The sequence below is a fragment of the Myotis myotis genome, unplaced genomic scaffold, assembly GCF_014108235.1.
Source record: "Myotis myotis isolate mMyoMyo1 unplaced genomic scaffold, mMyoMyo1.p scaffold_m19_p_1, whole genome shotgun sequence".
In the NCBI taxonomy this organism is placed as follows: domain Eukaryota; kingdom Metazoa; phylum Chordata; class Mammalia; order Chiroptera; family Vespertilionidae; genus Myotis; species Myotis myotis.
In genome coordinates, this window is record NW_023416313.1 from 129,206,661 (window position 1) to 129,350,839 (window position 144,179).

Consider the following 144,179-nt stretch of genomic DNA (forward strand, 5'->3'; position numbering starts at 1 on the left):
TTGTTTTCAATGGGAAATTACTCAAAATGTAATAAGGAAATATTTTGCTGAGTAAATAGATTCGTTTACATCTTGTGGCATGGATGGTTAAAAAGAATCCTGGCCTTTTAGCTCACTTGGCTGAAATCCTTACTCAAAGAGAGGGATTTCTCTTTTCCTAGTACTTCTGTCTTTCCAAGGGCTTCTTCCTCCTCCTCCTTTTGAAATCAGATATTTTAAGACACTTGAAATCCAAGGGAGGGAAGAGAGACTTTAGTCTACTGTGATGGGGAAGAACATTATTAATGTTTGTGGTCACAGCCTTTCCAGGACCCCCTCGGCCCCTCTCATCAAGAGAATTCTAGCTTTGTCAGCTCAGAGTCTGGGTTTATGATACAGAATTGAGGCGATGGCAGAGACAGACACACTGGATGAGTGAGGACATGGTGTTTACATTGGAAAGGACAAGCTTATTCATGAGAGAGAAAACTGGAGATGAAAGGGAGGACAGACAGAGGGAAAATGGAGAGTAGCAGGACTTGGGCCTTGGAGGAGATTTGGATTGGGAGGTGAAGAGGGAGGGAGAAAGGTTTCTGGGATCAGTTGCGATTTCTGTGGTGAATATTGAGAGTGGAGGAGTCTCAGAAAGAGGACTCAGGATGATTGGCTTTGCACTAAAAGTGTAGTTCTCTCCACGTATCTTGGCAATTTTTCCCTAAGTAAGAGTTGGAACTGATTTCATTTGTTTTTCAGCAGAGTGTTGCTCTTTGAATCAAAACGTATGCGCCAAAGGAGGCCAAGTGTGTTCCAGTTATATTTGAGTTATGCCACAAAAGCCAAAGGGTGTATCTTGGCCCTTCTCTCTCTCTTTTTCCTTGCCTTGCCCCATCTTTTTGCCCCACATAAGCATTCTTCTCCCTGTTCACTAGCCTTCTCTTGTCTGCTGGCTGCCCTTTAACTGATTCCTCTAATCCCAATACAGGTAAAAATACGTTTATAAAATATCAGTGTCAAATACCAGCAATGCCATCTCATCTTTGTTCTCATCTGCAGCCTCTGAAGAAAGTTTGAGCTTGGAAATGATCATTCCTTTAAAAAATAATTGCAGGATATTTCCTACCAACTGACTATCCATAGACATGATGATATTATTTTGAAGAACAAAACCCAAGGAAATGTTCAATGTTGGATCCTTGCTTCCTCACGTATCCTTCCCCTGCCTTCAAATACACAAGCATGTATATTATACTCATGCATTCACTCAACAAATAGTCATTGAGTGCCTGTGTGCCAGGCACTACTCAAATGCTGAGGATATAGCAATACAAAAGATATAACAAAACAGACAAAATAAATGCCTGCCTTCTTGGAGTTTGTAGTACAGTGCAGATCATCTGTATTCCTATATTGTCTATACTATGTATACTAATTATAGTATACTATAATATACACTAATATTTATAGGAATAGTAATATATATTATATAGTATATTATAGTATAGTATTAGTAGAGATATATAGTATATATAGAGATAGATATAGTATTATATACTGTACTAGAGGCCCGGTGCATGAAATTCGTGCACTGGGGGGTGGGGTTCCCTTAGCCCAGCCTGCCCCTCTCACAGTCTGGAAGCCCTCAGTAGATGTCCTACTGACGGCCACAGTCTGGCAGCAGAGGCTCAGAGCAGGTGTTGTGTGTGTGTGTGTGTGTGTGTGCGTGTGTGTGTGTGTGTCCCTGCTGGAGGCCTGCCCCCAGCTGCATTGGAGGCTCAGAGCAGGCGCTGTGTGTGTGTGTGTGAGTGTGTGTGTCCCCGCTGGGGGCCTGCTCCCAGCTGTGTAGGAGGCTCAGAGAAGTTGCTCCGTGTGTGTGTGTGTGTGTGTGTGTGTGTGTGTGTCTGCTGAGAGCCTGCTCCCAGCCACACCATGGAGGCTTGGAGCAGGTGCCCCTCTGTGTTGATCTCTCAGGCTCCTGGCCTCCACTGCATGTTATTCTCTCCCTTGAGCTGTGGCCAGGGTGGGGTGCTGCCTGCAGGCTGCGCTTTCCTGCTCACGGATCTCCGGATTGCCGTGGAGACCTGGGGGCAGGCCCTGCTGGGTGCTGCCTGTACAGAACTTTCCTGCTCTGGGATTGCCATGGCGACCCAGGAGCAGGCCCACCTGGGGGCTGCCTGCAGGCTGCACTTTCCAGCTCATGGATCGCCGGATCTCCATGGCGATCCGGGTGCAGGCCCTGCTGGGTGCTACCTGCGGCCGCACTTTCCTGCTCTCAGATGGTCATGGGATCCCTGCTGGGGGCAGGGTTTAGGTAGTGTGGGGGTTAGGCAGCACACGGGGGTCCTGGCAGGGGGTGGGGCTTAGGTGGCTCACGGGGGCCCGGATGGCGGCTCGCGCTGGCCAGCCCTGCCTGCAGTATACAAATTAGCCACCATCTTTGTTAGCAGTTAATTTGCATACCACTCTGATTGGCTGATGGGCATAGTGAAGGTACGGTCAATTAGCATCTTTGTCTTTTATTAGATAGGATACTATATTATAGTATAGTATTAGTACATTAGTATTATAGTATTAGTACATTATACATACACACACACACACACACACACACACACTAGTAGGATAGATACTAGTGAATGCTGAGACTTACAACTGGAGCAGGAATAAGAATAGGAAATATCAGGATGAATGGAGGTAGTTGAAATTTTAGATGGGGTGGCTAAGGGAGGTTTCACTGAGAAGGTGATATTTGAGAAGGGGAACGTTTCAATAGAGGGAACCACTAGGGGAAGCTGGGAGGCAGGAAGGTGCCTGGCCAGAGTGGTTGGAGTAGACTGAGTGAGGGGAGAGCCATAGGAGATGATTTCAGAGAAGTTATGGGGAGGAGAAAATCATGGAGGGCCTTGTGAGGACTCAAGATTTTATTTATTTTTATTTTTTGTTAATTTTCACTCGAGGATATTTTTCTACTGATTTTTAGGGAGAGTGGAAGAGAAAGGGAAAGACAGAAAGAAACATCAATGTGAGAGAAACACATTGACTGGTTGCCTCCTCCACAAGCCTTAACCAGGGTCTGGGCTGGGGAAGAGCCTGCAACCAAGGTCTGTGCCCTTGACTGAAATAGAACCTGGGACCCTTTGGGTCTGCAAGCCAATGCTCTATCCACTGAGCCAAACTGGCTAGGGCTCAAGCTTTTACTTTATGTGAGATGGGAAGCCAGTGGAGGAATTTTGAGAAGAGAACGGACATGATGTAACTTAAATTTTAACAGGATCATTTGGCTTCTGTTTTGATAATGGACTGAAGACAAGGGAAAAAACAAGGAGATCAGTGTTGAAGCTTTGTAGGAATCTATATGAGAGAGGATGGAGGTTTGTATCGGGGTAGTAGCAGTGGATGTGGCGAGAAATTGAATTCTGATTTATTTTTAAGGGAAGCTGATGTGATTTGCTGATCGTTTAGGTACAGGATGTATCCGGGAGGTATTTTCCTTTCAGTCTTAGTTTGTTGAGTATTTTCATTATTAAAGGTTTGGTTTTTTCAAAAAATTTTCCTGCATCAATGGAGATGATCATGTGAATTTTGTCCTTCATTCTGTTAATGGGGCAACTGCACTGAATTTTGTACATTTAACCAGTCTTATATCCCAGGAATAGATCCCACTTGGTCATGGTGTATAATCCACTTAATATGTTTCTAGATTTGTTTTGCTAGTGTGTTTTTGATTCAATATATTTTTGAATCAATATTCATCAGAGATATAGGTCTGTGGGTTTTGTTGTTGTTGTTTTTCTTATAGTGTCTTTGTCTGGCTTTGTTATCAGAGAATACTGGCCTTATAGAATGAGTGAGGGTGTTTCTTCCTCTTCAATTTTTGGAAACATTTGAGAAGGACTACTGTTAGTTATTCTTTAAATGTTTGGAATAATTCATTAGTGAAGTCATCTAGTGTATGGCTTTTCTTTGTTGAGAGTCTTTGATTACTAATTCTATTTCCATATTAGTTATAGCTCTATTCAGAGTTTCTATTTCTCATGAGTTAATCTTGGTAGGTTTCTAAGAATCTGTCCATTTCATCTAGGTTATCCAATTTTTGGCAGATGATTACTTATAGTACTCTCTTATAATCCTTTTTATTTTTGTTGAATCAGTAGTAATGTCCATGCTTTCATTTTTTGTTTTAGCAATTTGAGCCTTTTTTCTTAGTTGTCTAAGTTAAAGCTTTCTCAATTTTGTTAATCTTTTCAAAGAAACAATTTTTGGTTATGTTGATTTTCTCTATTATTTATTTTCTAGTCTCTATTTTATTTATCTTTGCTCTAAACTCTATTATTTTTTTCCTTCCACTTTCTTTGGATTTACTTTGTTCTTCTTTTCTAGTTGCTTAAGGTATAAAGTTAGGTTGTTGATTTGAAATCTTTTTTAATGTAAGTGGTTACAGCGATATATTTCTCTCTTAGCACTGCTTTTGCTATGTCTAATAAGTTTTGCTATACTAGTATTGTACTTTTGTTTTTCTTTATCTCTAAATTAGTGTCCTGGTGCATGGATTCGTGCACATTGAAAGGAAATTAATTAGAAGGTGGCCGGCAGGGCGGGACTGGGCGAGATGGGCTGGACACTCCCTGGAGTCAACCTCCTGCAGTCCCTCCCCAGCCAGCCGCACCTGTGGCTTGAAGGGCATCTGCAGAGTGAGTGGGGTCCCTCCAGCAGGTGGGGTTCCTCAGCCTGACCTGCAGGGATTGGGCCAAAACCGGCTCTCTGACATCTGCTGAGGTGTCCCAGAGTGTGAGAGGACACTGCAAAGTTGCTGTAGCTTGGCAGCTCCTGCGTTGAGCATCTGCCCCCTGGTGGTCAGTCCGCATCATACCTACCAGCTAGTTGGACAGTCAGTCGGTCGGATATTCATTTAGCCTTTTATATATATAGATATTTTCTAATTTCCCTGGTGATTTCTTTTTTGATCCATTGGTTGTTTAAGAATGTATTCTTTAATTTCACCTATTTGTAAATATTCTAGTTTTTCTTCTGTCATTGATTTCTAACTTCATGTCATTGTGATCAGAGAAGATAATTTGTATAATATTATCTTTTTAAATCTATTGAGACTTTTTGTGGACTAACATAAGGGCTATCCTGAACAATGTCCCATGTGCACTTGAAAGAATGTGCATTCTGTTGTTTTTGAGTGAATTATTCTGCATATGTCTGTTAGGTTACCGTGCTAAGTCCTCTATTTCCTTACTTATCTTCTGTCTGGTTGTTCTTCCCATTTTGAGCATGGAATATTGAAATATCCAACTGTTATTGTAGAACTGTTTCTCCCTTCACTATATTTTGCTTCATATTTCTTGAGGATCTATGATTAGGTGCATACATGTTTATAAATCTTGTTTTATTTAAACTTTTATTAATATATAATATCCTTCTTTATTTTTTGTAACCTTTCTTAATATAAATGATATTTTGTCTGATATTGGTATGGCCACCCCAGATCTCTTTTAGTTACTATTGGCATGGAATATTTTTTTCCATCACTGGCAGCATGAATATCAGTTAATAATTTTGTTTATTTTGATTTAAAAAGAAAATAAAGCAACATAGAGGTGGACCAGAACTTCATTTGTTTGGTAATAATGTGAGACATTTCTTTGTTGAATTGGATACTAGTTTTTGAATTCTGGAGAATGTTTTCTCAATTGTTTTTGCTATTTATATGGTAACACTAAAAGACACAACATTAATTTTAACATTTAAGAATATGCATTTTTAATATTTCCTTTCATTTTCTTGAATCTAGACCAGATCAGAAAATGATTTCTGTAAAGTTTTGGCTTTGCAGGCCATACTGTCTCTGTTGCAATGACTCAACTTTGCCGTCATAGCACAAAGTAGCGATAGACAATACACACACGGCTCGGCTATGTTATAAGAAAACGTTATTAATAGATGCCAAAATCTGAATTTTATGTAATTTTCACATGTCACGAAATATTATCCTCCTCAGGAAATGTTTGAACTAAACCATTCTCACTTCTCTTCTAATTGCACACCCTGCCAACTCCTCACAATCTTCCATACCTCTCCCCCAATTGGTAGAACTTCATACCACTCAGCACAAGAATGTGAGCCAGTGAGCTCTTATAATTTAACTTCTTATCTTCAGCACCTATTACAGTACCTGGAATCTGCTAAGTGTTCATAATTATTTCTTAAAGTAATAATGGAATTTCAATAGTAAATCCATATTCACCTTACAATTACTTTCATTCTAGTACGTGTTTTATGAAACAGAGCCAAAGACTCTTTCACATTACAAATGATGTGGAGAATTCTCACTCCGTTTTGCTCCTAGGAAAGCTGCAAAGAGCCCTGCCCAGGCATGCTCATGGCTGCAGGAGGTCCTATGGCTCCTCATAGAACGAGAGCAGTGTTTTAGCCAGGGTGGCTGTATAAGGCAACCTTCTGTTGGAAGTTGGTTAAAAAATATTTGTGAGAAATGTTTTCCTTAGTGTTCACAGCTTAATGGAAAGTTGTTATTTTAAAGGTGCTATACAAGGCCAGTCATGTTCCTCAAATGGGTTCTCTATGAAACAGCTCTAAATGAGTTTCAGGCTCTCTGGGGACGTTTTGATAGGGACCAAATTTCACCAAGTTCCTGACTTGGCCCTGTTTGCTCAGGGAGACACTCCTGTTTGTCCTGCTTGGTAATTGTGAGGCAGAGCTTCCTAAGGGACCAGCCAGTTCCATGAAGGACTCCCGTGCATGCCGGCTGAGGCTCCTGTTGCCCCTGCAAGGTGTTTTAAATCTGTCTTCTGACTCTACCTGGGTCTGCTGACCTGTAAAACTGCATAGATATCACTACAAGACACACTCTAATAAAAAATGTCATCTTCCAAACTGATCTGTGTCCCTGTCACAATCTTGGAAACATCTGGAATCATTTCCAAATAGAGCATTTTCAGTATTCTTTGCCACTTGTATCAGTAGAGTAATGTAATATTGCCTGTTGGAACATCTCTATTATCTAGATCTACAAGCATTCTTACAATTTGTGGGCAGCATCTGCATGCCTAACATACAGTTTAAGCAGATATCCCACAAGTGTCTCAAACTCATCAAATGAAAAAAAAAAATCAAATCTTTCCTCTGAACCCCAGCAACCTGGCTTTCATTCAGTGTTCACTACCTTAGTCCTTCTTTCATTGTTTAAGCCACCCAAGCCAGGAAGGCCTCAGTATTGCCCTAGTTACTTCTCTCCCTGACACCCCACACCCAATCAGCCATCAGCTGCTACAGTTTCTCCTGAACCATCCATTTCCCTCCATCCCTTTGCCACTCCCGTTTTGGGGTGCTTTTATCTCTAACCTTGGCCTCCTAACTGGTCTCCCAATCTCCCACTAAACCAGTGGTTCTCAACCTGTGGGTCGCGACCCCTTTGGTGGTCGAATGATCCTTTCACAAGGGTCGCCTAAGACCATCCTGCATATCAGGTATTTACACTATGATTCATAACAGTAGCAACATTACAGTTATGAAATAGCAACAAAAATAATTTTTTGGTTGGGTCACAACATGAAGAACTGTATTTAAAGGGCCAGAAGGTTAAGAACCACTGCACTAAACCATTTTACATACTGTAGCAAGAGAGTTTTCTTGCTTAAACACACATGTGATGCTGCACACATATTCTTGGATGCCCATTTTCCTCAGCATAACGCCTGAACACGTCAGCATGTAAGGCCTTCTACCATCAGTGCCAGATCCGTCAACATGGCCCCCATCCTTGCTCTTCAACTCTTCCCACTTCCTGGCCCATGGTTGCACCTGGCTTTCTTCCACTTTCAGACCTCTGGCCATGCTCTTCTCTCTACCTAAGAAGCCCCCCTCTCCCCCCCTGTGCCTCACATGTCCAACACAGCCTTGCCCACGTTTGCTGTTTCTCTCTGGTCTCCCCTCAGAGGTGCCCACACAGGGAGCCTTCCTCAACCACCCTCACCTCCATGCTAGTCAAGATGCCTCTCCTACCTGCATCCTCTGCAAGCTCTGCCCTTCCCTGTCTGGCCCTTCCTCCTCCTATTATTTGCCTGTCTTCCTAGTGGAGCAGAGACTGTGTCTTGTTCAGTTTGTGTCCTTGGTGCCTCATGGAGTCTCTAGTTGTGGTGGCCTTGCAGGAAGTACCTAGAGAGGATCTCAAACTCCATAAATATCCTCTGAGTCCAAAGGCAAGGAAAGATGGCCAGACTTGCAGTCCTTTTGGCCAGTATAATGGAGACTCAGCCCACAGCCCCAGACACAGGCAGCCGTAGCCAGGGCGTGGGAACCTGGGCAGCAGCTGGGGGGACGAGGTCTCTGCGTTAGTGCTAAGGGTCTTCTGTCAACATTCTATCTTTAGGATCTGGGTCAAGAGAGAGTATGTGGCTCCGGGAACCCTGCCAAGCTATGGTCAGTGGTGAGCATTTTAAAGCTTCTCAGGCACCGGCATCAGGCAGAAGGCCAAACAAAAAGAGTCTGGCTGGGCTGAGTGGCTGCGAGGTGGCCACACCATGCAGGAGCCAGAGCCGCTGTGAGGGGAGGCTGCTCCGGAAGAGGCAGAGCTGTGCCCTGATGCAGTGGCTGCAGACTCAGGAGGAGGCTGAGACACCGGGCAGCTGGAGCCTGTCCGGGTAGCATCACCAAGAGCAGGCAGGAGCTCCCCTGCCAGGAGAGCCCCCAATCCTTTCCCGTGCCGGATTGCGCCTGTTTAGGATGTAAGAGGCCTTCCACGAGGAATCCTTTTGGCACAAATACAAAGCCTGTATAGAATCCTCATTGTTCAAAAAAGTATAGAAAGGAAACAAAAACGGCCAACAGCATGAGGTTGGGGTTTTTTCTGCTTGCTCTCAGATCCTCGCATTATAATACTGCTCTGAATCAAAGGCTGCTTTACTCTCTGGAGGCTCAGAGAGGCTGGAGGGTGAGAGGAGGGGAAAAGTCAGGATGTTCTCTCTGCGTCAGAAGTCCTCTCGGCATGGCCTCATCTCCCCTGTGGCTCCAGCTCACACCAGACAGGATAACCGCTCCCTCTTGAGGTCCCGGTCCCTACTCCCCCACCCCCAAGCAGGCCGCGGAGGTTCAGCTCCCACCAGGTAACTTGGCTCCTGGGCTCCACCACTACCACTGCTCTCATTGCTCTAGTCACCTCTAGCCAATTCTCTGTGTATGACCTGCTTCTTTAAAATATCCAGAGTGTTTTCCAGATTGAACTATGGCACGTACAGGCCTCGGAAGAAATTCTCTAATATAAGAAGGAAAACATAGTATTCAAAAGGCAGATGGAACATTTAGAAAAGATTTATTGCTGAAAAGGAAATACATTTGAATAGCATTTGCTATGAACTCAATGAAGTTTAAGAAAACAGACTCTATGAAATAGATTGAAATTAGTCATCAAGCTAAGTTTTTCTTTAAAAAGCTAAGTGGGTAAAGAAAGGAATGCTATGAAAAATAAGATAAAATAAAATATTTGAATTGCCACCTTCATTAATGCCAGATTAGTAATTGAAAGACATGCTTAAGAAATTTCCCAAAATGGCCCTAACCGGTTTGGCTCAGTGGATGGAGCGTTGGCCTGTGGACTGAAGGGTCCCAGGTTCGATTCCGGTCAAGGGCATGTACCTTGGTTGCAGGCATATCCCCAGTAGGGGGTGTGCAGGAGGCAGCTGATCGATGTTTCTCTCTCATCGATGTTTCTAACTCTCTATCCCTCTCCCTTCCTCTCTGTAAAAAATCAATAAAATATATATATATATGTTTTTTAAAAGAAATTTCCCAAAATGAAGAGAAAAGAAGGAAAAATATTCTGAGAAAAGAAGATAGTTTGGGAGACCAACTATGTAAACTTAGTAAGACTGAGTCCTCTGTTTTGGTAAATACAAGATGGAAACATTTATTATAAAGCGATAGACCTTTGTTTAATGTTTTTAAGTTAGATTTTAATGAAAATATAAATGTGTGTCATAGTTTATATCATGCAAACTGTTGGAAGCCACAGGCAAGTCCGGCAAGTCCAGAGAACAAAAGACAAGAGATTTCTTTTATAGAGGAAAAGTGGAAGTTGGACAAGGCTGCTTTGTTTTATTTTTCATTTTGAATAAATTGTTATTTTTAAATTATAGTTAATACAATATTATATTAGTTTTAGGTGTACAACCCAGTGATTAGACTTCATATAGTTTACTAAGTGATCACCCCAATAAATCTAGGACCCCTCTGACACCATACATAGTTATTGAAATATTTTTGAGTGTATTCCCTATGCTGTACTTTACATCCCCATGACTATTCTTTAACAACCAATTTGTACTTCTTAATTTCTTCTCATTCCCCCAACTCCCTTCCATCTGGCAACCATCAAATTGTTCTCTGTATCTATGAATTTGTTTCTGTTCAGGGTTGTGGTGACTTCTCATTGGCTGAGATGTGATAGATAATCATTGGCTGGCTTGTTGCTGGGCAAGAAGTAAATCTTCCTTCCTCCTTCTGGGGTACATAAACTAAGCTTCTTCTTGCCAGGGTCTGCAGCAGATATATGGAAGACATCTCCTCCTTCAGGGTTTCCAACTCTATTTAAATGAGGTTTTCCCTTTTATATTTTCCAGTACTGCACCACCTGATGGCAGCATATCCTAATTGCAGATTCTGGGCAGGAGTGAGCCGGGGAGGGTGGTTGTTGGCTGGAATAGAACATAATTTCTTTGAACTGAGTTAATTCTATTCAGCAAAAATTAGTAACTGGCTACAAATGTTTTGGGAATAAAGAAGGAGATCATTAAGTGAATTAGCTGGAACAAGGCAAAAGAAATACCAACATCCATATGAATTAAGGGCAAGACACTGTCAAAGTAATGTTATAAAGGGTGTCTCTCTCTCTCTCTCTTTCTCTCTCTCTCTCTCTCTCTCTCTCTCTCTCAACGCCATATTTTTCTCTGCATTAGATTCTCCTCTGTAGGGTCATGATGGCCTTAGGAACTCATTGCATCCTTAAGACACCCAGAGCCTAAAAACTGGCAAAAAATGCTTTCCTTAGCTCCCTAAGTAAAATTCTTTAATCATAAATGGGAATAACCACAGGGAAGTACATGTTTTCTACATGTAGAAAATAGAGGCAGTTTCCCTTATAAGGTAGAGCTTGCCGCCCAAAGGTGACAGCCCATGTGGGACACCTGCTATCAAACCCCCTTCTTCTGAGACTTTCTTTTCTAGGTGTCAGTTTGAAAACGCCGCATTTCACAACCACGTTCAGGACCAGGCCCTAGACGTTGGACCTTGTACTGCCCAGGCCAAGAAAAGCTGAACACTTTTTCATGCCCAGCCTGGTCCATGCTCTTGGTTCTAATTTCCTTCCTGAGGCACAAACTTCTTTCTCAAAGAAGCTGGTCCCTGAATCACGTCATGTTTCCATGAGACTCTACCTACCAATGGAGGCTTAATCCAATGCTTACAGATTCAATAGCAAAACAGTATTGAAAAAAACATCATCCTGTCATTTTTATTCTATAAGGTATGCAATATAGTAAAGAGAAGTTTCCAAAAAGTTTCCACACCTGAGCTGTTGGATTTGTGTTTGTATGTGTTTTATGTTTGTTTTTATCAACAGAGTGCTGACTTCAACTCAGAAGCAAACAGCCAAACAGCTATGTAAAGAGGAAAAAAGAGAGAGAAAAGGGGGAAAAGAAGGAAGATTTGGGTAAAGAATTGAAGAGAAGAAAGTAAAACAAAAACGTGGGGCCTTGTCAGAGAAATCACATGCTTGTGTAGGCTATTTCTGGGGACAACAGTGGCAAAAAAGAGAGCGAATGTAATTCTAGATATTTTAGTGCTGCTACGCTTTGAACTAAGAGTGCAGTGCAGGAAGCAGTCAGCACCATTCTGGTTTAACATGATCGGGAGCCTTCCCTCTGGGATGACATGCTAAGTCCACTGGCTCCTTTCTGACAGGCCTTAATGAGCCAGCCCAACGCTGAGGCTGTTTCGCTATTGGTCAAGGACACAAGTATGGAAAATTCCAGACAGTGGATAAACAAAAACCTTCCACTGTATTTGGCTTTGGGGTGAATGATATACGATGGTAGAATTTTCAGTAGCAGATTTCCTTCCTAATGATGTTTTTCTTAGGCTAATAAGGCAGTCCCCTTCATGCGCCTGCACACTTGTGGCCCTGTGGCCCACACTGCCTCAGAAGCTCTGACACACCGCTTCTTGCCACCTTCACCTGCTTATGCAAATGTTCCTCTGATGATTCTTAACAAATTTAAGCAGATAAATACAATTTATCTCTACTTCCTATGTTTTCTGGAACCTGGAATTATTTGTTATGACTAGGTAAAATAAAGACTATTTATATACTTATGTTAGGGCATGTTATCTCTCTCCCACTCTGTAACAAATACTATTTCCTGAGAAATCTGAAAATAAGCTTTAGATAAACCAGAGTCAGTTGTAACTGAGTTGCAGGACTACACATTCTACCTGAAAGGAAATTCAGTAAATATCAATTCACTTAATCACCAATTTACTGTAATAATGAGGATTTCTCCCACATTTTGGTTTCCCCTTAGCTTCTGCACAGGTCTCCAACCCTGCCTCCTTCTGTGCTGTCACTGCTGTTTTTTTATATAGTATTCCCTGTGAGTCCCTGGGGAATTGACTCTCGGACTCCCTCAGATACCAAAATCCCAGGGTGTTCAAGTCCCTTAGCCAACCCTTCATATGCTTGGATTCTGCATCCATGGATTCAACCAACCCTGGATCAAATCACTGTTGGTTGAATTGAAGACATGAACCCATAGATACAGAGGAGTGACTGCACAAATGGGAGGCTTTCCTGTCACCACACACGACAGCTCACTATCTTTTCTACTCTGTCAGATTTAGCCCCTGGCCTGGTATTTGCTTTTTCAACGGCCTCTGCCCTTGCCTCTATAGTTTTTTTGGAAAGAGAAGCAATCCTTCTTTAAACCCTGTTTAGGGCCTTCTCCATTTGTGCTGATTTGTGCCATGCAGCTGCTCTGGTGGCCCTCCTCTGCCACGTGCCTGTGTCTTGCCCCTGGTTTCTGGCAGTGAAACCCCAGCAAACTGGCCACCTGGCTTGAGGATTTAGGGCATGGACAGAGGTCAAACTGCTCACTAGCCCCTACATGGTGATTTGGAACCCTGGTTCCAGGCATCTCACCCTCGTCCTGAGCAGACAGCAGGGACAAGGCTGTGGCTCTTCATGGTCATGATCACTCAGTGAGCCAACTACTCTCTCTGAGAGCTCGTCTGTTGCTCATGAGGGGCTGCAGAGGGAGAGGAGCTGTGGTGTCTCTGCCCAGAAAGTCTTTGCTCAGCACAGAATTTAGCAAAGGGTATGCTCTAATTTCATAGCTTAGAATACTGCTGAAGGGAGTGTCACACAGTCTCAAAAATGAGGCAGAGGGACTAGGGGTCAGACTGTTGGAGAGGGGAAGGGCGGGGAGAGGTATCAAGTGTGACCCTTCCAGGGGAGAGTATCAGAAATGGAGAGACTGGGGAGGTGATGGAGAGAGATCCACCGAGACACAGGCAAAGGGTCCCGGCACCTAAGTGAGGAGAAAGAACCCTGGGCAGGACTAAGGACAGTATTTACTCACAGTACCCTCAGAGGAGGGAAGAGTGGAAGAAATAAAAGTCCTGAAGTTACTTCCGAACATGTTTTTTTTTTTTTTTTAATGTAAAGTAATATATAAATATTTTAAAAATCATGTAAACCATTTTTAAGTTACAAATAAGTGACATTAATTACATCCACAATGTTCAAGCATCACCACTGTCTACTTCCAAAAGAAACTCTCTACCCACTAAGCAACTGCTCCCCGTTGCTCCTCTCCTAACCCTGGTGACCTTTAATCTGCGTTCTGTCTCTATGAATTCACCTATTCTAGGTTCCTCACTTAAGTAGAATCATGTAATATTTGCCATTTAGTGCTTGGCTTATGTTTCTTAGCACAATGTCTTCAAGTTTATCTGTGTTGTAGCATGTGTCAGAATTTCATTCCTTCTTATGGCTGAAAAATATTCAATATCTTTTTAACTACCGATTTTTCCCACTTTGGAAACCTTTGCAAAAACAGAGTTCTTGATGAGATGCATGAAGGCATGTTGCACAGAGGTCTCATCCACATCAAATTCTGACCACATTCAACCTTACGAGTTGGGTGAACTTGGAAGAATGAAGTGACAAGGAGTTAAATGTATGGAGGCCCTGGCCCATGTGGCTCAGTTGATTGGGTGCTGTCCTGTGCACAGAAAGGCTGCTGGTTTGATTCCTGGTCAGAGCATATGCCTGGATTGTGGACTTAATCCCAGGTAGCGGGCATGTAGGAGGCAGCCGTTCAATGTTCTGCTCTCACATCGATGTTTCTCTCTCCCTCTCCCTGCCCTTCTCTCTCTAAAACTCAATTAAAAGATATTTATAAAAATATGGAGAAAGGCAATTCAGTACCCATTTTAATATTTTCCTACACCTTAAAGGGATAGAAATTTTCCCAATTTGTGGTTATTTACAGCAAGCATTGTAAATCAAGCAAATGCCATGAAGTACCAATAAAGTTTTTTAAAAATCAGCCTTAAATAGCTAAACTTTCAATAGCAGCTCATAAAGTGAGGCTTGGCAGTTGTTAGGTAGTAATGGTTAAATTGACAGTCCTTTGGGGAATTAAGATATCCAAAAAGCAGAGGTAGTTAAGACTATAGTGATAAATGGTTGGGCTTGTTGGTTGGAACGATTTTATAGCACACATTTAAGCTTAACCGCTTGTGAGAAAGTGAACAGGAAATAGAGGTTATCACTTCTTCATAGCCACTCCATTCATTATTGACTCTAGGGGGTCTTATGACAAACTAGGAAAGGCAAGACTGCGCCTGTTTAAAGGAGGAAATCATTTCTAGGTAACATGATACTGTCAGGTAGAGGCGGGGTTAGAGAGTTGTGAAAACCCAGCAAAGGTACAAAAGAGAAAGTTTAAAAAATGAAATATCAGAAAAGAAAAAATTTAAAATCACAATAAAGAAAATATTAAGAATGTAATTTCTTAAGACTCCTGGTGGAAGATGATAGCCCAAAGTTATACTTACTCTACTCTCTTTGTTAGCTCCCGCCACCAGTACTAAGAAGAAAAACAGAGGGCAAAGTTCCATCTTTGATGAATCTTGGCTTGGACCCAGCCACAGAATATGAAGAATATCTGTTGTATGCAGTGACATTTTCACCAAATCCAGGGGTAATATAAAAGTTGATGCATACCTCTCTACATCTCAAAGAGGATAGAGATTGCTCTCCAAGTGAGTGAAGCAGTTTTCTAAAACAGCAAAACCATCGTCCCTTACCTGAAAGGACAAGCACTTGGGTCATGAGCAGACCACAGGAAAGGAGAGGGGCGTCAATCCCTAATGGCAGTTCATTTTATAACATAGAACTAGAAGGGAAATGGGGCTGCAAGACTGATCTTCTCTTATCAAGAAATGGTCTAGAAGTGAGCCAGACTTGGAAAAGAAGAGAAAACAATGATCTAGTTTATAATTGCTGACCTGAGTCAGTTGAACAAAGAAGTAATCTCTGAGAGTTACCATATTTTACTATGAGCCTCTTCAGTTCCAGCCTGGGAGAACTGCCCATGCTGGAGACGGGAGTTCTGCTCCCACACAGACACAGAGCCGCTTGGGGAAGGAATGTGAGCATGGTGTTATTCTGAAGCACATACGTGGACTAGAGCTGCAGGGACACTGTGCCCTTTCCATTCCCCTCTCCACCTCTTCTTGAGCAAAGAGTAATAGTAAGGATAAAGGACAAAAAAATGGGGCCTGAATGTAATTCTCAAAAAGGAGAAAAGCAAACATACAGTAAGCAAAAAGCAAATGAAGAACCTGCATAAAAATAACCTCCACGAAAAAATAACATCTCTGACAAATATTCTATCTATTCAAAGAAGTTAAAGAGGAATTACAGCTTGAAAAGTGAGCTCAAAGTGGATATAAATGACATCACTATCGCAGAGTAGAGAATGATAAGGAAGTGAAAGTGAACCTCTTACGGGCAAGAAAAAAATGGAAGATAATTTAAAAAATAGAACGAAACATATAAATGTAAAAAACAAAAACAAAAGGAAAACTTGATACTGCTAAAAGTGACTATGAAAGACTGACTAACACAGAAAATTTAACTAGAATTCTGCTATGCTCTGTCAGTATGTATTACAATACCCAATGCCTCACAAAGTGCCTGGCATAGTATAGGTACATAACAAGTAATAATTGAATAAATGTACATGGCATATAAACAATATTGAGGAAGAGAACATAAAAGGGGAACTTAAATAACTTAGATATAAGAATTTTTTTCCTGTAATAAATTAGATTTTAATCTGTAGATGCAGAAGACACAGAATGCTCCAGAATAACCCTTAGATGCATTTGGTTAAGTTGCTGAATTTTAAATAAAAAATTGAATGGAATTCAGGCAAAAAAAAAAAAAAAGTAATGTATTGGTGGGAATACAAGGCTGGCATCAAAGTTTCCCACAACACTGTTCAACTAGTCAATTAGTAGGACAGCAATAACAAGAATTCTGAGGATGAAAGTAAGACCCCAGAACTATTTAGGTTATCATGAATGTATAAAGGGACAAAGATAGTTTCAACCTGAGGGATTACAGCGTTTATGAGCTCATCTTAAAAAAATGACAAAAACCATTGAATCAAAAGATAAATCTAAATATAGCAGGAAGGGGAAGTAGTATATGAAAAGGCTCTGAGTAAGCATTACACCCGTTTCAGTAGCTGCGGGTGTTATGCTTTTAGAGAAAATGTAAGTACTGTAGCATAAATATTGATAATGTAAAATTAAAAAGAAAATGAGAGGGAGGGAGAGGGCAGCAGGGAGAAGGGGCATAGGAACAGGAGGAGAAGGGAAAAGGGTAGGAGTGAGGAGATAATTTGTTTCCCTCTGTGGAGACTAGAACTTGTGGAGTTGTAAAGGAGAACCCCAAGGTGTGCACCAAGCTCTAAGTTCTTAGAGAAAGTCTGGTTTGTGAAAACACAGAGATCTCTGAGAAGAGGGTAGCAGAGGTTCTGCCCCTCAAATTGCTCAGAAGTTGGTGCGCAGATGGGATGCCTCCTGGTACCTTAAGGGGGACCGGGGAGATGGGGAGTATAGCAAGCAGCTGGCATGTCTCCTGATCACAAGGGTCGAGAGTCTCTGCCCCTCCCCCTACTGATAGAGTTTCCACTGCTTAAGACGGACTGGGCTTCAAATGAGGCAAGTTTTGAGCACACAATGGGAATGGCATTAAGCATCCAGAGAGAGGAATGACAAACACAATATCCAGAACAGCAGTTTCTACTGAGATGATTGTCCGAGAAGAGCTATTATAACTAGATAATAAAAAATGCATCACAGGAGAGTCAAGATATTTACAAGATGTTTTTCAGGAAGATACTTGTTACACACACACACACACACACACACACGCACACACACACGTGTGCACTTGCATGTACATCTGATCAAAGGACTCATATCCTGAATGTATTAAGAAATGCCTTAAAATCAATAAGAAAAGAACAGACAATCCAATTCAAAAATGGGCAAAAAACTTAAATGAGCACTCCACAATATTTAAATAGTCAATGCATATTAAAACAAAAATTAAATATTAATATTAAATGTCAATGTGTTTAATTTTATTTTAATATTAAAAACAAATTCAAACCATAATTGGATGCTTCTACAAATCTACCATAATGACTAAAATGTTAAAAACTGGCAAGTTTGGGGAGCAACTGGATCTCTCAGACCCTCCTTGTGGTGTTGTAAACTGGTGTTACACTAAGGAAAATTATTTGATAATATCCCTAAAGCCGAACATAACAAGTTCACTCCTACCTAATAGAAATATGTACATAAATTTACCAAAATAAATCTACATGAATGTTTATAGTAGCATTATTCGTCATAGCCCCCAAATGGAAAACAATCCAAATGTTCACCAACAGTAGGATTGACTATAATGATGCAATAGTGATACATAGCAATAAAAAAGAATCAGGTGCTGCTATATGCAGCAGGATGGATGAATCTCACAAACACAATATTGAACAACAACAAAAACAACTGTGTAACTATGATTCCATTTATTGAAATTTCAAAAATAGGCAGAAATCAGAAGAATGTTTATCTTTAGGTCTCCTTTAATACGTATATATTTTTTTGTCTTGATCAGAGTGTTGGTTACACAATTACATTTCCTTTGTAAATGTTTGTTGAATTGCATATCTATGATTTATGAAATTTTCTGTTATATTTTAACTAGAGACCTGATGCACGAAATTTGTGCAAGAATAGGCCTTCCTTCCCCCCGGCTGCCGGCACCAACTTCCCTCTGGCACCCAGGACTCGGGCTTCACTTGCATCCCCAGATTCATCCAGAAAGTCGTCCGGAAGGACATCAGGTCTAATTAGCATATTACGCTTTTATTATTATAGATAAAAATATTTAGAAAAAACAACATCCATTTATAATAAAATCTTTTATACAAGAATAAAAGAATATTGTTAAAATATGAAAAAGAATAACTATCTCAAACTCCACCCACCTACATATATAAAAGCTAAGTGACCAGAACACTGGAATGACTGGAACAACCATTGCTATGACGTGCACTGCAGCCAGCCAACAGCCCAATTGAGGGCCAGCTGGCCAACCTCCCGCAGCCCCTCCCTCTGGCCCTGCTCTGCTCCCAATCACCCCCTCCCAATTGGGGGTGGGGCTGGCTGGCCAACTGCCTGCAGCCCCTCTCGCTGACTGGCCCTGCCCCTGATTGGCCCTCCACACCCTGATTTTGGGCGGGGCCATCTGGCCAACCTCCTGTGACCCCTCCCCCCAACTGGCCTGGCCCGATCAGCCCTCATCGGGGCAGGCGGGCCAGACTCACCTATGCACGAATTTGTGCACCAGGCCTCTAGTTATTACATATAATATTTAAACACTAAAAGTGAGCTCATTACCATGGAAAATACAAGAGAGATCACTGTCACCTTTGTCATTAAAAACTGTTCTGGAAATGTCAGTCAGTGTTATAAGGTAAGAGAAATAAATAAAATATAATATCAGAAAGGGGTCAGTGAATTTCCATTATTTGGAAATAATAATTGTATACCTGGAAATCCAAGTGATACATCTGGATAATTAATTTTCAAACTTGAATCTTAGCCCTGGCTCATGTGGTTCAATGATTAGAGTGGGTCTTAATTCCGGGTCAAAGGCACATACCTGGGTTGCAGGTGTGATGCCAGCTCTGATCAAGGCACCTGCAGGAGACAACCAATCAATGTGTTTCTGTCACATCGGTCTCTGGTCTCTCCCCTCCTCCTCCTCCTCCTCCTCCTCCTCCTCCTCCTCCTCCTCCTCCTCCTCTCTTCTGCTCCCTCCTTCCCTTCCACTCTCACTAAAAGCAATGGAGAAAATATCTTTGGGTGAGGATAAATAAATAAATAAATAAATAAAAATTGAGCAGAGAGAGAAGTTGATCTGCAATGCCATTCCAAATAAGGCATCAGCCGACCCCTTGAAGTTTCTATTTTGCATCCTCACCAGCAATGATGACAATTTCTTTTTTTCAAAGTGATGAGTGAGTTTTATTGCAATTTACAATGTATATTGACACTGTGAACTCAGTTTTGTCATGTTAATATTTGTAAACATATTTCTCTTCTTTCATGTGTGTTAGTTACTGGAGAGATGATTTCAACTATACTGATTTTTCTTTGAAATACACATGGAAACACTTAATAAAAATAGAATTAAATGCTAGGAAATATAATTTCTTACAAAGCTTTTAAAAAAATTCTTTATTGTTTAAAGTATTACATATGTCTCCTTTCCCCCCACTGACTTCTTCCCAGCTGTTCCCACTGCCCATCACATGCCCTCACCTCCCTACTGTCTGTGTCCATGGGTTATGCTTATATGCATGCATACAAGTCCTGTGGTTGCTCTCTTGTCTCCCTCCTATCCCCTACCTTCCCTCTGAGGTTGGATAGTCTGTTTGATGCTTCTCTGTCTCTGGATCTAATTTTTTTCATCAGTTTATGTTGTTCATTAAATTCCACAAATGAGTGACAGCATGTGATATTTCTCTTTCTCCGACTGGCTTATTTCACTTAGCAAAATGTTCTCTAGGTCTATCCATGCTGTTGCAAATGGTAAAGGTTCATTCTTTTTTATAGTAGTGTAGTATTCCATTGTGTAGATGTACCACAGCTTTTTAATCCACTCATCTGCTGATGGGCACTTAGGCTGTTTCCAAATCTTAGCTCTTGTAAAGACAATTTCTATTGCTCCACATCCTTGTCAGCATTTGGTGTTGTCAGTGTTCTGGATTTTGGCCATTCTAATTAGTGTGTAGTGGTATCTTATTGTTGTTTTAATTTTAATTCCCCTGATGACAGATGATGCCGAGCATCTTTTCATATACTTATTTTCCATCTGTATATCTTCTTTGGTGAGGGGATTCTTAAGGTCTTTGACCCATGTTTTAAATCAGGTTGTTCTCTTATTGTTGATTTTTATGAGTTCTTTGTATGCTTTGAATAACAGTTCTTTATCAGATGTGTATTTTGCAAATAGTTTCTCCCAGTCGCTTAGAAGTTTTTTTAAACTTTAATGAAGTATAGTTTGTCAGTTGTTGCACTCATCATGCCTTGGTGACATATCTAAAAAGTTATTGCCATACCTCAAGGTCATCTAGGTTTTTTCCTATGTAATCTTCTAAGAGTTTTATAGATAAAAGTTTTACATTTAGGCATATGACCCATTTTTAATTAATTTTTATGAGGGATGCAAGGTCTAACTTCACTTTTTTGGGTTTTTTTTGCATATCAATGTCCACTTATTCCAGTACCATTTTTTTAAAGAGTTTCTTTTCTACATTGTATTGCTACTTTGTCAAATATCAGTTGGCTTTATCTGTGTGAGTCTATTCTATACCATTGTTGAATTTGCATATTCTTTTGTCAATACCACTCTGTCTTAATTACTGTGGCTTTAAAGTAAGTCTTGAAGTTGGGAGTACCAGAACTCTAATTTTGTTCTTCCAGATTGTACTGGCTATTCAGGACCTTTTTTCTCTCCCAATATTTGGAATCAGTTTGTTGAGATCCACAAATTAACTTGCTGGGATTTTGATTGAGATTGTGTTGAATCTGTAGATAAAGTTGGGAATAACTGAGATCTTAACAATATTGAGTCTTTCCATCCAGGAGTATAGAAAATCTCTCCATTTATTTAGTTCTTTCATCAGAGTTTTGTAATTTTCATATATTGATCTTGTACATATTTTGTTAGATTTATACATAAATATTTCTTTTTGGGGGGAGTTCCTAGCTAATTTTTATGCCAAAATAAAGTGCCAATGGATACAAGAGTTAAACATACAAAAAATGCTAATAGCAGAATAATACTGTAATACTAATTGCCGGGAGCCGGTCCATCCTTGCTGTTTCAAAGGACCTGGCATATATGGCATACTGTTCTTAAAATGTTTTCTCACCTTCTTGGCACTATGTGTTTTAACCAAGGTCTCTGAGAAAGGTTGTTTCCCCAGGTAGGGATTTTCCCCTGAAGTTAGGGAGGGAATAAAACCTCTTAACTAAGTGCCAGGTGGGTAATTAATCACTTTAACTACGAACAATCATGCTTAAGCTACATAATCTTTACTCCCTGGAATGGAGATAAGAAACACCCTAACCTTTGGAATAGAGATTGATAGGATTGGAATCAACTGGTATAAATACAGATGTAAGAAGACAGAACCAAGAGAGACAGAACCTAGGCACAGAACCTACACAGAATGTTCTCTAGAGAGAGAAGAACTTCGCTGGAGAGAACATGGTAAAAGATCCTGGACAGAAACTGGCCTCAGAACCTAGAGACAGAACCTAGCGAGAGAACATGGCAAAAGATCCTGGACTGAACCTGACTACAGAAATTGGCAAGAGAACCTGACTAGAACCTGGTAACTGAACCTAGCAAGAGAACATGGACACAGAACCTGGCTGGAGAACCTAGCGAGGGAACATGGCTACAGAACCTGGCTGGAGAACCTGGAGAACCTAGCAAGAGAACATGGATACAGAACCTGGCTGGAGATCCTAACCAGAACTTCGCTGGAGATCCAGACCAGAACTTCGCTGGAGATCCAGACCAGAACTTGGCTGGAGATCCTGGCTAGAGATCCTGGCTAGGCTGCTGATCAACTGAACGCTGTCTCTGTGTCATTCCTTCTTCGCCGACTCCATCCATACCTTTGGGGACCCCTGGACCTGCTGGGGTTGGACTCCGGCAACTAATAGCCAAAGAGATGGATGAATCTCTTTACAATTTTTTCACTATCTATGTACCAGGTACTATTATTGCAAGTGCTTTATATATAACTAGAGGCCCAGTGTATGAAATGCATGCACTGGGGAGACAAAGGTGAACAAAAGAACAGAAGCCCTCAAGGTCTCCACCTTCATGACAGTTAGAGTTCATTACCAGAGTAAAGGGAGGGCAGACATGAGTGTCCCTCAGCCCAACCTGCACCCTCTCCAATCTTGGACTCCTCGAGGAATGTCCGACTGGGATGATCCCACAGGGATCGGGCGTAAACCGGCAGTTGGACATTCCTCTCACAATCCAGGACTGCTGGCTCCCAACCACTCATCTGCTTGCCTGCCTGATTGCCCCTAACTGCTTCTGCATGCCAGTCTGATGATGCCCTAACCCAGCCGTGGGCAAACTAAGGCCCACGGGCCGGATCCGGCCGGTTTGAAATGAATAAAACTATTGAAAAAAAAGACCGTACCCTTTTATGTAATGATGTTTACTTTGAATTTATATTAGTTCACACAAACACTCCATCCATGCTTTTGTTCCGGCCCTCCGGTCCAGTTTAAGAACCCATTGTGGCCCTCGAGTCAAAAAGTTTGCCCACCCCTGCCCTAACCACTCTCTGCCAGCCTGATCACCACCTAACTGCTCCCCTGCTGGCCCAATCGCCCCCAACTGCCCTCCCCTACTGGCCTGGTCTTCCCTAACTGTCCTCCCCTGTAGGCCTGGTTCCCCCTCGCATCAACTGCCCTCCCTTCTCTGCAGGCCCAGTCACCCCCAACTGCCCTCCCCTGCAGTCCTGGTTACCCCTAATTGCCCTCCCCTGCTGGCCTGGTCACCCCAAACTGCCCTCCCCTGCTGACCATCTTGTGGTGACCATGTGTTGATTTTTTTTCATAGAAGACTTACTTTCCTGATTAAGAAGCAGTATGTTGTCCTGGCTGGTGGCTCAGTTGGCTGTGTGTCATCCTGTGCACTGTGCACATCCTGATCACATGGGGGTGGCCATCTTATGTGAGGGTATGATGGTCAATTTGCATATTACCTCTTTATTATATAGGATAACTATTTTATTTTATTTTATTTATTTGTTTTTTAAATATATTTTATTGATTTTCTACAGAGAGGAAGGGAGAGAGATAGAGAGTTAGAAACATCGATGAGAGAGAAACATCGATCAGCTGCCTCCTGCACATCTCCTACTGGGGATGTGCCCGCAACCCAGGTACATGCCCTTGACCAGAATCGAACCTGGGACCTTTCAGTCCGCAGGCCTACGCTCTATCCACTGAGCCAAACCGGTTTCGGCAGGACAACTATTTTAATCTTCACAACAACACTAAGAAATAGGTTATTATAATGATCAGTATCTATTATAATTTACAGAGCTGAAACTGAAGTTAGATAGGTTAAGTGTCTTCTTCAAGATTGCAGATCTAGTAAGCAGAAGAGATAAGATTGGAATCTCAGCAGTTTGGCTCCAGACTTCGTGCTCTGAGCTTTACTACTTCTATGCTGACCAAATATATGCAACCCCCTTCAATATACCCTGTGTAGATGCGCAGATACTATTTAAGCTTCCAAGTTTAAAAATATTATAGAAGAAGTAAAAAATATATAAAATACAAACCAGGAAGATATTTGAAACATATTTTATAGACAAGGTACTGAATTTTTAAATATACAAATAGATCATAAAAATCACTAAGAAATGGATGAAAGGAGGGAAAGAAAGAATAAAGGAAGGAGGGAAGGAAGGAAGGAAGGAAGGAAGGAAGTAAGGAAGGAAGGAAGGAAAGAAAGAAGGACACAAACAAATAGTTCACTGAAGAGAAATACCAGTGGCCAATAAGCTTATGCACAATGTCACTCACTTTAAAATTACACCAATACTACTTAAAACAATGATACATTATTTTTTACCTAGTATATTGTTAAGTATTAAAAAGTTTAGTAATACTCAGTGTTTTGACCAAGTTATGAAAAAAACAGACATTCATGCCCTACTCTTGGAAGTATAAATTGGTAGAACTTTTTGTTGTTGTTTATTAATCCTCACCCAAGGATATTTTTTCTATTGATTTTTAGAGAGAGTGGAAGTGAGGAAGGAGAGAGAGAGAGAGAGAGAGAGAGAGAGAGAGAGAGAGAGAGAGAGAGAAACAGCAATGTGAGAGAGACATATCACTCCCGTACTTGCCTATCTGGGGCCTAGGATGATCAAACTGCAACCCAGGTACATGCCCTTGACCAGGAATTGAACCCTTGACTTTTAGGTATGAGAGACAATGCTCTACCCCTGAGCTAAACTGGCAAAAGCTAAATTGGAAGAACTTTTAAACAGTAATTTAGCAGTGTCCATCAAAAACATTAATGTACCTATCATTTGAGCCATTAATTCCACTGCTAGGTATTTATTTCCCAGGCTATAAATAGCCTGAAACATGTATGCACAAGATTGTTCACTACAGCAATGATTGTTCACTATAGCAGTGCTATTCAAATATGGAATGCACAAGGATAACAGTTCACCAATTGCTTGTTATTAGTCTGTGAGGAGTTAAAGGGCCCGAATGTAAATCAACTACACTTCTAAGAGCACAGTGAGTTCAAATAGAAATTTTTTTTCATAGAAGACTTTCCTGATTAAGAAGCAGTATGTTGTCCTGGCTGGTGGCTCAGCTGGCTGTGTGTCATCCTGTGCACTGAAAGGTTGCTGATTTGATTCCCAGTCACATGTCCAGGTTTCGGGTTTGATCCCTGGTACAGGGCATGCAGGAGGCAGCTGATCTAAATTCTGCTCTCACATCAATGTTTATCTCCCCTTCTCTCCTTTCTTTCTCTCTCTAAATATTAATAGAATTTTTTTTTTAAGAAAGTAGTATGTTGATTTATATTCCGGTGCAAGCTCCTTATCTCAGTGTGAAACAACACTTTGAATAGCATAGTTTACAATAACTAATAATTGGAAATAACCCAAAAGTCTATCAAGTGGGTATTTACTAAAAAAATTAAAATAGATTAAAAATAAAATCCTATGATCTCACTCATATGTGGAATCTAATGAACAAAATAAATAGAACAAAATATATCCAGAGACATAGAAGCATGGAGCAGGCTGTCAAATCTCAGAAGGAAAGTGGTGGGTGGGTGGGTGGGTGGATGGAAAGAGATCAACCAAAGAATTTTTATGCATATATGCCTAATCCATGGACACAGATAATAGGGTGGTGAAGGCCTGGGGATGGAGGGGGCAGGGCAGTGTGGATTAGAAGGGATCAGTGGGGGAAAGGAGACATATGTAATACTTTCAACAATAAAGATTTAAAAATCAATATATATAAAAGGCTAATATGCAAAGTGTCCCCTCAGGAGTTCGACCAGGAGTTCAATCACTTGCTATGATATGCGCTGATAATCAGGGGGCAGTGCAGAATGAAGGAAGGCCCCGGCTGGCAGCCAGAAGACCCCTATTGGCCCTGATCTCTGGCCAGGTCTAGGGACCCTACCTGTGCATGAATTTCATACACCGGGCCTCTAGTAAATAGATAAAAACAAATAAAATCATATGCATTCATTTAATAATGAGATATGCATATCTACATATATGTACCACTTTTATATATACATGACAGAATGGGAAAATATTGCAGAGAATTATAAATATAGTTAAAAGTGCAAGATGAAAAAGTATGAGTTTGCATATGCATAGGGTTTTTGGAAGTATACACAAGACATTGTTTGCCATGGTTATCTTTGGGCTATGGAACTTGGATCAGGGAAAGACAGGGCATAGAGATTTTTATCTTGTGCTCTGTTATACTGCTTACACTTTTATACAATCTAGCATAAGTTACATTAATACTTTTTAAAACCATAAATTAAAATTTAAAATTTTGTTTAAAAGTAATGAATACAAGTCAAATTGGACTCACTGCAGATCAAATTTCCAGAAACTGGCTTTGGGGTGAAATTTATTTCAGAAGACTTATTGAGACAATCTTTACATGAATTTCCATGGAGTCATTTGTGTAAAGATGTAAAAACACATGAGCGTGTTTTTCCAAACTCAGAAATCTGGTTTTCTCATCTTAAAAAAAAATTTATTATGGGCAATATATACACCTCCCAAACCAAATGTTTAGTCCATCTCTAAGATACGTCTCAAAGCTAGAAAGTGGTGAAGTTAAGATACTTTACCTGCAGTGTGATGATCAGTTATCTAATTCTGATCATAACTGTTTCAAAGAAGTACAGGACCAAAGACGCCTTATGCTCAAAAAGGCCCAAAATGGTAGATCATAACAGGTTTTTGACAAAATCGAGGGGTCCTATATGCTTCATGGAAACCACAATTTATATTGCCAAAAATTATGGGATATTAGACCTTTCAGAGCATCTGGAATACATTAATAATTGTTAACATTTGTACAGTACCATGCAGTGTGCAGAACACTTTTATATCTGTCTTACTTAATCTGCACATCTTTGGAGAGGTGGTTTCATAGATCAAATTTTATAGATATAAACTGTAGGTACAGGAGAGTTATGTTTATGCCCCAAAGTCACTAAGGAGTACAGCGGCAATGCCAGGCTATGCCAGCCAAGTCCTGACCACCACTCTACGCTGCCTTCCAAGGCATGGCCACCCTAAGCGCCCCAGACGGAAGAGTCTGATTGACTTGCTCTTATTTTCTGTGTTTGTTTGCATGATATTATGGCATTGAGCTGGCTGAGTTTAAAAGGAGACCATGGCTGTTGCCACTGTTTATTAAATATCGCTATTTGCAGTGGGCAGAGAATACAGATAGTGGCTTGAGTTCTCAGTCATCTTAAACAGGAGGATTGAGCAAGATGATTAGAGGGAAAAGCAATTCTTGTTGATCTGAATGAAGGAAGCTCTTGCACATGCTGTGTTTTCTATTGCATGTCTGTTCTTCTCTTTGTCCTAGTTTATGCTTTTTCCAGAAAGTTCAAACTAATGATAAAATGATCTTCCTTGCAGGTTTTTCTAACTCTGATACCAACTTTCACTGTTTCATTGCAGTCTCTCATGTCAGATATCTTTCCTTTTCCAAGGCTCTTTATTAAACTGCCCGCATCTCATGTGCCATTTATATTTCTATTTTCTTGGATCTAAACCCTGTATTGAGGAATTATAATTATGTAATAATACCATTTATTGAGCACCTATTTAAAAATTCCAGGTACTGTGGCAGGCACTTTATATATTATATATTATCTCTAAAGTTTGTAGCAAATTCTACACTTTGCAGATAAAGAAACTGAAGCCAAGAGGGACTGAGTCTGGATCTCACAGTAATGAGTGGCAGTGCTGGGATTCAACATAGACCTGTCTAGCCTCAAGGCCCAGGTTCTTTCCAGGACAAAGCACACAGAAATAATGCTTGTTGTATTAGCTACCGAAAGAAGGCATTTAATGAAAACGTTCATTTTACATGTATTTTAACAGAAGCACACTCTTTTCCTCAGCTCTGAAAAGGTGGGTTGGTGGTCTGAGGTGATGAAATCAAACCTAACACCAATGCGGTGCTCCCATATCATATCCCTTAGTAACTGAAGGAAAGTTACAGCATATAATGGGCCCTTCTGTTCTACTTCTTTCTCCACCTGGTCAACTCTCAAAGGAAAACAAAATTCATATGATCACTGAGGTCTAGAAATTAACTTTTATTTTAAATCTGTCAAGAACTCCTGGCAGTTATTAATTTTATTAAAATGATTACACATGGCAAAACAAAGCATAGAGGTAATTCTATTTTTCTGCAACATAAATTATGAGTTAGATTTTTAGCTGCTGGCTCAGCATTGTTCAGGATTTTTTATAGGATTAGGGGGGCTTTGGTTTCCAGAAAATGTTAAGCAGCAAGAGAAAGAAATTAAAAGTACTTGCAACTGGAGATATTGCCGAGGATGTGCTAATTATAGAATCTTCTTGATATGTTTATAGGCCAGACTCCAAGCTTTGGTATGTAAAAAACACACACATATGAGTAGCCATCCTATATTGGCTTGTCATCCATACTTTATAACATCGAACACATTTGCTGATTTCTTTTTTTAAAAATGCCAACAATGAGTTATAACCAATTCAAATAAACACAACCAGCATCCATTCTTCTAACTGGAATATGTCAAAACAAAACAATTTATTAAAATATTTAATACCAGAATAACTTATAATAGTATGAAAAAGAGTGAAGTACTTGTCTTTAGTTTTCATTGATATGATCCCATTTTGACAAAATTGTTTTACAAAGATTGAAAAGCTTTTTATAATGGATTTGTAACTACTTAAGGATGGAAACCAAAAGAACGCATACTTCATCTGCTCATACAGTCATAACTTACATATCTTGCGTTGCACTTATTTTTACTGAAAACAGCAATTTAGAAAACAAAGTAAAAATATGTACAAAATATTTTTATATCAAATTATTTTCATACACTAAATAAACCCAATCCCCAAATGCTATGTTACATGAAAAAGTGTCCTACAATTTACGTCAAGATTGATATTGTCCACATATGGACTAGAGCAGCCTTTGGTTTTAAAAGCATTTTGCAAAATAAAATAAAAAATGTCACCGTATGGCTGCACTACTGGCTCTCATTCACACTCACAAAAATGCTTTCCAGTTTAAAAAAATTACAAAATATATTACATACACATAAAAACTTCCCCCATGAAAGAGTGAAATCCTTTTTACATCTCTGTGGCACATACACACTGTTATATTTGGTGTCTCCACTTTTATTCAAGTTTCAAGCTGATTTGAGTATTATTGTTTGATTATAAAAGATATTCTTCTTTCTTCATATTGATTATTCTCACTCAATGATAGCCTAATTTAGAAACAAAATGTTCTTTCTTTTAATGCACAATTTCATTTAATTTTTACTTAAAGTCTTACTTGGCAAACTTTAGAGACTGTTTGTTTTATTGTCCATATGTTTTAAATTTAAAAATCAATTTTATGGGTGTGTATATATATATATATGTGTATATATATATATATATATATATATATATATATATATATATACATATATATATATATACACACAGAGATTCATTTCTTTAATTATCTTGTTCTCATTGCAAAATAAATTGCCCATCAGCAATCGTAATTTTAAATGAACCAAATAAAAGGTTTTTAGCCATTCCTTAAGAAAAGCAATTTCCATTACAAAAATAGCAAACAAGTTTATATTTTAAAACTAAGCAATAAGTTTACTTCTACACAGAAAAATTTCGAGTTATCTATATAATAATTTTTTAAAAAAAACTTCAGCAAAACTTGAGAAAAAGAAAATCCAAATTAACTCTAAAGGGCATGTATTTTCTAGCAGTGCTTGGAAAAAGCTTTTTTGATCACAACGTATTCATTGCGATTCTTCTTAATTTTACACACTATGTGATCACTGCACCTTTCATTTTGAAAGTTTGTAATGTATTAGATATGCAAGCAAGATACATGCATAAAAGTCTTACTGTCACTCTGCAAAGAACACCGAACAATTTTAAGTACGGCAGAAATTTTTCTTAAAGGAACATTTCCTTTGGGCAGAATGGATTTCCAAGTTTTCACATGTGAATTATTGAATATATTTCAAGGGCTTTTGGCAATTATGGTTTCAGTCTTGGAATGGTCAGGTCCATCTGGAACGACACACAGAAAGTAATAAGCATTATGGCGTTGTCATTTTGAGGCATAGCTGCTCTGCTGTGCCCACGTTGTAGCTGATTTTCAGGAAGCAAGGCACTTACTGTGATGGCAATGCAGACATTGTATGCATAGTTTGAATAACATAAAATAAGTTAATACTTTTGATTAAAGTGAGGGTTTTTATAATTTATATGTCTTTTATAGAAGCAACTACATGAAATATTTAGGATATTTAAAAATAAGAAGACATTTCAAAGGGAGTCATTATCACTCCTGCTTCAGCTCTCAAGATGAGGATTTGTGAGAAAACTCTGTGTGAAGGACAGCCACTGGTCTGCAACGCGCAGACTGTCAGAACTGCTGGGCCAGGGGCACTTTGACTGTCTTCACTTCTGCTATATGTGACGACTTCTGGATGATGCAGCTGGCGGTTCCCTGCAGTCTGTCTTTTCCTTGTGCGAGATTCGTTAAGGCCATAGCAGCATTGATCTCCTTCCAATATGTGTCATCCTTGCTCAACCCCTTCCTGTTAGCTGCACTGGATTGAAACAAAACAAAAAGAAAACGGTCAAACTCACTGCAGCTACACAGAAAATGGCAACACTGGAAAGCACAAACAGCACATCAAAACCTATTGCTCACCTCTTATTGGATCCATTTTCCAGAGTGTCTGTAAAGAAAAACAGAAATTCAATTACTTTTCTTTCTCTTTTAATCTCAGGAGTTTCATCATGAATTACCAGGAATAAAAGTTCATCAGAAAATATGGTTGCTCACATTTCTCTCTCTCTCTCTCTCCTCTCCTCCTTCTATCCCTCACTTCCACTCTGTAAAAATAAATGGAAGACATACCCTTTGATGAGGATTAACAACAACAACAAAAAAGGTGGTAGGTTTTTTTTTTTTTTTTTAACAAAGATAAAGTAGTTTAAATTAAAATGAAAAAAATAATCTTCACAAAGAAGCAGGCACATGATAAGGACAAGTAATAAAGAACAAAAAGTAGCTCTCACAGACATAAAGTAGTCTAAGGTTAATTTATTCAGAGAAATTGGGCCTTTTCACAAGGAGGAGAATGATATAGCGAGGTTCTGGTCCTGGTGCTGGTTCCACCCCACACTAAGCCGCCACGTACTTTTGGCCAGATCATGGTGCCCCACAACATCTAAGGTGAAAGTTCCTCAACTATAAAATGGGTGCCACTGGCTCAATATTCTAAGATTTCAAAGGAATCAAACCTCCATCTTTGAAAAAGCACTGGCAGCTGGTTCCCTCAGGCTGTATGCAAAAGAGTAACAGACCCAACGCTGACAGCAACACAGGAGTCACTGGCATATTCAAATCAGCAGGCACCAGTCTCCAAAAGAACTCCTCTTCTGCTGCTCCCTCACTCAGAACACTAATGTCAACCGGTGCCACATCACTATAAACCAGTGGTTCTCAACCTTCTGGCCCTTTAAATACAGTTCCTCATGTTGTGACCCAACCATAAAATTATTTTCGTTGCTACTTCATAACTGTAATGTTGCTACTGTTATGAATCGTAATGTGAATATCCGATATGCAGGATGGTCTTAGGCGACCCCTGTGAAAGGGTCGGTCGACCGCCAAAGGGGTCGCGACCCACAGGTTGAGAACCGCTGCCAGAGACAAAGCAGGTTCTTGATCCTGATCTTGATCTCTGGGTCACTCCTCTGGCTAAACGAATTGGCAACACAAAGTGGACAGGTAGAGGGAAAGAGAGGCTACCAGCATGACAGGGAAGAAGGGACAAAGGAGTGGGGTTGGGACTCCCCCTCAGCCTAGGAGACTCCAAAACTAGACAGTGGTTAGGTCACCACTATCAACAACCACGTGACCAAGCAGCTACAGAATGAGGCGCTGTGCCGCCAAAGGAGACCGAAAAACACAGTGTTTGCTCAGGGCCCTCTTCTAGCTCGAGAGCCTTTGGAAAGCTGTCTCTTCCTAAGCCTTTCCTTTTGTTTTACCAGCTCCAACCCAATACTTCTGAAGGTAATTTATTCCCCTGGCAATGCTCCAGGCTAGATTGGCCATGCGGAAAAACATCAACATGATCATAATATAGTCCAACCAGGGCAAAAATTCCCAGAGAAGATGTGGTCAAGAGAATATAATCACAAAGCCATGTAGCTAGGGCAGCTAAACTTTGATGCCCTCTATGAAGGAAAAAATGGGGAAAGACTATTAACATATCGTAAGTCAGGCCTCATGGTGTAGACCGGGAGACAATTCTGGGTCACTGTGAGCTCTTTGTGCAATCTTTCACTCTGGGAGCTTAAAACAAACAAACAATCAAACAAAACAAAAGCATTTAGTGAATAAATGATAAGGTTGTTAGGAAGAATAAATGAGATAATGCATGTCTGGCCCAAAATGGAATAAGAACTGTTGTTAGTTCCTTTGGTCTCATTTCGTTTTAGAGATCCTTTGGGGAAATAATTGGATCCGTGAGCCATTGGATGCTCAGCCTCTGAATCTTCTGGCTTAGGCAGACCTGAATGATTAGCTATACTTGTGCTGCTTTTGGAATTACAAAATTACTCATGTAAATGGAGGAAAAGAATGACAAGTTTTAATTCCCACAACTGATAATCCTAGTTCAAGATGACTTCCTATGTGCCAGGCACTATTCTAAGTACTTTGTATCTTAATTTATTTAGTATTAATGACTCTGTGTGTGGACAGCATGTCCCTGTTATGTCCGCTAAACCATTCTTTGCTTAGTACTGTTCTCTTTAAATCTTTCCTCAGTACTGACAGAGACAAGGCGCTACCATACACAGAACAAGTCAAGGCCTTTGTGTAAGAGGAAGAAGGCCAGCACATTGGACATTTTACGGGGGGGGGGGGGGGGGGGGGAGTCAGGCCTTTGCTCAATTTTGCCCACAAATTGCAACAATTCTATTGCCAGAGTGAAGCAATAGGTTGTGGAGATATTTATTCACTGGAAAGACTTGGCAAATGCAGAATAAGTTCCATGAAGCTTAAATAACATTAGGGAAATAACAAAACATAATTTAGAAAAGACCATGTAATTGATGTTCTGGCTCACAAACCAAGCAGTCTCGCATACACGAAGGGCCAGAATCAGACTCCCCACCTGAATGGCCAACCTTGAGAGCACTTTTTGCACAGACAAGAAGGATGCCTGTAGCTATCAAATAGGTAATGGGTTACAGAGCCCAGAAATGTCAGAATGGAGGCTGTCTATGGAAAGGGAGCATGTAATTCACTGTTAAGTTTCAAGGAGAGCTTCTAGTTGAGAAAAAGAGTGAAGCCGTAGGTCCCGCAGTCCCCTGAACGTCTGTACTCCCTGTGGCTGCCTCCTTGAACTTGTGCTACTGAGAAACAAGTTTACTACAGCCAACTGTGAGATTATAAAATTCTGCTTACTCTTTGGGTATATGTGTTTTACAGTTTGGTGCCTATGAAAATACCTTTGAAGTGTAAAAACACAGACTCCAATCCCCACTCGGGTATTCCTAATTAGTTTCACAAATTTCAACAATGTACTCGGCAGAATTTCAAAGACTGAATCCTGTATTTCATTTCTAAGGCAGACGATATCGGCAGTATCCTTAGGTATGGAATCGGGTTTCCAGAAACAGAAGAAAAATCTTCATAAAAAGTAATGTACAGAAGAAACATTTTGATTCTTCATCAATAGTTAATACTAAACAGCATGTAACAAGGCTCTATGTCAAACATTTCAAACCAATAAGAAAAAGCTGACTACCACAGCTTTGGAGGGCGGGGTGGGGGTGGGGGTGGGGGTGGGTTGGTGCGTGGGGGCAAAACAGCGTCATCTCTGTGTCCAGAGTGGTTTTGTTTCAAAACCTAAATTGGTGCTAAAAGGGCATGCTTTCCTGCTACTGTTACTGGGGGACTGCCCGTTGTCACCAGGATATCTGAGAGCCACCTCCTGCAGTGCAGTTTCTAGTTTCCAGTGCTATCAGAAGAAAGATAGAAAACAGGGTCCCTTTCACTCAGAAACATTTGTCCTTTCGTAGGTAAACAAAGAACTATAAAGACCTGGGAGTTTGGGGAAATTTTTTTTTCTATTTGTTATGCTGAGGTACAATCTGGGGAAATGCCCCAGGAATTTTAGAGAACTGGTATCACTTATGGGGAACTCAGGAAATACACAATTCACTATCACATTAAATAATTATATTAAATATAAAGTTTTTTTTTTCTTATGCTCTTTTCCTTTGAAGTTTAAACTTTTGCTGGCTCTCATCAGGTTCAAGTATTTTGTGCCTTTTTAGTCAATTGTCAGTATTTAAGGAGTGGTGGGTGTTGACCCATCACCAGTGCTCAGGGGCTCATGTCACTTCTGCCCACTGCAGACATGTGGTCTCACCGCCTCCTCTCCAGAAGTGGCACCCAGTAGCTCAATCTGACAGGAGAAGGAAGGATTCTGAATGCTGCTGAAAAGAGGGCACCCATCAGTCTGAGCTAGAGCAGACGTTTCGCTGCTGCTAATTAACATGCACAGACTTCTGTCTGACTGCCCCCTACACTCCGCTCAGCTGCAGCTTGCACTCTGCAAGTAGCTTGGCTCAGCCTCTCCAAAGTCTGGGCTAAAATGCCTTTTTAGATTCTAAGGTTCCAAAAATCAGCTATGCTGTCAATTACCATAAAAGCAACTGGTTGGCAGTAACAACTTATTCAACCAGCCAAAAGAGCGTGTTTTAAGACCAAAAAATGAAAAGGAAAGGAAAAAAAAGAGGTGCGTTGTTAGGAAAATCTTGAACATTGTAAAACCCAAACCATGTTGAAACTTACTAGTAAAGTGGGGCCATCCTTGGTTTGGACATGTGTTTCCTTATAAAGTTAAGTAGAGACAGAATTATACAGAAAATCCAGGTCTACTGCAACTCTGTGGGCAAAGTGTTCATTCATTTTGATAAATGCCAATTTAGAAACACATTAATTCTGATATATATTCCTGAAATAGGAGTTATAAGCATAAAAAGAGACAAAAATATGGCCATTTTCCCCCCAATTTAATCAATAAGCTCTAAAGTTGGGAAGTTTTTAAATGTTCCACAAAATATTACACCCACTAAAATGTAAATAAAATTAAATATGATTAAGAATATGTGTATTTTTTATTTATTTTTATTTTTTTGTTAATATTCACCTGAGGATATTTTTTCCCCATGGATTTTTAGAGAGAGTGGAAAGGAGAAAGAGAGACAGAGAGAAACATTGATATGAGAGAGACACATCGATTGGTTGCCTCCCCACCCATCCTTACTGGGGTTGGGAATTGCAACTGAGGTACATGCCCTTGCCCAGAATCAAACCTGCAACCCTCCAGTCCCAGGGTCGATGCTCTAATCACCTATCCAAACTGGTCAGGGCGAGAATATGAGTATTTTTAATTAAATAATCTAAAAATCATACAATATGTTTTCCTAAATTAAAATAGAACAAGTCAGAGCTCCAGATGTTTGACAACTGTGTTACCTTGCATTTGGGTCAGTTCAGGGGCCATGACTGGTGACAGCAGGTGTGGACAGCCAGAGTTTAGTGTGTTTCTGATCTCAGATGTCCCAAGAGCCCCCAAGACACCAGATCAGTTTCTGGAATAGTTACATACTTGGAACAAGTGAGATAAAACACCAGGCTCTGATGAATAGAGCAGATAGAAAACCTCGCTGAAGATTTTGAAATACCGATGGCTCCAAATTCATAGAACCTTACACCAAATGGACTGAGCAATTGCGGGCTCCCTGCTGCCCATCACTAGGGTCTCTCTCTACTTCCACACACAGTAGATCCAGCCTGGGCTTGCACACAACTACAGATTGGATCCATTGTGACTCTACCTTCCATTCCTTTTAAAAATACCATGTTGTTTTTCTCTAATAAGAAAAGACAGGTTCACTTCAGAAAATCTGGGGGAAAATGTAAAAGAGAAAATAAAGGACATTTTAGGGATAACATATTAATATTTAGATATATGGCCTTTCAAGCAAGTTTATATACATTTTTTAAATGGAGTGATTCTGTATATGTTTTATAATTAGCTTTTTTCACTGAGCTATTTTAGCCTTACTCTTTATTAATAAACTAGAGTCCCAGTGCATGAAATTCATGCGTGGGGGTCCCCTCAGCCCAGCCTGCACTCTCTCCAATCTGGGACCCCTTGGAGGATGTCCGACTGCTGGTTTAGGCCCAATCCCTGGGACATCCCTCTCACAATCCAGGCTGCTGGCTCCTAACTGCTCACCTGCCTGCCTGCCTGGTTGCCCCTTGCTGTCCCCCCACCCCCAGAGGGCCTAGTCACCTCCAACTGCCCCCCTCTGCTGGCCTGGTCACCCTAACTTCCCCCCGGCCTGGTCACCCCTTACTGCTGCCCATCCCTGCAGGCCTGGTTGCCCCCAACTGCCCTGCCACCAGCCTGGTTGCCCCTAATTGCCCCCCTTGCTGGCCTGGTCACCCCCAACTGCTCTCCCTGCTGGCCTTGTTGCCCCCATGCAGTCTGTTGTTCAGTTGTTTGGTCATCCCTCACTAACCCCCCTGCCAGCCTGGTCGCCCCACACAGCCTGCTGTTCTGTTGTCCGTCTGGATGGCCCGGTGCATGAAAATTTGGGCACTCAGGGGGGTCCCTCAGCCTGCACCCTCTTGCAGTCTGGGACCCCTCAGGGGATGTCCACCTGCCAGTTTAGGCCTGTTCCCTGGGGGATTGGGCCTAAGCTGGCAGTCAGACATCCCTCTGGCAGCTGGGGAACCCTTGGGGGATGTCCAACTGATGGGGAGTGGGCCTAAGCCACAGTCAAACATCCTTAGCACTGCTGAGGATGCGGGAGATTTTGAAATACTGATGGCTCCAAATTCACCCAGCTTGTGGCTGAGTGGAGCTCCTGCTGTGGGAGCACACTGACGACCAGGGGGCAGCTCCTGCGTTGAGTGTCTTCCCCCTAGTGGTCAGTGCATATTATAGCGACCGGTCATTCCTGGTCATTCCGCCATTAGGGTCATTTTGCATATCGCCCTTTTATTATATAGGATGACGCTGTAGTTTAGAGGAGTCCAGAAACTTGCAAAGGACTCAGTTGTAGGCAATAGGAGTTGTGAGACTCACTCCCAGTCATCAGACTCTGAAGGCCATGTTTTCACTGCTGCATTCCTTTATCCAAGTGATCTCGGTTGCTAAAGTCACTTTCAAGGACCCTGACAAAGCCCAATACATTGTTTACATAGAAAGTCTATGGAATGATAACCTATCAAAAACTTATTAAACACCTTTTTTGTTCTTTTTACTAGTGTTTTAGACTCTAGAGATACAAAACGACTTTTTTTCTCCTTATAATTTAACCTTTAATATCAAAATATCTGTCGAAATCACAGAATAGGGACTCTAAATAAGCTCTCTTGAGGTCCTTTTCACACTTTAGTTAGAATGACATTTTAACAGATGTGATATCTGTATAATCACTCTTTTCTTAGCAGTGAATTACTTCTAAATAACTTCTAGACAGCTGTTGCTGCAACACTTTTAAAGGACATTTTTGTGGTTACCCTCTCTTTAAGTAGTTAGAGCTTTTGAATGAGTAAAGATAAATCATTCTAAGTGATTTTTCCCAAAAAGGAAGGGAAAAACCCCCAATAATCCATAACACTTACCTATTGATGACTAAGCTGCTTCTTCCAATTCCACTGACTAAAAAATGAGTTCCACCTGAAATCTTCACATGACAGGAAGAGGTTGCAACTAAAGCTTAGGGAATGTCAGGGTTACTGCTTTCAGAAGAGTTATTGGAGCCTGAGTTCTGTGAGCCTTGAGATGGGGGATCTTTGCAAGCTTTCTGAATAGTGAGAATTATATAATGAAATCCTTCTCATCTTCATGGATGGATCTAGTATTTTTTTCCTTCTGTAACATACTAGCTAAACTATTTATCCTGGGCACTTAAAGAATGAATGGCTTCCAAAATCATTTCAAAGAAAAATCTTTTCCAAAAATTAAGCCAGTTTTTCCTCCAGCCATGACTTCCCCACTCTGGCCAAAGATTCTTTTCCTTTCTACTACCTCTCCTGTGGGCTGGCCCCTCCACAGCTAATGATGCCCAGATGTCCAGGATCTACAGGATGCCCACCTTTAGCTGCCTTTCTGTCAATGCACCATCCCCTCTATCTCTTGCTACAAAATAAAAATAAGAACTATACTTTTCTATTTTGGACCAATAGTGAAGAGTCCCTGGTCAGGATGGGGGTAAATTGACATCTGAAAGCCTCCAGGATAGATCATATTTCCATCAATACCACCAACAGCAGAACATCTTTATTGTTCCAGGAGCACCCATGTCTGTGGGTAAACCTGTGAGAGTGCTGCTTGGTTCCTTGTCAGTTAGGGAGTTATGGCTTTGATGGCTTTCCTCATTATGCAGAACATAAGAGCTGGAGGCTGGTGGCTTCTTATTAAGCCCCAGATGCACCTTTGTTCTGATAAAATGCACACTGATTCTGACCTCATCTGCCTGGGCTGGAGGACTTAAGGTATAGGCAATGGCATTTATAAGTTAAAGAAACTTTTCAAATAAGTAGAGTACCAACCAATTGTAATGTCTCAATTTTACTTTCAAGCTTTTTCACAAAATATATTAAATACTAGAGGCCTGGTGCACAGATTCGTGCACCTGGGGGGTGGTGGTGTTCTTCAGCCTGGCCTGTGCCCTCTCGCAATGTGGGACCCCTCAGGGGATGTCGGACTGCCAGTTTCAGCCCGGTCCCCACAGGCCAGGCCAAAGGACCCCACTAGTGCACAAATTTGTGCACTGGGCCTCTAGTATGCATATAAGATTTTTGGTTAATCTCTTCCTGCCCTCCCCTTTCGCCCTTTCCCTCTGAGATTTATCAGTCTGTTCCATGTTTCCATGCCTGTGTGTTGAGTGTCTGCCCCCTGGTGGTCAGTGCGCATCATAGCTACTGGTCAAATAGTTGAATGGTCGAATGGTCGAACAGTTGAACAGTCACTTAGGCTTTTATAGGTTCTTTTTTAAAAACCTTTATTGTTAAAATTATTACATATATTCCTATCCCTCCCCATTAACTTCTTTTAGCCCCTGATCCTGTCCCCTCACCCTTCCCCGCCTTCACCACCCTATTGTCTGTGTCCATGGGTTATGCATATATGCATACAAGTTCTTTGATTGATATCTTCCTACCCACCCACCCACCCCTGCCTTCCCTCTGAGATTCGAAAGTTTGTAAATATTCTTGATGTTAAGTTACTCTCCATACTCCATCTACAAAGATTGTCCCTCTGTGATCTCAAAGGCTCTACCTTTCCAAAGTCTAACATTTTCAGTATGAAACTTCACTTTGAAGATTAGAATGAGGTCTATGGGGAGGCAATTATTGGTGAGTGATCAAAAGGAGGTCTGGAATATTAAATATTCTTGTTTCCATTATTAGCTCATCATTACGAACTATGAGTGTGGTCTGGTGTGAGGCACGAGGCAGTATAGTACAGTGGTTGGAGCCCAGACCCTGGTACCAGACAGCAGGAGTTGAACTCTTGCTTTACCACACACTGTCTGTGTAATAGCTGGCCAGCTGCTTGACTTTCTCCCCTATCCTAGTAAAATGGGGCTAATAATAGTAAGCCCATAGGCTTGTTATGAAGACCATCTGATTTAATCTTTTGTAAAAGACAGTTTGAGCACATATATTTAGTACTATATAAATCCTGTAAAATGAAAGAAAGTTAGCCTTCTCTCTTACTTTTTTTTATATTTAGAATATGGGGTCAATTGCAGTAACCAGAAAATTTTGTATTGTCCAGAGATTTAATATGAAAACCATTATGTAAAGATGAAATATTTCAACCCATCAACTCAGAACAATGAATTAAATGTGCAGAATCTATCATCTTCAAAGATAAAAAAAGCTTTCTGGCACTATTTTGTGCCAAAGCACCACAACATGCCAAGACAAAATGCACTGGAGCCACTTTAAAGAATATCTACTAATTTTAAGTATCTAATAGATTTTGTTACTTCATTTTCTCAAGGAGAATATTGGAGATGTTCCTCAAAATGTTTCATCCATGAAAGCTCAGTTTTTAGCCAAAGTTTCAGAAAAATGATTTCTTAACTATGCATGAATAACTTCTGTGTGCCTGTGTTGCAAGGGGCATTAATTGTTTATAAAAGCATTCCTTTTTACATGCAAGTTGGCCCATTATTCTGAAAATTGAATGGACTTACTCTGATTCTTAGCTGAAGCTTAATGAGGGCTATTTTTCTTGAGATCAACTTCTAACTGCTACACTACATTGATATCTTCCTACCCACCCACCCACCCCTGCCTTCCCTCTGAGATTCGAAAGTTTGTAAATATTCTTGATGTTAAGTTACTCTCCATACTCCATCTACAAAGATTGTCCCTCTGTGATCTCAAAGGCTCTACCTTTCCAAAGTCTAACATTTTCTTAGACTTATTTAATAAATATACAGTTGAATAGTGTTAAATTACAAAATACTAATATGACTTTATTCAGCAAAAAGACCATTGGAATAAAGAAAAAAAGGCATTTTTAACAATCTAGAAATTAGCTGGAAGGTCTGGCTCCATCCATGTATTTGACAAGGTCTTCGGTATCTCTGAAAAACCATCCTTCCGTATATGAACTGCTGGGCATCTTTAAACTGGCTCACATTATTGCCATTCTTTTCAAATTCCTCAAATTAGCATCTCTATAAATGACTCTTCAGACTAGGAGATCTTAATGTTAAACCTGCCTGATTGCATAATCACCAAAAATGACACAATAAGAGATGATGGCCCAAGCCAATTTGGCTCAGTGGACTGAGGAGTCCCGGGTTCGGTTCCAGTCGGGGCACGTGCCTGGGTTGTGGGCCCGATCCCCAGTAGGGGGCGTGCGGGAGGCAGCTGATTCATGATTTTCTCTGATCATTGATGTTTCCGTCTCTCTCCCCCCTCCCTTCTTCTCTGAAATCAATAAAAACATATTTTTTAAAAAAAGAGAGATGATGTTCACAACTTTCTTGGATCTTTCCAAAGAGTAGCAAATGGCAGTTTTCCTACTCACAGTTCATTTGCTGCATTTATTAATAGAAAAAAAACACATTTTATACATAAGATGCATGGTATTACCAGGCCTTCTTCTACAGTTTAAATGCATTTCAATTTCTTAATACACTTAAAATGTTAAAATTGTACTTGGAATGTTGCTGTTCTATGTTCACACATTTCTACATTTAAAGGTTCTGTGATTTTCTGTTTTTAATTTCAGAAACAGTTATTTAAAGTCTAAACTGGGGAGGAGAGAGCCTTTGAAATAAATTTCGGAAAGTTTATGGCTCTGAAGGGCAGGATAAGTTAAAAAGGAACTAGGCATAAAGATGTAAGTGCCTTGACTTGTCTTGGCTGTGGGTGGAGGTCCAAGAATACTTAGTCAAGAAATTTCTGATGACCTGTTTTGACCAAGAGATTACCAAATAACCCCTCTCTACTTCAAATCTTGCCAAAGGGATCCACTCTAAATTTTGCCAAGGGATCTACATCCCACACCATTTGTTAAACTATTCCACTATCATCACCTAAATTTAAAATACAAAAGATCTAGAAAAAAAGTGGGAGATAATTTCCTTAAACCTAACAAGATGATATGTTTAGGGAGAAAACAAAACACATTTTATAGCTCAAAACCACCTTTTTGTACAATAATTTGTATAAGGCACAGATGTGTCTTAGGACCATAGAACAATAGTTAGATGACTTGCTAATTATATGACCTTGGGAAATTATTTATGCACACTGTATCTAAGTCTTTAGTTATAAAGTGGGGATAATGATTACATATACTTCCCCAGGTTGCTGTGAGGATTAAATGATATACAGGAAGTTCTCCTGGATAGGTTCTTGGAAACTGTGACTTTAAGTGAAACAGCATGTGAGGAAACAAGTTTTACCATAGGCTAATTCAGTGATTTTCAACTGTTTTCATTTAATGGCACACATAACCTAATTACTGAAATTCTGCGGCACACCAAAAAATATATTATACTTTTGTGCCGATCTAATAAAGAAAAAAAAGGTATAATTTTGATTCATTCATACCAAGTGGCTATTGTTGTGTTGGCTGTTGTCAGTTTTTTACTTGACCTTCTAAGGGAAAAGAATACTAGTAAATAGTCAGGTCTTGCATGTTTTAAAAACTCTTGCAGCACACAGGTTGAAAATCACGGGGCTAATCAATAGAAACAAGAGTTAAGTTTCTATGGCATGTTCTGAAAACAAAAATATCACCAAACTTCTAAGTAAAGACCCAAATTACTTCTAATATTAAACATTAAAATAAATATGAGCTAAACATACATTTTAAAAAGATGAATAAAATCTCTCAAGAAAATGGCGGCATAGGTAATCGTCCCTACATGCCACCTCCCATAACCACATCAAAATTACAACTGAAATACAGAACAACCATCATTCAGAACCACCTGAAAGCTGGCTGAATAGAGGTCCTACAACTAGAGAAGTAAAGAAGAAAGCACATTGAGACTGGTAGGAAGAGCAGAGGTATGGAATGGGCTCATTTGACAACCACGTGTGCTGTTTTTTTTAATTGGGAGGGAGACCTTCTCTTTGGAGGCCTCCTGTGAGGAGCAAGGGTCCCAGTCCCACACCAGCCTCAGCCCAGGGCTCCAAAGCTGGGAAGAGAACTCCCCCTAACTATGTGCTGTAAAAACCAGCAGAGACTGTGACTGAGTGACAGGGGGGCTGCTGGAAGCCCAGGTGCTCCTTTTAAAGGGCTAGTGCATGAACTTACTCAAACTCAATCCCTCTGGGCTCCAGTGCAGGTAGCTTTGGGGGACCCAGACACATACAGGGAGAAACTGGATTGTCTGGTATCAGGGTGGGAACTCAGGGGCGGCTTCCTCCCAGATGGGGGTGCTTGCAGGGATCATTGTTTCTCTGCTGGGACCTCCCCTGTTGCAGGACTGACTGGCAGTGGCCATTCTGAGTCTCCATCAGCCTGGCTCACACTGCTATGCCCTGGTGATTCCCTGAGATCCTGGCCCATCCAATTTTCAGCCCCACCCAAGCTGTTTGCAGCAACTTTTCCATATGAATGGCCTGTCCTGGCTCAGCTTTCAGACTGCTAAAATCTCTCAAACAAGTTGCAGCTGGTGTCAGCATGCCCCAAACCTCTCAGTAAAAGGCCCAAGACCCGGCACTAGCAACAGCCTGCCTTGCTTCACAGCTGGGCCTCGCCTGGGCACCTCCAAGCCCAATACAAATAGCAAACAGCAGCTGTCTGCATATCCCTCTGTAGCTCCTGCTGGGTGGCCCCAGGAAGTGGCTGACTTTGCATCTTTCTGGAGGCCCTAGAGCCAGTGCACCCGGTGGACAGCTTCAGACCATAGCAATTTACAATTACTAAAGTCCCACTGAAGCAAGTCCTGCTCCATAGGAGTGTTTCCTGCACAGCAGCTCTCCCACTGTAGTTGCAGCTGGTCCTCACAGCCAAATGGCCTGGAGGTCAACTCCTCCTAGTGACGCCAATAGCAATCAAGGCTCAACTACAAGACTGTGCACTTAGCCCACACAGGGGTGCACCTAGAGTGCCCAGCTCAGGTGACAGGGGAGGCTGAGCCACTGGGCTTTACAGTACACTTACTACACAAGTCCACTCTACCAATTCCAGGAGACATAGAAGCTCTACATAATACACAGAACAAACACAAGGAAGCAACCAACATGTGGAGACTAAGAAACATGTCACAAATGAAAGAAACAGAAGCAAGCAAACTACTAGATACAGAGTTCCAAAACCACACTTATAAGGTTACTCAAGGATCTTGATGAGAGCTTTGAGAGACTTAGTGAAACTTTCAAGGATCTTAGTGAGAATATCAAAGACATGAAAAAGGATCAGTCAAAAATTAAGTATACACGAATTGAAATAAAGAATAATTTACAAGGATTCAATAGTACAGCAGAGGATTTCGAGAATCAAATCAACAAGTTGGAATATGAGGAAGCAAAAAACACCCAAGCCAAAGAGCAAAAAGAAAAAAGAATCCTAAAATATGAAGATACTATAAGGAGCTTGTGGGACAACTTGAAGTGTACCAACATTCGCATTTTGCCAGAAGGAGAAAAGAGAGAGAGCAAGATATTGAAAACCTATTTGAATAAATAATGACAGAAAATTTGCCTTACCTGGTGAAAGAAACAGACTTACAAGTCCAGGAAGCACAGAGTCTCAAACAAGAGGAACCCAAAAAGGCCCAAATCAAGATACATCATAATTAAAATGCCATGGGTTAAAGAGAAAGAGAAGTGACATCAGAGGAATAGTGGCTAAAGGGCACGTCTTTTCCTCTCACCCTGACATTTCAACAAGTTAACAATCTGTAATTAATCAAAGACGTTCCTGCTCAACACAGATGCATGCCTGAGAGACCCACCTCTGAAACACCTAAGGTGGGTGGGCTTCCTGGAATATGTGGGGAGATGAGAAGGGAGGGAAGCATGAACATGGCTAGCCATGGATGCAGCAGTCCTACAAGGCAGTACATCTGTAGCGCAGTTGGGAACTGGCCAGGAAAGGGGAGAAAGCCAGGCTGGCCAGGAGGAACAGAAAGTTGGTGGTGGTGGGTGGGGGGGCAGCCCAGCAAGGTAATCTGTGAGTGGCAAGGGGTGAGCTGCTAGCAACAGGAGAAGACATTGTCTGAGTTGTGTGGTTAGGTGCACAAGCAGTGAGAGTGCAGTGTTTGAATCACGGTGTGTTGGGAAGAGGGTCCGAGTTGTACATATGAGCAGCAGGAGCAAACACTGAGTCAGCAGATGCCTTCCCTACAGAGCACTGGGTGCTGCCAAGTGGATCCCCAATACTGGGCCTGGTGGTGGTCTTTCAGACAAAGAAAGTAAATCAGAGCCCTCGCTGGTTTGGCTCAGTGGATAGAGTGTCAGCCTGCGGATTGAAGGATCCCAGGTTTGATTCCGGTCAAGGGCACATGCCTGGGTTGTAGGGTTGTAGGCTCAATCCCCCATAGGGGGCATGCAGGAGGCAGCTGATCAATGATTCTCTTTCATTATTGATGTTTCTATCTCTCCCTCCCCCTCTCCCTTCCTCTCTGAAATCAATAAAAATCTATTAAGAAAAAAGAAAAGTAAATCAGAGCCCTGCCCTTGATTAGACTCCCAGAACTTGCCTCTTGTTGCCCTTGGAGTTGACTCCAGGAGGATATTATTTGTGAACCAAGAGCTGTTGCAGTAGGATCACTGTTTCCCTCTAAGCCCCAGGAGGGGTGCTTGGGCTGGACCCATGGAGGTCAGGGGTTGCCATTACAGTGAGGAAAAACAAACCCCACTCCCAAGCAGCAGAGGCAGTACTGCCTTACAGAAACTGCAGAGGCTCAAAACTGTGAGGCCACAGAGGTAAAAATCTTGCGATTCAGTGCCATCTACTGGAATAGAGTAGAAAGATCTCCTCAGAGATACATGGGAAAACAAAGGAGGACAACAAATACCATGAACAACCACAATAATGACGATGACCAGAAAGATAATGAAAAATCCCCAGATAGTAGGCTGGAACACATGGAATTATCCTATATAATAAAAGCCTAATATGCTAAGTGTCTGGTCATCCAGTTGCCCATTCAAACAATCAAAGCATAATATGCTAATGATATGCTAAGGCCACTCAACCACTCGCTATGACGTGCACTAACCACTAGGGGGCAGACGCTCCAACCAGTAGGTTAGCTTGCTGCTGGGGTCTGGCCAATCGGGACTGAGTGAGATGGGCCGGACATGCCCTGGAGCCTTCCCACAGTCCTTCCCTGGCTGGCCAACCTCCTGCATCACTCCCTGGCCCCGATCATGCACTGGTGGGGTCGCTCGGCCTGGCCTGCACCCTCTTGCAATCTGAGACCCTTTGGGGGATGTCAGAGAGTCAGTTTTGGCCCAATCCCGCAGGCCAGGCCGAGGGAACCCCACTGATGCACGAATTCATGCACCGGGCCTCTAGTGTGATATAAATGACAGAGATTTCAAGATTGCAGTTTTGAAAATACTCAACGAAATATGAGAAAATTCTGACAGGCAATTTAGTGCACTCAAAAAACAAATCAATGAACAAAATGAGTATTTTATTCAAGGAAATAGAAACTTTAAAAAAGAATCAATCAGAAATCCTGGAAATAAAGCATGCAATTAAGAAGGTCAAGAGTGAGCTGTTGACATGGATGGTCCTGGAGAGCATTATGCTAAGCAAAATAAGTCAGCCAGGGAAAGATAAATATTACATGATCTCACTCATTTGTGGAATATAATGAACAACATAAACTGATGAACAAAAACAGATCCAGAGACAGAGAAGCATCAATCAGATGTTCATACCTCAGAGGGAAGGTAGGGGAAAGTGGGGGTAAGGGGAAGAGATCAACCAAAGGACTTGAATGCATGCATATAAGCATAACCAATGGACACAGACACCAGGGAGGTGAGGGCATGAGCGTGGGGGCGGGGAGGGGCAATGAGAGGATAAGGACACATATGTAATACCTTAATCAATACAGAAAGAAAAAAGAAAGAGTGAGCTGTTGAGAATAGAAAACAGTACCAGCCAGTTAAAGGACAGAACTAGTGATACTGAAAATAGTAATCACAAAATGACGCAGAGGGAAAATAAAGAAAAATGAGAGTTCTATGAGACCTCTCTGATTCCATCAGAAAAAGTAACATGAGAATCAAAGGCACTGTGGAGGAGGAAGAGAGGAAGCATGGAATGGAGAGTCTATTAAAAGAAATAGTGGATGAGAACTTCCCAAATTTATGGAAAGCACTAGATACTCAGATCCAAGAAGCAAACAGAACATTTAGTTACATCAATCCAAAGAGACTCTCTCCAAGGCACTTGGTAACAAAGCTGTAAAAAATTAATGACAAAGAAAAAATTCTGAAAGCACCCAGGGAAAAGAAGGAAGTGACCTACAAAAGAAAACCCATCAGAATTTTATTCGACTTCTCAGAGAAACTCTACAAGCCAGAAGAGAGTGGAACCAAATATTCAACCATCTGACAGAGAGAAATTACCAGCCACATATAATATATCCAGCAAAATTATCTTTTAAATATGAAGGAGAAATAAGGACATTTGAAGACATATAGTAGCTGAGGATTTTATCACTAGAAAACCTAAATTGCAGGAAATACTCAAGGGAGTTATTCTACCTGAAACGAAGAATATAAGGTCACAACACTATGAGTGAGATTGCCAAAAAATATGTAGCATAAGCAGGGATAATTTGTGACAACAAAAACATACAAGGGGGAGGGGGAAAGGTATGAACTGGCAAAGGAAGATAAATATCAGATGCACTCAAAAGGGAAAAAAACTACAATATATTTGCAACTTCACTTTTTATAAGCCTACACAAAAGTCCCCAAAACAGGACATATAGCTTAAAAAAAGAGGAAATGGAGGAAAGAAGTATGGAATACCATCAAACAAAAACAACACTCAGAAGCATAAAGGAAAATAACCAAAGGAGGCACAGAGCTACCAGAAAACAAGAGATAAAATGGCTACAGGAAATCCTCATGCATCAGTAATTACCCTAAATATAAAATGATCTGAATGCACCAGTATAGAGGCACAGAGTAACGGAGTGAATCAAAAAGCAAAACCCAACCATATGCTGCCTACAAGAGACACATCTAAATAGCACAAACAAAGGTAGATTCAAAGTAAAAGGGTGAAAAATGTTTCTCCAAGCAATAATGTCCACAAAAAAGTAGGTGTTGCCATACTTACATCTAACAAAATAGATCTCAAGATAATAAAGATAACAAGAAACACAATGGACACTTTAAAACGATAAAGGGAATACTACAACAAGAAAACATAACACTTCTTAATATATATGCACCCAATCAGGGAGCACTGAAATATATTATACAGCTACTCACAGAACTAAAGGGAGAAACAGATTAAAACACAATCATAGTTGGAGACCTTAACACTCCATTGACAGCTCTAGACAGATCAACCAAATAAAAAATCAATAAAGAAATATCAGACTTAAATGAAACACTAGACCAAATGGACATAATTGACATTTACAGAACATTTCATCTCAGAATATCAGATTATGCATTCTTTTCCAGCGCACATGGAACTTTCTCAAGGTTAGACCATATGTTGGTCACAAAACTAGCATCCACAAATTCAAGATGATTGAAATTATATCAAGCATATATTTTTAGAAATCAACTGCAAAAAGGAAGTAAAAAACCCCATAAATACATGGATATTAAAAAACATACTACTAAATAATGACTGGGTCAAAGAATAAATAAAAGATGAGATCAAAAGATATATAGAGACAAATGAGAATGATAACACAACATATCAAAAACATCTGGAATACAGCAAAAGCAGTAATAAGAGGGACATTTGTATATTACAGGCCTATCTCTGGAAACAAGAGAAATCCCAACTAAACAACCTAACATCACACCTTAAAATACTAGAGAAAGAAGAACAGAAGCAACAGTAGAAGAAAGGAAATAATAAAAATTAGAGCAGAATTAAATGAAATAGAGAACAAAAAGACTGTATAAAAAAACCAAAGAGCTGTTTTTTTTTAAAGATTAATAAAATTGACTAACCCCTTCCTAAACTCACTAAGGAAAAAAGGGAAAATACCCATATAAATGAAATCAGAAATAAGAGAGGAGAAGTCACTGCCACAACTTTTTGCAGCAAGGATTCATAATCTGGAGAAGGGGCCATGCACAAATGGATACAGTAGGTAAGAAATATAAATTTGGAAGGCACTGGGGGAACCAGGCGGAGGCCCTTCTCTAGTGGAATGGCTCTCCGAATCTCTGGACCCATAGCTTTTTATTTACTAGAATATACATTTTCCCTTTAGCAAAGCAAACAGACATCAATGGTAAGAGCTGGTAAACAATAAAGGTTTATCAGGTTAGGGGATTGCCCTCAGCCATTCAGCCAGCAGTAGGTAATAATATTCAGATTTTCAGCCCTTGCTGAATATCAAAGTCCATCAGCTTGCTGATGGACTTCTCGCATTTATATGTGAATTACTGTTGGTCTTTGCAGCCAGCAAGTCACCACAGACATAACAGATATACAAAGAATCATACTAGAATATTATGAAAGACTTTATGCCACCAAAATTAATAACTTAGAAGAAATGGATAACTTCCTAGAAATATATAATCTTCTTAGACTAAATCATAAAGAATTGGAAAATCTAGGTAGACCAATAAACAGTGAGAAAATTGAAACAAACATCAAAACCTCCCCCCAAAAGCAAAGTCCAAAACCAGATGGTTTCACTAGTGAATTCTAACCTAACAAATATTCGAAGAAGAACTAAAACCTATTCTTTTCAAATTCTTCCAAAAAATAGAAGAGGCAATACTTTTTAACACATTCTACAAAACCAATAAAACCCTGATACCAAAACCTGGCAAAGATAACACTAAAAAAGAAAACTACAGACCAATATCCCTGATGAATACAGATGCAAAAGTCCTAAACAAATTACTAGCTAATCGAATACAACAGTATATTAAAAAATAATACATCATGGTCAAGTGGGGCTCATTCCAGGGGCACTAGGATGGTTCAGCATTTGCAAATCAATCAACATAATCACCACCTTAAAAAAAAGAAAGGATAAAAATCATATGATCTTATCAATAGATGCAGAAAAAGCCTTTGATAAGACACAGAATCCATTTATGATTAAAACATTATAGGATTAGAAGGAAAGTACCTCAACGTAATAAAGGCCATCCTATCTAATAAAAGAGAAACATGGTAATTGGTGTACAACCGCTACCCTTCCCATTGGCTAATCAGGGTGATATGCAAATTAACTGCCAGCCAAGATGGTGGCCGGCAGCCAGGCAGCTTAAACTGAACATGAGGCTTGCTTGCTTCAGTGACGGAGGACTGCAACGTTCCCTACCTGCCTTGCCGGCCTCTGAGCCTGCAGTTTGAAACATAGTTACAAATATAGAAGCTAAACAAAACCCCAGAAACCAACTTTCAGCGAGCTGGGATCGCAGAGCTGGAGTTGATACAGAGTTTCGATTATAGAACCTAAACAAACCACATACCTGCTTTCAGCAGCTGAGGCCTCAGAGCTGGAGCCAGGCTAAATCTGGCCCAGAATAAAAATAAAAAAAAAGGAAAAAAGGAGCAGTTGGGAGCTTCAGTCCCAGCCTGAAAACAGCCCTCAGTCCCTCACCCAGAATGGCCAGGCACCCCAGTGGGGACCCCCACCCTGAAGGGTATGTGACCAGCTGCAAACAGCCATCATCCCCTCATCCAGGCTGGCCAGGCACCCCAGTGGGGACCCCCACCCTGAAGGGTGTGTGACAAGCTGCAAACAGCCATCATCCCCTCATCCAGGATGGCCAGGCACCCCAGTGGGGACCCCCACCCTGATCCAGGACACCCTTCAGGGCAAACCAGCTGGCCCCACCCATGCACCAGGCCTCTATCCTATATAGTAAAAGGGTAATATGCCTCCCAGCACCGGGATCAGCGGAGCCGAGAGGCCTCCTGGCACCGGGATCAGCGTGACAGGGGGCAGCGCCCAAACCCCCTGATCGCCCTGCAGCTCTGTGTGTGACAGGGGGTGGGGGCACAGCCTCCCTATCGGCCCTGCTCTGTGCCTGATCAGGGGGGAGCTCCCCAACCCCCTGATCGGCCCTGCTCTGTGGGTGATAGAGGGCGGAGCCCCAACCCCCTGATCGGCCCTGCTCTGTGTGTGACAGGGGGCGGTGCCCCAACTCCCCTATCGGCCCTACTCTGTGAGTGACGGGGGGAGCTCCTCAACCTCCTGATGGGCCCTGCTCTGTGAGTGACAGGGGGGAGCTCTCCAACCCCCTGATTGGCCCTGCTCTGTGTGTGACAGGGGGTGGCGCCGCAACCTCCCCATCGACCCTGCCTTGAGTGTGACAGGGGGCGGTGCCCCAACCCCCCAATCGGCCCTACCCTGAGCGTGACTGAGGGTGGCATCGCAACCTCCCAATCCGCCCTGCTCTGTGCATGATGGTGCGGTGCCCCAACTCCCCAATCGGCCCTGCTCTGAGCCTGACTAGGGGCTGCACCTAGGGATTAGGCCTGCCCTCTGCCACCCGGGAGCAGGCCTAAGCCAGCAGGTCGTTATCTCCCAAGGGGTCCCAGACTGAGAGAGGGCACAGGCCGGGCTGAAGGACCCTCCCGCCCCCCCGAGTGCACAAATTTTTGTGCACCGGGCCTCTAGTCTATATATATAAAACCTTAATATGCAAATAGACTGAACAGCGGAACAACTGAACAACCAAACAACCGGTTGCTATGACATGTGCTGACCACCAGGGGTGCACACAGTACATGGCAGGCATCAGACACAGCATGATGGTGGAGTAGGTGAGTGGGGGTGCCACACCAAGGCAGGGTCCTAGTTGCTATCATCGGGTCACTGGTTGCTGTCATCGGGGCAAGCCGCTGGTGGTTATTGAAAATTCTTTGCTCCCACCTGCCACAGTCCCGCCGGGTGCTCACACCTGCTGCCAGCACCTGCACCTGCTGCCGGTGCTGGCCCCACTCGCACCTGCTGCTGGCACCGGAGCTGCCTCTTGCACCTGCTGCCAGTGCCCAGTGCTGGCCCTGATCACTCGGTGCTGTCAGCAGGTGCAAGCAGTGGCTGCTAGCTCTGATTGCCCCTCCTGATTGCTTGGCACCCTCAGCGGGTGTGAATGGTGGCTGCTGGCCCTGATTGTCCTTGAGGGCTTCTCCACCTCCCCTGCTCCTGAGGGGCAATCGGGACAGCAACTGCCCCTCACACTTGCTGATGGCAATGGCCCTGCTCGCACCCACTGCTGGCGCCAGACCTAATTGCTCCATGCCGTCAGTGGGTGTGAGCAGGGCCAGTGCTGTCAGCACATGGGAACAGTGGTGGCAGGGGCTGCCGCCAGACAGGGGACCAGGGGCTGTGGCTGGAGGGGCTGGGTGGGGACGAGGAGGATGGGCTGAGACCCACCCCTGTGCCCACCACAGTCTCGTGGCCTGCAATTCCTTTCAAGGTGCACAAATTCGTGCACTGGGACCCTAGTATATGATAAACACTCAGCTAATATCATACTCAATGGCAAAAAACTGAAAGCTTTTCTCCTAAGATCAGGAACAAGAAAAGGATGTTTACTCTCACCACTCTTTTATTTTTCCCCACCACCATAACTAAATTTATTATTCCAATGGCACTAATACAGCTTTGAGGCACTTATGGTGACATTGCACAAAATTTCCTGCCTTCCCGCTTCTATCCAAACAGAAATGTCTACCTACTTGTTCCTGCCCTCTTCCTGGGGGAAAACTCACTATGGGAAACTTATCCAAATAAATCTTTTAACGTGCTTTAATTTTTTTTTTCTTTTTTTGGACATTTGAGTTTTCCTCAGAAATGGAAAGAAGTGTTGGGTGTCCCGCCCCATCACCACTCTTATTCAACATAGTGCTGAAAGTCCTGGCCAGAGCAATATGGCAAGAGAAAGAAATAAAAGGCATCCAGATATGGAAGGAAGAACTCAAACTCACTTTTTGTGGATGATATGATGCTGCATATAGAAAACCCTAAAGACTCCACCAAAAACCTCTTAGAAACAATAAACAAATACAGTCAAGTTGCAGGATACTAAACCAAAGTGCAAAAATCCATTTCCTTCCTGTATACTAACAGCAACACTTCAGAAAAAGAAATGGAAAAAACAATTCCTTTTGTAATAGCAACCAAAAGAATAAAATACCTAGGAATAAAATTAAAAAAAGAAAGACCTATATACTGAAAATTACAAAGCATTATTAAAACAGATAGAAAAAGACACAACAAAATGAAAAAATATCCCCGTGTTCATGGGTTGGAAGAATCAGCATAGTTAAAATGGCCATATTACTCAAAGCAATATACAGATTTAATGCATTCCCCATCAAAACCCCAATGTCATTTTTTAAACAAATAGAACAAAAAGTCATCAGATTTGTACAGAGCCACAAAAGACCAGCCAAAGCAATCCTGAAGGAAAAAAAAAGAAAAGAACAAAGTTGGAGGCATCATGTTATCTGACTTCAAATTATACTACAGAGCTATGATAATCAAAACAGCATGGTATTGGCAGAGAAACAGACACACAGATCAGTGGGACAGAATAGAGAGCGCAGCTATAAAACCACATGTATATGGACAGATAATTTTTGATAAAGGAGCCAGAAATGCACATTGGAGTAAAGATAGTCTCTTCAATAAATGGTGCTGGGGAAACTGGAAAAGCCACATGCAAAGGAATGACACTGGATTGCAGTTTGTCCCCATGTATAAAAATTAATTCAAAATCATCAAAGACCTAAACACAAGACCAGAAACAATAAGTTACATTGAAGATAGTATAGGTAGCAAACTTATAGACCTGGGTCGTAGAGAACATTTTATGGACTTGACTGTGAAAGCAAGGGAGGTAAAGGCAAAAATAAATGAATGGGACTATATCAAACTAAAAAGCTTCTGTAGAGCAAAAGAAATGGACAACAAAACAAACAGGTAGCTAACCAGATGGGAGATGATATTTGCACACAGTAGCTCCAACAAAGGTTTAATTTCCAAAATATATAAAGAACTCATAAAACTCAACACCAAACAAAGTATCCAATAAAAAAAAAATGGGCAGAGGACCTACCTGAAAATACACCTTTCCCAATAAGACATACAAATAGCCAATAGATATATGAAAAGATGTTCTCGCAGTGGTCGGCAAACTGCGGCTCGCAAGCCACATGCGGCTCTTTGGCCCCTTGAGTGAGGCTCTTCCTAAGCCTTAGGAGTACCCTAATTAAGTTAATAACAATGTACCTACCTATATAGTTTAAGTTTAAAAAATTTGGCTCTCAAAAGAAATTTCAATGATTGTACTGTTGATATTTGGCTCTGTTGACTAATGAGTTTGCCGACCACTGATAGGGAAATGTGAATCAAAGCTACAATGGGATACCACCTCACACCTGTTAGAGTGGCCATTATCAAGACAAGCAATAACAAGTGTGGAAGAGCTTGTGGAAAAAAGGGAACCCTCATTCACTGCTGGTGGGAATGTAGACTGGTATAACCACTATGGATAGCAGTCTAGCGATTCCTCAAAAAATTAAAAATAGAGCTACCATATGATCTAGCAACTCCACTCCTGGGTATATACTAAAAAATCTTGAAATCATGTATTTGCAAAGATATATGCACCCTATGTTCATTGCAGGATTATTCACAGTGGCCAAGACATGCAAACAACCAAAGTGTCCTACAATAGAGGACTGGATAAAGAAGTTGTGCTAAATATACACAATGAAATACTACTCAGCCATAAGAAAGGATGAAATAGAAATAAGTGAAATAAGTCAGTCAGGAAAAGCTAAGAACCATACGATTTCACTTACTGGTATATGAGGGATATAATACTGAAACTTATGAACACAAACAGCAGAGTGATGGTTGCCAGAGGGACGAGGGAGACAGGAAAAGGTTTAACTTTGGGTGGTGGGCACATGATGCAATATACAAGTCTTTGAAACATAGAAATCCCCGTGTTCATGTTGACCAATGTCACCCCAAACAATTTAATAAATAAAATTTTAAAAAAGACAAAGAAAGAATCTTAAGAACAGCAAGAGGAAAGCAGTTAGTTATCTACAAGGGAGTGTCCATATGACTGTCAGTTGACTTCTCAACAGAAACTATGCATGCCAGAAGGGAGTGGCAAGAAATATTCAAAGTGATAAATAGCAAGGACCTACAACCAAGATTACTCTACCCAGCAAAGCTATCATTTAGAATTGAAGTCAGATAAAGAGACTCACAGACAAGAAAAAGCTAAAGGAGTTCATCACCACCAAACCAGTATTACATGAAATGGTGAAGGGTATTCTTTAAGAAGAGGGAGAAGAAGAATAAGAAGAAGAAGGAGAAGGAGAAGGAGAAGGAGAAGGAGAAGGAGAAGGAGAAGGAGAAGGAGAAGGAGAAGGAGAAGGAGAAGGAGAAGGAGGAGGAGGAGGAGAAGGAGAAGGAGAAGGAGGAGGAGGAGGAGGAGGAGGAGGAGGAGGAGGAGGAGGAGGAGGAGGAGGAGGGAGAGGAGGAGGAGGAGGAAAAGAAGAAAAATCTGACCAATAAAATGGCAATAAATACATATCTACCAACAAAGTAAAATGAACAAGAAATCTAATGAACAATTAACTTGTGAATAAAATATTCAACCTAACAGAGGCATGGAAACATGGAACAGACTGACAAATCTTAGAGGGAAACAGGGAAAGGGGGCAGAAAGAGATTAACCAAAGATCTTACCTATGGACACAGACTGTAGTGTGGTAAAGGCCTGGGGCGGGGCAAGGTAGGAACTGGGTGGAAGGGGGACAAATGGGGAAAAAAAGGGGCATCTGTAATATTCTCAACAATAAATATTTTTTTAAAAAGTCATTTCTCAGTTAAAAATTTAAACTTTGGGAAGGTTGTCAAATATACTTAACCAAAAGATTATATCATAAACTCTTTGTAAATCTAGGTAACAAGATATACTTTATGGCAATACCTCTAAAAGACATTAATCAAACTTAAACTGGTTTTAATATTAAATATTTTGTCCAGACCAAAATAAATTAAATAAATAAATAAGGTGAATTAAAACAAGTAAGAGAATTCTTGTCCAACCTGCTTATTCAGGTTCAGAATTTTGGGTGGTCAGAGCTGTCCTGGTAGCTCAAGGTACAAGGTGGGACCTGACCATCAAAGGATGCACTCACACCCCCCAACACCTCCACACCCACACTCACAGAGACTGGGACAGTGGATATGTGCCAACTAACCTCACATGCACATCTTTGGGACAAGGGAGGAAACTAGAGTACCCGGAGAAAACCCACACAGACACGTGGAGAACATGCCAACTCCACACAGACAGTGGCCCAGACAGAATTGATTTTTTTTTCTCATCAGTGTTATAAGAAAACAACATTGAATGAAACAATGTTATTCAAGGATCAACGTTATATTAAGTGTCAAGTTCTTGGTATTGTGCGTGGTCCGTAGTAAGGGCTATGGTGCTACAATTCCTAAAGTGAAGAAGTGACATTCATTCATTCTTCTTCAAAGTGATTACTAGTAGTCATGGGGCCACTCCAAGTCCCATAGAGGTGCTAAGCCCTCCACACAGGTTTCTACTAACACACCTAGTCTCTAACCCATCTTAGGATGCTGTAGAAAAGAGAAAAAAATATACAGGGGAATGTCTCAAAAGGGCAGGTTGCTGTCCCATCTCTGAGATCGTGATTATGAAGGTCACAGACACGTGAGGAGCAAGCTCCCTAGTGTTCTGTGTAGACGGAAGAGGGGCCACCCATGAGCAGAACTATTGTGGAGCATAGAAGGGGACTGCTTTCAGTAAAGAGTTCCAGAAAGCTGGAAGTCCTGGGGGTTCGTTCACTCAAGGGTAGCAGCACCGACAGCATTTCTTTGCTTCTTAAAAAACACGTGGATCCCTCGTATTCCAACAAGGGTCAAGTAACAGTCTTAGGTCTGTATTTAATGGAAAAAAATTTTGATTTTCCCTTCATGTGAATAGCAGATATATCATTTTTATAAGGAAATATTGTTCAGATTGTAGCTTCAAAAATACTCTTTATTACCTATTTTTGCTTAAACATGAATATAATATCACTAAAAACACATTTTTTAATAAAATACTTCACTTTACTTCCATTATTTTCCCCAGTTATTATCATTTTTCCTATGCTATGACATATAATTTGGAGACAGTCATTACAAAGACAAAGCTGAGAATAAAGGAACCCAAAATTTTCATTGTGACATATTACAGGCTTCTTCAGAATAATCAAATCACCCTCCTTCTTCTAATTGGAACAGCTATGATAATAATATACTGTTATAAGATCTGTTTTCTGTTTTGAAAATAAACACGTTGGCTCAGCTCTATATTGCTGTAATTGTGGGGCCTTTTATTTTTGTAAGTCTTGTATTTTCTTTTAATCTTTCCTTTGGGAAAATAGGGTGACAAATATTAATCCACACAGAGTTATCAAAAACGAATTATTCAACCTCACAGAAGTTTTTTTCCAGGGTAGCATAATAAGCTTTTATAAACTAAAGTAAACTTTGTTTCTGCTGCCCTCAGTAGAATATTTTACTCAGGCCTGCCTCAGAAAGAACAGAGCATTGTTTTATTGTGCATCAACAGAGTGATTAGGTTTTACAAACAGTTTTTGGTTATTTTTACCCTGTTATTTTTACAGCAGCCCTGAGAGGTAGATGGAGCTATATGATCTCTAAAGAGAAACAGGGATAAGGGGTTGTAAGAAAGAGAACCACAATGCAAACAATTTGGCCACCACCAATACCAGAATTGCTAAAACAGAGCGCACTGGTCATGATAATGAATCTAGTTGCCAAGGAGGATCGAGAGGGTCCTGTCTAGGCCTGCTGGAGGCTTTGCTTTTGAACAGCAGTGGAATGTCAAACCATCTGGGACTAAATGGCTGAAGAAAACCAAAATGCTAATGGTAGTCATCTCGAAGCCACCCAACGGTCCAGGGACAGACTGAGAACTGAAAATGACTCTTGGTTGGGTGTCTCTGGGAGTGAGCTGAGCCGGTTCTCTCCCTGAAGCACGTGGCGTCATCCTGTGCTGGGACCACTGCTGTAGTGGCCACCAAACTAGATATTGTGAGTCTAAAATCATAAGGCTCCACAGCCACAGCCTTAGAAATGTAATATTCAGGAGGGGTATTTTTGTAGGCATCGCAAGATATTAAAAATGTAGTACTTAAACATTAATCAGAGAAATTATAAAAAGAGAGCAGGCACCCTTATAATCTTAGACAAAACAAAAAAGCCAGAGCTCAATGACTACCAAAAAGAACAAGAATAATATATAGAAAAGTTCTTGCAAAGTTATTTCATGGACATTTAAACACAAAAGAGTGGCATGTTCACATGATTTAACTGTATTTAACTGCCAAGCATCTGCCATACATATTGTCATATAAATGCCATGTTTCTATAAGTAAATAAGATACCTTAAAATAAAAACATTTGGTTTTGTTATTAAAAATTGTTGATTTAGAGAAAGGGACAATGAACCTAATAATTATTCCTTTTTACTAAATGCAATCCTCTGATATTTCTTATATTTTCTACTCTATTCTTTACTTATTGATGACTTCAGAGAGAAATGTAATATTTTAACAATCAATAATACAAACCAATTAAAACTAAACAAAAGGAGTAGAGAGGTAGTAAGCTGTGCAAAAAAAGAAAAGAAAAAAAGAAAAAATTACAGTTCCAGAACAAACCAGATCCACTTATCAACATATTTGGTGATGGGATATACTATACATACTGGAAAGTGATTTAAAAATCAAATCCTCCAATTCCAAATTCTCTCCAGACACCCAGAAATAGATGGTGAGTGAGTAACAAGAAGAGGGTAGTAGTTATTGCCTTGAATCAAAGTTTTGTACACAAGAGCCTGGTTATTATGGACAAGAGTAAACAAACTACATATGTATTTTCATCATGGAAGCACAAAAAAGTTGCCTTTTTTTCTCTTTTTTTTGGCAGGGGGTGGATAACAGCCAGAAAAATCATACATCCCTTGCAAGATTCCCTACTCTTACAGGCACAAAGCCTTCTCTTACCCCTAATAGGACGAGGTAGTTCTGGTCACTTTTTCACACTCAGAAGGTGGATGGAAGCAAGAGAGGTTGGTATAGCTCAGTCATAGATTGATGGGCAGAATAGTTTCTCACAAGAAACCAAGAGATGTGAGGGTCCCTCAAGCTAGAAATACACCACAGCACCATTGGTCACGATGATCTCTATTATTTCAGATATCTATCCAGTTAGACACATACCCAGTTCATGTCTAGCATGAGTGCCCACTCTCTATTATACATACCATTTGCTCATGGGTCCAAGGCCAAGGGAACCCAAGGAGGAGAAACCATCCTCCTATCATGGGAGGAGAAACCATCTTTCCAAGGCCGCCCACAATGGTTGCCTCGTACAAGACATTACCAAACACATGTCTCAGGTCTCAGGGCAGCATTCAATTACACAGCCTCAGCACAAGACAAGAATAGGAGGTGGGAAGGTGGAGTTGGTCATGAAGATTTTTTAGAAAAAGTATTTCTTTACTGTTCCAAACTCTAAGCAACTGTATACATTATCTAGCTGATTTTCAGCTTTCTTAAATAGGTTTATAAAAGTCATCCTATAATAGAGTTTATTAGAAAATGTAATATATAGACTCTTACTTGGACAAGATGATGTAGAAAAATATCTTCAAAGAGCAAGAAGCAAGGAATCTGTATGTGTGCTACTTATATGAGCTCATCCTATATAATAAAAGGCTAATAGACAAATAGACCCAACGGGGGAACAACCGGAACAACTGAACCAAACAACTGGTAGCTATGATGTGCACTGACCACCAGGGGGCATGTGTGGAACATGGTGGGTGTTGGCTGCGACAGGAGGGTGGAGCAGGTGAGTGTGGGCACCAGACCAAAGCAGGGCATCGATTGCTGTCATTGGTGCTAGCCTCTGGTGGTTACTGAAAATTCTTTGCTCCCATGTGCCATGGTGCTGCCCGGCATTTGCACCTGCTGCTGGTGATGACCCCACTTGCACCCGCTGCTGGTGCTGGAGCCGGCGCTTGCACCCACTGCCAGCGCCAGCCCCACTCACACCTGCAGCTTGCGCCGGAGCCACCACTCACACCCACTGCCGGTGCCCGGCGCTGGTCCCGATTGCTTGGCACCATCAGTGAGTGTGAGTGGTGGCTGCCTGCCCTGATCACCCCTGAAGGCTTCTCCACCTCCCCCTGCTCCTGAGGGGCAACTGGGGCAGCAACTGCTGCTTGCACCCACTCATGGCACTGGCCCCACTTGCACCCCCTGCTGGCACCAGTCCCAATTGATCCGCGCCTTCAGCAGATGTGAGCGGGGCCAGCGCTGTCACTGTGTGAGATCTGTGGCAGCAGGAGCAGGGCTGCAGACAGACAGGGGACCAGGGATTGCAGCAGGAGGGACTGGGAGGGGGCTTGAAGGATGGGCTGAGACCTGCCCCTGTGCCTACCGCAGCTTTGGGGCCTACAGTTCCTTTCAAGGTGCACAAATTTGTGCACTGGGCCCCTAGTGAGAGAATAAAGAAATAAAAGATGAGTGATAATGAAGGTGAATGTGTGAAAATACATTTGTTAATTATTTACATGACTATTCATAATAAAAATAATTGGCAGGGCTAAGAAAATCAGAAAGTAACCCAGAGTTGGAAGCATCTATTCAAAGATTGCTTTATAAACAGGAGTCAGAATTTATGATTAATTGAAGAATTATTCAAACAGAATTGCATGATAACTTCAGTAGTTTTTAAGACAGAGAGAGAAGAACCAATTAATGGCTCAAATTCCTACAGCTGCTATTTTGGTTTCTCTTGAATTGAGAAATTGATTGCACCTATTTACTACGAATCAGCTCTAACTGTGAAGGGTGGGCTAACTTCATCACACAAGAGCAGTGGTTGTCAACCTTGGCTGCACATTAGAATCACCTGGGAATCTTTTTAAAATCCTGATTTCCGGAGGATAAGGCCCAGAAATCAGGATTTTAAAAAGATTCCCAGGTGATTCTAATGTGCAGCCAAGGTTGAGAACCACTGCACTAGAGTCTTTCAACAGTCAGGTGCACTGGAAAGAGACCAGATTTGGAACCAGAGTTTGAGGTCTGAATTTCAGTTCTATTGCTTATTAGCATGGGATTTGGGACAAATTACTTAATCTCTCTGAGTCTCTCTGTCTCTCTCTCTCATCTGTAAAGTACAAAAATACTGTTCAATAAGTACTGCTGTAAAAGTTAGTAATAGTCACTGTAAAACACCAGGCATCCAGTAATAGTAAATAAATAGCAACTCTGATTATTCCGGAATTGCATATACTATTTTTGTAGTGGCAGCAAACTTTGATGAATGCCGAACCTTGGAATGAAACAGATAACAGGTAACACAACAATTCAAAATGGTTTTTGTATTTGAATTGTCTAAGCGAGGTCAAGGTCAGCTATGTTATGTCTATGGTGCTCTGGTGTGAGAAATTCTCAAAAGAGCAAGACTGCATATTACGGAGGCATTAGTTTACAATGGCTTGGAGAAGGTCACTTAAATTGCTTAGCAGCCATAACATGCAAAACATTAGGGTGGAATCTGCTATGAGCTTACCAAGGCAAATTCCAGCAATTGATCTGCTGTTCATTTTTGGAGTTGGCCCATATAACAGTTATTGGACTAGAGGTTTACACATGTTACCCATGCAGTCATATAGATGTTAGAGTGTTTTCTCTTAATTGCTTGGAGAAAGTTTTAAATGTGAAGACCCTTTCTCAAGAATATAGAATATATCATTTAAATCTCGGGAAGCAGCTTTGGAAATTCCCAACGCTTAAAAGCTACTTCTCTAATCCTTGTTATTTTTGTAAAAATTTATCTTTATTGTTGAAAGTATTACACACATCATTTGCTTTTTTCCCCATTGATTCCCTCAACCCTGCCCCAGCCCCTCCTGGGCCTTCATCACACTATTGTCTGTGGCCATGGGCTGTGCATGTAAGTCCTTTGGTTAATCTTTTCCCACCACCAACCTCCCACCCCCGCCTTCCCACTGAGATTCATCAGTCTGTTCCATGCTTCGATATCTCTGGATCTATTTTGTTCATCAGTTTATTTTGTGCATTAGATTCCACATATGAGTGAGATCATGTGATACTTATCTTTCTCTAATGGCTTTATTTCACTTACCATGATACTCTCTAAGTTCATCCATGCTGTTGAAAGTGGTAAGAGTTTTTTCTTTTTTACTGCCACATAGTATTCCATTGTGTAGATGTACCACAGCTTTTTTATCCACTCATCTGCTGATGGGCACTTGTGCTGTTTCCAAATCTTAGCTATTGTAAATTGCACTGCTATGAATATAGGGTGTGCATATATTCGTTCTGATTGGTGTTTTGAGTTTCTTAGTATATATTCCTAGAAGTGGGATCACTGGGTCAAATAATCCTTGTTATTAAGAATTTTCTATAAAAGTCTAACTGGTATACCTACTTTTCACAAGGAGTAAATAACTACTTAGAACATACATTACTTAAAAGACCTTAATTGTATCACTGCTTTGTAAACAACTGTACTTAACGTCTTAGATTGACTGAAGCAAGAATATATAGATTATTTCAAATCCTGATACCTTACAAAAAGACTGACAATTATTAAAGATTTCCCCCACTGCATAGCAGAATGGGAGGAATACTCAATTTTCTTTGGAGTAGTTTTTGCTATCTTTGGATGCCTGGTACTTTGATAGAGAATGGGCAAATACATTGCAGTGAATCTGAGCTTATCCAAGCGAAAAATCAAATTATCTTTTTGTAAGTGTCAAATGGAAAACTACTTTGTACACAGCATTTTATCCCACCCCATCCTAAATTTGGGGGCATAGCTAAGGACCAGGTCAACTTAATTCATGGAAATGATAATATTTACAGAGTATATTGCAAATTATAAATGTGCAATTAATCTCACTTCCTTTTTATGCACACTTGTATCATTTCTCCACTTTATAATGTGAAAATTGAGACTCAGAAAAGCAGACTGACAAGTCCAAAGCTAAACTGTCAGTAAACAATAGGGCTAGTACTAGAAGCCAGATCTCCTAACTTTAAGTGGAATATAATTTGTTCTTTTTCATGTTGTCTTCATTGACTTATTCACAGGTTCATGGGTTCATAGCACAAACATTTATTGAATACATGCTATATGGTAGGCACTGTGATAGGCACTAGAAATACAAATTACAAATGGATTTCTCACCAAGCAACTCACAGTTTGGTAAATAGATGACAACAGCTCATTGTGGTAAGTGCTGTGGAGCATACGGAAAGGGAGCAATGGCAGTGGAGCGGGGGGTATGGGAGGGGGGTGTCCTGAAAGGAGCTCCAAAGGAGAGAAGAGATCATATATGCTTGGGACACAGAGAAGAGACCCTGGGAAATTGCTTCCAGCAGCAAGCATCTGGCTCCATTCCTGCCAGAGTGCCCAACCACCTTACCATCATCTGGATGTCTAGACCTGGAAAAGATGGGAAAGTATAGGCCTGAGGTAAAGATGAGCAGGAGTCACCGAGGTGAGGATGGGAAAAGCATTCAAAGGAAAGGGAGTAGCTGTCTGAAAGCCAATGTCACGCCACTGCACCTCTCCTCTGGGAATTCTTTTGGTGAAGCTGAAATGAATGAGGTGTATAAAGGAGTCATTGGGAAATGAACCAAGAGAGATGAGCAGAGCCAGGCATTGAGGGGTTAATGGTTTTGGGTGCTAAGAGAAAGAATATGAACTCTATCCTGAAAGGTATGGGGAATGCCTAAGGATGTTTAACAGTGATCTGATCTGGTTTGGATTTCAGAAAGATCCCTCTAGCCTTAGTGAAAGACTGGATTGGAGGAGCTAGGTAGAATCATGGCAGGAACCAAAGACAGAGTGAGGAGTCTCGGGGTTAAGGACGTAGCAGTTGGATGGATGGGAAAGACAAGCTTTGAGAGAGATGGAGGGGGCAGACTTGCTGAATGACTAGATGGGGTTTGGAAGAGGGAGGCAGGAGTCAGTGATATCTCTCGGATTTCTGCCTTGGATGATTGGGTGGATGGAAACAGCATTCTCTGAGTTAAGGAAGAAAGGAGGAAGAGCAACTTCTACTTTGGAGAAGTAGGTCATCATGGGTTTGATTTTGAGTGGATGCTGATATTCTTAGAGAGGTGTGATGCCGCTCTTAACAGAAAAGAGGAAGCTTCACTGCCAGATTACTTAGCAATATATTTAGAAATGATTTTGTATTTTCTCCTCAAAGCATTTATTTTAACATGGAAACACATGAGCATATATGGAAAAGAGGTATACAAATAAATACATAAATAAGAAAGAGTCTTAACAAATCTAACCACAGATTATTTTAGCACATAGATCTAAAATTGTCACATATTCTTAGGTAATGTTATTCAACATGTGATTTAAAAAAATAAAAGTGTAAAATACCAAAGTCTTGAAAGATGAATTATTTTAAAAATCTTATTTAGCCACACACCCTTAATACTTTCTGCATTTCCTCTCAGAAGAAAATGTATCCCCGAAGGGGGAAGGGAAAAGAAATTGTTTCCTTAAGTGAGAAAAGGGAAAGATTGGAGGATCTGGCTGCTAGCCAGTCAGACAGTATTGAAAAGCCAGCAGTTTCAAGGCAAATCTCTACGAATCCATCTTTTACCTAAGTTCTCACTCAAAGTCCACCTCTTTAAATATTTAATAGATCCTTCATTTGAGCCACGAAGTGACCTTAACGTTTTTAAATATTGGATTCCATACCACGTCAAAAGAAAACAGCATTAGGTGACTGAAAAGAAACATGTACTTTTTAAAAAGAAGAAGAAAAGACTTGTGGAAAGCATAAAGCAGTTAATGAGAATTTCTATTGAAAACAGAAAGTTAATGACAACACAAAGTTTCCGATTGAGGACAGATGCTGCCTAACGAATGGATAAATCAATAAAGTTCATTTTCTAGTGGCATTCGAAACCATCATTTCAATCTGTTGAAATGGCACAGAGACAAAAAAATACATATAAGGAAGCAAACAAAAACTGTTTTCTTTTAGAAAGAAACTCCCTTTAACTGGCTTCCACACTCGAAGTTTATATTCAGCTCCCTGGCAGGGGGAGCTTCCCTCAGGAAGGTGGCTTATTGCTGGGTGCGTGCATGATGTTCATTTGTCTTGCCTCTAAAAACTAGAACATAATAAGCTTCTAATCATCACTTGTTAATGTGAAACAAGAAGAATTCCTTTTTCCGTTGAAAGCAGATTATAGTAAAAAAAAGCAGCATTCTCCAAGGTCATATGCTGTTGGCAAAGCTCAAGAAAACCTTGTAGTCCAACTTGCTTATGTTCAGCTGTGTTTACTTAGACTTAACTTGACAAAGTCTGCCTCTGATTATACTGAACAGTCATCTGCCCACAGATAAATAGATATTACACAAACTTTTGGAGAAAATGACATTTGGCCTCCATAATTTTGGAATAATTTACTCTGTACCCTTAGCTTAAAACACCAAAATGATCCACAATATGTTTTTGGAGTTGAAACATAAATATTTCATTTAACAGAGGGAGCAGCCTCCATGACCTTTATAGATTTTAGGTGATTTACTAACAAAGTATGGTACTACTTTGGAAGGTGCAGAGTAGCTCAGCAACAGGCAGTTTCAGGGAACATTTATTTCAGTCTTTTCAATAACCATCAAGATTTCAAGGAATTTCTGTAAACAAACTGTCACTTAAAGAAAATAACTTGCCGTCAATTTTTGCAACAAGTCTCCAGAACAGAACATGCATATAAAAATAGGAGTTACCCTAAATTACCTCCAGAGACTATATCTTGGAGTAATGTTTACACTATCAGTAGAAAGCAAAAGCTCAATATTTTACCACTATATCTTACATTAAATGCAAAATTTTGCTTTTGGAGTAATGTAAACCATTTGCATGGCACAGAGTCTGTTCCCAATTACCCAAGAATGGATTCCGGCCCATCGTATTTACTTTGCTTGATGTTATATTTACATAACAAAAGATATACATACTTTCCTCTCCAAACTAAGATTGCTTCAAAGGTGGAAGTATTTTTATATTCCTAGAGATCAATCAATGAACCAGTCATTCAACAGATCTTGACTGCACTTTGCTAACAACTGGTAATGCAGTCCTGAACAAGAGGAGGATGCTCTTTGTCCTCTGAAGTTTACCTGGTGGCAAAAATGATAAATTGAACACTTACTGTCGTTTTCTAGCTTGCTCATTTTAATTTCTAAAGTTATGAAGAGTCCCCCTTCACCACGGAGAGGAATACATTTTGTTCCCTGGCTCCTGTTTTATTTTTGAATTAACAGCGATGGAGCCCTTCGCTTGGAATGAGTGTGTTCAGGGAGCCGTGAATGTTCTCTGGGCATGCTTCCTCTAGCCCAGCGGTTCTCAACCTGTGGGTCGCGACCCCTTTGGGGGTCGAACGACCCTTTCACAGGGGTCACCTAAGACCATGGAAAACATACATAATTACATATTGTTTTTGTGGTTAATCACTATGCTTTAATTATGTTCAATTTGTAACAATGAAATTGGGGGTCCCCACAACATGAGGAACTGTATTAAAGGGTCGTGGTATTAGGAAGGTTGAGAACCACTGCTAGCCATTCAGGCTATGTCTGTAGAGGGTTAGTTTTTGACTGATTCATTTAATGCCTCCTATTTTGGCTTTTATTTCAACTTACTAAATTTGCTTTGACAAGCGCTCTGTAAAGTGGAGGAGTGTAAACGATGGTACTGCTATTGTTGGAACAACTGCTACTTGGGTCTAATAAACAAAGGTTTCCAAGAGCTTTTCCTTAGAAAGAACTGAATCTTTCGAGGTACCTCTGGCACATTCCCCCATTGTTTTCTCATTATGCTTTTGCTTTGAGATTCACAAAAGATGAGTTGATACATAAATAAAAGGAGTATGTTTTCCAATGTGTGGCGCCTTTAAGGTCAGAAAATAAATTCATAACACGTGCCGGAGATAGAGTGGCCTCCTCAGATCAGTCTCTGTGAAAGAAGACATTAAGGCCTCACTAGCTTTTAATGCAAAGCTGCATCCACAATCTTCCTAGAAAGGAAGGCTTCCTCAAATTCAATGTGTAGAGAAATGAATCCAGGGAAATGAGTTTTAGCCATTTTCCCTGAAGCCCAGCCTCATGATGAAGCCAGAGGCATCTCCAGAGCCACTGATGTAACAGCAGGGCAAGTGCAGAAGGCTGCTGCTCCAAAACAACTTCCACAGCTTAACCCCGAGACCCAAGTCAGCGTCCGGAAGAGGAGGGTCAGTGGGGTCAGAAAACACTGGTCATATAATGACCACACATTTTCCTTTTCAAGCATGGAGGGAGGAGGCGGTTGATATTTCAAACTTCAAGTAGCATAAACCCTTTTAGAAGTGGAGCTATGTGGGGGTGACTTCTCACAAAGGAAAAGGCAGGCCATTTAAGTCACAGAAGGATGGACCAAGACAGAACTCTGTGCAGGAACTAGTATGGAAGCCCCAGCAAGGCTGTCAGGAGGCGTGTTATGTCTAAGAAAGTGAGCACAGCCACTGGTATCTGCAGACACACAGTTCATTTTCTAAAACAGAACTTAACACAGAAGAAAACAGTAGTTGCAGCTCACTGAACGGAATTCATTTGCAGAAGATCTGCAGTTGAGTCAAACTTATGTGGCCCTTGCAATGCTACCAAAGTGGGGGAGGAGGGAGGAAAAAAAGCTTTCACAAGCAAAAATCTTGAAAATTTTCCTATGTTTTCTGGTTTCATTTCCCCCAGAATTGAAACACCACAAAATAACACCACTTCAGTGCACTCACTTCTAGCTCAGTCAGGAAGTGCTGAGGCACATAAACATTTTTTATTTCACTTTTTTACAAGAAGGTGACCAATATTTTTTTTTAGCATTCCAGAAAGCTCCAGGTTTGGAATACGTTTTGATTAAATGTCAGCAAAGGAATTTGCTCATCATTCAGAAAGCATTTTTTCTTTCCAACCTTTGAATATATATAGAAACTGTATTGTGAATGGAATTACAAAACGGCTCAGAGCCACAAAGGGAAATCCATTTTCCAATCTTTAAGAGAGTTCTGTAGGAAAGCGTTCTGTCCTGGAGGAAACAGGAATAACAAGAAACATGTATAGAGCACAGCTCATCAGGTGATTTCATAATCATTATCAACAGTTCTGTGAGGCATGGATTTTTCTTTTCCTCATTTTATAAATATAGGAATAAATTTTAAAAAGTTAGACAATTTACCTAATGTTTCTCAGTTAGTGGTAGAGAAAAATAAAATCTGAACCTAGATGTTCAAAGTCTAAAACCATAATCTGAAGGCATTGATTGAAACCCAAAAGCCAGCATCATAGTTAATGAGAAAATATTGGAAATATTGCCACAAAGGGCCAAAACAAAATAAAATTTGCATTTATTACCACTATTATTTAACACTATGCTAGAAGCACAATTCAATGTAATAAGCCAGAGAAAGAAACCCATGGCAAAAATTTCAGAAAGGAGGTAAAAACCATCACTATTTATGAATAATATAATTGTATACTGTACAAAAAAGTCTACTGAAAAATGTAAGTAATTTTATGGCTATAGCAGAATACAGTATTAATTTTTGGGAATTATTTACTTTCTTGAATAAAAAACAACCAGTTAGAAATATGTGATGGAAGGGAGGATTCTATTTACAACAACAAAACAACAAAAATATAAAATATCTAGACATAAATTTAACAAGAAATGTGCAAGATCTATTTTGAACATTTAAAAAGACTACTACTAATGGTCACAAATAGAGACAGAAACAACATGATTTTACACCCTAAAAAATATCAATTTTTTAAATAACTAATTCATAAAGTTAACAATCTCAATACATAAATCTGCATACATAAATGTAAAACAATCAGGATAAAAATAACAAATGGGCTTTTTTAGTAGATAAGTTGATCCTAAAGTTAATATGGAAAAATAAACAAGCAGTAATAGCTAGAAAACTATGAAAATGAAGAATAAGCAAAGCCAGATATTCAACATATTTTAAAGTCAATAATTAAAACTGTGGGTCCATGAGTAAAAAGAAAAATGAATAAAGGATAATAGAGAGATAAGATAAATTCCATTTTAAAAGTGGTATTCCCAACTAGAAAGGGAGGAGAAAAACAGATGTTCAATAAGTAGCATTAGGATAACTGGACAGTTATATTGAAAAAAAAATTAATTTGGATATTTTCTCTTTTTTTGGTTAATCCTCACCGAAGAATATTTTCCCATTGATGTTTTTTTCTTTCTTTAGAGAGAGTGCAAGGGAGGTAGAGAGAGAGAAAGAGAGGGGAGAAAGAGAGAGAGAAAAACATCGATGTGAGAGAGACACATTGATTGGCTGCTTCCTTCACATGCCTCGACCAGGCTGGAAGCCAGGGATCAAACCTGCAACCCAGGTACATGCACTTGACTGGGAATCAAACCCATGACCCTTCACGGGTCAATGCTCAATGCTCTAACCACTGAGCAATATCAGTTAGGACAAATTGGATATTTTCTTCACACCATATTATATCATGTCTCAAACTAAGATACATTCCACATAGTTAAAAGATTTAAGGAAAAATTGAGGCCCATAGAAATACTGGAAGAAAACTTGGGACACTCCCTTTAAAGTTTTGAAGTGAGAAAATTATATCACTTAAAATCTAGAAGCCATAAAAAGATTGATAAATGTTATTACATTTTAAGGGTGTAAGAATATATATATATTTAATTTAAGTTCTTTATTGTTTAATGCATTACATAAGTCTCCTTTTCCCCCCATTGACTTCTCCCTAGCCGCCCCCAACCCCCAGTACATTCCCTCCTCCCTTTCTCCTGTCTTTGTCCATTGGCTATGCTCATATACATGCATACAAGTCCTTTGGTTGATGTCTTACCCCCTCACCACCCCACCTTCCCTCATAGCTTGGACAGTTTATCCCATGCTCCTATTACTCTGGTTCTGTTTTTGTTCATTAGTTTATGTTGTTCATTATATTCCACAAATGAGTGAGATCATGTGATATTTATCTTTCTCTGTCTGACTTATTTCACTTAGCATAGTGCTCTCCAGTTCCACCCAATTGTTGCAAATGGTAAGAGTTCCTTCTTTTTACAGCAGCGTAGTATTCCATTGTGTAGATGTACCACAGTTTTCTAATTCACTCATCTGCTGATGGGCACTTAGGCTGTTTCCAAATCTTAGTTATTGTAAATTGTGCTGCTATGAACATAGGGGTGTATCTATCCTTTCTAATTGGTATTTCTGTTTAATAAATGTTATTACATTTTTAAAGGCTACTTGGAGAAAAAAATCAAAAGATAAATCAAAGCATGTATAACTAATTGAAACAAAATATTTGTTACTCATGACTATCACAAGCCAATCTCTTTATTCCATGAAGTCCTCTTCAAATTAATGAAATATTATAAATAAAAAAGTGTCCATAGCGAAAAGAATATGAATATATACACAGAGAACAAATGGACTTTTATGACTGGCTTATTTTACTTAGAATGTCTTCAAGATTCATCCATTTTGTAGTATATGTCAGAATCTCCTTCCTTTTTAAGGTTAAATACTATCCCTTTATATGTATGTACCATATTTTGTTTATCCATTCATCTTGTTGACAGATACATGGATTGCTCCTACCTTTTAGCTATTATATATAATTCTGCTATGAATGTGAGTATAAAATATCTGTTCCAGTCCCTGTTTCCAGGGTATTCTGTTTCCACATTGACACCAACACTTGTAAGGGGTATCTTATTGTGTTTTTGATTTGCATTTCTTTAATGATTCGTTGAACATCTTTACATGTGAAATGTCTATTGAAGTCCTTTGCCCATTTTTTCAAATTGTGTCATTTTTGTTGTTGAAGTCAATAGTCTATCTTTTATATAAAATGGGAAAATAAGAATTTGCATTCAATATTTTCTCTAAAACATATAAAGAATTTATAAGGGTATATTAAAAGTTAAGTATTCTTTAAGTGTGCACTATTGGTTAAGTTACCTCAGGTCCTTATCTCCTTAGTTTTTTAAAGTAAATAGGTTGGACTAAAATATTTTTATGGCTCTAAAATTGTTATGAATGTTGCTTATTATAGCCTTAATTATATTTAAGGAATAAAGCAATATGGAACCAGAAGTAACATTTTATCAGAGGGTATATCATATATCTCCACAAATTCCTTCAGGAGTCCATTCAAGCCTAACTTGTCAATAATTCTTGGCATATAAAGGTTCCTTGGTTCTCAGAATGCTCAATCTGATCCAGAAATAAGAGTGATGTCCTGTGAAATTCTTATTTTCCCTTTTTCCTCAAGCTCTTTCATTTCTCAAGTTAATCAACTTTTACAATATCCTTTCCCCACCTCAAATGAAGTTTTTGTTTTTTTTAGATTTTTTTCTTTTAGATTTTCTTTTCCATTACTTATTGTTTCTTCTGTTTTTCTTTCTCTGATATCATTATTTTTTATATGTGGCATATCATCATATTTGTATTTTCTGTCTTTGCTCTGGATTATTCTCTGTCAAAAGCAGGTTTTCTAATTCTTTATTAAAAGAGACTTATTTGATATATCATCAAATATTAAGACACCCCTTCCTCCCCAGAAAAAAAATTATATATAATTTGTTTCCAGCACCCAAAATGATTAAAATAAAAAAGTAAATCAAGTGCCCTTTGACCTTGGCTGAGGTTTTTTATAAAGGCAGAAAGAACTTGGAGAGACCAGTCTAATAATAAACTGGTCAGAAAACGCAAAATGCACCTGATTTAACATTCTGCTACAGCATCCTCCCAGCCTTTCTCTGACTAATCAATCAGAAAGTGAGCTAAGGCATCAGGAACCACAGGTCTCCAAGCTAGAGGGAAACCTGGACAGGGCTTAACGTCCAATTTTCAACACAACTTCAGAATTGCAGTGGGTATATAATATTTCTGGTTTACCCTTAACTCCACACCTCTGCCAATTTCTTAATGTTTGTGTTTACCAATGATATTTCTAATCACATTATGGCACTGAATAAAAAGTTTCCGTCAGAAATGTGATAAATTCTTGTGTACTGCCCATCACAGGTAAGAAAACTATACATGTCAGAATACCCTGGAAACAGATGTAGAATCCAAGCAGCAGTGCTCTGAAATCACAGACCATCACCAATGAGGGACGTTGCATCTCTGGGAAGAAGTATGCATCTCTTAGAATAACATAGTTTCAAATTTAAATTAAATGAAATAAATTATCTAAAAGATTCCTTTCCTAAAATCACTATCCACTTTTCAAATACCATTTTATGCCATTTTCTGTTCCTGTATCATTTTCTTCACTTTTCCTAATAGTACATATATCATTTTCTCTAAACACACACACACACACACACACACACACACACACACACACACACACACACACACACATATAAACATGAACCAAAGTAGGTTTTGTTGGACTAATTGATTTCTTTTCTTTTTCTCCCAGAAGCTTCAATACTGCCCTCAGTTTCTGGACGGGCAGGTAAATGGGGTGAGCTCCTCAGCCCGGATGTCACTTCCAAGCCAGCTGCCCTGTCCTGGATGCGGCCCTGAAGAGGTCATGAGAGAGCCCGAGACTCATTTCCAACTCTGCTGCAAAGATGAACCCCAGGAAGTTCTAAACCCACTCCTTAAAAGACAAGAAACCCCCAAAGCTATTTCCAAATGGGGTTCCAAATCTGGTAAGGATGGTGATTGAGTTTTAGGGAATCCTTGAAACCCCTAAAATTATAATCAGGTATAACTGTGAAATAAATTGCCATCAAACATCACAAATGCTTTATAAGGAAGGTGAAGGTTATGAACTACAAGGAACCTTCGATCTGTTTAATATCTGGATGTGTGAGTTTGAGAATGAAAGGTAGGCTTGAGACAGAGTTTGGGAACTGAAGCTGGAGAGATATGGATTAGACCAGTGATGGCGAACCTTTTGAGCTCGGCGTGTCAGCATTTTGAAAAACCCTAACTTAACTCTGGTGCTGTGTCACATATAGAAATTTTTTTTATATTTGCAACCATAGTAAAACAAAGATTTACATTTTTGATATTTATTTTATATATTGAAATGCCATTTAACAAAGAAAAATGAACCAAAAAAATGAGTTCACCTGTCACCTCTGACACACGTGTCATAGGTTCGCCATCACTGGACTATACTGTGTGAAAAGAACCTTGAGATTTTGAGGCAACTGAGGAACTAGGGGGTGATTAGGAAAGGGGAAAGAGGGGAATCATGGAGCTAGTGAGATGCTTTGAGGCTGGGGACCACTTGGGGCAGAGCAGGCAGGGAAGAGTCACATATGCGATGGCTAAAGGACACTTCAGAACAAGGAAGCATGGTGTTCCACGTGAAGTTAGGTGAACTGCATGGTGTGTGATCTTTCTTCATTCCCTTCAAATTTCCCATAAAGTCTGCTACACATACACACCTTCTGAGAGCGGGGGAATCTTCTGGCATTTGAGAAGGGAGTACATGTCATATCTGAACCAACATGATACAGTACAGGGACCACATATGTGGAATTGTGATGAAACCCATAAACTAAAAGCACCTTGTAAAGTACACGGTGACATATGCGTTAAAGACAGAACCCTCGGGTATCCGCAATACTCTTCAGATGGGACTGACTTTTCACACTGTGAATAAAGTGCTCAAGAAAATCCTATGTAGATTTTGTTGACCCCGAAAAGGAATATACCTGCCAAAAGGTCTCCTTGTGGTTAACTGGGCCCAGATTCATAATCAGTCTAGCAGCTTTTATTTACAGGTGCCTCTCATGAACTTCAGGGAAAAGTCACAGACTGAGCTGCCAAGTCTCCTGCACTTCATTACAGCCATCTGAGCTGAACCTTACAGAGGAGTTCCTGGAATCCTGTTTCGACCAGTGAGCTGAGACTTGCCCTGTCCTATAGGAGTTGGGCAGCTATAGTCTCATTTGCATCTTTACTGACTAATCAGAGAAGCTTCATAATGACCAATTAGGACTTGTGATTCTGACCAATCCAAATAGTGTTATTTGAACCAATCAGACTGTGCAAAATTGGATCCTTCATTTGCACAGAAATGGACCAATCCGTGACTAGGGTGGGCACTTTCTCTATGTAAGTGGGCCTCCCCTTTGTCTCTGTGTAATGTATATTTGGTTTCCATCAGAGGCTGTGTCTCCCCAGTTTGCAAATTCTCTACCTGACTAAACTTTCTCCTTTCATAGCACCAGATTAGGGATTCCTGCTGCCACTAGATTGGTGGAGACGGCTTTATGTTGATAATCTAAAATATCAGAAGCCCTGGCAGGTAGCATAGTTGGTTAGAGTATTGTCCCAATACGCCAAGGTTGTGGGTTCGATCCCCAGTCAGGGCACATACAAGAATCAACCAATGAATGCATAAATAAATAGAACAACAAATCAATTTCTCTCTCCCCCCCCTTTGTCTTTCTAAAATCAATACTTTTTAAATAAACAAGCTACCAATTAAATAAATAAAAAATCAGAGATATCCCTACTGTCATCTGGCTTCCAAAAGAGTGTGGCAGTGCCCTGGCCAGGTGGCTCAGTTGGTTGGAGCTTCATCCCGTACACCAAAAGGTTTTGAGTTCGATTCCTGGTCAGGGCACATACCTAGATTGCAGTCAGGGCTTGTATGGAAGGCAACTGATCAATGTTTTCTCTCTCTCTCCCCCTCCCTCTTCCTCTCTTTCTCTAAAATCAATTAAAAGAAACAACATATTCTCAGATGAGGATTTTAAAAAAATAAAAGTGTGGTGGTGAAATGAGTGGGTACCATTTCCCTGGAGAGAGATCCAAAGCATTTCATCCAATTTTCAAAGCACTGTGTATACAAAAGGAAGTTTTGGAGAGTTCCCCATAAATGATTTTTATTTTGAGTACACTTAACCAGGGTGGAAAACTCAGTAAAAACCCAGTGGAAAGAGCCTGAATGAGGAGCTAGAGACTCAGCTCCTCTTTCTGGACGATCGTCAGTGGATAATTCCCTCTCAATCCAGAGAAAGTGGGAAAAATTACCTTTATTTTTCCCCTTACAGTGTTGTAATGAAGATCAAATAAAAATAACATGTTCATGCACTTTCTAGAGTACATAGAGCAACACAATATATTTTTATGTCTAATCTGGCCTGAGATTTGCTAATCCAATACCAGAATAGTAAGCACAAAAATGACCTTAGTAAAAATATTTTTACAATTCAATCATGGATATTACCCCCTTTTCTTGCCATAATAAACAATGGCATTCCACTTTAAAGGATATTTTTATCATTCATCTAACCTTTGTAGTTTCACTGTGTTCTGGCCTCACTTTACAATGCCTGTTTTGTGTCTATTCCTGCCGACTGCCTCACTCCTCGTAAGCGAGCGCATCAAATTTGTGGAAGGCAAAAGAGGCTTTACTTGCTTTTTCTATGCATGGCAACTGGCATGAAATTTGATCTTACGTAGGGATTAAGTCATTCATGAGAAGAGCCCAGAGAGAGAACAGTGCCCAAAAAACAACCAGCCTTGTTGTTACTACAACATCCAGAGACGCAGTCACTTCAGCTAGTTATAATTTGCAGTTTGTCTGGCACTAAGAAATCTAACCACAGTCTCTGTGGTTTAAATAAAATGTATCTACAGCAGCCCGGAGCCATGTTTTAAAATGTTCCATGTTATTTTAGTTCAAGGACAAGCTTTGAAAATTAAAAGAAACTTTGGCTTTAATTATAGATTAAAAGTCAAAGTTTATTTACTTTTTTTTAAGGAATGCTGTTGAGTCCCATTTTTGTAGTAAGCATTTGAAATTTAAAAATATTAATTCTTCTCCTCAAGTATCAATCTTCATTGTTACAGGAAAATAAAAAAAAAAAAAACTGAGTGCATACACTCACACATAAAGACAACATTTTTGTGGTTTTAAAACTATGATAGTCACAATTCATACACTCAGTATCATATTTTCCAGTTATTTCAGTTCCATTTTATGACCAGGATACAATATTTTAATAGGCATTACTGCTGACACAAGGACAGATGTAAAAAGAAAAAAAGGCAGTTGATATTGTTTAACCTTAAATTTAAGAAAACCCCTCTATCTTAGAATCTAAACTTACAAAACCCAGAAGTTGAGTTATATTGTTCATACAATTAAAGGGTACATGACAGGGTTATTTTAAAAGTGTCTGTACTGTCCTTAAAACATGATTCTATTTAAATCTCAAGTTTTGGGAATGTATCTATCCTGAAATTCAAGGCACAACTTTATTTTCTGTGGATTTAGGGTAGCCTGAAGTAGAAGCCTTCAATAAAATGCACCATGGGTAAGGCAGTATGTGGAGGCTTGGACTCCAGGATCGGGGCGGGTGCTGCCTCCTCTCCTGCCCTCAGCACTCTGGGGCCACGGGAAACTACAGGAAGGATTCTGACTACAGTTCTGCTTGTTTTCTCTACAGATTTGCTGTCCCTTCCAAAGGAACAGCTTCCCCCTGATAAAGGGACCTATAGCTTTTGTTTTGTGAGATTGCTTTCTCTTCCTTCACCACATTTTTAAACTCCATAACTCTAAGGAGGGTTGCTTCCGGCAGCTGGTCTCCCTCTGACTACTGGGTTCCCCTCTTCTCTACACAGATGCTCCATGCTTCCTCCTGGGAAGCCAAGGCTGGAATGCCCTGGCCTCTCCTGCAAAGAAGGCCCCATCCTAATGGCATCATCTCAAATGCCCACACCAGGACTCTGAAAGACAGGGTCTGCAGTAAGAAAATGGAGGCGATGAAATAGATTCTGGACTGAAGGTGGCACGTGGCTGATCCCAATCCTCTAGAATGGGGGGAGGATTAGGATGGCCCAGAGGAGGTAGAGAAGCTCTCTTTAAACTCTCTAGCACATTTAATCTCTTAAATATTTACTAGTTCTGCTTTCAAAATACCCTGTGGGATATGGGAGTAATGAGAGTAGCTTTACAGGGTTGTTAAGAGGTCTAAGAAAATGCAAGTCAATTGCTTAGCACAGTGCCTGGTGCTTGATGAATGCTCAATGACTACTATTATTGTGTGACTACTATGACAGGTATTATTATTGTTATTATTATGCCCTTGTGTATCACCTCACAGGTATCAGCTGCCCCGCAGCGTTTGATTGAGACATGGATAACCATTAACTCTGGAGGACTGAAGGGGCAGGCAGAATACCTCCTGGACAGGGCTGGGGATTGAACATAGCATAGGACGTAGGTGCTTTTGGAGGTAGAAGAAGCTTAGAAAAGGAGGAGGAAGGGTCTTTCAAAGATAAACTACCATCTTTGTCACCCTCCCCAGGTTTGAGACAAAGTAAAAGGTAGATGTCACCCTGGCCAGTTTGATTCAGTGGATAGAGCATCGGCCTGCAAACTGAAGGGTCCCGGGTCCAATTCCAATCAAGGGTGCATACCTCCATTGCAGGCTTGATCCCTGGCTCTGGTCGGGGCACGTGCGGGAGGCAACCAATTGATGTGTCTCTCTCTCAGATCGATGTTTCTCTCTCTGTCTCTCCCCCTGCCTTCCACTCTCTCTAAAAACCAATGAAAAGGTATCCTCAGGTGAGGATTAACAAAAAAGCAAAAACAAAAGGTAGATAGATGTCAAGAGCAAGGTTTTAGAGTCAAACAGATCTGAGTCTGAATCCTGGCTCTGCAGCATCACAGTTTATGTGGGCAAATTCTGCCACTGAAGTCTATTCTCTCATCCTCAAAATAAGGATAGTAATACCTACATCATAAAATTACTGTGGGGACTAAATGATATAACACATATATGTAAAGCACAGTGCCAGGCACATAGTAAATGCTCAGTAAATGACAGCTGCTGTTACCATGTGTAGTAAACATTCATCATACCACTGGGAACCTTCTAGCAATTAACCTTAGCAATACATTGTCTGATGCTGGCCTGCATAAGATGTCTGCCTTATACTATGAGATAAAATATCTGTATTTTTAAGGAAAGCAAGATTAACTGAATATATAAAGAAAATACATATGTGTGGGTTTGGGGGACTCATATGTAAATAATTATGTAAATTTCAACTAACATATTTAGACAAGTTTTGATTACTGTTTATCTGACTATCCATACAAAAAGCATGTAAAGCTGTATATTTTTTACACTTTATAATGAAAAGATCACACTAATAATGATGATGCTTAGTGTCCAAACATTGGAGGTTGAAAGGGCAAAACCTTATCTAAAAATTCCCCTGCCAAGTGATATCTGGTGGGATAGGGAGAATTTTCCTCCACGACTCCCTGTGAATATGTTATACCTTAAAAGTGACATTGCAGATGTAGTTAAGATTACCAATCAGTTGACCTTAAAATAGGGGGATTATCCTGGATAATCGGGGTGGCTCAGTGTAAGCACACAAGCCTCTAAATGCAGAGATTTCTCCTGGTTGGAGGCGCAGGGAGAAGTCAGAGAGACTCAAGTGTGGAAAGGACTCAACATGCTGTTGCCAGTTTGAAAATGCAGGGACCAGAGAGAAGGCACAGGGCAGCCTCCAGAAGCTGAAAGGCAAGGAAGCCAGTCCTACAGCCACAGGAAGTGGATTATGCCAGCAGCCTAAATGAGCCAGTGAGTGGGTTCTTTCCCGGTGCTGCCAGCTAAGAGCCCAGTGTGAGGGACACTTTGATGTCAGCCTAGTGAGACTCTGAGTAGAGAATCCAGTCATGCTGTGCCAGCCTTCTGACCTGAGGTAATAAATGGTGTTGTTATAAGTTGCTAAATGTGTGGTAATATGCTTTTCAATTTTAATTTTATTGTTGACAGTATTACAGATGTCCTCCAATCTCTCCCTCTCCTATCACTCCTGTGTGGCAATTTGTTTTGCACCAATAGAAAATCAAAACGTAGGCATAAAAACCATTCTTTGATGTATAAACACAGCCATCACTTTTGAACCTGTCATGGTTAATTAACTATAAAACAACATACTCCATTCCTGACTATGGCATACAAGCTGTCCATTCCTGGCAATGTATGTGCCACTATCTCAAGCTGGCCTTCTGGCATTTCTCTTGTCCTCCTGAGTTTCAGGGCCTCACTTAATATTTTATTAAAGTAAGTTTTGGATATGCTGCTGCTCATTAGCATCTCCAACAGAGGATGTATGGGATCATCAAAAAAGGATACCCTTCAAATCTATATATTCTAGGAAAAGCCTTGACTGGCTAAGAATTAGGTTTGGACATCTGCTGTTTAGCTGGTTGCCCAATGGGGAGTTCAAGTAGTGATAACATGAAAAGCTCTTGGCCTCATCAAAATGATTCTAGTCATTCAAAGGATGTACCAAGGCATAGCTACACAATTCAGGGACAGACCCAGCCAGAAGAGCACTGCCTAATACATTGACAATAAGGTCACTGTGCTGGCTCTGGAAATGTTTGGTGCTCCAACAAAAGTGGGTGCTGCTCTCAGAAAGATATTGGGAACAGTGACCCATTTTAAATTCATTGCTATGTAAACAGCACAGTTTCCACATGTTGACAGCTGGACAATCAAGCATATCCCTGAGGGAAGAAAGAAAAACTCATAGAAAAGTACTCTGTGGTCAGTCCACCAGTTCCAGAAACATAGAAATACTGCAAAATATTCAGTCAGCTCATCTACAGTGGAACAAACCAAGGAAGAATCTGGACAACAAAGCCTTGAACAAAGACAATGCACTTTATTGATTAAAAAAAAAAAAAAGAAAGAAAAAGGGAGAGCGGAAGAGAGGGAGAGAGAGAAATTAAAAGAAAACCAAGATATTTTGACATCTTTGAAATAAATTTAATATGCAAATTTTAATATGTACTTTATTGATGTCATGTTTTGAAACATGATAACCCTTTCCTTTCCATTGTATCATTTTATTTTGATGTTTAAGTTTAATTAAGTACATTTGTAGCACTAATTAAAATTATTAAAATAATCCAAGTATGAAAAGGTAAAACATATATAAAGCATATTATTATTTAATTCTCCATTAACTGATAATTTTGCTTTAAGGAAAGATTGGCAAAAAGAAATAAAATTCCTAGCTCCTTGTTTTTACTTAAAAATTGCCAACACTACTCACTCAAACAAAGAACTTAAATTTTCCATCAGAAGGAAGAAAGAAATGTCACTTCTAGCATGCCCTGCCACATGCTTAACTACAGAATAAAACAGTATTCATTTGGATTCTAATCACATTTCAAAAGTATAGTATTTATTAAGTGCACGGCTGCCAAGTACCACTATACAGTATTATATTACTACCAGAGGCCCAGTGCATGAAATTCTTGCACTGGAGGGGGGGGTGTCCCTCAGCCAGGCCTGTGCTCTCTCAAAGTCTGGGACCCCTCAGGGCATGTCTGGGACCCCTTGCTCCTTACCACCTGCCTGTTCACTGCTTCTTACTGCTCAGCTCGCTGCTCCTTGGTGCTGCCACGGAGTCAGGAGAGGCTCCCACCACCACCTCTGTGCTCACCAGCCCTGAGCCCAGCTTCTGGCCGAGCGATGCTCCCGCTGTGGGAGCGCACTGACCACCAGGGGGCAGCTCCTGCATTGAGCGTCTGCCCCCTGATGGTCAGTGCACATGATAGCGACTGGTCGTTCTGGTCGTTCTGCTGTAACAGTCTGTTAGGCTTTTATTATATAGACTAGAGGCCCGGTGCACAAAAATTTGTGCACTTGGGGGGGGGTCCCTCAGCCCGGCCTGTGCCTTATCACAGTCTGGGACCCCTTGGGGGATGATCACCTGCTGGCTTAGGCCCGCTCCCCAGGGGATTGGGCCTAAGATGGCAGTGAGACATCCCTCTGGCAGCCTGGGAGCCCTCAGGGGATGTCCACTTCCCAGCAGGGAGCAGACCTAAGCTGCAGTCAGACATCCTTAGTGCTGCTGAGGAGGCTGGAGAGGCTCCCACCACCACTGCTGTACTGGCAGCCATCAGCCTGGCTTGTGGCTGAGCAGAGCTCTCCCTGTGGGAGCGCACTGACCCCCAGGGGGCAGCTCCTGCATTGAGTGTCTGCCCCCTGGTGGTCAGTGTGTGTCATAGCGACCAGTCATTCCCAATCATTCTGCTGTTAGGGTCAATTTGCATCTTACCCTTTTATTATATAGGATAATTGCAGACATATTTATTTCAAGCACTATACTTTAGAAAATCTTACCCATCATAATGTGCCATGTTTATGTACATGAAACCTGTCAGGAATTTTTAGGAGTTCCCATGCTCCATTCTATAGATAATTACTATAAATTAATTATTCTGATATTCAGAATCTGTACATAGCTCTGAATGTGTGCAAGTTAACGCTAAAAACTCTTAGAAACAAAGGAAATAATTTACTAAAAGTGTATATTACAGCATACCTTTTAAGCTGGTACACTAAATAAGCTTTATTTACTTCTGTCAAAATCCCATTAAAATTACAGAATGAAAATTTAAAAACAAATAAATACCTAGCAATCCTTGAAAACAATATAGGGTACCATCACCAAATCATAAAAGTTGAGAAATTCTTGAAAGGTGAAATGCATATGGCATCAGGTTAGTGAAGAAATTGGAGCAGAGAACTCACAATAGATGGACAGCAAGACCATGGTAGAGTGTGAGCTGCTTCTCCCAATAGGGCACAGAAGGTATCCGAGTCAGCAGTTCATAGACAGTAAGTGGCCCATGAGGAGAATCATGAAGGTTACCGTTCAGGGACAGACATCAGAAGACCTAGGTCATGCCTTCCCTCCTGAGTGAGTGTCACTGAGTCATCTGACCCTAGGACACAGTTTCTACAGATTTTTTTTTAAATATATTTTATTGATTTTTCACAGAGAGGAAGGGAGAGAGATAGAGAGAGTTAGAAACATCGATGAGAGAGAAACATCGATCAGCTGCCTCTTGCACATCCCCCACTGGGGATGTGCCCGCAACCCAGGTACATGCCCTTGACCGGAATCGAACCCGGGACCTCTCAGTCCGCAGGCTGACGCTCTATCCACTGAGCCAAACCGGTTTCGGCAGTTTCTACAGATTTTTAAAGCAAGTTAGGGGACCCATCTAAAGACAGCTTCTAGCAAAGGCAGTGAGACCATTAAGAGGTGCAGAGTCAAGATTCAGGTAAATTCTAATCTCTACAGCGGTCATAGATGCTATGAAAAAGGAGCCATAAGAAAACAAGATGTTCTTGGAAAGTGAAAACAAGATAGCAAAACTAAAATGGAAGGGGCAAAATTGAAGACTAAATTAATAATCTGGAAGGATAAAGTTGAGAAATGTGTTCATAACATAGAAGGAAGGGGGGGGGGAAGAAAAATATGAAAGAAAAAGTAGAGAGCCAAGAAATCCTAAGCCAAGATAATTTCAAACCTTCAAGATATCAGGAAGAGTTCATCCATACTTTATTTAAACTTTGCCAGAGTAGAAAAAGATTAAATACTTTCTAGATCATTCCACAAGACAGGATAACTTTAATATCAAAATTGTGCAAGAAGAGCATTAGAAAAAAGAAAGAAAATCATAGACAAATCTCACTTGAGAATTTTGACAAAAAATTACTAAAATAAAATGTTAATAAATTGAATTCAAAAATATATTAAAAGAATAATATATTGTGATGGAATAGATTTTTTCCAAAAACTCAGTGACAAACACTAGGAAATGTAGTCTATATAAACAGATTAAAAGAGGACAATTAGATGATAGTCTTAAAATTGTGGAAAAAGAATTTGATAAATGCAATAGCTTATTTAGTTATGTGTGTGTTTGGGAGTGGAGAAAATCTCTTATTAAATAATCTAGGAATGGAAGGAGAATCCCTTCACTTAATAAAGCGATTATATCAGAAATAATCTGCAAACATTATTCTTTATGGTAAAATATAAGAAAAATTTCCTTTAATGTCTGTCATCACTTCTGATACTCAACACTGTTTTGGAAATCCTCTTGCAATGTTATAACTGGAGGGAGAGAGAAAAGGAAAAAGGGAGAAAGAGCTAAGTACATAAAACCATTACTATTTGAAGGTTAAATGCTTGTGTGTTCTTTGACAATCCAACTGGATACAAGAAAAATATACAAAACTCAACAGATTTCCCATATATCAGTGCTGACTATTATAAATATAACAGACAAGAGGTCATCTACAATAGAAACAATAAGAACAACAAAATAAAATATCTAGTAATTAACAATGAGAAATATGTAAACCCTATGTACAGAAAACTGTAAAAATGTATTGTATCAGGAAAGATGATCAGATAAATGGAGAAATAGGCCATGTTCCTGAGTGAGAAGACCTGATATTATAAGGATAAAAAATAATATATGCATTCAATGCAATCCCAAATTAATTTCCAAGAATTTTTAAAAACTTGTCAAACTTATTCAAAAGTTCAACTAGAAAAGTAAATTCAAGAACCTACATGAGAATATTTTTTAAAGTAAAAGTAAACATACCCTATATGTCAAAATGCACAATGAAGCTACAGTCATGGGAACAGTGTACTATTTGATATGGAAATATTTTAAAAGTTTGATGGAATACATTAGAGCATAGAAATAGACACACACAAAGAAAGTTAATATATAATAAAGGTAGAACTTCAAATCAGTAAGGAAAGGTGGATGTACTCAATAAATTGTGTTAGGACAACTGACTATCAATTTTGGGGGGAACACATTGACAGGTGTTCCCACGAGCCCTCTTCCTTCTTAGCTTCTAACCCAGGATCCTTATCTGCCAACACTGGTGCTATGCTCCACATGCTCCTTGGAAACGTCCCTGTCCTGTTACTCAGAGCCCAGGTTCTGTTTCCAATAGAGATAATAAGGTATGCATTTAACTATGACTTTCTGTAAACTGTGGGCTTCCTTCTCCTCCTGTGCATTTCACAGAATCTCAGATTATCAGGGGTGATAAGGTATTTGTGGATTATTTTGTCACCTGCCCTCATTCTATAGCTAAAGGAACTGAAGTCCTTGTTAATAAAGGGACTTGCCTTAGAATACACACCCAATTGTTAGCAGTTGTGGCTGGATCCCAACTTCCTGCTTTCTAAGGCAATCCTCCCCGCTTTTGCACATTATAACTTCCTGTGGCCTCATCTACATGTGGGTAATTTCAGGTCAGACAAGGAGACTGACTGGAGAGAAAATCTGGGCCCAGTAAACCGCAGATAAAGCAGCAGAAATTCAACAAAATTTAATTATGTTATCAAAATATAGATTAAACTTGTATTGCTCCAATTGATCCTCTACCCAGACCTTTATACTATCATTTTAATTAAAGCACCCTAGAGAGAGGCTGAGGTCAAACAGAACATAGATCATTTGTCTTTTTGCTTTTTCTCTGAGCTTCCTAATAATATTTCACTGAGTATGTGTGTTAGGGGGTGGGGATTAGGAATGGTATTTGGGGATTGGTAATATGTCATGAAATCATAAAGTTGAGCCTTTTAATATTTTCCTAATGAAAGGAAAATTATTGTAACTATAAACTAAATTTTACTGCTTCAATCATAGTAACTATGAAATAGTCCTCAAACACCTTTCAAGATAGTTGAGAATTACTATTCCAGATAATTTATGTTTATTCCTTTAAAAGTACATTTTAAGAAAAAATAAATTAAAAATTATGTTCTGAAAGACAAAAGTACACAGGTTAGATCAACTGGAGGCCCCATGGATTATGAGTAAATCTGAAGTAGTGCCATATTTCTGAAAAGATCTTAAATAAAAAACCCAGAAGAGGAAAAACCAAGATGGCGGCATAGGTTAACGCCGGAGATTGCTGCCTCGAACAACCACTTCAAAAAACAACTAAAAGGCGGAACGGACATCATCCAGAACCACAGGAAGGCTGGCTGAGTGGAAATTCTACAACTAGGAGGAAAGAGAATATCATACCCAGACTCAGAGGAGGTGTAGTGCTGAAGTAAAATACTAAGGTGCGGAGTGCACGCGGAGCGGGCTGGAGGCAGAGGGTGCGGTTGTTGTTTTCAATCGGGAGGGAGTTTCAGACTCTGAGCTCCAGATCTGGGCGAGTGTCTAGGGACCCAGACTCAAACGGGAGAAGCGGGACTGTCTGGCTTCGGTCGGAACTCAAAGGCAGCTTTCTCTCCGAGGTTTGCAGTGGTTGCTGGGACTCTGTGAGGGAGCCCCTAGGGACGGAACTGAGAGCAGCCATAACTGCTCGCTCTGCCCGCCTTGTAGATCCCCAGGGACCCGCCCCACCCAAGCCCTGCACAGAGCCATTTGCCGAATAGCCTCAGGCAAACGCTAGATTAGCACCGCCCTAGAGATCCAGCACAGAAGCTCTCCCACTGCAGACACAGCGGACTCTCATAGCCAGTTAGCCTGGAGGTCAAATCACCCCCACTATTGCTGACAACAATCAAGGCTTAACTACAACAAGACTGCGCACAAAGACCACTAGGGGGTGCACCAAGAAAGCATAAAAAATGCGGAGACAAAGAAACAGGACAAAATTGTCCATGGAGGATATAGAGTTCAGAACCACACTTTTAAGGTCTCTCAAGAACTGTCTAGAAGCCGCCGATAAATGTAGTGAGATCCTCAAGAAATCTAAGGAGACCCTTGATGTTGTGATAAAGAACCAACTAGAAATTAAGCATACACTGACTGAAATAAAGAATATTATACAGACACCCAACAGCAGACCAGAGGGTCGCAAGAATCAAGTCAAAGATTCGAAATGCGAAGAAGCAAAAAACACCCAACTGGAAAAGCAAAATGAAAAAAGAATCTGAAAATACAAAGATAGTGTAAGGAGTCTCTGGGACAGCTTCAAGCGTACCAACATCAGAATTATAGGGGTGCCAGAAGATGAGTGAGACCAAGATATTGAAAACCTATTTGAAGAAATAATGACAGAAAACTTCCCCCACCTGGTGAGAGAAATAGACTTACAGGTCCAGGAAGCGCAGAGAACCCCAAACAAAAGGAATACAAAGAGGACCACACCAAGACACATCATAATTAAAATGCCAAGAGCAAAAAGACAAAAAGAGAATCTTAAAAGCAGCAAGAGAAAAACAATCAGTTACCTACAAGGGAATACCCATACGACTGTCAGCTGATTTCTCAACAGAAACTTTGCAGGCCAGAAGGGAGTAGCAAGAAATATTCAAAGTGATGAATACCAAGAACCTACAACCAAGATTACTTTATCCAGCAAAGCTATCATTCAGAACTGAAGGTCAGATAAAGAGCTTCACAGATAAGGAAAAGCTAAAGGAGTTCATCACCACCAAACCAGTATTATATGAAATGCTGAAAGGTATCCTTTAAGAAGAGGAAGAAGAAGAAAAAGGTAAAGATACAAATTATGAATAACAAACATGCATCTATCAATAAGTGAATCTAAGAATCAAGTGAATAAATAATCTGGTGATCATAATAGAATCAGGGACATAGAAAGGGAATGGACTATTCTTGGGAGGGAAAGGGATGTGGGAGATGCGGGAAGAGACTGGACAAAAATCGTGCACCTATGGATGAGGACAGTGGGTGGGGAGTGCGGGTGGAGGGTGGGACGGGAACTGGGAGGAGGGGAGTTATGGGGGGGAAAAAGAGGAACAAATGTAATAATCTGAACAATAAAGATTTAATTAAAAAAAAAAAACCTGGAAGACACAATAAAAGTGAAAACAAAACCAATTGCACTGGACAGGTTCTGAAAAAAACCCTTGATCTAGCTGGATATATTTAGCAGCTTAGAAGATAATTAAAGGAGAAAAATGTACAGCAAGAATAAATGCAACTGAGACAATGGTAGAAGAAAATGCACAACAATAGCACTCAACCTCATCTGCAAACAAGTAAAGGTTATGTGGATTCTCAAGCAGTCACAGTGTTGCAACCACCCAGCCTTGTGCTGGGCAAAGACATCACAGCAAAGGCACATGGCACCAAGCAACTTTTGGCCAGAGATTTTACGCTTAGAAATGTAAGACCCAGTAACATTTAAGGAATTCTCACTCTTGCCAGGTAGCCATCCTCTTGTACTAAAGCCATGTGACAAATGATCCTAAATACCACTTTGCCTTTTCAGCATCTGTTGTCTAAATCAGTGTAGAAACTGGAAGGACAAACACTGAATTTTGGCCCTTAGCAAAAGGGTACATTTTAGTGTCATAATGACAGTCTTGGCAGAACAGGGCATTCTTACTTGAAATGTCTCTGCCATACTGAGAGCTTTGTCCACCATAACCTGAGTCTGGCTCAATCAAAGGGACCAGTAGCCCCAAATTTTAAATATACAGGCAACGATGTGAAAACTCAAAGAACAAACTGTTTCTTGGAAATTACACTTTATGAACGGTTGTCTCGGACCACCTTTCAGCGCTTTAAAATGTTTCATTTTCATTGTTATTGTTTAATTTTATTTTAACAAAATATTCTTCTTAAAATTAGTATTTTGAGAAATTTTATTATTTTTTATCTAAATGAAACTTGATCAAAGGCAAAATTGCCTTTGGGTACGGTATATATACACTGATAATATAATATAATATAATATAATATAATATAATATAATATAATATAATATAATATAATATAATATAATTAATATAATTAATATAATATAATATAAATACACTGATTATATATATATTCATATATAATGGTACCGAACAGGAAACACATTCTTTCTGTCAAAAATGTCCATCTTGGTCACTGTGCCTAAGATGCTTCAAAGCACTGAAGTCAGCGGGCAAGAGGCTGTTTTTACCCGACCTGCAGTTTGGTGATTGTGGAAGGCACAGCATGCACTTGAGAACACCCTGGCCACAGTGCCATCATTAAGGTATTACCCAAATCTGTGCCACAGTAAGTTTTTCCTTGGTACATTTAGTGACGTGCCTCACCTGAGGAAATGTTAAAGATGACGTTAACACCGAAACACATCAGTGTATCTTGCACCATGATCTCCTACTGGGCACAAAAAAATGCTTCACAACTGGCTTTTCTGACTGGGCAGACTCAAAATTGTTAAAAGTGGATGACTGGTGTTATTACTTAAGGCTGAGACTAATCTATCTTCCCAGCACCACTTTCCAAGTGGGTTGTCATTATCACTCACATTTTTTCTGACCACCTTCAGGTAATGACTCAATGTCTCTAGTGTATGCACAAGGCAGAGGGAAGATACCACTGGTCATTTTCAAAAGCTGCTTTCCCCAGCTATGTTCAATTTCTATTACTTCCTCCTACCCCGAGACTCAATCACACACACACACACACACACACACACACACACACACACACACCCCACAGGAATATTAACTGTTTGGGCTCTTCCACAAACCATGCCAATTTCCCTTAGGATGATCCCCAGGTGTATGTCTATTACAACCTACCACCTATCAACATGTGTGAAGATCTTTCTATTGCAGCCATTAAAGAGAGACATTTTTTAAAAATGCACTCACACCTTGCCTAAATTCTCAAAAGTTCAACACTGGTGATTTAAGTATTTTTTAAGTAAAAGTCAATTAAACACCTGAAATTGCCAAAAGCAATTAGACTTACTGTACCGGGATCAGGCACAGCTCCACCAGACCAAACAGCTCATATTCAAAGACCCAACAATTCTGATGCTTAGTGAAGAGTCCAAAGCAATTTTCTAATCTGCACGTTAAAGGCTGAAGTAGGGGACCCTTTAAAATTCAGGGCTGGATTTATAAAATCCTTGGCTATTTCCCTTTTTAGTACAATGAAAAGTAGAGAAATTGGGTAACAAAGAAGAAAGGGAGGAAACGGTTATTATGCAGGAGCTATTTAAACATGCCATGCTCCATCTAACCTGAAAACTAAAAAATTCAAGTTTTGTGAAAGAAATTGGGCAAAGTGAACAAAATTATCATTATTATTACATTGATTTCTCAAAGCACAATTATAAATTATATAATTTCTAATAGAAAACAAGAACACAAATTTCCCAAATTGAAAAGTACAAAAATTCTGAACTGGAAGAAACCAATATTTACCTGAGTAAAAATTCTATTACATCAACAAGACAAATTTTGACCTGGAAAAGTATCTGTTTAATTTTAGAAACAAAGTAGGGAGGCAGAAAGGAAAAACTAACCACGTTGAACCAAAAAAGAAAGAAAGGAAAGAAACCACTTCCGTATTCATTAAATAGATTGCCTTGTTATTTTCACAGACAGTAAAACCTTTTACATCCTTTTTAGTACTGGACTGGAGAGGTGTCAACAGATCTTATTTGGTCTTGTCTGTGTGTAAAGAGTTTACAAACCTGACTAAATATAGATTTAGTGAGAGTTATGCACCTATATTCATTATACATAGGAGAAGGAGGAAAAGGGGCCCTTTATGCCAACTTTGAGTTTGGCTTGATGTTTTATAACTTATTTAGAGGCCCTCGGGAATGAACAAAACCTCTCTGAATGGAAATACTGACACAGTCTTAAATATAATAACATGAACAAGCACTTCTATGAAATTGTACCAGGATGTGACTGACAACTCCAGTAAGTTTGAAATTCATGGAGTATCAGAAAATCAATTGCAATTGATTTAATGCCAGTAGACAGTAATGCCAAAATATAGTGAATACACTGCAGAATCAAAATTTCATATTGATAAATTTGTTGGTTTTTTTTTTTACAGGAATATGTGTAAAATGTGTGGGATCTTTATTCTCATGAGAGGAGGAAAGAGAAAATGTAAAATTTCTGTGTAGACTCTCTCCAGGTCTATTATATGATTAAAAATACTTGCCCTGGCTGGTGTGGCTCAGTTGGTTAAGCATAGTCCTGTGTACGGAAATGTTTCCGGTTTGATTCCTAGTCAGGGCACATGCTGGGTTGGGGCCTCTATCCTCAGTGGGAGGAGAGGGGGCGTGCAGGACGCAGCTGATTGATGTTGCTCTCACATCAATGTTTCTCTCTCCCTTTCTCTCTCTCTAAAACTCAATTAAAGGGCTTTAAAAATAATAAAAATACTGATTCTGAAAAAGTTAAAGCTGTCATGCTAACACTGAGAGTGAATGTGAAGAAGAGTAAAATCAGTAGGTCTAAATCTGTGCTTTGTTTCTTAAGTCTCACCTGCAAGGCTGTGCACTCGATATGCACAAAGATATCATTACTTAGTGAAGTCGAAAACACTAAGGCTCCACTTATTTTTGTCTATCTGCTGTACTTTTTATTCTTTGGTGGATTTTATCACCCTGGCATTTTCTTGAAAGTCACTCTTTTACTTAAAAATCTGTTTAATTTCATTTTATGTTTTCTAAATTTTAAAACTTTTAATCTCTTAAACATCTCATGATTTTAAGCTACATTTTATTTAATTTTTCCCCTCTGGTTTTAACTTATTGTATTTGCCTTTTCTTCTTGACCCACTTAAAGTTATTTAGGACCATTTTCTTTCTCTTATCATGTTCACAGAGATAAACATATGTACATTAAAATGTACCAGCTAAATCAATAACACACTAACTCATTCATTTAAGAAACAGTTATGGAGCAAATACCTAAAAGATACTGCACTAAGGGCTAGTGGGACTATAAAAATGAATAAAACGCCGTTTCAGCACCTCAACAAGCTTTAATATGTACATGGCAGTGGAATCAGCACAACAGGAGAAAGAAGATGCAGTTGCATTTCAGAAAGCAATTTGTCTAATTCACACAAATGTGAAATTAGTGTTATATCATGCGAGGTGCCCCCGGGAGGAAATACAACATAAAAGGACCGACACTGTCAGGGTCAAACACAGACCTAAAAAACGTGGACATTTTGTCAACTGAGCTGCCATATACTTTCAATTTGTTTGTAAGTCACGTTGTTAAAAGGGGCTGTGAGTTTCAGCGTCTACAATTACGTTTGTCAGGCTCTCACATGATACCAAACAACAAAAACCCCAGGAGGAGCCAGCAAACTGCTCATGCTAATATTTTCTCTTTTTGTCTGCCACTAATCTCTCAGCTTTTAATAGTAGGTGGAAAACATAAACGTTTCATTTAAATTGTACAAGTAAATCCATAAAAATACTTTTCAAAAATCAAGTTAATTTTAATTTCAGAAATAATCTATGTGAATGTGTTTTCCCATCATCATCACTGATAAATATTGAAGACTCTCTGGTATTTAGAACAATGCTTAAGTTTTTATAATTCTATAGTAACCCCATGCCTATCCAACGGTCAGAATTTCTTGAAATCTCATTTAAAAGATTGTTGCTTTAAAATAAGTAATTAGAAAAGATCCCTTTTTAAAAGGCAGTCAGAAAGTCACCATTTTTATATACAAAGGAATTAGAGGCAAGTTTAGGGTTATGGTCATCCTAAAATTACTGAGTTGAAAGGATGGAACAACATATAAAAAGCAATAGGAAGGAGATTAGAGAAGAGAGACATTGATGCACACTCCACATGCCATGTTTGATACTGTAAGTTTAGGAGAGCAGAAATCCTACATTTAAAAAATCGATACTTACATTTCTATCTAGAAATTTCATTTATGTGGAATGCCTCATTCATAGATGATGTTTGAAAGGAGGTAACTGTGTTTTTGTAGTAAAGATACAAGAAATTGGATAACCTTTCAAGTACTCTAGCTAGGCCACTGATAGAGGGTTTTAGGGTTCTCTGCTGGAGTAGCTCGACAGTCATGTATTTGCACACTAGGGAAAGAATATCTGGAATAATCCAAAGCACAATTCTTTCACTAAAAATAAGGAAGTGACAAGCACAAAAAGGGAAATAAAAATTAAAAAAAATAAAAAGTGTAGAAAGTAGACTTCCTGATCAATAAAACCCCAAAGAAAAACCTAGGATATACAGTTGACCCTTGAACAACATGGAGGTTAGGGTCGCCAAAGCCCCATGCAGTCGAAAATCCACATATAACTTGTAACTCCCCCAAAACTTCACTATTAGCAGTCTACTGTTGACTAGAACCCTTACCGATAACATAAACAGTTGCTTAATACATAATTTTTATGTCATGTGTATTATATACTGTATTCTTACAATAAAATGAGGTAGAGGAAATAAAATGTTATTAAGAAAACCATACAAAAGAGAAAATATATTTACAGTGCTTATTGAAAAAAATCCTAAAATTACTGAGTTGTAAGGATGGACCTGTGCAGTTCAAACCCATGTTGCTCAAGGTCATCGGCACACAGAAACATACCATCGTTAACATCTGGCTTTTGAGGAAGTCTTCTCTCAAATGCCATGTGACTTTCTTTAGGCTACAGAAAACCTAAAATTGATGAAACATAAACTAGGAGTGATTATTTACTGTTCAAAAACATCTGCCAAAGCATCTCTTTAAATCTTTCTTCTGCTTCATTCAACTACAATTTCTGTGATGAGTAGGCTAACACAAAACCTAGGGCTTCAGTGAGCCTACAACAGGGCCTGTAGGGACTGAGTCTCAATAAACTTTTTTTGTGTTGAATGAATACACAAAAGAGCACCTCGTATATGAATGGATTGTGTTTCTGAAAACTATCTGTTAACTCAGTTGTTTAGAACTGAGAATGTAATTCTCCAAACTATGCTATAAATTAAGGTTAAATTTCAGACTAATTCAATGGTTCATGAAGTCATGAGCATACCTAAGTTTTGCTACCTTTGATACCAGCTTAAATTCTAAAGTATATGACATACAGGAAGAGAGGGAAAAAGAAACATCTCTTCCTTTGTGAGTCATCATTAGCCAAGAAAAAATGTTTGGAGATGGTATTTAGCTTTTGTCATTCTCCCAAATTTCTTTCTACTTCCTAGTTCCTCTTTCCTCAGTCACCAAAAAGCCTCATTTTCTTATTTTGCTCCAACTGTGGCAAGCCATCCAAATGGATTCTATCTACCTCCCAAAGTGTTCCATGTACCAAATAAATGACCTTCCCTCCCACCCCCCACCTCTCAATAAAAATCTCTATTTCTTCAGGGATATTCACTTCAGTCAAGTTGACACCAGGTGTGTATTATTAAGAGGGATTTTAGACAGTTTAACAAGATGAAGTCTCATGGGAGAGGTTAAATTTATGAATTATACACCAGCAGAGCAGTAGGGCTCAGAATGTACTAGCCACTTAAAAGTTGATCATTTGTGAGCTGCAAAAAGAAAGAACAGAATAGGGAATTGTCCTCAAGCCAAGCAAAAGAAGAGGGGGAAGTCACACATTTTATTTCAAGACTTGCGTGATTTTTCCCTGATACTGAGGCCTGGAAGTCAGGTTGTAATGGGAATTCACTCTATCAAATACCTGAAAACTGTCATCTGTTACCCCAACATGATGAAAACGAATTGTAATTTTAATTTGGATGACTTAATTCAGCTCATAGTACTGAGTGACTAAATTTTCTTGAGTATTACTTAACTGTATTTAAAATCAATGACCTTAATAATTCTGATAATTTCTCATGTTATAATTGCTGTTGTCAGAAATGTTTAACCAATATTTATTGAGTTATATAAATAACCAATATTTATTATCCCCCTAAAAAAAAAAAAAAAAAAAAAGAACATTTTTTTCTTCCTGCATGTTGTGGAAGACTGCAGATTACAGAGAAATATTTAATGCCTACATAAAATCAATGAAAATGTATCTACTTTGATGGTATCTAGTAATATCTTCAATTAGTATTACTACTTTATAACCTTCCTGGCTTCTCCCTGATAAAACTTAACAAAAACCAGTGAAATTAAATACAGTAATACATTATCTTTCCATACACCAACTTTTTTAAAATGCACCATACGATAGCAACTCTTGTACAAAAAAAATGGATGAAAAAATAGATACATTTTTTAGCACGGTTAAACTAATAAATTGTATTTAAAGTGATCAATTCTTGAAAAGAATTTAAAATTCGAAATATTTGTACTACTGTAGAACTGGGAAGGGGGTAGTGTTAATAGCAGAGTTAGAAGATTTCTCTTTAGGTGAGGAAAAAAAAGATATAACCAGAAGGAATTAAAGGAATTCAAAGTAAGTCTGTATGCCAGAGAAAACCATAGCAGTTGTTCAGAAAGTATTTATTAAAATCCCCTGTTCTACTCCTTATGCAAGAGTGCTAACCCAGCCGCAGCTCTGCCGTCACTCAGTTCCCATAGAAGACGACAGCCATTTATTGTTTTGGTCAGAAATTTAGCCCACCAGTGTTATACCACCAGTCTTTCTTCATTCTCCATCCACAGAACCAAAAAATTGTGTTCTGTTCTTTTAAAGTTTATAAACATGCATAAAAACCCAGAAGTTTACGTGTCTAGGCTGCTTTCTCATTGCTTGAGCAACTAAAAAATACGTTTTTATGTAAAAATAGAAATGGCCATGGAATGTTTTAGTAGAAATAAATGGTGAAGATATTTAACTTTGAATAGCATCAAATATACAGGCATGCTATTCCTGCTTTAATTTTTTATTTTGTTTCCTCTGAAAAAGCATGCATTTTCAGAAGGCTCAGTACACTGGGTAAATTTCATAGAAATATGACCTTGTTTTTACTGGGCAACAAAAAGAAATTTATAAGGAATTTTAAAAAAATAGTAGACTTTCAATTACCTAATCAAAATTAATTTTTATTATTTCCAAAAATCTTTTTTTTGTCTATACACACTTGTATTGTTATAATTGTATTCAGTGTTCCCACAATTTTAAATTGTTTTTCACTTAACATCACATTATCAATATTTCTCATGTTGTTTCACAGTCAATATCAGTATCATAAATAACAATTTTTACTTTTATGCTATTTTAATCTAGTTTGGGATTTGGATGACATTCACATTTTTTAAAAAACTGAGATACTTCCCATAATTGTATATGTTTCAGAGAAAATGTATAAGCATGGAAATTAATTATTTCTTCTAAGTTTGAAAGAAATCCAATGAGTCTATCAAATCATGTGTTTAAGGAAGCAGATTTACTAAAACCTTAATTTTTCCTGAATTAGTGGTGATTTAAAACTTTTCTTATTATAAGTTTATAATTTAATCTATGTGGATAATAGCAACTCATTTCACCTACATATTCATATACAGCATTTTGTCAATAATTATTCATAGTATTTCATCATAATTTTAATAATATTGCTTAATACCTATATGATTGCTTTGCTATATCTCCTTTCTCATTTCCAACTTTAACTAATGCAAATTTTTGCTTATCTCTTTTACTGTTGCTTTCAAAGAGTTACCTCTTGATTCATTTATCTATTTTTCAGCTTTCCATTTTACCTTTTTTTAAAAAAATTCTTTTCAATTATCTATACTTGAATAAGTTATTTTCCTTTCTCTGTAAATTAACATTCATAAAGCTCTAAATTACTTCCAAGTTCTGCTCTAATCATATTAGTTAGATGTGAATATGTAGTTTTAAATTTTTTGTTATTAGCTAAATAGTCTTTTATTGCATTTTTTTACTTCTTCCTACACCCAATCATTATTTACAAGACTATTTTTGTATTTCAAAATGTTTGGAGTTATTTTCATTGTTGGAATTGGAGATGCAAACAAAAATGATATTAAGTCTTTAAAAGTATATTGAGATTTTTCTCTGAATCCTCAGAGATAATGTATCTTGTACACATTTATAGGCACTTGAAAAATCAGATTTCTGGCTAGATAGGCTGAAGGGTATATTTAACAAGCCAAATTTAAATTCCTTTATAAAGTCATATGGGTCACATATCAGCCTCCTTGATATGCTAAGAACTAAATGTAGTAACATTTGTATAGCATTTAGCATAGAGCCTCGCATATCATAACTACTCAATAAAATGACGGTGGCTGTGTGTGTAATCATAACAGTAAAGTTGAGTTGTGATTACGTTAGTATGTGTAATAGTAACAGTAATGGCAGTCTAAGTAGTAGTTACATCCCTCCTACCTGTTGTGCTGGCTTAGCTGTACTATAGATCTGGAGAAGAATAAACTAGTAGTGTGTTCTAGAGCTGGATTTTCTTATTTAGGACATAATTTGGCTGGACTAGATGCTTTCTGAAGTTATCTTCAGGACCCAAACTCTATTTCCACCAGATATAGGCTGCACATGTCCTTTATTCTGAAACACTGAGTGATCAAAGTTCTCAGGGAACTGAAGTCAAGATAGAAAATTTTACCAAACTCACTACTCCATCTGAATGTTTTGAACAAGTAGGAATTGATTCATTGTTTCTGAAATACAAGTAAAAATTTCCAAAGCAATTTAAGCCAGATACTACTCCATCACAGAAGTCTGAAGTCTTGGTACCTATGATAATTTGTGTTTATTTTCCACTATTATTAGCAAACAAAGAATTTAAGAGAAAACATGGAATACAGAGTATTAGCATGTCTGACTATGGAATCCAGAACATTCCTCCATTAAAATTTATTGACAAAGGCCAAAATATATTTCATCTAGGAATGTTTATCATTAAGATTAAAAATTATTATTAAGAATAAAAATTCTTATCATTGTTATTAAGAATGAAAATTTCCCATCATCTATTACGAGACTCTCTGGTAATTAAAAACAAAACAAAAACATTAAAACCTTATTATGGATAATCTATGAATAACCTATTGCAAAAGCAATAAAAACCATGGCTTTATACCTGCTAAAATAAATGCCTCTGCTGCCGTTTTAATGGTTTTAAACAAGGTACAAAAAGCAGAGACTTACCCGTGCGATAGACAAAGTTGCCTTCGGTTTCCGATGACGAAGGAGACACTAATTCTTCCTCAAATTCATTGGAACTAAAAGATCCCGAATGGTTTCTTTGCCTTGTTTTTCCCATCATGGCAGCGTTTGTGGCCATGACATGTCTCAAAGAGTCGTTAAGGTAACGGTTCAATAAGCTGCTCTTGTATTTTGGGGGTGACACGTAGTCCTCATTGGTCCGTGACTCTGGCCTCACTCCTGCCTTTATGACTGAGCTCTCACTTTTAATCACAGGATGGTGAATGGGATTATTATAGCCCCCTTCGTTCATGTGGCTTCTTGGAGGGTTTTCTCCATCTAAAAGGGAAAAATATCACTACGTAGGACTTGTATGCACTTTTCCCCAGCACCCAACTGTTATGCTTAATCATTAAAAATATATGTAAAGGAAGAATATTTAAAGTGTATAAAATTATCTTTTATATTCAAGATTAATTTTTAGTCAAAAAAGGAGGAGTCTATGTGATCTGTCCCTATGGTATTTTAATTTTAATAATTTTCACAGAAAATGTTATTCTGACACACAATGAATTATAAACAAGAGGAAACAGCCATTGTCATTTCTAGTATTATAAAAGTGAAAAGGAACCATTATGGCACCATCATATTTTGTAGGATTGACCTTAAAAATAGCAATTGAGGTAAACTTATTACAAAGGCAAAGCCAATGAAGCAAAATAAAAATATGAACAAACCTTCAGAACATGAATCATCGCTGCTTACACTAAGCCGCTCAGCATTTCCTTGAACATACTTGTTGTACAACTTTATTCTTAAAGCCCAGCTTAAATCTGGCTGTCGAACAGTATTCTTAAGCCGACGTCTTGCATTAGCAAACCAATTTGACACCTAAGAAAGTATTATTTCTCAATTAACAAAATAAAAAATTACCCATCATACAATTACTTTCCCATAAAGCACCTAAGCCTCTCTCAGTATCTCTGATCACTACATATCCTCAGGGTGTTGCAGTATCAGATACTCCTTCCACTCACTCATTCATGCGTTCAACAAATATGCTGAGCGCTAACTACAGAGATTGAGCACTAATTGTATTCTGGGAATTTAAAAAATGCAGATGCCTTGCCATCAAATTTTCAGTCTAATCAAAGAGGTAGAAGAGTATACAAATAAGTCTAATTATAGGAAAGAATGGGAAGAATAGCTTAAGATGCATTAAAATAAAATGATACAGGCTCTGATTGGTGTTGCTAGATGTTTAGAGTGTTGCCAGTTACACCAAAGTGTCTCCAGTTTGATTCCCATCAAGGGCACATAACTGGATTGTAGGTCCCATCCCTGGCCCTGGTAGGTGCAAGTGCAGGAGGCAACCAATCGATGTGTCTCTTTTACATTAATCTCTCTCCTCCTACCCCCCTCCTCCTTCCCTCCCTCAACTCTCTCTAAAACCAGAAAAAAATATCCTCAGGTGGGGATTAACAAGAAAATTAAAATTAAAAAGAAAATAAAACAACACAGGATTCCAAAGGAAAGAGGGGATACATGTGACTCAAGACTTCATGAGAAATTTAAGGTAGGCTTTGAAGGAAAATGTCAGGTATAATGGGTAGGTAAGTGTGTTCCCAATAAAGAGGACGTTGGAACAAAGATAAGTGAAATTGCAGAAAGAGTGTGGTAAGAAGAGAGAGAGTTAAAGATGACTTTGAATCATCAAATCTGTGTAACCAAGAGGAGGATAGTACCATTTTGAGAAAGAAAGTAGAACTGTTTAAAGACAGAATGATATGTTTGTTTTGGGGCATGTTTAGTTGAAGGCAACAGAAGAGTATACAGGTGAGATGCGCAGCAAGAAAATATAATGGTACCTGACACTTAAGGGAGAGGAAGAGCAGATTTGGATCAAATGTGCAGAGGTGATAGCTGAAATTGTGAGAGTAAAGAGAATGAAAAGATGGCCAAGGACCAATGGAAACCTCTAGTGATTAAGAATGTTTATAATAATAAAAGCATAATATGCTAATTAGACCAGACATCCTTCTGGACGAAGTCAGGGCTGCGAGGGAAGTGGCGGTCCCAGGTGCCAGAGGGAAGCCGGTGCCCGCAGCTGGGGGAAGGAAGGCCTACTCTTGAATGAATTTTGTGCATCGGGCCTCTAGTAGGAATATATAAGAGGAACTGGCAAAACAGCCAGAGATAAAGACAAGTGGAGGAAGAAAAGACCAAATAACACCCAGCTTTAAGCTAAAAGTCAAGTGCTCTCAAAGAAAAAAAACACCACAAAACAAAGTACAGTTACTTCCATTGCTTTTTTTTTATAGGATGCTACTGAATTTCTGGAGGCTACAATGGTACTTGAGGTTTCTTTTAAAACATCAGGTTATCATCAGAATATATTTATGAAAAACCTGAGGGACTGATATTTACCCTTAAAAAATGAAATGTGGAAAGAGAAATACATCTTTCTGTCAATTTGTTCCAGACCACGGCCCCACATTACCAACATGGTTTGTGTGGCAATGATTGCACTGAAAGATTTTTTTCTCCTTATTTTAGATTTATAATATAAATAACACCATTTTTGCATATTGCTCAAGCCCTAATTGTTGAGAGTAGACCTGTGGTGATTCCTACTTAAAAAAAAATCAGCAAAACAACAAAGCTGCAATTTTTTTCTCTCTTTGTTTCCATGGGTAGAACATGGTAGTTTCCCCCATTTACTTATATACGTGTCTGCATAAAATACATCATATGTTTTATATAAATTCATATTACTGCCTTTTGTCTTAAGCAATTGTTCTCTTAAACTTACATGTAATAAGGTAACATCTCACCATGGCATTTCAGATGTCTTAGTCTTCATCAACCCTTCTTCCTCCCAAGCTATGCTATTATTACTACAATTCAATCTGACTTCAAATTCTCAGTCTTTCCCAACCTCTATAGACAGACAACTTCTGGGACTTCTCATTCAATAAACATGTATCAAGATGCTCTTGTGCTTTAGCCATGGTATTAAGTGCTAGGAATGGATAAATTGTGTCCCATGCACACACAGAAGGACCAGCAGTGAAAAACTTCCTATGATTAATTGTGATACACAGGTTACTGCTACGGGAGCGCAAAATGCCTGGTCCATTTCTTCACTACATTTCTCAAATCTCTTTCTATTGTCCAAATCATAGCCAATGTGTTTGTCCCAGTCTTTCTTACTACTGACTAGGAATTTTAGAACATTCTTTTCCTGAACTTCCATTCTGTCCAATTGAATAGATCTTAACAACCACCTTCAAATTTGTGTTGATGCACCATTATGATTTAACTAGAGGCCCGGTGCACAAAAATTTGTGCACTCGGGGGGAAGGGGGGGGTCCCTCAGCCCAGCCTGTGCCTTCTGGCAGTTTGGGACCCCGCGGGAGATAACGACCTGCTGGCTTAGGCCTGCTCCCGGGTGGCAGAGGGCAGGCCCAATCCCTAGGTGCAGCCCCTGGTCGGGCTCAGAGCAGGGCCGATTGGGGGGTTGGGGCACCACCCCCTGTCACACTCAAGGCAGGGTCGATGGGGAGATTGCGTCGCGACCCCCTGTCACGCACAGAGCAGGGCCAATCCGGGGGTTGGGGCACTGCCCCCTGTCACACACAGAGCAGGGCCCATCAGGGGGGTTGGGGCTCTGTACCCTGTCATGCACAGAGCAGGGCCCATCAGGGGGTTGGGGAGCTCCCTCCTGTCACTCACAGAGTAGGTCCGATATGGGAGTTGGGGCACCGTCCCCTGTCACACACAGAGCAGGGCGGATCAGTGGGTTGGGGCGCCGCCCTCTATCACCCACAGAGCGGGCCAATCAGGGGATTGGGGCGCCGCCACTGTCACACTCAGGGCAGGGCCGATGGGGAGGTTATGGCTCTACCCTGTCACACACACAGAGCAGGGCCCGGGGGGGGGGGGGGTTGTGGCCCCACCCCCTGTCACACACAGAGCCGCAGGGCTGATCAGGGTGTTTGGGCGCTGCCCCCTGTCATGCTGATCCCAGTGCCAGGAGGCCTCTCGGCTTCCTGATCCCGGTGCTGGGAGGCATATTACCCTTTTACTATATAGGGTAGAGGCCTGGTGAACGGGTGGGGGCCAGCTTGTTTGCCCTGAAGGGTGTCCTGGATCAGGGTGGGGGTCCCCACTGGGGTGCCTGGCAAGTCTGGGTGAGGGGCTGAGGGCTGTTTTCAGGCTAGGGGTGACTGAACTCCCAAACGCTCCTTTTTTCCTTTTTTTTTTTTTTTATTCTGGGCCAGCTTTAGCTTGAGGCTTGGCTCCAGCTCTTAGGCCTCTGCTCCTGAAAGTAGGTTTCTGGCCTTTGCATACAATGTTGCGAATCTGCTGGCTGAAGTCCCACGGTATTTGTTAAAATGTTTCAAACAGCCAGCTCAGAGGCCTGCAGCTGCAGGCGGGGAACGTTGGTTTCCTCCGTCACTGAGGCAAGCAAGCCTCATGTTAGTTTCAAGCTGCCTGGCTGCCGGCTGCCATCTTGGCTGACAGTTAATTTGCATATCTCGCTGATTAGCCAATGCAAAGGGTAGCGGTCGTACGCCAATTACCATGTTTCTCTTTTATTAGTGTAGATTACTTAACTTCGTTAAATGCTTATGAATGTCCCATTATCCTGTCACTGAGGTATAATGAAAAAAGACCTGGTATCTTGTCCTGTATTTGCCAAAAACATGCTGTGTGAGTTGAAATAAGTCACCCACTTTTCTGAACTTCAAACCCTTCATCTATAAAATGAATTAGATGATTCCTAACATCTTTGTCAACTCTCAGAACTAAGATCTTGGAATACAGCCCACCTTGTCATACAACAGTGTTAATTCCCTTCATAGTTGCAACTAATCTACCCTCTGCTCTCAACCACTTCTCTCCCTAGCAATCAGATATGTGTGTTTATGTCCTCTGCCCCTCTCATACACTGAGGACAGAATGCAGCTTCCCCTAGGCCTAAGTCACATATCTAGTAGAATCCAAGTCCAAAACTTTTTGTTGTTTTCTTTACTAAATATCATATAATTAAGACAAACCTTAATTCTTAACTAACCTTAATTGTAACACAACCACCACCCAGTACAGTGTAAAATCCAGTTCTTATAAACTACTCATATTTTTATTAAAATGCAATGGCCTAATTTCAAAAAAATTAATATATTATAATTTTAAAATAGAAAAATGGGGACCTTTCAATGCCATGGTGGAATTAACCAGCTTTTCATACATAGGGGTCATGTCCTTTTTTATGTTTTATATACCCGTAGCATATTAATTATATATTAGATTTTCTAGAAAGATTTGCTGATATCTAATAAAGGCTGTTTCTAAATTAATTTTATAAGTTTGATGAACACTCAATCTGCTAATATATTTACTCTGACAGTATTTTATTACCAGAAATTTATAGTAGAGCCAAAGGACTGGATACAGTGAGACTTTAATATCTACTTACATTAAGTTGTGCAACAGCAGACAAATAAATGGTTAACAAATCTGCATAAATATTATTTTGCAATTTTTTTCTGATGAATTAATGCAAGCCCTATCTGTTTCACTGAAGGTAAAAATAGCAGTTCAAGTTTTCTCCCTTTCACTTACAGTAGGTTCATTTGGATTATTATTCAAATTCTCTTTTACATGAAACAGCCTCCTTACCTGTAGGTTCTGGAGGAATGGTATTTTAATGTCAAATTCAGAGCTTTAAAAACACTATTTTACAGTAAATACACAGAGAACCACATATCTAGATGCTGGAAGAGAAAACGAAGTAATTTTCATCCTACTCTAACTGAGGTGTTTATGTTCATCATATTGACTGAGCAAGCATTATAGTAAGCCCAAAGGGATATGCTGGCATCTGCCCACTTGTGAACATAAAGAATTAATAAACTTATTCTGGGTTATTGAACTGAAATATTGAGCACCTCACTTCCACACCACGTTGTATGATACTTGGAATAATGTAGAAGGACCTTTCTGAGACTTTGTTGAATAATTAGCAGTTGCTATAATCCTTGCAGTTCATAACTACATGTCTCAGCAGAGGCATCATACCAAGCAAAAGTAGAGCTATGTCAATATAGGAGGCAAAATTTTGCAACATAGTTTTAACCACATATTGTATGGGCATATCCTAGAAATTTGAAAGTTCTACTATAAGAGGAGGAAGCATTAACATCCAATTGTTAAACTGTAATCTCAAACTCCTCTTGCCCTGCCCCCTGTATTATGATCATGAAAGAAGCCATCCCAAGGAGACATTCCACTCCTATAATCCAGAAAAAAAAAAGTATTTTAAAATATACACACATTAACTATGGAAAATGTTAAAACCAGATACAGCCTCCATCTGCCTTTTTAGAAACTCTCTAAAAGCAATTATTCTTTGGTAAGATCCATTTCTTACAATAATACAAAACCTTAATTGTATACCAGTTTACATTATTCCACAATATAGCTGTTTATATTTCGAGAGTGCAGAGTATATTTTCATATTTCAATAATGGTCAGCCATAGGAACCATGTACAATGGAAAATTTGGTTGATTAGAGTCAAAACACACACAACCTCTCTGTTAATTTTATAAAAATACTTATATCTCATTAGGAAGTAAGATGCCAGATTAATAGTGTAAATGAGAGTCAAACATAGTTATAGCACATTAAGACAAGTTGCCAAGTCTAGTAGTGAAAGTTTTATAAATAATTCTTTCTGCTTCATTTTCAGGGGTAAATAAAATAGGTGTCTATTCATATTCTCAGAGATTCTATTTATCAGAAAAAGCACCTTTTTTGTGGTCCTAAAGATATTCTCTCCACTACAGTTTCAACTTTTTGTTTCTGGGCTTAATGGAGATTGCTGACCAGGTTTTATACCCCTTTTTATTAATTTAAGAGTAACAAAATAAGTCAAAAATACTTCTTATGAAAAGTTTGACACACAACCAAAAGGAAAATGTTAAGTGTAAAAGAAATTATCAAAATATAAGAGAGTCTTGTTGTTAAGGAATAAAAGTTATGCCAACAGCTTATTAATATAAATCATGAAAAACAGAGATAGGTGTTGCAATAAACAAGAAATAGGAGTTTGAAACCAGAAATAAGAAGAATGTTCCATATGTATCTGTAGACATAAAAATAGGACACATTTCCAGATATATCGAAAATAACAAAATTGGCTATATGCTTACTTGTTCTGTTGAACCATCATATAGCATTAAAAATAGAGAGCTGCCCTCTGTGTATTCTCTACAATTGAATGAATTTTAAAACTATTTTAATTAGATTTCAAGACATTCTTTAGCTTTCAAAAACATGTTTTGGAAATCTAGATGGTGATTATAGTGGTATTCCCCCATTAGAATCTATTCACTCTTTTAAAAATGTTGAGCTGGTTTACTTTATGGAAAGTACTGTGCTGGGGTGGTACGGGGGTATGAAAATGAATAAGACATGATTACTCTTCTCAAGAAGCCTGACTCCACAGGAGAAACTTATTCAGTGGGAGAACCTGACTCATTAAATCAGGGTCTAATTTGCAGGGATCAAAAGCTTTATTCAGATCATGGCTTTGTATTTTTTCACCCAGAAGTGTAATGTATTTACATAATTTATTTGGTTTCCCGTAGTGTTAGAATTTGATTTGGCTCTTAATATATGCTTGACTTTTACAAACCTCTCATATATATAAACATATAGGTAGGTAGTAGATATGTGTATATTCATATATTTTTTTCTTACATAGATATCCCTATGCCTAATTGAAAGTAACTGAAATAAAATTGGATTATATATAAGGTCCCTTGATCATAGTTTGTTTTGTTTGTTTGTTTATTTATTTATTTATTTATTTTAAAGTTCCAGAAACCAACTTCACATACTATAATTATTAAACAAATATCACTTATTGCTATAAATATATTTGCCCTATTTAAAATCACATAATTTTGTGCATTTTTATTTTCTGAGGACTAGTGTAAGAGAAAGAAACTGTAGTAAGAAAAGGTTTCATTACATGAATGAAAACTCCATGTAAATTAGAAAAATGCAATAGCCTTACCAAGACCTTATGGCAAAAAGAATTATTATTTGTATTTGCACTATCATTACAGATAGGAAATGATTTGATTCTGTATTAAAGTGAAAACTACTTATATTGCATCTTATAACACTACTGCACATGAAAATGTAAATGTCTGCCAATGGCAAAGGTCACTTTTTATAATTAAAAAATGTTCTAAATATGTCATAAGGGGTTTTTGCTTTTATATAAAAGAATGGTAAGCATTAAATGTGGAACTATATAATCAATCAAAATAATCTAGTATTTTATTGCTAACACCATTGTGAAATATTCAAATAACTTTATAAATTAATGTATTTTCAAAATAAATAGCATACCTGCTTAAACTGAAATTTGACTATATGCATTTATTTTCAAAAGTCAAGTTTTTCTAAGTGGAATAATTTATTTAGAAGCTACTTCTGTAAATCACTGAAAGTTACATAGTTTTATGTTAAACAGATATTAAGCCAAGAACACTAAATTAATTTTCCCCTCCAGTGCTGCAGCAAATCACTATTACTACTATTGCTTGTCAATATGAAGCAAAACAGATGTTTTCCTCTATAATAGTATTCTGAAAATAACCAGACAAATGCATATTATAGTTTTAATATGCTTGAATACAAATCAACTTTGGTGGTTTGTCAAATTTTCCAGTAATTCCTAAATGATGATCTTAATTACTCTGGAAAGCAATTTCCATTTTTATCTAATAGTTAAATATTGTTTCTTTGTTTTTTTATTTGGGGATTTTCCCTTTACATATAGCTAATGGGATGACCAAATTTCACAGCAGTGATGTAGTGCTATTACAATGTATGAAACTTCTCAGCTCATTTAGCATCTCCTACTCTTTTAGATACTTGTGTTCTGTTTGCATTTATAAAAGTTCCTATCACCCTATTTATTAGAGAAAACTGTGGTGTGATGGAAAGAGCATTTAATCTGGAATTGCATCATTTCCAGGCCTAAATCTATCCTTACTAACACATAACCTCTATATGCCTTGGTTACATCATCTGTAAAATACTGACAATAACTTCCATATTTCACCATGTTTTTGTGAATATCAAGTAAGATTTGTAGGAAAATAAGCAAATCAAATGTATAGTAGTGTTGTTCACTAGAGGAAATAAACTTGTACCATTTCTACACTTGACGAGTATCCCAACTATTTGAAATTTGCCTCCTCTTAACCCCAGTGGAAAGGTGCCATCAGGGAAATTTGTGGATTCTAGCCAATACCCAGGATGCTTCTACTTAAACAAAAAAGCAATCCAAACCCATTTCTTGCCCTTTCAACCCACCTCCTAGATCTGTCAGTAATGCTAATTTTGAAAGTTATCCTGTATTTGGTTCTCAAAGTGTGGCCCAGCGCCAGCACCTTTAGCATCACCCCAAGAGCTAGTTAGAAATGCAAATCACAGGCCCACCGCAGACCTACTACTGAATCAGAAGCTCTGGTTTGAGTTTTCTCAAGTCCTCCAGGCGATTCTGATGCAGGCTCCGGTCTGAAAATCACTGCAAGCAGTCCACCTGAATCCAGCTATATAAGGTCCGTGAGTCCAGATTCCCAGACAACTTCTTATAACTTTTCAGTTGACTTGTCATTGTCCTCCCTAACAGAACACCATGCGATCCCTCCTCGAACGAGCATTAACACTGAACTGATAGGATTGAGAGGAGACCCAGAAACTCTTCCCAGACACAGCTCTGCCCCTGGGCCAACCCCATCATCATCCTCAGCAGCAAAGTAACTCGCTGGCCTTTCTCTGCTCTGTCCTTCTGCGGGCAAGCGCCAGGTGGAGAGCCGCACAAACAGGACGCGTGCCCGCTCCTCCCCCCTCGCCAGGAGAAGGGTCAGGTGGGCCCGGGTTACCTGCACTAGGGTCATCTGCGAGCCCAGCGCCAAGAGAATCTTCTCGGTCTTGGTGGGGTACGGATTGTCACGGTGCTTGTAAAGCCACTGCTTGAGGGGCCGTGCCATGTCTTGCAGAGCCTGTCGCTTGTGCCTCACCTTCCCGCTGTTCTGCCGGGCCCTGGGACACCGGGAGAGGAGAAGGCCCTAGTGAGCGGCGCTCTCTGGGTGTTGCCCGCCGGGATCCCTCAGGCGGGGAAGGATTTCAACGGTTGCTGAGGCCCCCTGCCCGATCCCCCCTCCTCCCTCCCCCGTCCTCTCCCTCCCATACCCCCCCCCCCGCCCCACAGGACACCCCCAGGCACCCAGCCCAGCCTTGGTAACCCGCCCCGCGCGTCCTGAGGTTGAGGCGAGGGAGCCACACAATTTCTGGGTGCTAATATCCTTTCCTTGGCTTGTCTCTTTGAAGTGGCCTGTTTGTCGCACAGGGGTCATGTGGCAGTGAAGGACCCTAGGTTTGTCTTAAAAAGGGGGACATCTTGAAGCCAGTAACCCAAGTTAAAGGTTTAGGTGACGATGGCTAAGTGACCTGAAGAAAAATGTTATTCAAGTTACAGATCTGTGCGGCAAGGCTGTGTCACCCTTCCCTTGCCCGCCTGCACTGCGCCCTCCTCTAGCGGTTCTGGCCTGGTGGGCTGCGTGGAGGGTGCTGCAGGCTCTTCAAAGTTAACGCATGCCTGCCGCTCAGGGCTTCCAGTCGCCTGTAGTCAAAGGAAAGGTCGCCCACTGGACGGCGGGAAGAAAGCAAGGGATGACCGCCGTCCTGCTGTCCTCGTTCCCTTCGAGCTCTCTCCAGTTTCTTTTGATCCTTTGGGGAAAAGGAGAAACTTTCCCAAGGAAGGGTACGAGGAAAACACTATAGGGGTCTTTCCCTGTATAAGGAGAATTACCAAGTTTTGAAAGCTCTGTTCCACGAAGGAAAATAAAAAAAAAAAAAACTCGTGAAAAGCATATTCCTAGGAGAAAGACTAGCAGCCTGGAGCCGGCCTTGGGCGTTGCGTTCCCAGGAGGCTCCGGGAGGTGTCGCCGCGCCAACGCCCGCGCGCCCGGCGACTCCAGGAGGCTCCTGTGCTAGTGCCGCAGCCTCTGGGGCTTTGCCTCTTCAAACACTTTGAAATGCAATTCCACCCGAAAGGACTGGTAGTAACGTTTTGAGGAAACCTAATCTCTATTTAACTAACCAGCAGCGCCCCAGAACAAGCAGCTGATGCAATCTTCCAGGTGGAGACGGCCGGGGCGGCCGCCCCCTCTCCCTCTGCCTCACCCCGCGCTCCGGTAGCCTCTCGGAGGAGGCCGGGCTAGGGACGGCTGTCCACAGGTCTGCAGCCTGAGCTGCGGGGGTCACCTCCTCACCCTGCTAAACCGAAACCCGGCAACGCAAGCTCCCGGCCTTCCCCTCCCGGCTGGCAGCGGGCCTGGCCGCGTGCGATTAGGGCGCTCAGGGCAAAGCCGACCTTCCCAACTCCCTGGCAGAGGCTAGGCGAGCCTCGAGGCTGTGGTGAAGCCTTGTTTGACAGAACGGAGGAAGCCCACGGGGCCGGCCTGACCTGAAAAGCCCCAACAGCTTGGCTCTCCCTGTTCCTACTCTTCCTGCTCAATCCTTTATATTTGGCTCTCAGTCGCGCGTCTGCACCCGAGGTTCGGAGAGGGACTGGGGTCACCCACTATCCTGAGGTCCAAGTATGGGAGGATTGCGGGGCCAGTTCCAGGTGTCCTCAGTTTCCAATAAGCCTCTTTTGAGCTGTCCTCACCAATCGATTCCCCGATATTTTCAGAAACTACTACCTTGAAATGAGAATGCGCAAAACCAGGAGGCAGAGACCTGCCCTCCTAGGATACTCCAAGCCGCTAACCCTCTCGCTCTGGTGGCCACTCGCACGCCTCCTCCGCTCACCGCCCCCACCCCTCTAGGCTGCGGGTGGCCCGGGGCCCAGGGAGGATGCGCCTACCCGGTCCTCCGGTGTCTCAGGCCGAGGTTGTCTTTGAGGGGCGGGCAGTCCGGAATGCCCACCTCGGGGCGGGCGTGGGGACTGTCCAGGACGCCGCCATAGGGGCGCCCGCCCCGCTCCCGCTCCGGAGCGCTGCGGTCCTCAAAAAGCACGGCGCCGTTGAGCTTATCGAAGACGATGGTGTTCATGGTGCGGGCGGGCAGGGGCGCCCCGCGCGGCCACAGCGCCTAGGAGCCGGGCCACCGGGAGCTCCTCAGGGCTCGGGTTCTAGGAGATGAAGGTGCCGCAGGTTACTCGCTGAGAGCGCTCACACCCTGAGCGACCGGAGCCCCAAATGAAGCCAAGGCGAGCGGCTGCGGAGTTCGTGGCAGGGGCTACACCGCCGCATCCGAACTAGGGAATCCGCACCTCTCGGTACCTGGCTAACCCGTCCCCTTCGCCCCCGCACAGTCCGGGGACAAGTCCCTGCCCTCGTCCTTGACGGGGCGATGGAGCTCTCAACGCGCTTCAACCAGGCGTGTGTACCCGCGGCGGCAAAGGAAAGTTAACTCCTGAACGAGCCTTTCTGCCTCGGTTTTAATCTGGAAGAAGCACACTCCTGAGAGCGGAGGGGATCTGCGCGGGGCCTCGCGTAGCCTTCCGTCACAGCGGAAGACTAACGCCTCTCGGAGGTTCCACTCGGGTCGTAAAGAGGGGTTGGGAGGGAGGGAAATTGGGTGGAACATGAACGACTGCGTGCGCAAGCCCCAGTTAATGAGTCTCAGGCCGTACCGGGATTTCGGGAATTTTCATGTTCTCTAGATCTGGGATGGTTTGGCTGAACCTCCTGCGTCCGTCCCTGGGGTGGGGGTGAGGGCTGGGAAAGTTAGCAGACTCAGAGCTAGAAAGTTAAGTGGTGTCAGGGACAAATGCACCACATACTCCCCCTTCCCCCAAGACCTTCCTCCCGCTCCAGGATGTGCAGGGTGGGGACAGTTCAGAGCGCCGGAGCCCGTGGCCCGGGGAGTCCCAGCCCCCCAGGGCCCACTGTCAGTGTGGTCCTCTCCCACAGTGCGGTGCGACCCTGGAGCTCCGAGCCCTTCCACGCCGCCCCTTTCCGGGGTTTCAAGGAACCGCTTCAGAGGCTGCAAGGTGTTTGGAGAGGAAGGAGGAATCGCGGCCCTTGCACCGTCGGACAAAACCTCCAGCTCACCTCCCGGGTCCCGGCGGCCGGAAGCCTCTGCCAGCCGACAGCAGTCTCAGGGGCAAGTCCTCGCTGCCGTGGCTCAGCCGAGCGCCCGTCCCGAGGAGCCCAGCCGCCCCAGCCCGCCCCACCTCCCTGCCTCCCGCCACCGAACAGCCCTCCTTCCTTTTGCTGCCGGCGCCCCTCACCCCGCCCCGCCGCGGCGTGGGCTGCCGGCACCCCCCCTCCCCCGCCCCCCACAGCCATGCACCGATCCTGTGCCTCGCCAAATGTCCACACTCTCCACAGAAGCGGCAACACGCGACCTGTGGGATCGTGACCACGGCGATTAAACGAAGGCTCGCGTCGTGGGGAGGTGAAGTCGGAACTCTGCTGGCAGTCCCGCGTCCCTTAAGACTGAGTCCTCCCGCACAGACAGGTAGGTGTCTGGGGTTTGGACACCAGGCGAAAAGTGTGCAAGCAAATTTCCGTGCTCGCAGCCCCGGTTCCGAGGTCAGGACTTAAATCCGTGCGCTCCGTGCGGCATTTACGCTGCTCCATTTGTAAAATACAGCCTTTCCCAGCCGCAGGTCTTCCCCCTCCCCAGCCCCGTCCTCCTATTTGTAGGCGTGTTTTGCTCGGCGCATCCGCCCGAGGTTTGGCACCACGGGGCCTTATCCAGCTGCCTCCAGCCGCCCAGGGGCTGGGGCCACCGGCAGCAGGCGTGGTGGAGCGGGCGGGAGAAGTCCGAGAGCTGGGTGCTCAGGCAAGGGGTCCTAGGGGCGTGGGAACCGCAGCTCCCATCTTCCGGGGGAGCCACGCGCGGTCCCCCCACACCCCCTCTCGGCTCCCGTGCGCACACTTACCCTGATTCACTCCAAACTGCCACGCGTGGAGCTCCCTCTCCGGGGAACCGCCCCGCCCAACGCCCGCCAGCAAAGTTAAAGCAGAGGAGGGGCGCCCAGGTGGGCTCCCGTCTCCAGCAGACCCTCCCGCCAGCCTTGGGGGCCACCCGGGCGCGTCCCCTCCGGACGGAGGAGAGAGGTAGGGGAAGGGCGTGGAGCGCCAGGGAGCCGGGCCGGAGCGTACCTCCCATCCAGAGGCCTCGGGCAAGGACTCGGAGACCCCAAAGCTGTACCTGGGATTGTGGGGCCGGCGGCAGGGCTGCTGGCTCTCCCGCGTCGAGGCTAGGCGCACTCCCATGCCCGCCGCATGTTTTCCGCGCGGGATCCCAGGCGCTCACCGCCGCCACCGCCGTGGTCTCGGCTTTATTTACGCAGACAGGCGCGCGCGGCCCGGGAACAGGGATGCCGAGGCCTTCTCATGTTTCCCGGCTGTCTGGCCCAGGCGGCGAACATCCTGCCGGCGCGGCATCCACGTTCCAGGGCCGGCGGGAGAAAGCCCCAGCGCCCGCCCGTCTGCGGGGACGGCAGTTAACCCTCGCAGAGGAGATGCCACGGCGGGCGCCACGGGGAGCCCCCAGCGCCGAGCCCTCCCAGCCCGGCCGGCCTCACAGGCGCGGGGCATAAGGGGCCGCTTCCTTCGCCCTTCGGGGAGAATTCTCGGAGGGGCCCCAAGTAGCCCTGCAAGCTGAGCGGCTGCGGTGCAAATCCCGTGTCTGAGCTGGCTCGAGTGTCGGAAACTTCACTACGAGTGGCTGGGCGGGAGAGACCACTGCGTACCGCGCGCCCTTCATGTTCCTCGCGATTAGCCGGAGTGAACTTAGACCTCGGTATGCGCCTGTGGGGCGCGAGCGTACTTGCAGAGCCGCTTGGACCCTGGGAGCCTCTGTTCCGGTGTCACTAGGTTTTGGGGGTCCTGGCTGTCTCAAAACCGGGCACACATTCACCTTCCGGGGCTCGCGCTGGAGTGGCTGAGCTCGCCTCGGGGCCTGGGGAAAGGGGCCGGGCTGGGGCTAGGAGAGCCCGTTGCCTAGGGGTGGAAGAGAAGGCGAGCCCAAGGCCAGGGGTCTGTGCGAAGCCAAGCGAATGGAATTGAGAAGAATCTGAGCGGGGACCAGTGCTAGGAACGAGAGAACGGTTATCAGATTCCCGTACTGGTCATATTTGACTTCCCGCCGTCGCTGCAAGTGAAAGAGCAGCGAAACCCTGGGTTGGGTGCAACTGGAGGCTCAGAGCTTCTGTCAGCCTGGAAGATCCCCAGGACTCTGAGCACCTAGACGCCCGCGTTCTCGCAGCCGTCCTCATCGCTGTAGGGACACCTTTTATCCGTTTTTAAGATCGAAAGTAGATTTACCCGCACCTGGAAGTCATGGCATCATTTGTCCTTTTCTTCTCTAGAAGTGGTTGGGCAGCGGCTCACCTAAGCATCTTCCTTTTATATACTAGAGCTATTTCCCCCAAGACTAATCAGACCCCTGAATTTTCCCTATGTTACCCCCTCCCCAAACTACCTGGCAGCAAACCGGGCAGTGGAGCAATCTAAAGCGGAAGAGGATGTAGGTTCACATTTTTGAACATCAGGTGTATAAATATCATCATTTGATCACCGCGTCCTATTTCTCTTTTATGATATAACTTGCTGTTGTAGCGCAGGCGTCTTGTCATTGGAGCTGCACTTGACTAGCTGTGGTGTGGGTTCAGGGCAGAGAAGGGCTTTGACCTCGCTGGAGGGAGTTAAAGTCAAGGACACATCATAAAGTTTCAGCCCCAGACTTGCTGTGAATAACTGGCACAACAAAAGTAGTCCTAATTGGTAATTTATAGGAGGGAAAGAAACCTGTTCCTCCTGCTGTGGTCTCCGTGACTGTGCTGTGGCCACCAGACATGACAATGAAATCAGCTGTAACACTGCCCTCTGACATATATTGGTCAGCTGTGCTAGGTAAAGCAACAGGCCTGTGTGCAGTTGCTTGCATTTCTCAGTACCTACTCTACTGACTTATAGAGCTGTATGCTGCAATATAGGCTAGTACAGAGCAAATTAATTTTGTTGTTTTAGTCTTACCTTATTTACACAATTTTAAATGCATTTAGGGAATTTTGGTTGAAGACATATTTACATGTATAGACTTACATGTAAAATTTGTTTTCTTAAACTCTGATATAAACTATATAGCAAAATATCTTTCAGCAATTATTTTTTAATGTAGTAGAGGAGTAATATACACCTCAGTCTCAGGTTAAGTCACTGAAAATTAATATATGATAATTACTTTAGAGTATAGTTTAGTCATTAGAATTCATTTAAAAATGAAAGAATATTGGAAGATCTATTTTAAAGTGAAATTGCGTGGAGAATCCCTCTCTAATATGCAATGAGCACGTATTTTGTGACAGACCAAAATTTTGTTTTTGCATTTTATCCTTTATGTATTTTAATCCACTGTTTAGATACATTTATCATTATTTTCAATGTCACATTTTCCTAAAATTACTCCACTTCTTATGCTATATTCCAATCTCAGTTTATGAAATGCTGTATTATAACCTTCAGAAGTCAAGCTTTCAGTTTTAGAAAGACTTAAGAAAGTGTATGTAGTTTGTGGGAGATTGCTATATGTAGCAGGGGGAGAAACTTAGGCCAGAGTTAGAAAACTTGATCCCTAATCTTAATTCTAGTTAATTTGATGCTGATTTAACCTGAATTTACCGAAGTGTAAAATGAAGATGATTGAGTTTTCCATAAACTTGTCTTATGCTCTCATCAAGATATTTTTTAAATGTGAAAGGTACTTATTGCTAAAGCTAGAAAAATGTTAAGTAAAAACATTTAGTAGAAATCTAAATTCATTCTATTGGACTTTGAGTGGTTATAAATATAATTTTGCTTTCTAATGAAGGGGGAAAAGAAGCCTTCATTTTTGGCATGTTGATATTTTACCAAGGTATTTGACATTTCAGAACAAATATTGGTCATAATTTTTGAAAATAATGATTGCTTTTAAACCCTCTTTTCCAATTATTACTTATAGGCAATTAAATAAATTACAAAGCATGGAATGACTGTCTATTCCTGTCCCAATGGCATAAAATAATAAATTTATGGACAAATAGGTCCACCTCACACTTGGATAGTCAGACCTGTAGAGATACATATTGGAACAACATAGCAAGACACAGCTGCAGAAACATTGTGCGCAAACTAGTAGAATGGGTGGTCCGCAAGTACCTCACAGGTATTTTTGCTTTATTTATACTTTAATCAAATAAATAATACAAAATAAGTTTTCTCACAGAGGGACTTTTCCATAAATTCACTCTCTAGCAACCAAAGATTAGAGTACAAGTGGAAGTTCCTCTTCAGCTAGCGCCACCCAATCACATTCTCAGAGGCAGCCACCAAGAGGTGGCCATTGCTGGTCTGATGTGCATCAATTCTACCTTTCTCTATGCAGTCACATACAGGAATACAGACAAAACATTATAGTTTTGTTTTATTCGTTTTAAAAATAAATGATACCATACCTTACATAAGTGTATACACACAAAGAGATGTATTAAACTAAAACTTGCTTTTTCACTCAATAATTTCATAGAGAATGTTCATAATAGTATATATAAATATAACGCCTTTTAACTGTTATATAATCCATTTAGCCATTCCCCTATGAAAGTCTTTGTCTTTCCAATTTTCACAATTATGAACATCAAACATTTTTGTATATGATCCTTTCTGCACATGTGTAAATATTTCTATAGGGATAGCTACACAGACTAGAATTACTGGGTTGAAGGAAACATGATTTTAAAAATTTTGATAGATATTTCCAAATTTCTCTTCAACCTACACTCCCACTAACACACGAGTGTCCCCATTGCCTCACATGCTTATACACCATTGTATATGTTCAGTCTTTATAATGTTTGCCTACATGATGAGTAAAATAATGTCATTGTTTGAGAGCCTTTTCACTTATTTATATCATTTTATTTTTTTAATTGAAGACATTTGCTTATGGCCATTGCTTACATTCTTTTTGTTGCTGTTAATCCTCACCAGAGGATATTTTTCCATTGACTTTTAAAAGAGAGTGGAAGGAGGATGGGAAGGAGAGTAAAGAGAAACATATTAATAGATGACAGAGAGATACCTATATGATTGGTTGCCTCCGGCTTGTGCCTCAGCTGGGGCCACCGGTCAACCTGCAACCCAGGTATGTGCCCTTGTCCAGGAATCGAACCTGAGACCCTTCACTGTGTGGGCAGATGCTCCAACTACTGAGCAACACAGGCCAGGGCTATTGCTTACATTCTTATTAGTTGCATTCTTATTATGCTTTATAAAGGTTTTTTGTAAATAATTTTTCCATATGTATATGCTTTATATATTGCAAATATGTTACCTGGTCTAACATCTGCCTTTTACCTACTTTCTCTTTTGCTTTACTAAATGTTTAAATGTGAATATAGGTCAATAATTCTATCTTTTCGTTTATGAATTCTGGGTTTTGTGACTTTCCTACAAAGATTTTTTCCTATATTTTCTTCTAATAGTTTAAAATAATTGTTTTCACTTGGCTGCTTAATCCTCCTAAAATTAATTTGTATGTGTTGTGAGGTAGAAATCTAATTTGATTTTTTTTCTCTCCAATTGTGTGGGCAATTATTCCTATGGCACTTATTAAAGACTTTTTTCCCCATTGATTAGAAACAACTTTTCTCATAAACGTGGTGAATTCCTTTCCATGTGTAGGTTGGTCCAAAAAGGCTTTGAGCCCGGCTGGTGTGGCTAGTTGCTGAGCGTTAACCCATGAACCAGGAGCTCATGGTTCTATTCCCGGTCAGGGCACATGCCCTGGTTGCGGGCTTGATTCCCAGTAGGGGGCATGCAGGAGGCATCTGATCAATGATTCTCCCTTCCTCTCTGAAATCAATAAAAATAAAAAGGCTTTGAGAGATGTTGCAAAACACCAATAGACTGTAGCAAATTTACAATAAATCTCACAATTTAAAAAACATCTTGCACTCTAAAGACTTTCAATATTATTCTGTCCTAATTTCAGAACATGTTAAGTATTGAAATAGTTATGTGCACTGCCTGGTAATGGCTCTAATTTAGAAGGCTAATTCAATACTGTTCCAGGATGAAACTGCCGTTTATTCCGTCAGTAACCTGTTCAGAAGCAGGAGAGCAGTTTCAGGCAGCCATGGTCTTCAGAGTAGAGTATGGCTGCACAGGGATTTTCAAATATATCACATGATGAGGTGATAACCGACCCCAAGCAATATAAGATTAATTCACAAAAGTGATGAGCCCCTGCACCCATGATTTGAAGAAGTAAACTGCATCTATCTTTTTATTCCATTTTTTTATGGAATGGGAATTAATTTTTTTTCACAAAGTAGCCAGTCAAGATGAGAACCTTCAATATGGTTGTACATTTGTCAAATTCACTCGGGACAAAAACACAAATACTTTATCACCTCCATTTCTAAAAAAACATGAACTAGATATAAGTGCAGAAGATACAAACAATAACCAGTTAGTAGAGCTGAGATACAGGTGGGCTAATGTCTTGTGGTACTTCACAGATCTTGAGACAGGACCTGAAGTAAACCTGGAGCTCCAACACCCCAACATCCCTTGATATCAAAGTATCTTCAGTAACCTGCAACAATTACTGAGTCTCCATTGCGTTACACACATGAAAATGCTCTATATACTGGGGTCCTGAGGGAACCCTGAGGAATATTTCATCTTCAAAACATGCATTGAAATACTAGATTTCCTTCTAGTAGATTATTCTAGCTTGAACATCAGCTTACCTTACAACAAAAGTGGCCCTTTTAATAAATAGAGTGAAGACTTCTGACCATAGGCTAGCCGCTAGTATGACTATATTTTGAATTTAATGGACTTCAGGTACTCAAAAGGTTTTTAAAGATTTCATTATTCTCTGTACTTCATGCAGTGTCAAACTTTTGGCTGACAACCCCTGCCCCAAATCCACCCTCCTTGCTTTCATTATGTGTATGATATTTTAATAAATTCACCAAAGGAATCCATGTGAGCAAAAGTGATGGTGCAATTTCTTCTTCACATGCTCAAAAAAATTGCTTGCCCTCCTTCTTAATTCTTCCCTGTAACCAATAGCTGAAACATGGATGTGTTAAGAACAGAAGAACTGCAAGATGGAAGGAACCTGGGGTCTTGAATGGACCACAGGAGTGAGAGCTCCCTAGCTTGGGCTGAGCAAACTTTTTCTGTAGAGGGCTAAATAGCAGTCAGTGTTTTAGACTTTGTGGGGCATACTGTCTCTGTTGCAATTCTTCAACTCTACCATTATAGTGTAAAAGTAGCCCTAATGACTTGACTTTGAACGAATCCATGAATGAGTGTTGCTATGTTCCAATAAAACTTTATTCAGTGGACTGAAGATTGTATTTGATAATAATTTTCATGTGCCACAGAACATTATCTTTTCTTTGATTCTTTTTAGCCATTTAAAAATGTGAAAACTATTCTTACCTCAGAAACAGAAACAAGAACAGGCTAGATTTGACCAGAGGCTATGTTTGCTGGCCCTAGACCTAGATTTCTCAGTTCTGGACTGTTATGGGGAGCAAATAAGCTTCCCCTTGTTTGTGTCACTGTATTTTTGGTGTATCCTGGCTAAAGGAACTCAGCCTACACCCTACATAATGCACATTTACACAAAGATGATCTTGGTTACCACAGGTTGGCTAAAGAAAAGTGCTTTTTCGATGACTAGGGACTGCCATAACCAGGGAGAATTGGAAAAAAGATGGAATAAAAAGTATTTTTTCTTTCTTCTCCTCCTAAAAACGTGTTGCATGTGTTAAGAGATTCAGCCTAATTATTTTTACAATATTTTTGATACTATGTTCTTTTATTTTAGCCACTTTTTAAAAGGTACTAATATACCTTTAGATATGTGATTGGTGTTTGGGTTTTGAGGCTTATGCTTTTTGTAATCACAGAAAATGGTGAATAATTTTTAAGAATTACTATTTTCTGGTTACTCCCTCCCTTCCAAAAAACCCTCACGCAATTGGAACTACTCTTCAGTGTTTTGTTTTTTGTTTTTTAATAATCAAGAATAAATATTTATGGAGCACCTGCATGCAAAACCCTGTGCCAAGAACGGCATCAAATTTTATTTAAAAAACACAATTTTTGCGTAACTTATAAGTCTGTTAAGAAAGCCCATGGAAACAATTATACCTCTTCTCATGTTTTAGGATGTCTGATATAAAGATTGTTGAACCCAGTAAATCTGTAAATCATCTGTAGAAACGCATGAGGGAGCTTAAAGATGATAGAAGGGCCATTTTATGTGTCTGCTAAAAATTTTGTAACCACATTACCGACATCTTTCCTGAAAACATGCAAAAAGAGATCCTTATTTCAGAAACCTGAGCCTGATTGGAAAACAGCATTTTCACCTCTTACATCAGACTTTTTCATGTTCTATGCCAAAAGCCTCTGGGTTTCAAGAGAGATTTTTAGGACTTCCGTTGAAAAAAATATACAGTAAGGGTCAACACGCCGAGGTTTGCTTGAGATCTCCCCTTCCTCCTTTCCTTGTCCAGGCCTTCCTTGGGTTGCCTACTTTCATGCTCCTGCTGTTGAAAAGTGCAAAAGGGAAAGGGGGGTTGGAGGAGTGGAGTCAAGAATAAACTTGTCACGTGGGGTGCTGTATTGATTCTTGAGGCCTCTACGGAGACACCTCCCCTGCTCCCCAGCACAAGGAGACTAATTCTTGCTCAAGTGTCTGGGCCACTGACCAGCCAGCAGGCAGCTGGTGGGGAGGGAGAGGTCCGGTCTGCACCTGAGACTATGTAGTGACCATCAGTAATCAGTCATCCCTTTCATTGATTTTTCTTAAAGGGGCTGTCTTGTTGTAGCTACCACAAATTCTAATGTAGAAGAGAGTTTGGGCTAAGAGGAAGGGAGAAGGGAAAAAATGTATGTCAATTAGCTGTACAATGTAAATGGCCCAAGGACTAGGTCAAAGGGAGCCTCGCAATATCCAAGTGCCACTTGGACCTGCAGTAGCAGTCAGTGCAAAACACATGTCCTGATACTGCTCTTCCAGACTCTTATAGGTGGGAACATAATTAAGGACATATAAAAAATTTGAATAATATACACATAGCGCTTACTGAGTGCCCATGCACTATTCTTGGCACTTAACCCATATAATTCTTACAGCCACCCTTCGGGGTAAATACTCATTAGTACCCATATGGTAGAAGAGGATACCTAGGCATAGAATTGCTGTCAACACAAGTTGATAAACTGATGGAGCCTGTATTTGAATGGAGTCAGGCGGGCACCAGAGCTTTTGTGATGAATCAGATTACACTGCCTCTTTGAAGGTGCACAGGAAGGACAGAGAGGAAGAGCTTTGAACACTTGACTGTATAACTGTAGGCACAGGTAACTATGCAGTTGCATACCTTTCGGCTCCTCACTCAACAGCAGGAAAGTCAGTGCCAACGTGTTCATTTTCACTTCTGTATGTGATCTTTTTCGTAGGTAGGGAGCAAATGCAATCTCAGTGTCACCTGGAATGTGATGTCTTCGTGCAGCTTTAGCTGTATGTTATGTGAATGTTCATGTGAACTCACACTAAAAAGCCAGTAACTGCTTAGTCTTCTGTGAGGTCTTCCTTCCCATCGGGCAATGAAACACAACATGCTTTGGAGTAGCCTCGGTAATCCTGAAATGTTGCTTTATTGTAAGTGTAGGCACAGCATGATTATATGTGGCATATCTTGCTGGTGGGGAGAAACTCAGTAGCTTTGATTAAAAAGCCTAAGAAGATGGTAATGGCCTCTACAAGTTCACAATCTTCTTCTTGCTGTTTTGTCTCTGTTTTGTTTGGTTTTGTCTGTTTCCATTTATTATAGTTGTTAGGCCTGCCTCTAGGCACGAGTACAAATGAATGCCCACATACCATATGTCTAAATATTTAAAAGTTACAAATCAAATTGTTAATCATTTGTAATTGTCTATCATTCTCTATAAATCAAAACAAATAAAATATGTCCCGTTCTTCTTTCTTGACAAATATACCATCACAATGAGAAATTAAAAACTGTGTAAAGTTATGATTTTTTGTTGGGAAAATATCAAAGATAAGTAAGTTTAATTGTTATTGCACATGTCTGGATGTTTTGTTGTTGGACTGGCAATGTTTAGATGAGTAATAAAATGAAAGAGACATAATTCATAAATTGTCATGCATTTTATTCTATTAAGTTTATTTGTCTTCATTTCAGCAGAATCACTAATTGTGTTATTATAATCAATATTCTGTCATAGGCTGTGTTCTGAAATATACAAATAAAATGTAATTCTACTAAAAGTGTCCACAATTTGAATATATTTTCATCATTAAAACAAAATTTTAAAGTTAAGCTTATTTTAATATATATTGTTTATAAAATACTATTTTCTTCAAAAATACTAAAATTATACATAGTTATAATCGAAAAGAAAAATTATAATGAATGAATATAAGATTTTTTAAAAACCTTAAATCTTTTTAATTTTTTGAAAATTAATTAAAAATGTTTTATACAAAGACAATTATTTGCAATGCTAGCGTTCAATGCACAGCTGGTTATCTATATAAAGTATTGGTATCAAACTTCAATAATGGTTTGTCTAGATCAGTGGTTGGCAAAGTCATTAGTCAACAGAGCCAAATATCAACAGTACAACGACTGAAATTTCTTTAGCGAGCCAAATTTTTTAAACTTAAACTATATAGGTAGGTACATTGTTATTAACTTAATTAGGGTACTCCTAAGCTGGCCTTTGCTAAAAATGTCCTCAATCTGAGGGGTTGACATCAGCGAATGTACCCCCACTTCTTCTAACGCCACTTCTTCAAAATAGACTTGCCCAGGCCGAAAACCGACTTCTGCGTATGGGCCGCGAAGTTTCAATCGCACTGTATGTGCGCGCCCGCACATGGTATTTTGTGGAAGAGCCACACTCAAGGGGCCAAAGCCGCATGTGGCTCGCGAGCCGCGGTTTGCCGACCACTGGTCTAGATCTACAGACTTTTTATAGAAATAATGTTAAAATAGGTGAAACTAAACACCTAATTTCTGAAATAAAAGTTACTACAAATACTATATTTAACCAGCCAGAAATAGTGTATTTGATCAGCATATAGAAATAAAGTTATTCTAATAAATGGGAAGATGTATTAACCAATCACAGAACATTTATTTAATACGGAACATTATCACAGTACACTGTGACTAACCAATCAACCTATGAAAAGCAATTTCAATAAATAGGTCATGAAATTCAGAAGTGCTTCTCTGAAAGTTTGACAGGTTTTCGGGGGGAATTTTGGTCACAAACTTATCACATGACTCACTCAGAGATTTTATGAATTTCTTTTTCTCATCAAACACTGCCCATAGGAAGCTCAGGCCTCAGGGATCAAGCAGTTGATCTTCCCGATACATTGGAGGCTGGTCTTTGTTTCCATCAACTTCTCTGGGATCTACAGTGTTCATGTATGTCTAGAGCAGTGATGGCAAACCTATGACACGCATGTCAGAGGTGACATGCGAACTCATTTTTTTGGTTCATTTTTCTTTGTTAAATGGCATTTAAATATATAAAATAAATATCAAAAATATAAGTCTTTGTTTTACTATGGTTGCAAATATCAAAAAATTTCTATATGTGACGTGGCACCAGAGTTAAGTTAGGGTTTTTAAAAATGCTGACACGCCAAACTCAAAAGGTTCGCCATCACTGGTCTAGAGGGTCAGGAACCAAAATCTGAATGGACCGAATGTGGATCTCTCTGCTTTTATAAAATGAACTTCTCATCCATTTAGGCCTCAGCTCAGGGAGATCTTCCCTGATCACAGTGTCTAAAATAGTTGTGTCCTCCTTCCCCATCACTTCCAGCCTTTGCTTTTTCTTCTCTTTTATTTTTTCTTCTTCTTTTTTTGTTGTTTTTGTTTTGTTTTGTTTGCCTGCCATACACACTCCAACTGGGGTTGGAATCCACAACTTAGGTATGTGCCTTGACTGGGAATGGAACCCAAAACCTTTTGGAGTATGGGATGACGCTCCAAACAACCAAGCCACCCAGCCACGACTTTCCTTATTTTCTTCATGTCACTTATCATTAATTGCAATTATGTGGTTTATTGTCCTATTTCTATATTAGCATATAAGCTCCATGAAGGGAGAGCTTTTATTTAACATCACTATATCTTCAACAAATATATTGCCTGGTACATAGTAGACAATATTTTTTAGGTGTGCCTAAAGACTTATTCTTTTCTTTTTCTTTTTCTTTTTAATCCTTACCTGAGGATATTTTTCCATTGATTTTAGAGAGAGTGGAAGAGAGAGGGAAAGCCAGAGAGAAACATCAATGTGAGAGAAACACATCAATTGGTTGCCTCCTGCATGCGCCCTGACCAGGGTCCAGGCCAGGGAGGAGCCTGCAGTATATGTGTCCTTGACCAGAATCAAATCCAGGACCCCTGATGCTCTATCCACTGAGCAAAACTGGCTAGAGACTTATTTTTTTTTTAATTTAAATTTAAAAAATTTAAAGTATTACATATGTCTCCTTTTCTACCCATTGGCCTCTCCCCGGCGACACTCCCCTCCCACCCCCCAGCACATACTCTCACCTCCCCCACCCCCCAGTGTAAAGACTTATTCTTACACTAGAGGCCTGGCGCATGGATAGGGTCCCTAGGCCTGGCTGGCAATCAGGGCTTTCCAGCTGCCGGCTGGGGCCTTCCTTCATTCCGAGTCACCCCCCGGTGGTCAGTGCATGTCATAGTGAACAATTGAACTCCTGGTCTCCCAGTCGAACTCCCAAGGGGACACTTTGCATATTAGGCTTTTATATACATAGATGTCATCTGAGACACAGCTCTTTCAGCTGTATTCCTCTGTTATTACACAGGAGCACTATTGATGTGGTGAGGTGTAGGAGAGGAAAGCATTCTATAGTCCTATAGGGCTCAGTCTTTCAGTAAACCAGTGCCCCAGGGCTGTGACCTTCACATGTCCTTCTCAGTGTCCTCTCTGTTTATTACCCCCTCCCCAACCTTAGGTGGGACAGGATGGCTAGAATGGGCTCGAGTTGGGTATGTCCCTTCCTCCAGGCCAGTTAGGCTCTGGTATAACTCCAGTAGATTAGGCTCTCGAGAAACAGTTTCTCTTGAAGGCAGGCCTTGTAAGAACAACAGAGTGCTCTGCGAGTATTTAGAATGACTATTTTCCCCTCCTTCCCTCCCCACCCCCCCGCCAGAAACGGGAGGGTACTTTTCTCTTATCTTACTATGAGACCCTGGTAGGGCTCCAGGAACTAAAACTTATAAAAGTGCCCCCCCATACCCCTAAGGCCAAATTTTCCCTGGAGTTTTTAATTTTCAAACTTATTCACATGGAGCCTCCAACAACTTGTCAATTACAGTTTGGGTTTTTCTCCTCTGGCACTGGTTCCTGAGGAGCTTTCTCCTGGTGGGATCCCCTGTCTATCTCTACAATTTGGGGGCAGAGGTTTGCCCTGTGACCTCTGTTCTCTCTGATGGAACTAAGAGGAGTTGTTGACTTTCAGTTAGTCCAGCTTTTTTCTTTTGTGTGGATGGGAGAGATGACATGCTGGACTGGAAACTAGAAATCCTTTGATATTTTTATTATTGAGTGAATGGATGCTATAAGAATGTGCAGCTATCAGCTGGTTCACTACAATTGTTTGCTCTAGTTTTGCACATCTGAACTCTGTCTTAATCAATCACAACATAATTGTACAGGAAGAGATGAATCTTCATACCAGTGCATCATCTTCAAACCTGATGATGACCTCAATGATTATAGTTTTTACTACAACAGATTATTTGCATAATACAGACATTAGTATATATGTTATATTACATGTTAGTCAATAATTCCCTAACTGAAAGCAACATATTCTAAATGTATTGATTATAGTATAGGCTAAGCTATACTAACAGATACTATCATCAGTCACTGGTTTAAACATATAGAAGTATATAGAAGTGTACCTCTTTCTCATGCTAACAGTCTAGGAAGGACTGGTTGCCCTGGCTGGGTGGGCAAAAGATCATGGAGAGGCTAGGTTCTTTCTGTGTTGTTGTTACTATGGTCTTGTTCTACCCAAGTGGTTAAACTGATTCAGCTCCTTGTCCACAATTTAGCCTGCAGAAGGGAATCTAGACAGCAAGCTATTTCCTTGTAAGTGTCTAATATGGAACTTGCCTAATCACCTCTGCACTTTCCACTGCTCACAGTCCAATGGCCAATTAGCTGCCAGGGAAGCTGGAGAATCCGGTCTCGACTGTGTGTTTAATGAGGGAGGATGGACTGAGGATCACTTAGCTATCTTCACACTCTGTGACTCTATGTGTGTGCATAAAATCACCCTACTTGTTTTAAAATGGATTTTGAAGTCTGACAGAACCACCTGTGTTTACAAGAAAGATCAATATTAGTAACTTTCTCTTGAGAGAATGTTCAAATGAAAATCTTGCATGAAATACACAGAATTTTGCTGAGCTTTAAAGAGAGTATGGAATCCTGATGCTAGCTGTTTCATTATGAAGGACTGCATGTGACCCAAATGTACGTGTGCGCATGGGGTTCAGATGAATTAGTTTTAACATAGCATTCCATTTGAAGAAATATATACTCCAGCAGTCCAAAGTAATTTATAAGGAATTTAAATATTCTATGTGCATTTCTCAAGAAATTTTGTGGAGATTTATGTTATAACCCACAACAATACCTTAAAAATAACACCTCTCTTCCACACATCTTTCATATTCTATGTTTGTTCCAGAGTCTTCCTGAACTCCCCTATTCTCCTGACATCCACCTTTTAAGATTCGCCTGTCTTCTTCCTCCTGCCTCTACTTCATGCTTTTTTCTTTAGACCAGTTTAGAATTGAGAGTTTTGTGTGTTTTTTACAGTTTTAGTTCTGCTTTGCTCATTACCTGGATTCTATACAAGAACGAGCCCAGGGCTGACCCAGAAATCCAAAATCCTTTCCCCTTTCTTCATGCATCTCTGGCCTGGTAACTCTCCCTGTCTCCTAATTTTGTATCACAAAAATACCAAGAACTAGACTGGCAAAGAAAGAATGCCTCAGATGGTGGGAAATGGTAGAATCTGAACAGACAGGAATGGGGAGGCTATGAATACTCACACATTAAAACGTCTTGATTCCATCACACATATATCATTAAGAGCTCAAGTGAGGATAATGTGGATGGCTATAACTCCAGAACAGATGGAAAAGCTCTCAGTTTAAAAATATTCACAAAACTGGATTTATACAGATGTTCCACCTGAAGGCAGAGCTGAACAAATTAATACTCACAGTGGACTAAGAAACTCTAATCTATAAAGTGAAAAGGGAAGGGAAGAAAACTGAAAATTATTGAGCACTTACTCAAGTATTGTGTTAAGCTCTTTAAACAATGTCATGTCATTTAAAACCCCCAATAATCCTTCAGATCAGTGTTCTCAGCTTGGGGATCTAGAGACTATAGTCTCACTAGTACACAGGTGATGAGATTTAAAAATGCTGTGCTTTCACATAAAAAATAATATTAAAATTTCACCACAATGTAGTGCCTGACAATAAGCTTCTGATGGCAGAAGCATCCATTTCAAAGACATCCATCTCAAATGAACCTGTGTGTTACATGGGCACGAAGTTCCCATTTTAAAAACTCTTGGTAATTGGCATAACTGACCACTTGAGTGACCCTGCTTTTCCCTTCCCAAGCCCTAATTCCTGCTCTTATGTTTTAAATTTACCAATACAAAGTGGACCCACAAAACCCTAGGTATCCCACCTTGGACCCAATAAAGTTAGAGTCCCAAGTCCAGGCTCCCTCCCTCTCTCTCTACCCACTACCTCAGTGTGTGGCCCTCTGGTGTGCTGTGTACCCTCTAGGACTTGTGAATAATAAGCCTTTTTTTTAAAGTTCCCTGATGATTTTGCTGAGGTGCATTGTGTCTTGCAAACATAGTAACAACCACAAGAGCTGGTCCAGCCACATTGGCTCTGGTTTGGGGAAATGTGCTTGGGGGCTCATATAAGTAATACAGCCCAGGTGAGTGCCCGCAGGCTCTCTCAGCCAGTACCGCCACTATCCACAGGCTGAGAAGACAGGAAACACTTGAGCACACTCTGTATTATCAGGAGGATTACCTTATAATCAAATACTACTTACAACCCAAGAGTCACAACATATCTCATTGTGCTACTTTAATTGAGATGATTAATGAGAAAGACACAAAGGCAGACACATATGTAAATGACACATATATGCCAAGTAGAGGCCATATCAAATGAAATGAATGATGGCTTTGCGGAAGTGCCAGTCAGAGATGTGAGTCATCACCTGACCCATGGTAGTCAAGTCATATTCTACAGGGTGCTTCATTGCAGTGTTGTATTAGTATTTTAAACTATGATTTGGTATAAGCAAGGCAATATCACATTGTTAATGCTGCTTTGTTGAGTTTTGACCAGAATTTTAACAAATCGACAAATTTGTGTGGATTCAGATCGGTGGACAAATTGAATTATCCTTCCCAATCTTTCACTTCCTCTTTATTACTGACTTGCATCCTGTGACTTTGCAGTGCCTCTCCCTAGAGAAGGCTGAATGCTACAGAAGGCTGGAAGAAAGGCAATGTGTTATGTGGCAGTGAAACATTTGCAAAACTGCCATTAAACCTAAATAACTTGTGGCATTGGGCAAGGAGGTTCTGAATCAGAATGTCAATAATGTTTACAGGTTTCAATTAATGCATTTGAAAAGGTACAACAAGAAAGTGATGCGCCCAGAAAACTATCGGCCAGTTTGTAATCACAATGGAGAGAGAATGTAGAGCCAAGAAATTCCAGAAGCTGTGGTTGATAAATAAAATTGTTTCTCATGTCTAATCAGTAAAAGATAAAGTTGAAACATACCTTGCATTTGAAAGACCTACTAAAAAAGCCTCAGGGGAATGACAAAATCCGAGTGCTACATCCAAGTAAGACAAACCTCAAGGCAATGCCCAACAGTAGGTACTTTTACTTGGACAAAATGACTTTTAGAAAAGTGGCTGCACAAGTGGTCCCACTGATGCCTGATGTACCCAAAGTCCTTGCAGTTAAGTTTACAAAGACACACCTCACTAACCTTACAAGTGTGGCATTTGGCATATGGAATTGCCAGCAATTAACTGCATCAAAAACCAACAGGTTTTGGAGAGCTGTACTTGCAAACGTTCCAACATGCTAGGTTAAAAGAGACTGAGGCAGATCAAGAGGTCTGGGCTCCCAATTAGGAGCCCACGCGGGTGAGAGAGCTGCTCATATTCTCCAGTACGCTCTTAAAATGTGGCCAGGAAGGAGGAGGAAAAGGAAGGGCATGCCTGAGGCAGCGTGGGACCGCGAGCACAATGGACGGGGCATTACTCCCAGGGAGCAGAGCCAGGGCCTAGTAAAAGAATTCTGCAAACTCTGGGGGGAATTGGTCAATATGTGCATAACAGGATTTCAGAGTTCCTGTAGACCAATGACCACCATGTAATTTACTGCTATTTCTTGTCTCTGTTTCTGTTGGCCTGTAGGTGACAGAATCTTTGTAATTTCTGTGACAGAGACTGTGTTGAACTACTGTTCTCAGGTCTTTACTTCTTCCTTGTTATAGATTCATAGCTCCATGCTCATTGCTGTGGGACTTTGCAGAGCCTCCACTAGAGGAAGCAGAGTATATTTCACTGCCCATGGAGGTGCACTTAGCTGGAATTTTTAGAACACTACACCAGAAGAGGCTTTAAATAAGTGTGTGTGTGTATGTGATTTGGTTTGGCCTTTGAAGTCCTGAGATACATCATTAAAAATAACCATCCCAAATAAAAAAACACACAACCAAACTAAAACCTCATTTCTCATGGAGCTTCCAATCCTATATAATAAAACCCTAATGTGCAAATGGACCAAACGGTGGAATGACCGGGAGCTATGATGTGCACTGACCACAAGGGGGCAGACACTCAACACAGGAGCTGCCCCCTGGTGGTCAATGTGCTCCCACAGGGGGAGTGCTGCTCAGCCAGAAGCTGGCCTCTCCTGCCTCCATGGCAGCGCTAAGGAAAAGCAAGTAGGCAGGCAGTAAGGAGCGAGGGATCCCAGACTGAGAAAGGGTACAGGCTGGGCTGAGAACCCCCCTCCACCCAGTGCATGAATTTCCTACATCGGGCCTCTAGTCCAGGAATAAAGACCTGGGGGACAGACTGAATCTACTTGTAACCAGTGCTAATCCTCACTTAACCCACCCAAGATCAGCCAAACCCCACCATGAATAAGAAAAACAAATATTTCATTTGCAAGTTACTGAGATTTGGGGATATATCAGCTATGCAGCATGATTTTAGTAGTAGCTGACTATACAATTGGTATAAAAAGCATAAAAATAAAGAATTCACACGTTTGTACATGGCTCAGTAGCATTAAATTAGAAAACATTTGAGACTTTGTGTTAACCCTAGGATTCTGTGTTTTTGTTTGTTTTGTTTTTGTAATTAAGTCTAGGAAATTCTGCCTCAGAAAGTTGTGATTAACCCCATTTTATGGAAACTCAGAGGGATTGATAAGGTCCGACTATAGGAGCTGCCTGATTTCAACATGAAGATTTTTCTACTCTGTGTTTTGCTGCCTCTTTTTATTAGTTTTAAGCAGCTTCCTTTTTGTTTAGGTGACTATTAAATTAAAATTGATGTAAGAGCATACAGAGATCAAAGAAAAGGAAAAATGTTTTCTAAAAAGAAAGATAGGAAAGAAAAAGATAAACTGTACAATTCAGATGATGTAACCTGGCAGAATAACGATAAGCAAACCTCTGAGTGTCCAAATCCTGTCAGAGATCCTCACCATCAAAGGATCGACACACGAAGCTCATGTGTCTCTGTGATTAGCAGGCAAGAACCGCTTTCAAAATACTTCAAAACTCGCGACCATCCACCAACGAGGTGGATGCTAACATCAGAGCATGCAGCCTAGAAAAGCCGTGCTGGAGGATCCTGCAGAATTAGACCTGGGGTGAAGGACTTTTGGGAAATAAAAGGGAAGATTATAAAACAGGAAATTTTTTTTTAATGTTCAAGAGAGCCTTTTTTAAGTTTTCCTCATTGGGGCATAATTTGTGTTGTTTCAGATGTTAATCACATAATGGAAGGGAAAAAAATCCCTTTAGCGTATAATTTTTTCACGTGGCTCAGGGTTAACAGGCCCTTTTAAAAGGGGAAGAAACTCGTAAGCTGCTTAGGACAGTTTTCACAAACTGTCCACAGGACACACCATTCTGAAACCTGTCTTCAGCCAGGTGCGGTGAGGGCCTTCGCTTTCTTCAATCATTGCCTCCTGGGGGGGAGGGGGCACCCTAAACCCACAGACACCTAGCAGCTCCAGCTCCTCCCTGTCTGTCTAGGCAGGAGGAGCTATGGTTGCTTTCACAGAGACAAGTTGATAACATGAAAATGTTATTTATGAGCGTTATTTCCTCAGAGAATGTCATGAGGGTACTAAAGTGGTAAAAAGAAGAAAGGGAAAACTAAGGAGGAATCTCTTCACTTTAGAAAACTCCTTATTTCCAAAATATCTCAAAAGATGACCACTTCTTAACTCACTGACCATCTCTTGGGTAAAAGTACTCACCTCTTGCATAGGACACCCTGGGACACAACTATTCCGGCAGCAGTTGTGAGTGGGAAAAGCACAGTTACTCCAAGGCCTAGGGAGTTTCTTTCAGGAAAAAAAGCAAAGTGATTTAGGCTTGGCAGGTGAAGTGCTTACAAAAGTGGCCCTTGTAGACTCAATGTCCAGGAAGGCCACCCTGTAGTTTGGAGGTCCTCTCAGCACATCCAGGCTTCTTGGTCATATTGACAGCCTCCGGTGCAGAGAGAGCAGCTGTCTCCAAAGGGCAAACTTTTCTCTGGAACACTGTGAGGAAATAACACTTCGGACAAATCAAGTTGGCATTGATAAAAGTCATAGATTTGGGGGACAAAATTGAGACTCCCACAGTTATTTTTGTTATTGATGCATGGATTGATTGCTCTTTCTGTGAGCATTGGGAGACCACTTAATTTTCCTCTCCGACATTCCCCAGCTCCTTTCTTTGGAGTGCCAATCCATCCAATTCTTTGTACCAGGTGGGTAGAGACATGGAAAAGGAAACAGCAAGTTTTGGAAGGAGTGAGGATATCGGTCTTACTCCCAGTATATTGGCAGCAGTCAACTTTCTTTAAAAACCACGTTTAGCTTCTAAGATAGTTGAAACAACTGATATGAACAAAATGGATGTGAACACTATTTTGTCAATTAACAATATTTATTAATTAAATGAAATATCAAAATACTCTCATAAGCTTCAAATAGCATGTGTGTTTTTTAAATTGAATTAGGCTTTTTCCTTCGTAAAATTAGATGTGAAGTGATTACAACAACAGATACCTGATAAAATGAGACATATTACTGATACATAAGTCTGAAATTAACATTGAAATTTGATATAGTTATGACTTATGTAGGGCACTACACATATCCATATCTTTATTAATTCATTTTGGGCAGGTATATTAGATTCTATTTATTTAAAATTTCTTTTAAAATTGGGGAAATTATTCTTTATCAAGTATTTTAACAAATTTATTTTTATAGGAAACTAAAACTTTCTTATTGAAAATTTCAAATTATTCAGAGGTACATACAAAATATTCAAATCTTCCTTATAATAGTTTAACACTTTGGTATACAGGGTGGAGAGAAAATAGGTTTACAGTTGTTTATATGGAAAATAATACAATTATCCTATATAATAAAAGCCTAATATGCAAATTATCCCCTTGACCAGGAGTTTGACTGCTCGCTATGATATGCACTGACCACCAGGGGGCTGCACGGAACATGGTGGGTGTCAGTGACTTGGTGCTGGCAGTGGAGGTGCTGCTAGCCCCAATGGGCGTAGACGAGAGTGGGACCGTGGCAGGATGGTGGACAGGTGAGCGGGTGGCACCATGCCAAGGCGGGTGTGAGCGGGGGCCCAATTGCCCTGCCGATCACCCTGCAGACAGTGACCCGTGGTGGCGGCAGGGGCGGGGCCACCACCCGACTCCCAGGTGCTGAGGGAGCCAGGCAGGGGGCCCTGTCCCAACCAATTGCCCTGCAGACAGTGACCAGAGGCTGGCAGTCCCTTATCGCCTGATTGGGGCCAGGCCCCAGGTTGGGACAGGGAACTTGGGGTGGGTGGCAATGACCAAGCTCCTGCAGCACTGTGGTGGAGGGCTGAGACCCTTCACCGACTTCCAGAGGGTGGGGGTGACAGGGTTGGAGGTGTGGTGAGAATGCAGGGTGTCCGCTGAACTCGCTCACTCCCCCTGCTACCCTCCCCTGGGACGCCAGGGCTCATGCCAGGGGAGCCCCCACACTCAGGTGCCAGGTGCTCATGAGGAGCCCACCTCGCATTTGCACAGCCTCTTTCAGGTGAGCTGGGCCACAGCTACCAGGACTGCAGGGGTCGGTTGGGCTCCCTGGGGGTTTATGCAGGAGCCAGTCTGTGAGGCTGGCCAGGAGGGAGTGGGCTGCCCACCTGGCTTCTGTGCAGTGCCACTGGGTGGTCCAGGTGCTGCCCAGGGCCCAAAGGTCAGCAGGGACCTGCCCTTCAGTGCCATACACTCGCGCTTCGATCGCTGGCCAGGCCTATGGAGCACACCCATGCATGAATTTCATGCACAGGGCCTCTAGTGAATAAATAATAATACAAGAATAAACTCTGTCTTGATACAAATGTAAACCCACTTTGCCCCACTATGTATATTCTTTAAGACATTATACATACACACATATAAATGAATTTTTAACAAGCTTTCCCCCCCTACTTTTCATTGATATTTTTTTCTGTCAGTATATGAAATATACTTCATTTTCTAAATAATTATATAGTATTATATGTGCTAGAATTTATTTAACCATTTCTATATCATTAGACATTTAGATCATTTCCAATTAAATGTATGTTGCAAGTAATTTTATATTACACTAGAGGCCTGGTGCACAAATTCGTGTACGAGTGGGGTCCCTTGGCCTGGCAGGTGATCAGGTCCAATAGGGGCCATGGAGATTGGCCGGCTGACCCCATTATGGTCATTGGGGATGGCTGGCTGTGGGGAGGGGCCCCGGGAGGTTGGCTGTGGGAGTGCACTGACCACCATAGGGCAGCTCCTGCATTGAGCATCTGCCCCCTGATGATCAGTGCACATCATAGTGACCAGTCATTCCGTTGTTCAGTTGCTTAGGCTTTTATATATATACTAGTGGACCAGTGCATGAAATTCGTGCATGGGGAAGGGTATGTTCCTCAGCCTGGCCTGCACCCTCTTCAATTTGGGACCCTTCGAAGGATGTCCTACTGCCAGTTTACAGGGATCGGGCCTAAACCAGCAGTTGGACATCCCTCTCACAATCCAGGACTGCTGGCTCCTAACCACTCACCTGCCTGCCTGCCTGCCTGATTGCCTCTAACCACTCTGCCTGCCGATCTGCTTGCTCCCAACTGCCCCCCCTCCGCTGCTAGCCTGCTTGCCCCCAAATGCCCCCCTGCCAGCCTGATCACCCCAAACTGCCCCCCCCCTGCTGGCCTGTTCACCCCTATCTTCCCTCCCCACTGGCCTGCTCATCCCCAACTGTACCCCTGCTGGCCTGCTCACTCCAAACTGCCTGCCCCCGCTGTCCTGATCACCTCCAACTGACACCCACTGATGGCCTGCTTGTCCCCAACTGGCCCCCCTGCTGGTCTGCTTACCCCCAACAGCCCTGCCCCCCACCAGCTTGATCACCCACAACTGCCCTCCCCTCTTGGCCTCTAACCACCTCTACCTTGGCCCCACCACCATGGCTTTGTCCAGAAGAACATCTAGAAGGTCTCCCAGTCTAATTAGCATATTACCCTTGTATTAGTATAGATGAATTATTTTATAGAATGGGCATTTTATTACAGATGGTTTCCCATGGCATTTTTTCTAAAGAAGTAAAAATTACTTTAAAAAGTGTTTCAGGAAGACTTTGAGAAATTTACAGTATCTGCTTTTCTTCCAAGAAAGTTGTCACTTTTATGCCAGAGTGAGAATTATTTGTATGCTTTGTATGTCAGCATTGGGCCACTGTGACTGGGGGGGCACTTAGCTTGACTTGAGAGTAATTATCTTGCTCACTGGCTGGGAGGGAGGGTGTGTGGCAGAGGACATAAATACTGGGTTCTGGATTATTCATAGATTGCTGACTTTCTGGATTGATTGTGCAAGCCCCTCCTTTTATTGATGTCCACCTTCTATTGACAGACATCTACCCTGGTAGGGAAATGAGATGAAACTCCCTTTCTTTTCATTGTAAAAAGCATTTGAATTCCTAAGGTGAGATAAGGCCTCCCAGCCATCCACAGTCAAGGTACACATTTTCATGGAGGATGTTCCCACTCTTGAATAAATCAAAACATTTTTTTCTTTTAATTTAAACTTTCTTCTATAACTGTTTTCTTGTTACTTAACAGCTAGTTTTTTTGAAACTCCTTCCAAAGCTTTTCAAGCTGTAGATGTCCTTGGAATGAATTTATAAATTAGAATTGAGCCCGGCCGGCGTGACTCAGTGGTTTAGCATTGACCTATGAACCAGGAAGTCACAGTTTGATTCCAGGTCAGGCCACATGTCCCGGTTGTGGGCTTGATCCCCAGTACAGGGCGTGTAGGAGGCAGCCAATCAATGATTCTCTCTCATCATTGATGTTTCTTTCTCTTTTTAAAAAAAATATATTTTATTGTTTTTTTACAGAGAGGAAGGGAGAGGAATAGAGAGTTAGAAACATGGAGAGAGAGTTGTTGTGAATTCTTCAGTGATGCCTTCCCCAGGATATTTGCAGATGTGGTTGGGAAAAGTCATTTCATCCCCACCCTTTGCATCTCAGGTGCGGAGGTGCCGGGGGTGCCATGGCGATCACGGGGAAGCAGGCCAGCCTGCACCCCCGGCCCCCTAAGGGTCCAAGATTGCCGGCTGGCCTGCGCCAGGGCTCTCTCTCCCTCCGATCGCCATGGCAATCATGGGGAAGCAGGCCAGTTGGCACCCCCGACCCAGGGGTCTGGGGGTGCCAGCTGGCCTGCGCCCGGGCTCTCTCTCCCTCTGATCCACAATGCGATCACCGGCTGCAGGCAGCCTGCACCCCCAGCCTGGGGTTGTGCCTCGCCTGCTGCCAGGCTTTCCAATGGCAATCACCTCCTGGGGGGCAGGCAAAGGCAGCCAGCAGGGCCGCCTTAGCCCACCCCCCAGCTCTTGCCTGCCATGTGGGTTTCCGATCCCAATCGCTTCCCGTGATTGCGCCTATGTATGCAAATTAACCACCATCTTGGTTGGCAGTTAATTTGCATATCGCCCTGATTAGCCAATGGGAAGCGTGTCGGAGGTATGGTTAATTACCATGTTTGTCTATTATTAGATAGGAGATATATATATATATATATATAATTTTTTTTTTTACTCATTTTGAAATTTTCTGTAGGAAAAACTCCTGGATGTGGTATAGTTGATTAGATTTTGCACATTTAAAATTTTAATAGGTGCTATCTAATTATATTCCACAAAACTTTATCAGTTTATATGAAAAACAGATAAAAGTATTTACAAAATTCCTTTGAATTTTATAATCATATTAGAGGCCCAGTACATGAAATTTGTGCATGGGAGGGTGTCCCTCAGCCCGGCCTGAACCTCTCCAATCCGGGACCCCTTGGGGAATGTCCAACTGCCGGTTTAGGCCCAATCCCCAGGATCGGGCCTAAACCGGCAGTTGGACAGCCCTCTCAGAATCCAGGACCGCTGGCTTCTAACTGCTCACCTGCCTGCCTGCCTGATCACCCCTAACTGCCTCTGCCTGCTGGCATGGTTGCCCCTAACTGCCCCACCCTGCCAACCTGGTCACCTCCACCTTCCCCCCCCGCCTGCCTGGTCACCCCTAACTGCCCCCCCCCCCACCAGCATGGCCACCCCTTTCTGTACCCCCCCACCTCGTTGGCCTGGTCACACCCAAAAGCCCCCCTTGGTTGGCCTGGTCGCACCACGCAGCCTGTTACTCAGTCATTTGGTCATCCCTCACTAACTGCCCTGCTGGCCTTGTTGCCCCACTCAGCCTGTTCGGTCGTCTGTTTGGTTGTTTTGGATGTGACGGCCCCTGGATCTTTATATATATAGATCATTAACCAAAAGAAGGACATTTCAAACATGTTTCCTTTCCAGTTCTTACACATTTTTTTCTCTCATTTAATTTACTAGGACTTTCAATTGAATGTTGAATGGAAGCAGTAATCAAGCATCCTGGTCTTGATTATATCTTCAATGAAACTTTCTATAGTTTTATCAGAAAATATGATATGATTTTTTTTAAAATTAAATCTTTATAGGCAAAATTATTACATGTCCTCTTTTGCCACCAATGACCTCTTTTAGCCTGCCCCCACACCCTAGGCCTTGTGGGGTGGGGCCACAACATTAGTAACAAAGAAACAGAATTTCTGGAGGATGAGGCCCAGAAATCAGGATTTTAAAAAGATTCCCAGGTGATTCTAATGTGCAGCCAAGGTTGAGAACCAATGCCCTAGAGCCAGTGCACCTGGTGGACAATTTCAGACAATACCACATTACAACTATCCACAAGCAACATACTCAAGAGGCAGCCTCAGTGGCCACCAAAGCCCCAGTGAAGCAAGTCCTGCTCCATAGGGGTGTTTCCTGCACAGCAGCTCTTCCACTGTAGCTGCAGCTGGTTTTCACAGCCAACTGGCCTGGAAGTCAAGTCCTCTCACTGATGGCAACAGCAATCAAGGCTCAACTACAAGACTGTGCATTCAGCCCACACAGGGACACACCTAGAGTGCTCAGCTCAAGTGACTGGGGAGACTGAGCCACTGGGTCCTACAGGACATCTACTACACAAGGCCACTCTACCAATTCCAGGAGACATAGCAACTCTACCTAATACACAGAAACAAACAGGGAAGAAGCCAAAATCATGTCACAAATAAATATGAGACAGAGAAACATGCCACAAATAAAAGAAATGGAAGCAAATGAACTACTGGATGCAAAGTTCAACACCATGGTTATAAGGTTACTCAAGGATTTTCATGAGACTTTCAAGGAGCTTAGTGAGAATGTCAAAGACATAAAGAAGGACCAGTCAGAAATTAAGCACACACTAATTTAAATAAAGAATAATTTACAGCGATTCAACTGTAGAGTAGAGGATTCTGAGAATCAAATCAATGATTTGGAATATGAGGAAGAAAAAAAACAAACCAAGCAGAAAAGAGAAAATAATCCTAAAATATGAAGATAGTGTAAGGAGCCTCTGGGACAACTTCAAACATATCTACATTCACATTATGGGGTACAAGAAGATGAGAGAAAGCAAGATATTGAAAACCTATTTGAAGAAATAATGACAGAAAACTTCCCCCACCTGGTGAGAGAAATAGACTTATATGTCCAGGAAGCCCAGAGAGTTCCATACAAGAGGATCCCAAAGAGGCCCACACCAAGACACATCATAATTAAAATAATACCAATGCTTAAAGAAAAAGAGAGAAGCTTAAAAGCAGCAAGAGAAAAGCAGTTAGTTACCTACAAGGGAGGGCCCATACAACTGTTAGTTGATTTCTCAACAGAAACTTTGAAGACCAGAAGGGACTAGCAAGAAAAATTCAAAGTGATGAATAGTACAGACCTACAACTAAGATTACTTTACCCAGCAAAGCTATCATTTAGAATTGAGGGTCAGATAAAGGGCTTTGCAAACAAGAAAAAGCTGGAAGTTCATCACCAACAAGCCAGTATTATATGAAATGTTGAAGGTTATTCTTTAAGAAGAGGAGGAGGAAAAGAAGAAGGGGGAGGGGAAGGAGGAGGAGGAGGAGGAGGAGGAGGAGGAGGAGGAGCAGGAGGAGGAGGGGAGGAGGAGGAGGAGGAGAAGGATTAAAAGGAGGAGGAGGAGGAGGAGGAGGAGGAGGAGGAGGAGGAGGAAGAAGAAGAAGAAGAAGAAGAAGAAGAAGAAGAAGAAGAAGAAGAAGAAGAAGAAGAAGAAGAAATATGAATAATAAAAATGCAACAAATACATGTCTATTAACAATTAAATCTAAAAATAAAAATAAACAAATAAGAAATATAAAGAATAAAATAAACTGGTAAATAAAATAGAATCAGAGGCATGGAAGCATGGAACAGACTGACGAATCTCAGAGGAAGGTGGGGAGTGGGGGGAGAATAACCAAAGATCTTACTTCTGGAAACAGTAGGGTGGTGAAGGCCTCGGGTGGAGGTGGTCATTGCAGCGGGGTGGGGGTGGGGGAGCGGGGGATGGAAACATCTGTAATACTCTCAACAATATATTTTTTTAAAAAAAGTGCCTGCATTTCCAGCCTCCACTCCTTGACAGACAGCAACCCTGCTGCTTTTCACTGCCAGATGATAAATGGGCACGTTTCTCAGTTCTGGAACTCTGGGCTAGGGGGCTCTGCTTAGGGACCCCAGAGTTCTAGTGGCAACCCCCCACAACTGAGATATCTCTCCAGAACTTCAGCTGCTGTCTGTGGGAGCCTGGCCAGTCCTTTCCTGCCTCTACCCTTTCTACCAGTCTCTATGCAGTCTCCATTTTCCATCCTTGGTTATCAGGGTTCTCTCCAGTTAGTCTTCAGTTGATTATTCAGGATTGGTGTTTTTTAAAAGATATATTTTAGTTGTAATTCCAATTTTTTTCTGGGAGTGTATTAGTGTAGCATCCACTTACTCCACTGCCATATTTAATCTCAGGTTCTGTATTCTTGGTTGCAGGATTGATCCACATCCTTGGTTGGGGCATGTGCTCTCCCCTCAACCCCCCCTTTTTTTGTCTTAATACTGAAAGATCTTCCATTGTATGTATATACCACATTTTTATTATCCAAGTTGTAGCATGTATCAGTGCTGTTACTGGATTAAAGGAGTCCATTTGCCTGTACACAGTAAAGCCCAATAAGACCTGCAGCAAAGGAAGTAAGGGCTTATTTCTAGGAAGCAGTCCACATCCAGACACAAGGGTGAGCTAATGCTTAAAGACCTTGTTGTCTGATGGCTTCCAGGGAATGGGTTACATAAGGGAAAAATCATTAATCATTCTGATTAAAAGAGTTAGGGTCATGGTCATTACTGATTGGTTGGTGCTAGGGTAGGGGGTAGTTGATCAGTGTGTCTGATCCTGGTATCAGCCATGGTGTTGCTTTGCCTGGTTTTGCTGCTTTTCTTGGTCTGGAGCTGAACCACAACTGAGGCCTAGATGTTACCTCTAGTCTAGTTTGACTAAAACTCTCTCTCTGTGTTCAACATACCTGAGGCTTTGCTCCTAAGATTATTTGGTGCTAATCAGAGCCTCATTGTCCTGAGGGCTTAATGATTGAGGGAGTGGTCTTTCAAGGGAGGCAGGTGAGTCAGAGTGCTGGATGAGGCCAATTTGAATCAAAAGGAAAGAAAGAAGAAAAGGTCATATTAAAGAAATGAAGTTCCTATGTGTTTCAGTACTTTATTTCTTTTTATTTCCAAATAATATCCCATTGTATGAATGTACCACATTTTTTGTTTATTCATCATTAGTTAATGGTCATTTGGGTTGTTTCTACTTATTGGCTATTGTGAATAATGCTACCATGCTTCAGGAGTTTTAGTGAGAAAATGGAAGGGTTTGGTGCCAGGGTGTGGGAAGCCAAGGAATGGTAGAAATTCCCTGTGGCTGCTCCACCCCGTCCTGTGTTCTTTCTCCTTTGCTTTCTCTTCTGGTACATTCTTATTTATTGCTGAGCTGCTTGTCTGTATTTTACTATTAATGACTCGGTAGTGCCCTCCAGGTCTTCTAGTCAACAAAGACAAATATGGTGAGATAGGACACTTTTCCTTATCACTGGTAAGATACTGACATGGGTGAAAGGGCTCTCTTTCTCTGCCACAATAGTTTGCTGGGCTTCTTTTTCTCCTCTGTCCCAGATAAGCTTTCCCCAAACTGAGTAGGATTCATAAGGATGTTTAGGATTTTGTATACTCACCTTTTATCTCCCTCTCACTTCCCCAATGCTCAGGAATGGAGAATTAGGAGTTCTAATAAATAACATAACTGGTTGATTTTTCTCTTTTTAAGTATGACTTGACTTCCACTTTTCAGGTATTATTATAAGAAGTTGGCCTTCTCTCAGAGTGCTGTTTTTTTCTTTTGTTTTTACCAATTTTTTTCTCATTTCATTAGTTTTAAGAGGAGGGATATTTTGCAATTTAGCTTCACTTTTTTTCCAGGGAAGTCTACAGGTGATCCTCTAAAAACCATCACTAGTTATTTATTTAATTGCTATAGAATAGCCCATTGAGTGCCTGTACTATGGTTTATTTAAAATTCCCTTATTTCTGGACATTAAATTTGTTTCCATTTTTGGCTAGTATAAATAATGCTTGGAGGAGCAATTTTTTGCACAAATCTTTTTGTTTTGAGATCACTTTCTTAGATTAAATGTGTAATTACCTGACCAAAGAATAAGATGCTTTTTAAGGTCTTGAAACAGCTATGCCAAATTATGTCCCCAAAAGATTGTTCTAATTTGCACTCCCACCAGTATAGGCTAACCATGCCTTTCTCATTGAATCCTTGTTTTTACAAAACAAATCAACAAAACACACCACTTATGTCTTGTTAGAATTTATAGCAGAAGGCATAAAGGTGTGACAATGCTATTGTTATTTTGTTTTCTATATCTGTGTACTTTTTATTACTATGGTTTATTCAGTCAAGAGTAGAAAAACACTTTTCAGATCAGTATTATCTAGCAAGTTTAGGTATAATTAAACAAATTTTTCAGAATCTTGACTTCAGCTGAGCCACTTTTTGTTTTTAACCCTTTTGTTTTTACATATTGATACATATAACATACTGCATATTTTAAAGTGTACTATTTGATCAATTTTGACATATATATACCATGAAACCATCACCACAATCAGCATAATGGACATTTTCATCACCCCCAAATTCTCTCTTGTCACTTTCTATTTTTTTTCAGATCCTTCCTGCCCTCCCACTACTTGTGTCACTGAAGATTACTTTAAAATTTGTAGAGTTTTAAATAAATGAAATAATCAATTATGTACTTTTTTTGGGGGGGGGTGGTCTGGCTTCTTTCAATCAGTATATAACTGTTTTGACAGTCCTCAATATTGTCACGTTTCCAGTTTATGGCTATTATAAAAAAAGTTACTATCAACATTTGTATACAAGCCTTTCTCTTCTCTCAGGTAAATACCTAAGAGAGGAAAGGCCGAGTCAGTATGGCATGGGTATGCTTAACTTCTATAGACACTGCCAAATTATTATCTAAAGTGGCTATGCCATGTCACATCCTGCCAGCAGGATATGAGAGTTCCATTCCTTCCACAACATCACTGTCAAATGGTATGGTCAGTCTTTTTGAGTTAAACACTGTAATGCTAATGGTGTGTAGAATTACACATCTCCTTGTGTTTTTAACTTGCATTTCCAAGTGGGCTACTCTGATGCTGTAAGGAGGCTGGGTAATATAATGGAGCTGTTGAGTCCCTTTATCGTTCTGTGATGTTGGATAAATTATATATCTCCGTGCCTTGGTTTACTCATAAAAAAATAAAGATGATGAGAACTGTCCTACATACTTTAACAAAGGTGTTATTAAAATTAACAGACATACTTTGTAAACTGCATAAGTATTAGATATTATGATGATGGTTAAATTGCTGCATGATTTTTGGCAAATCACTTCAACTTATTTGAGGATTACTTTCCAGCTGCATATATTGAGAGGCCAAATAAGGTGACCTCTAAGTTTTCTTCAAGTACAAAAATGTTCTTGTCTAAAAAATTCAGTACTGATGTTCCAATACCACATATATATAACACATTTATGGAAAAGTACTCCTTAATGTGGAAAAAATGATAGCTAAACATTAAAAAAAACATATGTACTTTGTAATTTCTTATTATCTTAGCTATGCCAGACTTAAAAATTCTGCCACAGATTTCTACTTTTGTGTGTATTATGTTGAGGTAATATGTCCTTCCTTTGTGTCTGCAACTAATCTGATCCAGAGAGAAAGCAATTTTATTTTATTTATTTATTTATTTACTTACTTACTTATTTTTACAGAGAGGAAGGGAGAAGGATAGAGAGTTAGAAACATCGATGAGAGAGAAACATCGATCAGCTGCCTCCTGCACACCCCTTACTGGGGTTGTGCCCGCAACCAAGGTACATGCCCTTGACCGGAATCGAACCTGGGACCCTTCATTCCGCAGGCTGACGCTCTATCCACTGAGCCAAACCAGTTAGGGTGAGAAAGCAATTTTAGCATTAACACAGAAACTCAACTTCTGTATTACAAAATTTCAAAATAATGTGATAATTTTACTAAATATTATGCAGTCAGTCCAAAGTATTTTTGTAAAGTTTAAAAAACTATATTTGGTTATTCAGATAAAGATCCAGGCTAACCTTGGGCCATGGATATTTTATGATACAGTTTATATATTTTTATTTATTTTAGAGAGGAAGGGAGTGTGGAGAGAGAGAGATAGAAACATCAATGATCAGAGAGAATCATTGATTGGCTGCCTCCTGCATGCCCCCTACTGGGAATCTAGCCTGCAACCTGGGCATATGCCCTGACTAGGAATCAAACCATGACCTCCTGGTTCATAGGTTGATGCTCAACCACTGAACCACACCGGCTGGCTATTATGATACAGTTTAGCTGTTCGATTTGAAATGTCCTCACAGGGACATGTTTGTTTTCAAGTTTCCTGGAATACATTATAATGTATCCATACCATAGGGTTTAATAGTCATATATATAAAATAGAAGAGAGATAGTAGAGAGTAGGAGCCAATTTCTTCCTTCATAGTCTCTGTAATTTAGCAGATTGAAAGCTGATAAAGTTACATCATTGGTCTCCCATTTTTGCTTAAAAATCATATTTCCAACCATTTATTTCAACATATCATCATATTTCTTTAGTTTCCATACTTCATTTCTGAGCTTGATGTTATTGGACTTGTTTTGCCAGAAGCTGTAGAATTGCAATAATAGCTTCAATTCTCCCTTCCTGGATTCATACCTTTTGTCCTGGAGTGTAAATGGGTGGAGTAACTATCCATCCTTTAATGCTGGGTCCAGTCAGACGACTTGCTTTGTCTAATAGGATGTTTGCTGACCAGACACAAGCAGAGTCTTGAAAAGGGCATCTGTGACTTGCTCTCTGCCACCCCCACCATTACTGTGAGAATATCTTTGGGTGAGTTTGCTGGAGGAAGTGAGAAATGTGGACAGAGCCATGCCACCCAAGTCATGTCCAGTCACCTGAAATGGCCAGCTGACCCCCATGTTGTGAACTAGTCCAGCCAAGATCAGCAGAACTGCTAAGCCATCCTCAAGTTACCCCAGAGGCATGAGCTGTGAACACTTAACATTCTCTAACAGTGAGGCTTGTGGCTGTTTGTTATGCAGTTATGTCACAATAAGTAAGCAAACAACTAAGTTCCATCTCTAAGCAACTTCCTTTCATGTACATAATTTTTAAAAACTAAAACAGAATACAAAAGTATAATAATCTAAAACAAAAAGGTATAGACATTTTGTCAAATTTTGCAACTCTATCACAAATCACCTGCACTAATAGTGAGTGAAAAAAAGTTTCATGCCCACATTGTTTGACAAAATGGATTTATTAATACTACCAAACCTTTTATTAGGAAGGATAAAAGCCAGAGACAGAGTATGATGCTTTTCTGACTTAGAAAAAATTCAGGTAGGTTTCTTATAGAAAAATGGAATTTCATTGTTAGTTTGAAGTCCAGTTAGATTGCATAATTCTTAGACAGTGTTCTCAACTCTGACCACATATTAGAAGCACTGGGGGCAAGTTCCAACAACACCCATGCCAGGGCCCCCTCCCAGACCAACTGAATTACCATTTCTGTGAATGAAGCCCAGGCTAATATATTGTTTCACAGCTCTCTCAGGTTTTCTAATGCACAGCCTAGGCTGGCAGGTGCTACCCTCACAGGAATGATACATGACAGAGGAGAGACCCCTAAACATTTCAGTCTGACCTCAAAAAGTAGGCTTCTTACCAAAAAAAAAAATAGCACTGAGTCACATCTATGGTTACAAGATTCGAAATAGAATGATTAGAAGACATGAAACATAGGAACACTGACTGAAGGTCCTTTTCTTTAACCCAGGTAGGAGTTAAACATCTTGGGAACACCCCCAGCATTTGTTTTCATCTGGCAATTTCTATTTATCTTACACAGTACCGCATGTAGTTAGACAATCTCTTAACCTCCCAAAGCTTCTCATTAACTACTGCTTTTTTAGCCTCCAAATCTCTGCTTCCCTCAGAATGTACCAACCAGGGCTGAAACAAAGAAAAGTACATCGTATCCTGAAATCAAGAGCTGGAGCAAAGATCACAGATTTGGAAAATGGCATTTATAATTTCTGCCTCCTTAACAAGTTGAGGTACTGTTTTAATGTTTTTAATGGTAGTATTGCTTGCTAGGATAAGAATTCTAGCTCCAAATCCAGATAGGTCTGGGTTGAACATCTTATTCATCTTTATTTGAACATCATATTTATTGCTTAGTAATTTGTTTTATCATTTTCTAAATGAGAATAATAATGGTCACTTGGTCAAGATGTTGTTTGGTGTGTTAGATAACATAATGCAGAAAAGTACCCCCCATAGTTTTAGCATTAGTAGTACTCAATCAATGTTACCTATAAAAGTGATAATAGCTGTTTTAATTACTATTGTATTATAAAGGAATTGATTTTATTCTATTCTATTGGGCAATTCTTTATAATATTTAGACCATTATATATTTTCTCACAACTTTCAATGACATTCATTTCTCTCTTTTTTACATTAATTTTCCTTTATGGAGTAACACAGAATAAATTTAATCTCTCTACCACATGAAGAACCTTCAACTATTTGAAGATCTATATATCATGTTTTCTATTTTGGACATTTTTTCCTTTCTTCTCTCCCCTTCTCTGGTTAGGCTACCTCTGTTGCATTACATGCAGTCTTAAGAAAGAGATAATCAAAATGAATTAGTCTGACATGGCTGCCATAACAAAGCACCACAGCGGGGCGGCTTAAACAACAGCAATTGATTTTTAACAGTTCTGGGGGCTAGAAATCCACAATCAAGGTGCCAGCAGGGTTTCTTCTAAGGCCTCTCTCCTTGTCTTGCAGATGGCGTTCTCCCTTTGTAGGGGTCTATGTCTAACTTTCCTCTTCTTATAAG

The 144,179-nt window shown here is 40.7% G+C and overlaps 1 protein-coding gene across 1 annotated transcript; it reads right to left on the reverse strand.

Annotated features, from left to right (window-relative positions):
- Window positions 1–30,272: 30,272 nt before the first annotated feature.
- Window positions 30,273–108,794, reverse strand: MKX (mohawk homeobox). The gene is made up of 6 exons (XM_036320912.1): window positions 108,607–108,794; window positions 106,619–106,778; window positions 97,383–97,536; window positions 96,649–96,984; window positions 30,733–30,760; window positions 30,273–30,628 (listed from the first exon to the last, which is right to left on the reverse strand). Exons 1-6 carry the CDS (start codon window positions 108,792–108,794, stop codon window positions 30,442–30,444), a joined length of 1,053 nt encoding a protein of 350 aa, XP_036176805.1. The 3' UTR covers window positions 30,273–30,441.
- Window positions 108,795–144,179: the final 35,385 nt, after the last annotated feature.

Excerpts from the sequence above, each read along its gene's own strand:
- MKX (XM_036320912.1), bottom strand. The coding sequence starts at position 108,794 with ATGAACACCATCGTCTTCGATAAGCTCAACGGCGCCGTGCTTTTTGAG. Across the intron at positions 96,985-97,382 it reads CGATGATTCATGTTCTGAAG|ATGGAGAAAACCCTCCAAGA; the intron begins GTTTGTTCATAT and ends TTTCCCTTTTAG. Across the intron at positions 30,761-96,648 it reads CAACTTTGTCTATCGCACGG|ACACTCTGGAAAATGGATCC; the intron begins GTAAGTCTCTGC and ends TTTTCTTTACAG.